This window comes from Arachis ipaensis, chromosome B6 (assembly GCF_059453495.1).
Source record: "Arachis ipaensis isolate K30076 ecotype BB chromosome B6, ASM5945349v1, whole genome shotgun sequence".
In the NCBI taxonomy this organism is placed as follows: Eukaryota; Viridiplantae; Streptophyta; class Magnoliopsida; order Fabales; family Fabaceae; genus Arachis; species Arachis ipaensis.
In genome coordinates this window covers 152,883,501-153,023,825 of record NC_142441.1, presented here as the reverse complement: position 1 = coordinate 153,023,825, position 140,325 = coordinate 152,883,501, and the positions used below count along the sequence as shown (strand labels likewise).

Genomic DNA, 140,325 nt, shown 5'->3' with positions numbered 1-140,325 from the left:
ACTGCTCAGTTTAAAGATATGGAGAAGAAAAAGGCGGATGAGATTTTGGATTCATTTGTTGAAGGTTTTGAAAGGGCAAGGTTGCAGGTTAAATTTCTGGTTCCTGAAGCCGATATTTCTGGCATGGATCCTGGGAAGATAGTTCGAGATGGTCAGCTTATTGAAGATGATGGGGACGCAGAGGATGGGGCTGACAACGTTTAGAAAAAGTTCCTTTTGAACTTATTTTGTATAAGTTTAATTTGAAAGTGTTTTGTAAGTTGATAACAGTATGGCTCCTGTTTTTTGAACTTTTGTTAGATTGACTTGTATGAATGTTGAATTTGGTGCTTTTTATGAAAGCTGTTTGTGACTGTTCGGAAATTTTTCCGAGTTTATTGGTTTTTCTGGTTTGAGTGTGTTATTTGATTTGTAGCTTAGACGAGTAGTGGTATTTGTCAGAGCTATATGGATAGATTGATAAGATCAATTTGATAGAGTAGCAAAGATAAGACATTAGTCGTCTCATTTATATTTGAACCTTTTACATACAAAGGTGCAGGTAGGCTAGCCTCGTTAAAACCTCTCCAAGCAAAACCCTTAGGGATAAAATCTTGGTAGTAGGAAAAAGAGTACAAGCCTGTCCCTGTCTTTTTTAACTATAAAATTTCTTTAAGGAAGACACGTTCCATGTATTAGGCAAGATTTTGCCATCTAGTGACTCTAGTTTGTATGCTCCTTGGCCGAGTGCTTTGGATACTCGGTACGGGCCATCCCAATTGGCTGCGAGTTTTTCATGTGTTGGTGGTTTCCGAGCAGTTTTTGTTTTGCGGAGGACTAAATCTCCTGTGACGAAGGATCTGTTTCTGACCGTCTTGTTGTATTGTCGAGCTATTGCTTGCTGCGCTGCGCGCTGCCTCAATGTGGCGATTTCTCTGACTTCTTCGATGACGTCGAGCTCGGATCTCCGAGCTTCCTCTTGATTGTTGATATAAGTTCGGATAGAGTTCTGGGAGATCTCCAGTGGTATCATGGCCTCTGAGCCATATACCAATCGGAACGGCGTCTCCTTTGTTGATGTTTGTGGAGTGGTGTTGTATCCCCAAAGGACTTCAGGTATTAGCTCGGCCCAGAGTCCTTTGGCGTCATCAAGTTTCTTCTTTAGTGCATGTAAGATGACCTTGTTTGTGGCCTCAGCTAGTCCGTTCGTTTGAGGATGTTCAACAGAGGCGAAATGTTGCTTTATTTTTAGATTCTGCAAAAAAGTTTGGAATTTCTGATCGGCGAACTGGCGACCGTTGTCAGTTGTAATATGCTTAGGTATGCCGAAACGGCAAATAATGTTTTTCCAAACAAATGTAATCATTTGTTGTGATTTTATTTTCGCTAAAGGTTGGGCCTCTACCCATTTGGAGAAATAGTCAATGCCGACAATAAGAAATTTTACCTGGCCCGGTGCCGTAGGGAATGGCCCGAGTATATCTAGACCCCATTGGTTAAATGGCCAACTAATGTCCGAGTGATGTAACTGTTCGGCAGGTATGTGTATCAGTGGTGCATGTATTTGGCAATTGTTGCATGACCTGATTTTCTGTTGGCTGTCCTGCTGTAAAGTCGGCCAGAAAAACCCAGCTCGAAGGATCTTTGATGCTAAGCTCCGAGCTCCTGTATGGGTGCCGCAGATTCCTTCATGTGCCTCGGCTAAAGCAATGTCCGATTCGGGTTTGTTGAGACATTTGAGTAGGGGCCGAGTATAACCTCTTCGATATAGTTCTCCATTGAGGATTGTGAAGAATGATGCTTGCCGTCGAAACTTTTTATTGTTTTCGACTCCTTCTGGTACTACACCTGTTTCTAGAAAGTGTATGAAGTCGTTCCTCCAATCTGTTACCTGTGACACACTTAACACGTTTATCAGAGTAACAGTGGGTGATGTTATTGTGAACTGTTGTAGTGTAGATAGTTTGGACTGGAACTGCCGAGCTTAGATAAGAGATCTGCTCTCTGATTTTGTTCACGTGGAATGTGTTCTATTTCAAATTTGACAAATTTCTGTGATAATTTCTTTACTAATAGCAAGTATTTAGAGAGTAGAGGGTCTTTTACCTGAAAGAGGTCATTTACCTGTTGTACGACTAACAAAGAATCACAATATACCTTGATCGTCGATATTTGAAGATCTAAGCAGAGTCTGAGTCCGGCGAGTAATGCCTCATACTCGGATTGGTTGTTGCTTGCTTTGAAAGCTAAGTGTATTGAGTGTTCCAAGATGAATCCATCTTCGGCTTCGAGACGAATTCCTGCACCACAGCCTCCGTGATTCGAAGAGCCATCCACGTATAAAATCCATTGTTTTGCATGATCTTCCTCGGATGGTATTGTAAGCTCGGCAATAAAATCCGCCAGGAATTGTGACTTGATAGGTCCTCTGGAGTTGTATCTTATGTCGAATTCAGATAATTCGACTGCCCATTTTATTAGTCGTCCTGCAATTTCTGGCTTGTGTAGCACTTGTCTTAATGGGTGATCGGTTCTGACATGGATAACGTGGCTCTGGAAATAAGATCGGAGACGTCGCGCCGAGAATATAAGTGCTAACGCGAGCTTCTCGATCCTTGGATAATTGAGTTCGGCCTGGTGGAGAGTTTTGCTAACAAAGTACACTGGATGCTGAACTTTTTTTCTCTCTGTAACAAGGGCTGAACTTATCGCCCAATCAGTAACTGACAGATATAGAAATAGATCTTCCCCTTGTAGGGGTTTTTGTAGAATCGGCGGTTGTGAGAGTGTTGTTTTTAATTTTGAAAAGGCCTTCTCACAATCGTCGTTCCACTCGAATTTATTTTTCTTTTTAATTGTTTTGAAAAAAGGAACAGAAGTTGAAGCAAGGCAAGGAACAAATCTGGAAAGTGCAGCGAGTCGTCCTGTTAGGCGTTGAACTTCCTTGACTGTTTTAGGGCTGGCCATTTCCAGCACTGCTCGGCATTTGTCTGGGTTTGCCTCTATTCCCCTGCATGTTAGTAGAAAACCTAAAAACTTACCCCCTTGAACGGCGAAGGCACATTTCTCGGGGTTGAGGCGCATGTTGTACTGGTGGATCTGGCCGAATATTTCTGTAAGGTCGCTGATGTGATTATGTCCGGTTTTCGTTTTGGTGACCATATCATCAACATAAACTTCGATATTCCTGCCGATTTGTTTGGCGAACACTTTATCCATAAGGCGTTGGTAAGTTGCACCTGCGTTCTTTAATCCAAATGGCATAACTTTATAACAATAATTACCGAAATCAGTGATAAAAGCTGTTTTATCTTGATCGGAGGGGTGCATTAATATTTGATTATACCCTGAGTACGCATCCATAAAACTTAAAGTAGCATAGCCTGATGCATTGTCTACTAAAGAGTCTATGGATGGTAGGGGGTAAGAATCTTTTGGGCATGCTTTGTTTAGATCTGTGAAATCGACGCACATGCGCCACTTACCATTTTGTTTTCTTACCATTACCACATTGGCTAGCCATGTAGTGAATCTGATCTCCTTGATAAATTCGGCGTTGATGAGCTTTTTTGTTTCTTCTAGTGATGCTCTCTTCTTTTCCTCGCCGAGTTTTCGTTTCTTCTGTTGTACTGGTCGGACTGCCGAGTTTATTGCTAGTTTATGACTGATAATTTGTGGATCGATTCCGGGCATGTCTGATGGTGTCCATGCAAAAAGGTCGGCATGTTCTTGCAGGAAAGTTGTTATTGTCTGTAACTCAGATGCATTGAGTGAGGTACCTACAAATGTGAATTTATTAGGGTTATTGTTAAAATACACTTTTTGTAGTTCATCAGAGGGTTTTGGGCGATCGAGGAAATCAGCTCTTGGGTCCAGTTCGGCTAGCGTGTGCTCCTTTTGGTTCAGGCCGACGTTGTTGACTTGTTGCGTGGAGCGATTTTGTAATTTCATGCTGATGTTGTAACATTGCTGTGCCTCTTTATAGTCGCCATGAATTGTTCCAACCTGGTTTTCCTGCAGAGGAAACTTTACACAGAGATGAACTGTAGATACAATAGCGCCGAACTTATTTAAAAAGGGACGGCCGAGAATAATGTTATATGGGCTGAAACAATCGACTACTAAATATTGAATATCATTAGTTTTTGAAAGAGGTTGCTCACCCAGTGTGGTTTATAACCACACTGATCCGAGTATTGGAACTCGTTCTCCTGAGAAGCCGACCAGGTCTCCTCCTGTTGACTGTAACACGTTGTCGCTGAGCTTCATCTTTTGAAATGTGGAATAAAACAGAACGTCAGCACTGCTCCCGGGATCCAAGAGCACTTTTTTTACTAATAGATCCCCTATCTGGAGGGTGATTACCACATGGTCGTCCAGATTTTGTATATTGGATTTAAAGTCGGCCTGTGTGAAAGTGACTTCTGGTTGTTGGTTAGTGATTGCTTCATCTTGTTTCGGTCCTTCTACCGAGCATATTGCTCTGAACGATCTTTTCCTTGCCGAGTTTGTGTATCCTCCACCTGCATATCCTCCTGAAATACAATTGATTATACCTCGTGGTCTTTCGTATTGGCCTGAAGATACCTTCTCTTTTCCTCGGTGTTGTTCAGAGAGGTCGTTTGTTGTGGAACTATGGCCCCGTTTTTGGATGTGACCACCGATGTATTTGTCTAGGTGACCTTGTCTTGCTAGTCGTTCTAAGAGATCTTTGGCGATCACACAATCATCAGTATTGTGGCCATGTTTCTGGTGGAAAGCGCAGTACTTTGACTTGTCCACGTTCTTTGCATCCTGGTATGTGCCGGCCTTTCTTGGAGGCTTAATTAGTTTGGAGTTCAAGATCTCCTTGATTATGTCTTCCCTCTTAGTGTTAAACTGCGTATAAGAATCAAATCGAGGTGTTAGTTTAAAATTTTTTTTAATGGTCGAGTTCTTATCTTCTTCACGGAAGTGTGACTTGTCAGACTTCCGAGCTTGTCTGAGCTCCTCGATGTCAATTTGTCCTTTTGCTTTCTCTCGAAATTCTGCTAGGGTCTTTGGTTTTGCTACTACGATCGTTTCCTGGAACTTCCCGGGTCGGAGGCCGCTTTTAATTGCGTGCAGATGGACCTCGGGGTGGAGATCTGGTATGTTGATTGCGATCTTGGTAAAGCGAGTCATATATTCCTTTAAGCTTTCGTTTGGTCCTTGCTTGATAGTGTTCAGGTAATCGGAATCGTGCAAGTATATTACAGATCCAGCGAAATGTTCTTCAAATAACTTTGCCAACTGATGAAAGCGCGAAATGGAACCTGCAGGCAAAGCACACAACCAATCAAGTGCAGGACCGTCTAAATAATTCGGAAAACAACGGCATAAAATTATATCTGATGCACCATTGACGATCATTATTGATCGGAATTTCTTTAGGAACTTCCTCGGATCTCCGAGTCCATCATAAGGCGTGAGAGTCAACGGCAGAGTGAACCTCTTCGGCAATTCGAAGTTCATTACTTCTTCTGTGAAGGGTCCTACAGGATCCTCGGACTCTTCTGTCTCGTCTTCGGGTTGCTGCCCTTCGTGTCGAGCAGTTTCTGAAACATGAGTCGGTTGGGACTGATGTTCCTCGTCTTCCGCCTGTTGGCGATGAGTATCGTTGTGCTCAATCCGAGCATGATTTAGCTCAGCAATTTGAGCAGCCATTATTTGGTTCTCGTCAGCCATTCGTTGATTAGCTTGTTGTAGCTCAGCTACCATTCGCATAAGTTCGGACAGTGAAGGAGGCGGTACGTCAGCCATGGATGTAGATGGAAGTGATGGAACCAAAAGAAAAAATGTGATTTCCTCGGCCCCACGGTGAGCGCCAATTGATCTTGCCTGGAAAATAGATCGGCTTTCACTCCTTGAAATCAGCCGAGCTATGTGCTACAAGGTTGGACGTCTGTCCCTTCAGGGTCCGAGCTTCTGATGTTCGTTGTAGAGTATAAGAACGTGAGCAATGCAGAGGAGGTGGAGTGTACCTGCAAGGGCACTCCGATGCTTAAGTCAGTAATGGTGTCAAGTTCGGAATAATCAAAAGATACTTTACCTTCTCTTTTATAGACATTTACTCGTCCGTTGCATCTTTAGATGAATATTTGTCCGTTTCTGATGATTGGTTTGGTAACCGACTTTATTCTTACCGTTTGAGACGTCGGTTATAATAATATTGATTTTGCCGAGTTATAGCTCATAAGGGCCGAATAATAACGGCAGATGACGAGTTATGATGATGACTGGTTATGAGGCCGAGTTATGATTTGTATTAATGGTGACCATATCAATTCTTATTATATATAATAATTTTGAGAACCCTAAATCCTAACTCTTCTCTTCTTTTCTCTTAGTGTTGTCATGGGTTAAGATTTAGGATTTTCAAATATATATATATATATATATATATATATATATATATATATATATATATATATATATATGAGTATTTTAGTCATTTTCTATAATAGAATATTATAATTATTTTTTATAAAAAAATATTAATTTATACCAGTTTAAAATTTGGTTCATCAATTTTTTGGCTAAATCAGTTCGTTCAATCTAATTATGACAGAAATAACACGGTTTAATCAATTACATATATAAAACTTTAATTGTAAAAAAATTATCTCTAAAAATAAATATTTTAAACATCTTTATCTAAGTAACTTCTAATAAAATTATCTATAAACTTTTGATTTTATCTCATTCTTTCTTCTTTGTCAGCATTTGTCTCGACAACCAAATACGATTGCGAACAAAAACAAAAGTCTTTTATCTTGATGTTACGTGTATACTAAAATCAGTTATTAAAGTCATTCATTAGTATAAAATATATTTTAGAATATAAATACATATCGAAAATAAATTAAATTATACATATTTATACATAAATATATTAATAGTTAATATTTGGTGTACGAATAATATTTGTTTATTTTTCAGTGATCAATAATGCCTCTAAGGAAGTATTTATGATAACCAATTAGCTGAATTGTTTCAGTTTTTTTACTTTTTTCTGTTGTATTTATTATATTGAAAAAAAAAAGAAAGAAAACACTTAAAGATATGTGCACGCCAAAATAACGTGGTAAGAAAGAAATGATAATAGGGCTTTTCTTTAACACGCATGCCAACAAGGTTTTACATGACTCTCGTGTAACAAGTTCAAGTTGACATATACTTTCAGTTGAGAAAAGCAATGGGAGCCTTCATTATGGTTCTTCTTCATCATTTTTTTTTTTAAGAAAATTCCACTCTCCTCCCATCCGAGATACTAAAATGACATTTTCTTTCTCTTTATTTTATAAATGTACATTCTCCTCCCTTCTAACTTTTAAAAAACCTCCTCTTTAATCCATTTTAAATTTTTTGTGTTAATTAATGTTAATTTTATCCATTTTTTAAGAAAAAATAAATTAATTTTTGAGAAAATATTCATTAAACAAAATTTTATTTTTTATCATTAAATTTTACTTACCAAAATACCCTTTAATAAATTATTCTTTTATTGATTAAATTGTATTTTTACCAAAATATTTTCAAAAAAATTAATAATTAAATTATTTTTTTCTAAGATACCTACCCTTCAATAATTTTTAAATTATTAAATTGTGATTTTACTAAAATTTTATTAACAATTATTTTTATATTTACTATTAATTTTTTGATATCAATATATATTATTTTAACATTAAATACAAAAATCTTACCCTGTTAATATGTATAACAATTAATATATATTGATATTAAAAAATAATTTTACTAAAATTTTTTATTTAATGTTAAAATAATATATATAGATATAGAAAAATTAATAGTAAAATATAAAAAAATTGTTAACGAAAATTTTGGTAAAATTATAATTTAATAATTAAAAAATTATTGAAGGGTATTTTAGAAAAATAATATAATTATTAAATTTTTTTAAAATGTAATTTAATTAATAAAAGAATAATTTATTAAAGGATAGTTTGGTAAGTAAAATTTAATGATAAAAAAATAAAATTTTTGTTAATGGATATTTTTTAAAAATATTTTTTTCTTAAAAAATGAATAAAGTTAACATTAGTTTACACAAAAAATTTAAAATGGACTAAAGAGGAGGTTTTTTAAAAATTAGAAGGGAGGGGAATGTACATTTATAAAATAGAGGGGAGGAGAGTGTCATTTTAGCATCTTGTAGGGGAGGGGAGTGAAATTTTCCCTTTTTTTTTTCAAAAGAAAATTTAACAATATGGATCATTGGTTCTTCGATGAGTGCTTCTTTCGTCGTTACATCTTTGTTTTAATTTGTTAAGAATAAAATTACGAAAAAATAGAAAAAAATAAAAATTTTTTATTATTGTATTTGAAAAAGGTTATTGTTGTATTCTATGAGAGAATAATGTTATTTATTTATACTAATTACTAAACTAATTTTAAATTTTGAAATAAGTCAAATCAATCATAATTTCTAAATGATTCTGTTAAAAAAAATAAGCATAACTAACTTAAAAAAATAAATAAATTTAACAAATTTAAAAAAAATAATAAAATAACAAATAAAAATAACGTAAAAATTTAATAGTTAATATTGGTGAAATATTTTAAGACATTAAAACCCCAAACACATTTTTTATATTTATGTACGTACCAAATGCAACAATGTTATCTGATAATACAAAATTTACGCCGTCTTGGAATTATTATATTTGTATCTAAAGGCAAACAGTTACTTAAAATAAAAATGAAAAATTCAAATGGTTATTGTCTTTTTTTTACGGGGAATCTATGGTGGTGGGAAAGAGAATAAGGTGAGACTAGCAACAATAATAATTTTTGTAAATTTGACTTGTTAATGATAAATAAAGCTAATTGAATTTGCTATTACGAATTTAAGTAGTTGAAACTTTTATTCAACAATTAATATTTTTTTATGATAATTTTTAGTTATATAGGATAAATTTTAAATTTTTAATACTTACTTAAATGAATGAGTGAATTAACTATTGAACTAATCTAAATTAGTTTCTAATTTACTGTAAGAAATTATTGAAATTTTTAATTTCAGTTGGGGTCAATGTAGAATTAGGATAAGTATAAAATATTTTTTAAAAAAAAATTATGCCATGCCAAGCAAAGAAATTAAAAACACTACCCCAAATCTTTATATTTCGCCAAATAGTGAAAAAAAAGATCCAGGAACCTTTGAATCATTCACCTGCTTTTTTTTTTTTTTTTTTCTTCTTTTTGAGTTTGGGGTGTTTTCACCTTCTCGTTTTGGACAATAACCCAACTTAATGTTTCTATTCAAAATACCATTTGTGTGTGTATGTGTTTTTTTTTTTTTTTTTTGGATGGGGACTATGTACAAGTTATTGCCAAATCTTTTGAAATTAAGCACTAAGCTGGTCAACTTTAATTCGCACTGCAATGCTTGGTCTATTATATATATGCTTTGTTTTAGAGTGCAACAGGATTCAAATCTTATAAAATCTATGAGAAGGGGAAAGAGTGTTTGTATTAAGGTGTAATCTGACCAAAAGAAAAAAAAAAAAGGAGAATATTTACAGAATTATCTTAATAGAATTAAGACATTGTTAGTTTTGTCTGATAATAAATAAAATTTTATGATTATTAAATTATTTAAATTTTTTATGATTAATTTTATTAGCATCTAAATGTTTTATGATTAAAAATAATTATTTACTCGACTTGAAAATTTTGTGGATGTTGGTGTACAGGGTGGGATTGGAGTTGGAGATACACAAACGGGAAACTACAAAAATAAAAATGATGACGAAATTGATGACAATCAGAGTATAACTTTAGAGGATCAGTTACTGGAAAATAGAAGGACATGGGAAGTAGCAACAGAGTCTGGTGCAATATTGTACGACGAAAAGGACGATATTATGGCTACCCTCCAAGTTCAAAATGAAGAAATTGCAAAGAGAAAAAGATTGGCGAAACAGAAGGCGAAAGTGAGACGGTGCAGACCTAAGAATAACAAAAAGGTGTGTAATAATCATTTGAAATGATCTTTAGTTCCTGAAATGTTAAGGGGTTGAGGGGGATGGAAAGTTGAGAATGAAAAAAGATCTAAAGAAAAAATTTAGACTTAACATGTTAGGTTTGATTGAGACCAAAAAACATGTAGTGACGAAGATTGATGTAGCCAGTTTTTGGGGATGTGATAGTGATGGGTGGGAATATGTTGATTCTGATGGTGCCTCGGGTGGGTTGCTGTTAATATGGGATGATACGGTTTTTAAAATGCATAATTGTTATAAAGGGAAGAGATGGTTGTGTGTGGAGGAGCTCATATTAAAGAATAATTTTAACTGTGCTTTTGTCTTAGTTTATGGTGCTCATACTAGAGATGAAAACTTAGTGTGTGGAAGGAGTTGAGCTATGTAGCTGCACAATGCCAGGTCCCTTGTTGCTTTATGAGAGACTTTAATGAGATTGTACAAGTGGAGAAAATAAAATGTACTGCTAGTTTATTAGTATCTGCTGAAGAATTTAAAACCTGCATACAAGAAATGCACTTGATGGACCTGCCGCTCAATGACCGTAAGTTTATCTGGTTTAGAGGCCATTCATGCAGTCGAATTGATAGAGTTTTGGTTAGCTTGGAATGGGTTGAGGAGTTCCCAGAGATTCGCTTAAGAGGAGGGCCAAGGGGCTTATCAGTATCAGATCACTGCCCGATGATAGTCAAAGATACAAGATTGAGATGTGGACATAGACCATTCCGAAGCCTTGACTCATGGTTTACACATGAAGGTTTTCTAAGAATAGTTAAAGAGGAATGGAGGGGTTTAGGGGAGATGCATTTCACAGATAAATTGAAGGCCTTGACTATTCCTTTAGGGAGATGGCATAGAGACAATTTTGGTGACATGGATAAGAAAATTATGAAGTTTGAGGAAGAGATCAAGAAGATAGATGACATGGTGAGTAATGGGGTATATGATGGAATAGTGGAAGCAAGAAGGAAGGCAGACTTGCGAAGGATATGGACAAAAACACCAGGTACTTCCACAATATAGCTTCAACAAGAAGGAGAAATAACAGAATTGATGCTTTGGTCACTGATGGAAGGTTGGTAAGAATTCAAGCAAGAATAAAAGTTGCTATCCGAGAGTTCTACAGGAAATTGTATCATCAGGAGAAGTCTCCTATGGTGGGTTTCAGGGATGGTCTAGTGGATATGATAGCTAAAGAGGATGCTGTGGAGTTAGAGTTGTTGCCGTCAGTTGAGGAGATCAGAGAGGCAGTGTGGGATTGTGAATCATCTAAGGCATCAGGAAGTGATGGGTACAACATAAATTTCATTAAAAAGTGCTGGGATGAGATTGGAGCAAAGTTCACAGCAGCTGTACTGGGGTTCTTTCAGACGTCCAGGTTACCGACTGATTCTAATATCACATGGGTTACTTTGGTACCAAAGTTCATTGGGGCTAAGGAGATCAAGGACCTCCGACCAATTAGTATGGTTGGCTGTGTGTACAAGGTGATTTTGAAGGTATTGGTTAGGAGGATGAGATTAGTTATGCCAGGCCTGGTTGGAGAAACTCAGAGTGTATTTGTTAAAGGTCGAAAAATACATGATGGGGCTCTTATTGCATGTGAAATGGCACATTGGCTTAAAATGAGGAAGAAGGAAGCAACAATAATGAAACTGGATTTTCAAAAGGCATACGATAGGGTTAAGTGGAGTTTTGTGGACTATGTTATGCAGAAGATGGGTTTCAGACGAAGGTGGAGGGAGTGGGTTATGGAGTGTGTCAGTACAACTTCTATGTCAGTATTGATAAATGGGCCACCAACAAAGCTGTTCAAGATGAAAAGAGGTCTGAGACAAGGTGATCCTCTATCTCCATTCTTGTTTGTACTTGTTGTTGATGTCCTACATAGAATAATTGGAGAGGCAATTAGGAACGGACGAATATCCCCATTATTCGTTGGGAGAGACAATATAGAATTGTCACATCTCCAGTTTGCTGATAATATTGTGTTGTTCTGTCTGCCAGAAGAGGAGACTATTAGAAACTACAAGAGGCTTCTGTAAAGTTTTGAGGTGATGTCGGGGTTAAGTATCAATTTTGATAAATCCAGTTTGATCCCAATCAACTATGAACAACAGTGGGTTTGAAGAATGTGCAGTTTGTTGGGGTGTAAGAAAGCTACTCTCCCAATCACTACCTTGGGATTCCCTTATGAGCTAATCCAAGGCTGGTCAAGATCTGAAAGCCAATTATAGACAAAGTAGAAGAGAAACTTAGCTTATGGAAATCTAAGATACTCAACAAAGCGGGAAAGTTAGTGCTCATCAAAGCAGTTTTAAGTAGCCTGCCAGTATATTATTTAAGCTTATATAAGATGCTGAAAGCTATTGCAGAGAAATTGATTTCATTACAGAAAAGGTTCTTGTGGAATAAGGAAGATGGAAGGAATGGTATGGCTTTGGATAGTTGGGAAGTGGTCCAAGCTCCAAAAAAGCTGGGTGGGCTAGGAGTTGGAAATGCGATGGTTCATAACATAACTCTCCTGTTTAAATGGTGGTGGAGGTTTTCTAAGGAAGAGTGTCCGCTGTGGAAGAAGGTGGTTTGCTCTTGTAATAATCTCTCTCCTAATAAGTTATTATCTACCCAGGCATTACCTACTAGAGGGAGTCTGTGGAAGGATATTTGTCAGCTACAGATTAAGGAGCAGCATATAAGAAACAAGGTAACTGGCTTGGCTATGGAGATTGGTGATGGTAGAAGAACTCATTTCTGGGAAGATGTCTGGCTAAGTGGTGGCCTTTTAAAGGATAGGTTTCTAAGACTCTTCTCGGTTTCAATCCAGAAAATATCCGTCATAGGGGATTGTGGGTTCTGGGATGGGTTAGAGTGTATTTGGAACTTCTAATGGAGGCGTGAGCTTTTCCAATGAGAGTTGGAACTTGTCAATCAATTACATGACACTCTAAGACCAGTTAAACTAGCTATTGATAGAGATGATAGAGTTGTATGAAAATTTGACAGGCAAGGCGTATTTTCTACTAACTCATTTGTGCAGGTCTTACAGGCGAAAACGCTACCGAAAGATGTAATAAACTATAGCTTCACGAAGACTATTTCAAAAAGCTTAGTCCCTCCAAGAGTGGAGTTATTTGCCTGATTTGCTTTTATAGACAAGGTGAACACAAAGGAAAGATTGTGTCAACTCGAAATTGTCAATCAGGATGAGAACGTGTGTGTATTATGTAGTAAGAATGTTGAATATGTTTACCACTTATTTCTTGGTTGCGAATTTACTTGGCAGGTGTGGTGCGCTTAGCTATCTGAATTTGACAAACAATGGACCGTTCCGAGTACTTTGAAAGAACATTTTAAAAGTTGGACAGGTGCTACAACTAAGAAAGAGGAACGTAAGAAGTGGTTCATAAATTTCTTTGAAATTGTTTGGAACGTTTGGTTGGAAAGGAACAAGAGGTTGTTTCAGAATAAAAGAAAAGGTGCTGAAGAAATCATCAATATGACACTTCTTAACTATAAAAAATGGAGGTGTGTCGATCCCTTTAGTTATTAATGATAATGTTGGAGATGACATTGGGATAAATTTTTGTTTTAAGATGTTACTATGTGTCTCTATTAAAAGTTATTTTGTTGTTTTTCTTGCTTTTTTGTTCCACGTTTATGTTGAACTCTTTTATTTCAAAAAAATATTAGTTTATTTAATTACATAAGTGTCAAATAGAATAAATGATTGTGATGGCTCCAAAGGTGCAAATTACTTGACTATAAATATCAAAACTAACAAATGGCTATGTTGATATGAAATAGGGGTTGATTTTTTTTTTATATGGAAGAAATATTGATGTTTTTTTGAGAAATGTGATTATTTGGTGTAATTACAAATGAGTAGATTTTATAGATGAAAAGTCAACACGTAGGGGGCGTGGTGCAACATGTGGGGGGCGTGTTGGACACGTGGCAGCATCCTGACCAATACGTGGGGGCGTATTGGACACGTGGCAGCGTATTGGCCAACACGTGGGGAGCGTGGTGCAACACGTGAGAGCGTGTTGAATGAGTTCCACAATACTATAATACAATTCAAATATCAATATTCAACTAAAACACATCTTCATTTTCATATTAAAAATAATTTCTGTGAAACAGGAAATATAATAATAGAGCAACTAGTCAACCCACCAAATAAAAGGGCTACTTATATCAGGTAAGATCTAAGATCTGAGCTAACTTCTTTGGATTTTTGGTACTGTCTGGTGATCACGTGGTTACCTAAGCCCATGAATCATGAATGTCATATCATTAAGTGACATAACACGATAACAGCTTCATTTTTTTTCCCTTTCTTATTGCAATATCAAAATAATTATAAAATAGCTATAATGATAAATTTATTTTGATACTTTTTAAGTTATAAATATTATTTTTAAAATATTATATACACACAAAATTCAGTTACCAAATCAATAATTATGTGTTTATATATAAATATATATTATTTTAATTTATTTTTAATATACATCTTATATAAATAACTAATTTTTAATATAATCTAGCATCAATCATATTATTTATACACAATCCTTAACTTTTACATTATAATTAATTCTGTATTTTACATCATATAGAATTATATATATCTATATCCAACAATGCCGCTTGATAAATATAATACAGAATAGTCACCAAAAAAAAAAAATATAATACAGAATGCCCAATAAAACACTAATATATTGTCATGGGAATATAATTAAGATAAAACATGTTTCTGTAAAACCAATTGTTCTTGATATAGAATTTACATATAATAATAAATATCATATATCATTATAAAACAAATATAATACATTTTATTTGTTCTAAATTTGAAATTACATACAATTTTTTGCTTTTTTTTATTAGAAGATCACACAATAATTTTTTAATCAACTATGGTATATGCACAAAAGATTAACTCGTATAGAAACGCTTAATAGTTTTTATATTTATATTTTATAATAAAATTTGATTCAATTTTATAAAAAAAATTTTTGTCTAAATACATTTTAGCATAAAGAAAAATTGACAAGGCCTAAGCCCACACAACACAAATTAATTGTTAATATTATTCACACACAATGTTCTTGTAGACCCATGTGCGTGCCAAACAAAATTTCATCACTTGATGGGTAGGTAAAGTTCACAACATTCCATTAGAATTCTTCTCATAACTCCTCTTTCACCACCAAGGAATCTATAAAATGTACCTTATCCATGCAATGTTCTCAATTGCATTTATAAACCTAAAAACATAAAAACAGAAAAAAAAAAAATAAAAGAGCAAGAAGAGAAAATAAAAGAAACAGAGAGGACAGAGAAAGATCATGGGTTCAGTGTCTGAAACCGTTTGTGTTACCGGAGCTTCTGGTTTCATCGGTTCATGGCTTGTCATGAGACTCTTGGAGCATGGCTACACGGTTCGAGCCACCGTGCGCGACCCAGGTCAAGTCTTTATATCGATATTTGTAACACTTTTGAAATACTTTTTTTTTTTAAGTTAGTAGTGAGACTCGAATTCAAAATTTTTAAGTGAAAATGAAAAGAGTATGTGATTTGGGTTTCAGCTTATTGGTACTATTTTTTCTTTTAATAATATAATATAAAAGAATATATATATATATATATATATATATATATATTTTATCTAATAACAAAATATGTTTTAGTTTTGTGTTTAGACTTTAAAGTTATCTAGAATATGATTTTACTAATTTTGTCCCCCCTTAATTTTCACTTAAACTTTACCATATGTATTAGTGTTCAAACCAAAATTAAAAAGCATACATATATACACTCTGATTTTTTCAATGATTATTAATTAATTCTATTGGTTTTTCAGCTTTATTAATATTATTTTGTTAGTGGTAAATTAATGATAGAATATCTATTAATTATTAACATTATAAGTGGTATTATTAATTATATACAGCAAATATGAAGAAGGTGAAGCATTTGCTGGAATTACCAGGGGCGAAAGCCAAGTTGTCTCTGTGGAAAGCTGAACTTGGTGAAGAGGGAAGCTTTGATGAAGCCATTAATGGGTGCACCGGAGTTTTCCATGTCGCCACTCCCATGGATTTCGAGTCCAAGGACCCTGAGGTACTTTAATTATAATACAGTGACAGCATAAATTATTTTATACAATAATTTAATATTATCTACTTTTTAGATAACTATTCATATACTGATTATAAAAAGTTTTTTTTTTTGACAATTGGATTAAAATTTCTTTATACTTTAAAAACAACTGCAACTGCAACTACATTTGAAAATAAAGCATGATAAATGGATTCCAACTTTTTTTGAGAAGTAAATAAATAAAAATAAAAAATGTTTATTCATTGCTACTTTTATGATATCATGTGATAATTGCTCATAAATAAATATATAACACGTGACTAAATGATTAAAATCATTCATGGGTATAAATGTTAAATTTGTAACGGAATATAGATTATGAATTTAATTTATCATCATATACATTCAATTTTATCTTGGTATGTAAAAATTTCACATATATGATGATTGTATTTAATTATATATTTGAAATGCAGAACGAAGTGATAAAGCCTACAATAAACGGAGTAATAGACATAATGAAAGCATGCTTGAAGGCCAAAACAGTGAGAAGGTTGATATTCACATCCTCAGCAGGAACAGTGAACGTTTCAGAGCCCAAAAAAGATTTGTATGATGAAACTTGTTGGAGTGATGTTGACTTCTGCCGAAGAGTCAAAATGACTGGCTGGGTTAGTGTATAATATACTAATGGTTACAGAAAATTAATTTTTAATTAGTTAATATAAGTATTTTTATTATTATAATTTTTTATTTTTTAGAGAATTTAAAATTTAAAATAAAAAGATAATTTAAAAATTTGATATTGACTAAAATCAATAGCTTATTTAATAATTGATTTTCAGTGCGTATATAATATTATTGCACATATTAAAAAAATTACACAAACCTAAAATTTAGAAGGGGATTGTTTGCAATTTTATCTAGGAATTACTTACTAATAGCATAATTATATTTATAACAAATCACCTTGAGTCTCAACATTATATTCTGCTTCTTTTTTTAGATGTATTTTGTTTCTAAGACACTTGCTGAGCAAGAAGCATGGAAATTTTCAAAGGAGCACAACATGGACTTCATCACAATTATTCCACCTCTTGTAGTTGGCCCTTTTATTATGCCAACAATGCCACCTAGCCTTATTACTGCTCTTTCACCCATCACAGGTACATCGTAATAAAAATTAATTTATTATTAAAGGTAGAAAAAAAAAAATACTCTAAACTCTAAATCTTATATTTTAAATTTTAACACTCCTTCTTTGGAAAGAAATATTTAAAGATGATCTGTTTAATTTTATTATTGTATAAAGAATTTAATAGAGAAAAAATTGATTATATGATGGAGTGATACTAATGATTAAATTGGCAGGGAATGAGGCACATTATTCAATCATAAAGCAAGGGCAATTTGTGCACTTAGATGATCTTTGTCGTGCTCACATTTTTCTATTCGAGCAGCCAAAAGTTGAAGGGAGGTACATTTGCTCTGCATGTGATGCCACCATTCATCAGATTGCAAAGTTTCTTAACAAAAAATATCCAGAGTACAATGCTCCCACAACGTAAGAAATATTACATCATGCTTTGTTACGTTGATTAATTAATTAATTGTATGTATACTACTCTAATTAACTGATTTCTAAGTAATAAGCAATGTTTAACTTAATTACTGGTTTTTTTTTTCTCAAAGGGTATGTTTAATTTCACAGTTAAAGCTAAAAGAAAAATGAATTACTAAAGTAATAACAAATTAAATGTGCCAAGCTTGAGTAAGAAATTTATATTATTTAAAGGGTAAAATTTATATGCAGTTATTTTTATATGAAATTAATAGTTAAAAATTATTAGATGATAATTTAGTCAAATCATTTAATAATTTTCAAATATCAACTTCGCATAAAACAACTGCACGTGAGTTTTCACCTATACTTACATTATAAGTTAATATTCAATTTGTATATAAATTCGATTAATATAATTTTACATAAATATATTCAATAATATATTACTACATCATCAAAAAACATAGTATTATCAACATATTAAAATTAAACACTTTAACTTATATATTTATGAAATTATACTAATTAAAATTATAAAAACATTATGTGTATATAAAAATTTAATTATTAAATTAGTCACTACACATATGGTGTATATTTAAATATACTAATTTTTACATGTTTTTTTAACTAAAGAATTAATCATGAGAATTATACCAAATAACTTTATAACTATTTTTTTATTAACAATTAATAATTCTAGATGATGTTTAATAAATAGGTAAAATGTGCAGGTTGTAACGTATGATCGAGTAATCATTTTTATTTATCTACTTAATTACGTGTTGAAAAATTAAATCTCGTCTTTGCTAGATTACTCATAAAAATATTTTAACATAATAAATAAATAAAAATATATTTTTATAATTATACTGAACATAATAGATAAATTAAATTTTTTTTTTACATAATAAATATTACAAAAATATTTATCAAACCTATCAGAATTGCAATAAACGAATAATTAAAGTTTTTTTGTGATAATCAAATTTATTTATAGTAATACAATAAAATCTTTTATGAGATGTCAAATACATATTTTTATATACCGTGGTTGATTATGGTTGATTTTTTGATATATAAATAATATGTGTTAAATTATATATATATATATATATATATATATATATATATATATATATATATATATATATATATATATATATATATATATATCACAACATGCATTGGGGGGAAAAAATAGTGAATGTTGGCATAATTTGAGCACAATGGAATTATAGGTTCAAGAATATTCCAGATGAATTGGAGCTTATCAGATTTTCTTCCAAGAAGATCAAAGATTTGGGTTTCCAATTCAAATACACATTAGAGGACATGTACACTGGAGCAGTTGACACATGCAGAGAAAAAGGCCTCCTTCCTAATAATAATAAACTTGCAACTCCAGAAAATGATGATGAAGCATGCAAAGATATCAAGTGATCCTTCCTAATATGATTAAAACTACTGCAAAGAGGCAAAGACAACAAGAATAAATGGCATATCACACACAAATGAATAAATATAAGTCCATATCTTTGTGTTCTTGATCATGGTTTTTAAGAAAGTCAGGGTTGTCTTTCAACAAGTCACCAAATGGCAAATGCTCTGTTTGATTTTGAGTATCACTTATATGTTATATTGAACTATTTCTATATTGTGGTTGAGCAATTTTATATCTCCCATCAACTCTCCCTTCTTTTTCTTTTTTCTTGTATATGTCACCTCTCATCAAATTTTTTTTCTTAAAAATTTAAATTATAAAATAAAAAATATGAATAATTATATGATATCTAGTTGTGAATATGAATAATTATTAAGAAAAAACAACAAAATTAATTAGCTATCCGACCAAAGATAAAGATTGAACCGCACAAAAAATTAGAATAAGGTCTATAATAAAATTTTTAAATTAATTTAGTTCGTGGAATGTGAGGGGTTTAGGAGGTGTTGGAAAGTGAAAAATGGTAAAAATTTTAAGCATAACAATAATGTGAATAGATTAGGATTGATAGAGATAAAAAAAGAGATGATTAATAAATTTGATGTAGTGCAATTTTGGAGTAATGATGCGGTGCAGTGGCGGAACTTAATTAGGGCAATGGGGCCATGACCCCCAAATTTTTTATAAAAAAATTAATAATAATTCTTTAAAAAACAAAAAGTAATTCATTTGGTTCAAATGCTTTACTATAATTTAGGGTATCTAGATTCAATTCCTATTTCATGCTTTTATTACATAATAATTTTTAGAGTGGGCCTTTATTGGCTTCACAACACTTCTAACTAAAAAAAATATCATGCTTGCTGCTTTGTTTCTCATTATAAAAATACGTTTTGCTTCTCATTCTAAAATTAGGTATTTTTTATTTATTTAATTTAATATTATTTTATATATTACTGTTTATTTAATTTAATTTTTCATATGATAAAAAATATTAGAATATTCAATAAGTATTGATATTATTGTATTTGTATAAATTAATAAAAAAATTAATAAATATTATAAATTTTAATATTTATCCTTCTAAATTTTTTTTTACATATTTTATAGGATATATATTCAAATTTTTATACAAAATAATGATGAAAAATCAAAGAATTGATACATTTTTTAAGAAGAAGACTAATATTCAATAAGGAAAACATATAACTTTTACAATATCAACACCTATAAATAATTCTTCTACTTTAATGAATTACAAAGAAAGTGAGATACAACCTTCAAAAATTTAAAGAGTTGTATCAAATGAGTTTGACCTTAAATTTTTATATTAAATTTTTGGCCCCAAAAATTTTGTTTCAAACTCCGCCATTGATGCGATGGATCGGAAATTTGTGGGAAGTGGGAACGGAAGGTACTTCCAGACGTTTCTTAATCATGTGGGATGCTATGATATTTAGGTTGAATAATTGTTACAAATGAAAGAGATGGTTGTGTATAGAAGAAAAATTGACAAATAATAATTTTTACTGTGCAGTTTGTTTGGTGTATGGTGTGCATACAAGGGAGGAGAAGCTTGATGTGTGAAAAGAGTTGAGTTTTTTTATCGGGAATATGTCAAGTTTCTCTTTGCTATATGGGTGATTTCAATGAAATTGTGCCGCTGAAAGAAAGAAAAGGCGCTAGTGTGTTAACAGCAATAGAGGAAAACTTTAAAATATGGATACAAAATATGAAACTGGTGGATATAGAACTGAATGACCGTAAGTTTACATGATTCAGGGGTCAATCGTGCAGTCGAATTGGTAGAATGTTAGTGAGTTTGGTTTTATTATTATCATTTGAAACACTTGATTGAAAAGAAATGACAGAATTTTTAAAAATAAAAAAATAGGTATTGCAGAAGTAATCAATAAATCGATGAAAAATTACAAAAAGTGGAGTGATATTTAATTTTTTAGATTATTAATAGCATTACAAAAATAATTAAAAACGAATTAGTTTATTTTATCTATATAATATTTTTTCATTGATGCTCCACTTTATTATTTTAAACTCTTCGTTTCAAAGGAAAAAAATCAATCACCAATATTCACCACTATCTCAATTCTCAACTATTAATATTTATATCAATTTCGAAACGATTCAAGTATATTGTTTGTACATTAGTCCAAATAATTTAATATTATGTACTCATTAAAGATTTGGCCATTTAAGAAAGCATAATAAATTCACCGATCCAATTCAACAGAGTCATGCATCTATCAACTCCGATTTATTTAAAGCACGAGTTTCATAATCCACGGCCAACTTGATTTCTGCAACAAGCAAAGTCTTGTCACTCTACTACCTCTTATGCTATCTACCGATCAACAGCTTCTATAATGTGGGATAACTTCTCATATACTGGAAAAAAAAAATCACCCATTTTTATAAGTAAAGAGATACAAAAGTGATAACTAAGTTATTATTTTATACCATAAATACCCTACCAAATATAAATATTTTTCAATCCTAATTCTCATAAATTTATCTAAAACTCTTGTTAAATAAAGTCGGAATTTTTTGCAGGTACCTTTATCATTTTTTAGAGATGCGAAACCACGTTTAAGTCACCTCGGACCTTTTCTGATATCTTTTTCAAACCTAATTCACACATAATTCATTTCAGATATGCTTCGAAACATATACCACGTGTACTAATAATAATCATTAAATTAATTATTCATATAGAGTATCTATTTAAATACAAAATATATGGTAATTAGTTTTTTATTATCAAATCATATTATCTGACTATCATTATAATTTGCAAAACCCTTTCCAAGCTAACGTCTATTCATATTTTGGCATCTATTTATAAATTAAGTCATACTAATCCGCAATTCAAATGTTACCCCCAATTTACATTTTAAGCTCGCATTGAATATTTAGTTCCACGTTGACCAGTAAGTCAATCAGCCACTACTCCCCAGCCAAATTCCATGCCGGTAAGTGATCACGTGTTGAGTGAAAGATCTGACTCAATGAGTTAGAATGTGATCACGTGCTAGAGATATACAACATTCTGTGTGCATTAAAATCAAGATACTCTCATTCAAACTTCAAATAGAGATAAGGTTTGGACAAGATTTATAGTTATCAAACTCTTGTCTATAATCCTGTTTTGACGATTTTTAGCAAATTGATGGTGGTTTGATATCTAGTGGTCTGGAAGTGAAATTTATTTTTGATATCTAGTGGTATGAGAGTGAAATCTACTCTTCTGTGTGAGTACCAATTTTCTAAAAGTGCATCAAAGCGTCCTCGATTAGACCAAATTTAAAAATAAAAAATAAAGTAAATCTGTAAATTAATAAAGAGTAAAGTATCGTTTTTGTCCCAAACATTTGAGGTAAATTCTATTTGTGTCCCTAACATTTAAATCGTCCTATTTGTATTCCTAACGTTTGTAAAAGTGATTCAATGTTATCCTGCCGTCAATTACACATCATGAGTTCTTTAGTTTGAGTTTTAAAAATCTCTTCTTAAAGTTAGAATACAAATGTCTGGATAGAATCAATGATCTACTCCGAAAAATAGCTCATCAAATGTTGAAACTAATTCCTATAACATTTACATAATTCACTTTTCTAGGGACATAATTGAATCTAAACACAAATATTAGGTATTATATTAAAATCGAACACATCCAAGTGAGACCTAATTGAGAATGAATACATCCAAGTGGGAATAATTGAAAAATATTATCTTATTTGTTGTATAATTAATAGTAGGATAACATTGAATCACTTTTATAAACGTTAAGGATACAAATAGGACGATTTAAACGTTAAGGACACAAATAGGACTTACCCCAAACGTTGAGGACAAAAACGATACTTTACTCATTAATAAATAGGACTTAGAAATTAAAGTTTTGAAAACTAAATAGATAATAAATGGAAAAGTTTGCAATAAGATTAAAAAAAGACAATAAAATGTTTTCGATTGGATCAAAGGACTTCAACATGAAAGATTTAAACGCAGAAGGATAAATTGAACAATAAAAATAAAGAACACTTGGTAAATAAAATTAATTGAAATGTTAAGTTTATAGAAAAATAAATTGAAAGAAAAAAGAAGATGGAAGGAACCCTACAGAAAATGTAACTGTATCGCAAATTCAGGAATTCGCAGGGATGTGAGAGTGCTAGAGTGTTTTTTCTTAGTAAAAGTTCCAACCCTTAATCCCTAACAATTCCTAGTATTTATAGGCTGTCTTACATAATGGGTAATTAAGTTACAATTAATTACAATTGAATGAAAAATTACAAATTTAAAATACAATCACTCTTGGTAATCGTTCCCGCTGCGTGATTGTAAATATTCCCCATGTTTTTCTCGTGCGATAGAAGCCACGAACCTTTCCGTTTCCACAATTATTCGACCAGCTTTTCGAAAGCCTCACTCAATCTCTCGAATCGAGTCTCCTACTCGATTTAACTTATTCGATCAACAAAACAATCGAAATCCAATCAGCGCTGAATACTTCCAACTTCGTACTCATGCGCGTGTCTTCTCGAGAAACTACACTTGACTCTTTTCGATTCAACTCATTTAGATCAAAAATATTTTTCAATCAACAAATCCTATGTTAATTTTTATTTCAATTTTATTTTAAATTTCATAAAATACAATATTAGTATTCATAAATGACCTACTATAAATAGTAATTTAAAAATAAATATGAGATTTCAATATATATTTAGTACTGCCAAGAAGCAATAGCTCAAATAGTATAGTCTCTCCATACTCAATTAAAAGGTTGCGGATTCGAGTCTTCCTATTTTCGGTATATATATATATATATATATATATAGTACTAATTTAATTTAAATTTTATACTACTTTTAATTATTCTATTAAAATAATTATACAAGTAGTAAAATTCTATTGATTCTTTATCAAGATAATTGTCTCTCCAAAATGAGATATGTTTCGTATATAATTTTAATATAAATTTCAATTCTAATTTAATTTATTTTTTGTAAATATCAAAAATAGTAGTCCAAAAATATTCCATTAAAATTACGCTTGGAATTGAGTAAATTCTTCATTTAGAAAACTAATTCAACAAATTAAATTTAAAAGGATTACCGAAAACTTATGGAAGTGATATATAAAGATTTGTCCCTAAGTAGTGTGAGATTGTAAGAATATGCTTGGATTGTTATTATCGATGCTTGAAAAAGAAGAGAATTAATTAAACTAAAAGATAAAGAAGAATGTTGATTCATTTTGAATTGAATGGGATTATTATTCCAAGTGGTCCTTCTATATATATTCATTCACATAAGTTTAGAAACGCTGGTAAACAAGATGATAATTTGATTAAACAATTGCTTATTTGTTTACCTAGAATTCACTTACCATTTGTTCCAGAAAAAAGTACGACTCACTTACCATTGTCTTCCGTTACTACTATTATTTAAATTGTTACCAGCAACTAAAGAAGCCAAATTAAAGAAATAATAATAATAAATAGAAATAAAAATACCAAGAACTATAGAGAGGGAGTAGTATGGGTTCAACTTCAGGTTTCATCGGATCATGGTTAGATTTTTTTTTCTTTCTAAAATTAGGAATGTGACTCAAATTTGAGACCTTTAAATGAGAATAAAAAGATTATACCATTTGAGTTATAGCTCGTTAACGATAATACATGATTAGATATGTGTGTATAAATTAACATTTTACATAACTAATATTATGTATATAGCTAATATGGAGAAGGTGAAGCATTCAGTGGAATTGGAAGGTGCAAAAGCCAAGCTATCTCTTTGGAAGGCTGATCTTGCTGAAGAGGGAAGCTTTGATGAAGCCATTAAAGGGTGTAATGGACTTTTCCATGTTATTACCAACCCCATGGATTTTGAGTCCAAGGATCCTGAGGTATATTAATGTTATTACGTTGGTTTTTATAATTTTATAAAATTTTTAATTTAATTTTATAGTTTAAAATTTAAAATTTATTTTTTATATTAAATAAATTTTTTTAGTCATTGTTAATTATTTTTGTATTTAATGTAGGATAATTTGTGAAATATTTTAAAAATAAATGTTATTACTGAATTATTATGTTGGTATTTTAAAAGGGACTCATTAAAAATAACATAAGAATTTAATTACAAAATTTTAAATCATAAGGATCTAACCGAAAATTTTGATGAAATTATAAAGATTACCGAAATAATTAATCTAAATAATAATCAATTAAAAACTTCTGTTTTTATAACATTCCATCGAATTCACGAGTGTTTTTGTTTTTTGTTTTTTTGTTTTTTTTTGTCTTCCTTAAATATAAGTTGTAACAGAAAGAGAATTTGATTTTAATTGAATTGCACGATAATTAAGCATTAAGCTCTTAATTGAATGACGATAAATTACTTTTTTAATATAAATTGTATACCGTACGATGACTTAATTACAAATAATGTAGTTAAACAGATTTGATTAGGAAACATTTCCATGATTAGTTAAACAGGTTTAATTATAAAGATTAACCATTTTAAATTTAATTACAAAAGTTTAACATATTCCCATAGTATTCTCAGCTCTACGCGTCAAGGATTAATCCGTTGGGAATCGGAATTTTATTTAGGGATTTGTTGTTGATCAATAAGTTGCTGCATACACAAAGAAGCGGAATTCGAAGTTCCGACACTTACTTAAGTAAACTAGTGAGTTAACCACTAGACCAACCCAACTTGTTTCTTATAGTGTTATTTATATTAACTAAAAACCTTATGAAAATTAGTTGTAAAACTCTTGAAATTTGCAATACTGAAGAACATTGAATATGGATTAATTGGAAAATTTGAATTGGAGAATTGCAGAATGAAGTAATAAAGCCCACAATAAACGGATTAATAGACATAATGAAAGCATGCTTGAAGGCCAAAACTGTGAGAAGGTTGATATTCACATCCTCAGCAGGAACTGTGGATGTTACAGAACAACAAAAGCCTTTGATGAATGAGACATGTTGGAGTGACGTTGACTTCCGTAGAAGAGTCAAAATGACTGGCTGGGTTAGTTTAAGTCTTCATATTCCCTCTTTTCTTAAAAAAAAAAAAAAAAAAAAAAAAAAAACTCTTTAATAATCTAATATAATGTTACAAACTCTTAATTAAGTAAAACTTTTTGTACAAAATTTGATCCTCCTATCTTGTGCTATTACACATTGATAAAATTGCATATGCTTTGGGACAAATTAAGCTAACATTTCTTGACATTTAATTGGCGAATTCAATTTAATTCAATTGTTATTTTTAGTTTATGTTTTTTTTTTTTTTTTTTTATAGAAAAATCAGTGTCATCTGAACAAATTTCATGGATAAAATTCAAAATCTTTTAGTTATAAGAGTTTTTAACATTTTATACATGTTATAAATAATTCTTTTTAAAATTTACACTATTAGATAAAGACACATAAATGATTATAATCTAGAATCGATTTCTTGCAGATGTATTTTGTTTCTAAGAGACTAAGACACTGGCAGAGCAAGAAGCATGGGAATTTGCCAAAGAAAACAACATAGACTTTATCTCAATTATTCCACCTGTTGTAGTTGGTCCATTTCTCATGCCAACAATGCCACCAAGCCTTATCACTGCTCTTTCACTCATCACAGGTGCATTAGTATCTTCAATGTATCATTCATGCATATATGAACAACAATCAATTTTTTTTTTACTATTGTTATTGACTCTTGGGTGACCAATTGACTAACCCTTTGTGCTACTTCTTGATTTTATTTTTCAATTTTTTCTATCTTCCTAAGAATACTTCAGAGTTTAGAAGCTTATATATATATATATATATATATATATATATATATATATATATATATATATATATATATATATATATATATATATATATATATATATCATAATATTTTTTACAATAAGAACAATATTATAATAACAAGTTGGTGAAATTTAATGATGGAGTAGTATTTTTGAATTGTCATCACTCATCAGGGAATGAGGCACATTTTTCAATAATAAAGCAAGATCAATTCGTGCACTTAGATGACCTTTGTCTTGCTCATATATTCCTCTATGAGCATCCAAAAGCTGAAGGGAGATACATTTTCTCTGCACATGAAGCCACCATTCATGACAGAGCAAAATTGCTTAACCAAAAATACCATGAATACAATGTCCCTACAAAGTAAGGTCACTTTATTAATCTTAGCTTATAATATCTAACACTGTATGATATATAAAAGAGCTACTTGTACTAATCTATTTTTCAGTTAGATCAGATGATATCACAATGTTCCCATTCTAAATTGCTAACTGTACGTATTGGAATTTTAGGTTCAGGGATATTCCAGATCAATTGGACATTGTTATATTTTCATCCAAGAAGATCAAGGAATTGGGGTTTCAATTTAAGTACAGCTTAGATGACATGTTCACTGAGCTGTGGAAACATGCAGACATAGAGGGCTTCTTCCTAAAAACAGCAGAATCTCCAATTAATAATCGCACCCCTAAAAAATAATTGTGCTTTTTTTATTATTGTTTTTGACTATTAGTTAGACATTAATATTAAGTATAGAATAAAGTATATTGTTGAATTATTAGACTAAAGAAACTAAACTAAAAGAATTGAGTTAATAGTTAAATAATAACAAAAATCAATAAATTCTGATGGCTCTGAAATAATTCTTGTTATTTTTATATAAAAATATCTTCATATAAGTAGTCACCTAATTAATTAATTATAAATCTTACAATTTAGGAGACCAACTTCTTCTTGTTTCACAAATTAATGAGTTTCCTCTATTTGATCTTGGAGTGTATGAGTGAAGTTCTAGCTGTGTGCCTTTTGATAATTTAATTTTGAAAAGAAGTTAAAATGTACTTCTAATTTAGGTATTTAAGATATTCATGAATTAATAATTAGATTTTCTATGATGTATTAGCTTCTAATTATATAATTATAAAGTTCCCTTCCACTTATCTAAAGAATCAATCAATAAATAAATTATTATGCTTTATTAATGGCATCAATATCAATGTTTCAAGATGTTGTATATTACAGGAGATGATGCCCCTTCTAAGGCTAGAGGATAATAATATTTCTGAAATAAAAATATAGAGATACCAGAGATGGACATTTGTTTGGTTTGAATATAAGGTTATAGTTATATAATTTTTTGTTTTAAATATTTTTTACTATAATTTTGTGTTTTGTGAAGGTAGAAATGGAAAATATTTGTTCATATGTTTTATTTTTGAGAGAGAAATTTTTGGATTAAATTTCATGTCTATATAATCAAATAAATATTTATATATTTCAACCTAAAATAATATCCAAACACATTATTCTTAAAAAAGTGATACGAGACAATGGTATGGACAGGTATGGTATTGCCTGTTTATAGAATATCTAACAATTTTTTAACATTAAAATTTAAAAATTAATTTACTTAATTAAATTTCATAAAACGAATTCGTTATTAGTATATACGAAATTCTTTTGTAAAAAATTATTTGCAAATTTACATTTACGAATAATAAATTGTATAAAAGGAGCCAAAACGAATCAAACGAAAATGTCAAAATGAGCCCTACGCGTGTCAGCGCGTGCATTTATATATAAAAACGAAGAACCACAATAACCAAGAGTAGTAAAAAAAAAAACAAACGCAGCAGTGTGTGAAGTGTGAACTCTCTGAAGTGTTACTTAGCTCAGCTCTACAGCGAAAAAAATGGCGTTAGTTTCTTTCAACTTCTCCGTTCGATCGGATACGATTTCTATCTCCTCCGCGTTCTCCCCCTCTTCCTCCGTCCTTCGCCGCCGTCAATGTGTTCGTTATCCTCGCACTTCCTTCCCTTCTCCGCTTCAGTTCCCGCTCAAAATCTCATGCGCTGCTGCTTCCGCCGTTTCTACCGATTCTTCTCCTCTCGCCGGTAACAGAATTATTCGTTCTTACTCTTCGGCTTCTTATCAATCGTATGTTAAATCAGTTAAACAAAATCTCGCTACGAAGCTTAGAAGTTAGTTGTAGAGTTTCGATTTAGCGCCTGAGGTTACGATTTTCAGCTTCGTCGAGTTAGGGTTTATGAAATTGGAAATGCTCTTGTTTCGTTGTAGGTGAACGGTTTCCGTTTGTGGATGAATGTGATTCATGATCTCAACTTAATTCAGTTTGAAAATCTGTTAATCTCACTCGCTCTAAATCTGAACACTGAACACTGAAGTTACTTACAGAGTTCGATTTCGATTCAGTTTATAATTTCAGCCGATCGAGTTAGGGTTCTGGAAATGCTCTTGTTCTATTTTAGGAGTTCTGTTTTTATTTTGTTTGCATGTGTGGATTAGATCAGCTTTTGCTCTAAATTTTAAAATAGCTTATAATCAAAATCCTGCTGAGAAATCCTTTGTGCGAGAAAAATCTTCTGCAATTGTAATCGAAACTATACTTGATAATAAGTGAATTTTACTTTAATCCTAAAATAGTCTGCGTAGGTCACAGTAGTTCTTGACTTTAGAAGACTTACTTTTAAGTCCTTGATATTTTTCTCTAGCTTTGTACTCTGAGACAGCTTAATCCTTGAAACTGTATTTGTTAGGTTTGAATTCGTCTTTAATCTGTAACAGAGACATAGAATTAAAATTTCCTAAATTACAACATCAATAATTAAAATGAAAGTTTACTGTACTATGATTATGTGCTCAAATAGTTGAGTTTGGATTATTGGCCTTTGCCCATGCAACAATAAGGACCTACGACTATGAAGCATCTGTTTAGTATAATTTAGTTTTCTTTAAAACTTGTTTGGATGAATGGTTTCTCAGGTTTTTGTGAACAAAATCGAATGAAAAGTAATTGAAGAAGCTGCTCGAAAAAGGAAAGAAAGAGAAGGGATTGAGGTGTTACTTTGGCACTTGTTTCTGCTCAAACTTTTACTCCTTAAAATTAGTGGAAATGATGTTTCAAAATGATTTTATGTTCTTCCATCCACAATAATGAAGAAAATGGAAAAAATAGTAGAAATCACAATTACTTTCTGATATATTTCATTATGGTCCCAAACATTTACAAAACCATTCTATATGTTCATCTAAGGTAATAGACGTAGATAATATCATTAACGTCTTTTTCCATTATGTCCCATCCTCATTTTATTGTCTGTTTGCATTTGTTTTTCTTGCTTCTCTTTTACATTCCACTCATGCAAATATCCTAATAATGTTGACCTCCATGCTTTCGACTAAGGCAGAACATGGTAGATTTTACATAATTTGGTTGTAGTTTCCTGAAATACACTTCAAGTAACAAACATATCCATCCATTGCGGTATATACTTTTTACTATGTTCTTCATGTTATATGTGTATTTTTCTGATGTGTGGTATGAAATGGTACGTGTTTTATTTTTTTCTTTCAGACGAGACTATCTTCCCTGCTCCCCCCCCCCCCTCTCTTATATATATATATATAAAAAGAAAATTTTCTGTTTAAGTAAATCTTAATTGCATGTAGCAATCCGTTAACCTCCAACGAGACATGCCGCATATCTAGTGTACCACTTATCATGGAGTATTTCTAATTTTAAAATTTAGATGCATGACATGAACACTGTAATTATAATTCTGTACCTTTCAAGAGATTAATTAGTCCATCTCTATTGTGAATCCAGCAAATTCATGCCTTCTATTATCAAATCTTACGTTTTCCTGAACTATGCAGCAAAAACCGAGGTGAAGAAAGATTTTCTTCACATAAATGACTTTGATAAGGACACTATTTTAAATATGTTGGATCGAGCCATTGAGGTCAAGGCATTAATTAAATCAGGGGACAGGACATTTCAACCATTTAAAGGGAAGACAATGGCAATGATCTTTGCAAAGCCATCAATGAGAACGCGTGTTTCATTTGAGACTGGCTTTTCATTGTTAGGTGGCCATGCTATATATTTAGGACCTGATGATATCCAAATGGGCAAGCGAGAGGAGACTCGAGATGTTGCCCGTGTTTTGTCTCGCTATAATGATATAATCATGGCTCGTGTTTTTGCTCATCAGGTATGATGGTGAGTTATGTATATTTGATAAGAAATATGGTTGTTTATTGATTACTTCTTCATTTTCTGGATTTAGATATTAAGCATGAGTTTGGTAAGCAGGTAAACATTGGTGACAAGTTTCTTTGGTAGAATTTTATGTGTAATTTTACAGAGTGTCGGTGTTTTTTTTTTTTTTTTTTTTTTGCAATATTCTATTATCTTGACTCCTCTCTTTCTCTCTCCCCAACTTCATCTCCACTCTTTATCTGTTCTCTTCCTCTGTTGATTAACTTTTCTTGTTCCATTTTTCTTGATGCATTATTATGAGTTGTAGGACTCATCTAACTGTTCATTACATTCAGTCGGTATCGTATATGGTAGCTATTAGATGCACTGTTTTTGTGTCGTCGTCCGTTCCTTGTTTTTTCATAAACAGCAATCTGGTAGTTTCAAGACTTTTTTATTCTTCTTAACTGTTCTTTTGGACTTCTATGCATGCATAACATTCATTAGAATCATGACTAAGCTAGGTACCTGCTGGGGGTATTGTGCTTGCTCAAAGAAAAGTATTTCCCAGTAGACATTGACACATTGCAATGCTTCTTTGATTGGACTGAACATGCCAGTGTGATACCTACAAATGGTTCTGCTGGAATAATGATTATTGGTAATGTATATGTGGCTTTAGTAACTTGGGTAATATATTGAAAGAAACCTGCTTTGTGATTATTTGCCCCAATTATGATTGTTGTGAGATGAAAGTATTTCCGCTCTGTACGTGATTGATCTTTCTATCAATAAAATAGTATGGTTGCCTTCTTCCTGTTTAATTACAGGACATACTTGATCTTGCCAAGTATTCAACTGTGCCAGTTGTCAATGGATTGACAGACTACAACCATCCCTGTCAAATAATGGCTGATGCCCTCACTATTATTGAGCATATTGGTCGGTTGGAAGGCACCAAGGTTAGGCTACATTGCTATGTTGATGAACTTTCTTGTTCACAATTCTTGGCATTGCTTAGAAGAATAATCATATGAACATATTTACAATATGCGACAGGTTGTCTATGTTGGAGATGGAAATAATATTGTCCATTCATGGTTGTTGCTGGCAGCTGTAGTTCCATTTCACTTTGTTTGTGCCTGCCCAAAGGGTTTTGAACCTGATGAGAAAACTGTGGAGAAGGCACAGCAGGCTGGAATCAGCAAAATTGAGATCACTAATGATCCCAAAGAAGCTGTCAGAGGAGCTGATGTTGTTTATTCAGATGTCTGGGCCAGCATGGGACAAAAGGAAGAGGCTGCATACCGCCGTCAAGTGTTTAAAGGATTTCAGGTACTTGATATGATATTTCAGCCAGAAAATATATGATAACAGGTTTAACGTGTCACAAATATGGCACATTCTGATAGAACTTTTTATTGTTACTGCATGTTGTGATTTTGCTCAAATGGTGGATGAAGTTGTGGGTACCAGTCATAACTCACAAGTCAATTTTTAAAAGAAATGTGTTCTTCTGAGATAAGGAAGTATAGTGTTTGAATTATGCATAGATCTCCTGATGAACAATTAAGACAACAATTGATAATCAAAGTATCTAATTACAATATCAAATACATCGGAATCAACATGCTTCCAGAAACTTGCTGAATATTTAGAAACCAGCCCAGTTGGCTTTTCATACTTATAGTTAGGAAATAAATTGCTGAATGAATAATAGCAACAATATAAATGGGAACTGGTTGGGTGTTTTGAGAAAAATAAAATAAAATTGGGATTCATCAGCTATTTTTCTGTTATTGACTATCTGTTTTACAAATGCTGTGGCGTGATTGAATGGATGTAGCGTTTGGCAGGAAATAACAATGCCCTTTTGCAGGTGGATCGAACTCTTATGGAAATAGCTGGCTCAAATGCGTATTTCATGCATTGCTTACCAGCAGAAAGAGGGGTGGAGGTGACGGATGAAGTTATTGAAGCTCCAAACTCAATTGTGTTCCCGCAAGCTGAGAACCGATTACACGCACAGAATGCCATAATGCTCTATGTGCTTGGCAAGTAAACTCACTCATCTGATCTTGGTATAGTATAATACTCGACTGTTTAGGGAAATTAGCAATTTGAGCTGGGTGATTTTATGTCGTAGCCGCTTGTGCTTCCGTTTGTTGTTATCAGCCACCGGATTGCCATTTGATGTCACTTGATCAGTTTTGAGTTTTGAAAATTGGAATGGACCAGGTGGCGTACTGTTTTAAGTCATTTTGTATCGTTGAGGGCAAAGATATACCCCGAAATTCAGCCGTCGACTAAATATTTGAGGTAATATTAATGTTTATCTGTTGTAGTTGGATCAAGTTTTTCTAAAGTGAGAAAGTGATGGTCTAGTTATCATTGAATCAAGACAATGGAGTTTAATTACAAAATCAATGATGATTAAATATTTACTTTTTCACTTCATTAACTTTTTCTAGTGCATACTTTGCTTCTATTATATTAGTTGAGTTTTTATGGTACAAATAAAATTTAAGTAAGCTTTTAGTTCTTTAAAACTAGCATTTTATTTATCATTCGGAAAACATTCTTAAGATTTTATCCAAAAAATTGTATCATGTAGGAGAAATATTTATATTTATGGTGTGATGTACAAGTGTGGAGTTGATTCTAGGTCAGTTAAATATCGATAAAGGTTAATCTTACATCGGATCAATATCTCAAAATAAATATTAGTAAGATATTAAAATACTGAAAACTAGTTTAGTAGTTTCTTGAAAATAGTTGAAAATTTTAAATAACCATTTTGGCCTGTAAAAATTATAGTAAACTTTAATTTCAACTTTAATTTTAGTTTTTACAAAAAGGATTTGTTTAAAGTTAAAAATAGTTCTAAAAGAATTTAGCTTATTATCATTCTATTTAGATGTTGACCTTTACATTAAAGTAAATTCAGTTCGAGTTCTTTTCTCTATTTAAGTATATAATTTTAGAATCCTAAAATAAAATTGTTATAGTTTTTTCATAGGAAAGAATCGAATCTTTTTGCAATGTTAATACTAAAGTTTACAATATTTCCAAAGACTCAAATGATTTGAGCTAAATAAGTTAAAACGGTTTTCTTTTTTATTTTGAGGTAATGCTCATTTTGATTCTTAGAAATTGGTTGAATCATGAATGAATCAATCAGGTCTTCGAAGTTAATATATTGGTCCTTGTACTCGCCAAAATTTTGTCTCAGTTGTTAGTCAATGGTTGATGTGTTTAAACCTTAAATGTCATTTTGATATTGTTATTTTTTAGTTGCATTCTAGAGTTCAAAATTTGTTAATACGACTTAAATCAAAATAGGTAAATATCGATCATATCACTTAAATAATTTATTTTATTTTAATTACAATTAAAAAATGTTTACATCATGGTAGCATTTAACAGCAAGTCAGTAACTAAACTAGGGAGTGTTCCATGGAAGTTTGCATAGGATCACATCAACTAGTTGTCGGGCGTTAGACAGATCTAGGAGTTTGAGAACTAGCCTAGGGCCCAAACACAGTTGCATTTTACAATGCAATTGTGACATTATGAATTAATTAAAAACTGATGATAAAAAGTTTTAATATATTTTTAAATTATTTTTTAGAAACATCAAATGATAGAAGAAACGCTCGATATTTTATTTACTTCGAAATTAGAGAATAAACTGAGATTAATAATTTTTCTTAATTAAAATTCATCAAGTTATCTAGTAAATTTTATTTTCATTGTTTAGATGAATGTATAGTTTTTTTTTATTAATGGAATAGAAAAATATAGTTAAAAATAAGTTTTTATGGTGATGTAATTCAAAAACCGGTTAAATCAAATGGCCAGATTCAGCCAATCGCCCAATCCTGAATGACTGAGCTATCTTTACTATTTTATTACTTGATTAAAAGCCTATCTTGGGTGGGGGAACAAGAAATGGAGAACGCTACATGAATTAAATTATATATTGAAAGTTTAACTTATAGGCCTTCCTACAATAAGCTTACTTTTCATTTCATTGAACATAGCATACACTTCCGCAAGAATTATCCCCACCATGTGCAGTGAGCAATATCTATCGTTCTTCCATGTTGAATCTGTTCCAAGATTCCTGGAGACAATAAAAATCAATGGCCTTGGAACTTCATTCCTTCAATGATTAAGATAAGAAACATTCTTCATAGATAATAATGTAATATACAATTGCGATCTCAGTAAAACGTAAAATGTAGTAAAATGCTCACCGTCAATCTTCCCTTACATTAGCCATCTCAGTTTTGGTGCGATAAAACTAACCAAATCAAACCCAGACCTCAAACACGAACATATCACACCAAAGATATACTTAACAGGTTTCATCCAAGGTCTAATGCATTTTTTTAAAATGAGTTTAATGAACTTCCCTTTAAGATACAAATTTTTAAAGGCGTATCAGTCACTAAGACTATTTTTTATTTTATTTTTGGGATAAAATAATGATTTACTACTAAAACACACTGAACTTGAGAATGTAAAAAGATGAAGAGGAAAATGGTGTTAAGATATTTAAGAAAAACTAAAAATTTAACTTTCTTAAAAAATCATTTAAATTCATATAATTGTTTTTCAATATAATTAATTATTCTTTGGATGATTTAGTTGAAAACTGATTTTTAAATAATTTTTTATTTTATATATATATATATATATTAAAAAAGGATAAAGTATAGTTTTTTTTTTTCTAAAATTTGTTAAAAATTTAAAAAATATCTTTAAATTTTATTTTGTTTCAATTTTGTCCCATAAATTTTCAACTTGCATCAAATATATTCCTAATGGCTAATTTTTCAAAAAACTTAAGATCAATTCAACAACAATTTCATAAGAATAACTTTAAGCACAATCAAATCTGACATATTTATCATGCATTATTGCTGGATTTGTCATAAATTTTTTGAAAATTTAAATATTTGATGCAAATTGAACATTTTTTGGACAAAATAAAACTTAGGATATTTTTGACAAAATTGAAGGACAAAAATTATAGTTTACTAAAAGAAACTACTTTTATATGGTAAAATTATGCTAAAAGAGAAGAGTATAGAATATACGTTTATATCTAAGAGAAATACTAGGGGGCTATCAGAATTTATTGTTTTTGGCCATCACTTAGCCATCAACTCAATTCTAATCACACAACATACATTATCCCATACTTTTAACATTGATGGCTAATTGATGGCCAAAAACAATATATTCTGATGGTCCTCTAATATTCCTCTATATTTAATACTTGAAGTCAATATAAATCATAACAATTTTCAAATCACCATGTCACCAAAAAGAAAATTTCAAAAAGTATGGGATAATGTATGTTGTGTGATTAGAATTGAGTTGATGGCTAATTGATGGCCAAAAATAATATATTTTGATGGTCCTCTAATATTCCTCTATATTTAATACTTGAAGTCAATATAAATCATAACAATTTTCAAATCACCATGTCACCAAAAAGAAAATTTTCAAATCACCTCCTATTTATGATCATAAATTTCAAAAATTTGCATGCATATAAAATATTTTTTCAACTTAAAATTATCACATCCTTCATTATAGTATATTTTAATAATTTACCCAAACAAGATTAACCTCTGGGAAGCAGCGTTTTTTTCCACAACAAAAATCAAGTTACTAAACATTTATTTTGATTGTAGGTTGAACATGCATCCGTGTTATATATATATAATATATATAGATGGACAAAGAGGACGAACCTTTAGAAGATCAAAAACCTTCTCACAAATGTACTTCTGTTGAATACTTGCTCCCCGCTGCTGCAGCTTGTCAGGATGCACGAAAAGAGTTGCTTTGCGATAAGCTTTCTTTACAGCGCTGGTGGCTACTATATCTGTTAAAGGAATTGGTTGCCAGCCACTCTCGGGCCCAAGGATCTGCAAAATAACAAAGATTTGGCAGGGGGGCAAAATAGTAAATTTCCTCAGCATAATTGATCCATAGAGGGAAGCCAATGGTTTGGAATTAAGACAACTAAATATATTTATGAAGTTAAAGCAAGGCAATATTTGGTCGTATTTAATGAGTGACATTTTCTAATAGAAAACATCGAATCATTGATGCTTATTATCAAATACAAAATGAAAGCTTGTCCCAAAATAATAGGGATGAGATTCATGAACAGTAGGAAAAAGATATCTATGGCAAGTTCATATGCTATCCATCATCAAGGAATTATAACTATTTGGAATGTTAACACATACATATTGTAATGTTGAAAGCAATGCCCTCAAGTTTCCTGTCTTCCCACTGGACCACCTTTTAACATCAGCATCTAGAGCTTCTGCTATCCTCTGCACGACACAAGATAAGATTGTGCAAGACAATGTGAAACATGGGAAGCACACAGCTTGTTAGATGTTACTTGTTTATCTATAATTATTATTTTTTGGAAGAAAATGATTTGATAGCAAATTACATTTCTCTCCTCTTGCTCCTTCTGAACAAGACGATCACGCATATTTTTTTCCGCAAGAGCCTTTGCCTGCACTATCCCAAAAGCAATAGAAGTGATAAATCCAGACATCCAGTCATTTGATATATGAACAAATAAGTATCCCAAAATGAAAAATCTGAGCAAACCAAAAACCATACCACACGATCCCCTATTCTCTGGTGCCTCTCAGACCTAGCTTTACATCTCTGAGCAGAATCGCCACTAGCTCCATCATATAAATCAATAGAATCTCGAACTTCTCCAAGCAAATACAATTTGTAGAGAATCAATAAAAATTGAAGCAGAAAATACTATTAAAAAAAAGGAAAAAGAAAAAAGAATAAAGAATAAAGAATAAATGTAGCTAAGAAGAGTCGGCTGTAGCAAAATATTTAACATCACATACCACCATAGCTGAAAGATTTTGATTGGAAGTTTTGTTTCGCTCCATTATCTCTGGAAGCACCAGAATACTGGTCTGACTTGTCATGTTTATTTCTTGCTTCAGAGGCAGCCTTCTCAGATAGTGCCCTTTCTAGGGCACGTGCACGTGCCTCTGCAGTTGCTCTCTCCACAGCAGCACGTTCAGCTTTAAGTTTCACTTCCATAGCGGCCTTCTCAGCTAGTGTCTTCTCATTTGCTTGACCAGTAGTTTTTCCCGGCCTTTCTCGCACATCGATGTTTTTCCGCGCTTCAGCAGCAGCTCTCTCCAGAGCAGCCCTCTCTCTGGCATCGGCAAATGCCCTTTCACGAGCTTCACGAATTGCTCTTTCTACAGCTAATTTCTCCTTTTCTCTTTCTCTTCGTCTTACCCTTTCTCTCTCCTTTCCTTCATCAATTTTCTTGAGGTCTTCCTTTTCCAGCTCTAGCTTCTGCGGATTAGCTTTGGTTTCTTCTGCTTCCATTGTCACAGGTGCTTGATGGATCTCCTGTGGACTACTCTGAATTGTTTCGACCTCCTCTTCTCCGCTTGATTTCAATTCAGACATAGTAGGTATTTCACACACTTCAGTATAGTCAAACAAATTTTCCTCATCAGAGAACTTAGATCGATTCTCATGCACCTCTTCATCTGATGTAACCTTAGCCTCCTTTGTGTCAATGCAGAATTCTACAGGCTCAGCAGTTGTTTCTTCATCATGTGATGCCAGATTGCAGTCATTTTCTGTAGATTCCAAACATTTATCATCATTTTGCCTACACTTCACGTCAGTTTCACCAATATTTGTATCAGCTCCTTCGCAGATGACTGTTGCACTTGCACCTTGCATTTTAGTTACTCCTTCATTGAGTTCAAGGACATCTTGATTGGAGACAGAAGTCTCGGCTGCATGTTCTTCCCAGGAACTGCTTCTTGCCTTAATTGATTCTGGTTCTTCATCTTTATCTTGTTGGAATGAAGCATTGTGCGAAACCATTATATCATCTTGCACATCATATGGATAAACCACAGGAGTTACTTTGAAAGCTTCATCGTTTTCAATAATTGTATCAGCTACCTGAATATCGTTTAACTTCTCAGTTTCATCGAGCTCATTGCTAGAACTAATTTCTGTTGACTTGCCAGCTCGAGCTTCCTTTGCTTTTGTCTCCATGTAGTTAGGATCAATCTGAGCCACTCCAGTTATGTCCACCGACTCCTTGTTATCTTCCATTTCCCTCTCTGTTTCTTCCACCAGAATAAACCCTCCTTCAAGTTCATCCTCCCTTGTTATGGTGTCTTGAACCCTTTCTTCTTCATCTAAATCATTATTCTTTGAAACTCTTTCAAAAATTTCTTCCTCATCAAGAACATTATCCACAATCTCCTCCTGTATTTCCTGCACAATAATGTTGCTGCAATTATTCTCGGTGCCTTGTCTTTGACAAGAATCTTCCGTGTCTATACTTTTTTCCAAAAATCCAGCTTCGTCCATATTCTTTCTGTCCTCTAAACATGCTAAGTTCTGTATGTCTCCTACCACACTTTCCAAGTCTGAAACATGAGGACTGAATGCTATTGTATTGTCTTTCTGCCACAACAACTCCTCTAGCTCATCGGACAATTCAGCATTCTCCTCGATGGCTTTCTCAACCTCACTCAGCTGCTCAACAGCTCTCACATTTTGTTTACATTCTTCCACCTCAGGGAATGCTTCTTCCATTTTTCCATCATCATCAGGTTTGAAAGCAACTTGTTTTTCATTTCCCGTTATTAACCCCTGCTCATCCAAGTTGCATTCGAGGTCCTCTGGATCATGGACTGGTGTAACCATGTTATCAGCTTCACCATCTTCATTTACCTTTAATTTCTTGTCTCTCGCTCCACTATCAAATGCCACTTGAACCAGCTTTGTTTCATCTATAACTTCTTGACACCTATGTTTAGTTTCATTGACATGTTCTTTGTGTAGGCTTGCTCGATTAGCTGCAGCTATTTTTAGTTGATTACTATGCCTGGTTTCACAGGCAAGTTCCTCATCTGCACATGCTTCATCACCTACCCGGACCTTTTCTTGTTCCCTGTATCCCTTAACCACTTCAATTGTATGGCCAGACTCTTCTGGCTTCTCATAGTCATGATCTGTGTTCTTGTTATGCGGCAATTTCTTACTAATTTCTGCCTCTTTAGGCTCAACAACCTTTGCATTATGATCAGCTTCTTTGTGCTCGACCTCTTCCACACGTTTTGTTTTAGTTGAATGCAATTTCTTCTCAGCTTCATGTGCAGCAACAAACATTTCTTTCGCCCCAGCATCTGATCTTACTCGCTCTTTCCTCATTGGCCTTCCTACCTCAGAAGAAACTTGTGGCAAAGCATCTGTTTCTCCAAATGTTTGCCTCATCCTAATCTCTTCCATTTTCATTGTTTTATATTGGACTTCAGCCTCCTTTTTCACATTGGCTTTAAGGTCAATATTAGACTTCCGCTTCACACGATCAGGAAAACCTTCTTTCTTTCTTCTCAATGACTCTTTTGCGACCTTCAATCTTAATTGAGCCTCTTCTATTGCCTTTCGTAAAGCAGCTACAGAAGCGGCAGCCTCAGAATTTGAGTCTACCAAATCATCCAGGTATGATGGTGAATCAGCACCGGAAGCACCTGTAGGCGAGTCACTTTTAGATGTCTGGCATTTGGTTGCTGCTGATCTCATAGCATCAAGGTTGCTACTATCGCCTGAGATATGGTCTGATGGAGGAACTTTGATGCGATGTGCTCCATTACTTCCACTGCTAGTCTCACATGCATAAAAAAAAAGATCAACAGAATTGGATCTATTTTTAACTTTTACTCCATTGTTGGAGGACTGTTTCTTGGCAATATCAGATGAAGCACCAGTTCGATATCCAACTTCCTTTGTCCCTTCATTATAATGATGATTACTGGAATAAGCATCCTGTGCAGCTGGTGTGGACTTATTAGCTCTGTTTATCTTCACTGGATTGACTTCTTCAACCAAACAAGTATAGGCAGGGACAGGATGTGCAATATGAGTTGTCCCCTTCGTTCCATCTTCACTTCCCTGGTTAACTTTATGATATGACATATTGATCATTTTGGCATCATTTGATGACCGTGATACCGCTGGAATTTCCTTCGAATAATTAGTAGTGTCTCCCCTGTAAGATTGATCATCTCTATTGGTTTTGCTCCTGCAGAATAATAAGTTAAGAATAACATTATTATAAATGTCTGCATTCTACATTCTAACAAGATTATTAGCATTTATTTTATTAATTACTACAAAAGGCAGGGTCCCCAACCCCCCTCGCCCCGGCCAGCGTCACCCCCGAAAAAAAAAAAAAAGAAAAAAGAAAAAGTCTTCCCAAATGACCAGTTTATGAATCTGCTACTCTGCTTAACATTCAAAATGCTCCAAATATATTTGGTTACAGACAATCAGTCCCACAGGACCCAATGAGATCAGATCGCATTAAGGTCAACTGGGCCCATAACACAATTAATGATGTTCAATATTTCCAGCCAGGCCAGCAATTCATTTTGCCCTACTTAATACCACAGCATTTATCAAGACATATTTAAAGAGATATAAAGTATAAACAGTCGCCTTTCTAGTCAGCTGCCTGAACTTAATGTAATGAAACTGTAAAATGAAGACCTGTATAATATACTGTAAAACAGCATGTTTATCTTAGCCTCCTCACAGTGGCATCTGGCTATAAAGCACGTACAGATTCCAATTGCAGGAGCCTGAACTTCCCCTAGCTAGGTTAGAACAGTGTAATCAAAGATGGTTCAACTAGGGACCTTGACAATGCATTTTTAGTAATTGTGCTTGAAAAGCTACTTAAATCAATGAACAAATTTCGAAATGATAATCCTAGTCTATCTCAAACCTTAGCGAACAAGATATTCTCGAATGGAAGTATAGTGAAAGGAACCGCGAAATGGATCAACAAGTTAAACAAAGCATTAGATTCGAAAATTGAAGTAACAATCAGAATCACTAACTTTGCTCTCCACTCAATAAAATAAACTATCAATTTGATTTTCTTCTCTCAGAAGCAAATCACATGACCGACAAAACGGTCAAAACTCAGAACAAAAATAAAAAGTATCAGAAACAAATTCCAAGCGCAAACATTCTCGATTCGAATGAGGAGTTCAAAGCAAAAACACCAAAACGCATGCTTATAGGACGATTTTCAAACTCCACAGTAAAATCAATAAAAACCCTAACGTATAAGCAAGAACAAGCAAAAAATAAATAAAATAAAACTCACCGCGTTGATGCTCCACTGGCGAAGCTATCCTGCTTCTTCTTCTTCCTAGGCTCAGCTGCCAGCTCGTCAAAACGCACAGCACCGTCCAGGTTCCGGAACCCGCCGAAGACTGCAGAGTAATCGAGCTGCGAGCGCCGAACCTCGTTGATTTTGCTCCTCTCTTCGTTGAGCTCCGGAAGCTCGAGAATCGGAATAGAAGAACCTAGCGATCCTCCTCCTCCACCTCCGGCACCGAAAATCTCACGGTAATCATCGAATCGAGTAGAGAAACTAGGAGCTCTGAGCTTTACCGGAGCTGTGAAAACGCCGTCGTAGGCCGATCTTCCAGCTACACCGTAACCGCTCGATAGCTTCTTCGGTAAAGTTGCCGTCGCAGCTCCGAACTCCATCTCAACAGCTAGGATTGGTTCTAGAAGCTTCTTCTCTTCTCTTCTTCACTGTATTGTTATTGTTGTTGTACTTCTTCTTTTGTGAAGTGATTTTTGAGAGAAGAAGAAGAAGCACGAAAGAGCGTGTTGAGAGAGAGAGAGAGAGGAGTGAAAGGGACTTTTCTCAACGGAATGAGAGGGAAAATAAAAATCGGAGTGTAACCGTCGAAAAAGAGAGCGCAATGACTGTGTTTGTGCGTGTGTGAGGGGTACACGCCACTTGCAACCGGAGACTCTGGTCTCTACCTCGTAGCTGTTCGGCTGTTGCCGTCTGACTGTCAGAGACGTGTGGTGACCGGGTGGTCGGTGGGTGACTTGGAAAGCCCGTCGCTCTAGATTTCAAAAGGAAAAGATCTATAAATTTTGGAGGAGATAAATTTTGGAGATCAATTAAGCAAAAAACCAAAATATATCATTATAAAACATAGAATAAAGAGAAAATTATTCTAAAAAACCGTCAGAAATATTTAATTAATACTAAAATTATTAAAAGAATTAAATTTTGTTATAATATTTATAAAAAATGACAAATTTTTTTTATAAAAACATCAAATATTAATAATATATTTTTGGAGTATTGATGAGCTTATAAGAAAACAGGAGCTCAGCTTATTCGTTTAGCTGCAAATAATGCTAGGAAAGGTTTTTTTTAAAGACATTCTAATATTTAAGTTAGTTTGTATTGTATATATATGATTTATGATAATTAGACTTATTATTTTCAGTTATATCTTAACGACTATTATAAATTTTTTGTTATGTCCATTGTTTATTCTCATTATCTGGAGTAACACTTAGTAACGGATAATCATCTTCAAGAGATCTGAAATTTGAAAGATTCAAATTTCAATGAACCTTTTTAATTTCTTCTCTCTTTCTTTTCTAATAAGATTGAACACGGATCAATTTGGTTCGGATTTAAAATAAAATTATAATCGAACCGATTAAAATATAAATGATTTGGTTTGGTTTGAATTTATGTTTTTTTTGTATATGTACCTGAATCAAATTAAACCGATTAAAAATATATTGGTTCGGTTCGGGTAATTGGATACTCGATGACTTTGAAATTCATAAAAAAAAAAACTAAATTTTTATCTTAAAAATTTAACAAGTACAATAAACGTGTAACATCAATAGAAATAATCCAAACATGTTAAACACCAAATACATTAAAAACTAAATTCATTAAAATAAAAACATATTAATAGTGAATAATCTTTGTCAAATGGAAATACAAAAGTGCAATAGAAATATTAAAAGCTAAATACAAAAGTCTAGTGAATAATCTTTTAAAGAAGCTAAAATCAAAACACAATAAAATCCAAACATTAGAAGCTAAATACAAAAGGGGGCAATATAAATATTTGTTTAGTTTTTAAAGTGTTAGGGTTACGAGTTGCAAAACTCACTAAAAACCATATTTTTTATTTAATTAATATATGATCGGGTTTACGGATTGGTTCGGGTTCCGTACCCCTATAACTGATACCTGAACTGATCAGTAACAAAGGTCATCGATTTGGTTCGAATTGTACCCAATTGTCCGTTAATTTCAAAACTAATTTAATTAGTTCAGTTCGGGTTCGAACAGGTAATCGAGTACCCGCTACCCGGACTCACCCCTATTTTCTTTACATCCTACTATTTAATTTTGATATTAATACTTCATTCATCATATTAACTATTCTTTATGAGATACTATTATGAAATTAACTCTTAATATTTGGTAGACTGTGTTGTGTAAGTACAAGATTTGGAATTGGTCTTTTCATTAAAGTATACTCTCAAGTCACAACTTGTTTATCATTAAGCCAACCATGTTGATAGTATTTAGTTAATAATAGAAGGGAAAACTGCTGCTATAATAAAAACATTTAAGGAAGTCTTCGCCGGTGTGTCGTTTGGTCGGGAATAGTTTAAAGTCCAACACGCAGAAGCAATAGTATATAGATAATGGAAGTAACGTTATTGAGGGGTAATTTCGGTATATTAAAGTGTAAAACTGTTGGAGGGTTTGTGACATAATAACTGGTAACTTATACGAATGGTTTTTCTTGCTTTTGGTGCCTACAGCTGTCAGCTCATTACTCATCAGTTGTTGCCAATGCATGCTTGCTACTTGCTAATTGCTACTAAAGATGGAATGAAAATTGTTGGTTCATTTAAATATTTATAATTAATAATACATATATAAAGTTTACGGGTTAATAAGTTGATTTTATTCATGTTTAAACTTCAATAAGAAAAAATTAAGTTGGATTCGTATAGTAATTAATTTATTAATCTGTTTGAATGAATGTCAAAATTTAAATTTTTTATATATAGAACAATTCATTAGTTAACAATAAACTCTTAAATAGAGTTTCGATTCCGACGTATTAATCATTGACTTAATAAATTTAAAAATACGGTATGAGACAAAAAAAAATCTTAAATAAGACAAAAGTTTAGGACATTAGCAAAATTATTCATAAAAGAATAAAATTAAAGTTTTACCCACAAATCAAATTTAAATTGATTCACCAGTTATCTTTACTCACTTTGAATTTTACTTTGAATTCCACTAAAAAAATTGTTGGATAAAAAATTTATTAGTCCACATTAATAAATAAATATTTTTTATTTATAAATAAATAAAATAAGTGTTAAGAAGAAGAAAATACTTACTTTTGTATATCATTTTTTTTCTTAGGTTTAACGTCATATTTGAATGTTAAATAATATAAAATTTAATATAGCATTGCTTTAAATTTATTATGGTATATTTAAATTAATGAACTCTGAGAAAATTAATTAATTAATAAATCCTACTGCTAATACTACATAAACATAATATATTAACCAGCTACACAATGCAACAAGATGTTTGTGATAATGGCGAATAATGTTGTTTCCAAGTATACACCTTAAAAAGCGTGCTAATATTTGGCCTTTTGTTTTTGTCCATATAAAAAAAATCAATACTAAAATATATTTTTTTATATTAATACTTAAAAAAGATTGTTAAGACTTAAGATGAGTGAAGTTAAGGATTTTTGGAGTGACGCTATTTGATTTTAAATGGTTTAATATGAAACATTTAATTCAATCAAATGACCGAAAATACATTTTCATATAGTAAATTTGGACAAAATTTACCAGGGGTGTTGATGAGTCCAACGGAATTAGATTTAATTAGATTTGGATTTAATTTTAAAATATTATTGTGTCTATTTTAATTTGATTCGAAAGTGCTCTAAAATAAATAAAATTAAACCGAATAGATTTGATGTAAAATTAGTACATATAAATTTATAGATTTTATATATTAAAATAATAAAATTTTACATTTAAAAATTAAATTTAATAAATATTATATTATATTTATATCAAAATAAATTATTTTAAAACAAAAGCAATATTATATAATATAAAAGATTAATTAAAGTATAAAAATATAATATGACATCAGTAACTTCGTTATAACAAAAATTTCGAACTCGCCTGAACGACATAATATAACGCAAATTCAACCAAAAAATAATACAAAGTAAAAATTGACAAACCCAAACCTAACAAAATATGTCTTAGATTCGAATCGAATTTTAGAATAAACAAAATCTTAAACACTCCTAAAATTTACTAAAATATATATATACACACGAGATTTTGTAATAATTATTAAAATATAAAAAAATGTTTTTTTAATTAAATTCCCTTATTTTGATATAAAAGAAAAACATGTTTTGACACCATTTTTATTCCGTACTAGAAAATAGTTATTTACCTACAAAAGTCATATTGAAAAAATATATTAAATGCATAAAAATTTAAAAAATATTTTAAATACATTTCTATAAAAAATTATAATTTATATTATTTATAACAAGTTAAATTAAAATAAAAATTAAAAAAACACGGACGATAATAAATATATTATTATTCATGTTGGTTGGGCTCCACTTCCGTATAAGTTTTAAGTAGAATATCTGAACATGCATATGCGCAATAATTGTTAATAATTAATAAATCTATGCAAACGATAACAGTAAAAACAGCAGAGTTTGGTTCACAAGACACAGAAAAGTAGCTTCACAAAGGTTAGACCCGTGTTGTGAATCAGAAACCCCAAAGAGGCATTTGGTGTAAAAATGCTATAATTTAAATGGGACCACTAATTGTTATATATGAAGTTATGAACATTGAAATATAATTGGCTTTTTATATTCTTTCACTACGTGAAAAAAAAAATGTACTTCTACTACGACTCCAAAAATGTGGTTGGCCATTCATCATTATCGTCATTATGAGTGATCTTGAATTTCAGGGACTTAGATTATGATTGATTCACCAAAAACAAATTATTTCTGTTCTTTTCTGCAATCTAATGATGATCGCTTTCCTTAGGATACGAAATAAAGCATGAATATAACATTAACATGAACACAATCTAATTTACTTTGACTTAGATTATGCTAATATTTGTTTATAAAGTATTTTCCTCCTACATACGGATATAGCTAGCTAAGTCATTTTGACAATCATTGTTTTATTACATTAAAATTTAGGGTAAAGTAATAAATTGGTCTCTTACATTTGGGCGTAATTCTGTCCTTAAGGTTTAAAGTGTTTTATTTGAATCCAAAAAAGTTTCATTTAGCTTCAATTTAGTCCCACCGAAGGTTAAAGATAAATAATTAACGAAATGTCCTACATGACAGCAGTATAAGAACAAGGTCGATAATCTAGAGAATAAGTACAAGCTCCAGAGGCACAAAATCAACTGTGATGCATCAATACATTTATTTATTATTTTTTTATAATTAAAATGAAATATTTTCTATAAAACTGAAAAAATGTTAAATACATGTATTGATGCATCCACGGTTGATTTTGTGCCTCTGGAGCTTGTATTTATTCTCCAAATTATCAACTTTGTTCTTATACTGCTGTCATATAGAACATTTTGTTAATTATTTATCTTTGACCTCACGGTGGGACTAAATTGAAGTTAAATGAAACTTTTTTCAATTCAAATAGGACATTTTAAACTTTAAAGACCAAAACAGAATTACACCCAAACGTAGGAGACTAATTTAGTAATTTATCCTAAAATTTAAAAGGTTATATGTTCAATTCACATTTTTTTATTAACAATTAGTATTATTGCATGAGAATATTAAAATTAGAATACCACATATACACATTTGGCATAGATTTGTGGAAAGATATATATTTTGGGAAAGAATCCGGTTACGGAAACGATAAAAAATTTTGATGATGTATATAATGAATTGGTTATTTAGTCCAATAGAGATAAATAAATAAAACCACTCCACATATTACCCTAAATTCAAAAACTACCGTTCAATTATTTTACATCAAATTTTAAATTTCTCAATTTCAAATTTTTAAAAAATTCAGTTAGTTATTTTAAAAAAAAATAGTCATTCCAAATCTTAATTTACCAAAATATTTTACTCCAATATCCTCTTCTTTCTCAACCGGCTGCCACCCTCACCTTTATCAATAATCATCTCACTTCACCTCTAATAAAAATAAAGGTTAAGTATTTTTTTGTCCTTAACGTCTTGGGTGAAAATCAAAATCACTCCCGCCATTTTTTTATTATTAAAATCATCCTTAACGTTATAAAATCATCATTTTGTCTATAAACAATATTTTTTAGAAAATTTTCCCTTAAACAAAAATTGAAAAATCCTCCCTACCCTCACCACTAACTTCTGCATCATCATCACCATTATTATGCATCTCTTTCTCCCTTTCCTTATGGCCACCACCACTGCCACCATAACCATCACCATTGGCATTATAACTATCACACCTTTCTCTCTATTACTAGTTCATCATCCTAAATCACTACCACCCACCCACTACCCCCAACCTTTTTCTTTCCACCTAAACCCCTTTTTTTTGTGCAACAATTCAACAATTTAACAGAAATCATCAACCACAATCATCAACCGCAATAATTCAGCAATTTAACAGAAATTATCAACTGCAATCATCAACAAAATAAATTTAACAAAAATTTCAAATTAAAAAATAATTCAGCAATCATCAACTGCAATTTCAGATCCAAAATCAGCAACAACAGAAATTAAAAAAATTAGAAAGAAAGAAATGATGTTTATGTCCTTCAAAAATAAAAATAAAAAAACGTAAAAAAGGAAGAACGAAACCCTTGCCAGCGACAGTAAAGACAGAGCAGGTGTACAGCAATGATGGGGAGCAACGAAACCTTGCCTAGCGACGACGGAGCAGTTGAAACTCTATCGATGGCAGCGCAGCAGAACATAGCGTGACGAGAGAGGAACCAGAGCCCAAACCCCACGACAGTAAAGAGAAAGCTTGCGGATGCATAGAGAAGATGAGGGGAGCAGCAGAGGGTTGGCCTAGCAGTGACGGAGCGGCTGAACCCCGATGACGGCGGCGATGGGGAACACCAGTGACGGGGGTGCGACAAGCCCCAACAGAGAGAGAGATGAAGAACGACAAGCCCATCGCGACAAGTCCTACAGCCACAATGCGACGGCGGCGGCCATCCTCTTCCCTGTCGTCACCTCCCTCTTCTTCCGTTCCTTTTCTTTCTTCTTCCTATTTTGTTCCTTTTCTTCATTTTGGTTTTTTTGTTTTAAGTGGAAAGGGGTGGGGGTAATGGGGGTGGGGTACTGTGGGTACTGGGTAGTGATAATAGGAAAGGGTTTTTATGTCATTTTTAAAATTATTATGAACAAAATGATGATTTTATAACGTTTTGTAACGTTGAGGATGATTTTAATAATAAAAAAAAGTTTGGGACGATTTTGATTTTCACCCAAGACGTTAAGGACGAAAAAAGTACTTAACCCTAAAAATAATCATCCACCTAAGGATAAAAATAATCATCTGCATACCTAATGAATTGAATATCCAACATTTTTTAATTATATATAACTAAACTCAATCCAATCACAATAATCATCCACATAAGAATTAAAAGAATCATCCGCATACCTACTAAAATGACCATCATAAACTGACCATTAAAGTAGATTAAGAAGATGAATGAACAGAAGAAGCAACCATGATCAAACTGGGTGCGGGAAAGGCTGCACGGCCGGCGGCGGGTGGGCAGCGCAAAAGAGACTGTCCGGCAGCGGGTAACAATGTTGATGTTCGTTTCATATGTATCATGAGTGACACATGAAGATGGTGCAACAAATCCTCCTTTCCCACATGAACATTCTATATCGACTTCCTAACAATTTCCTTGACTCAATCAATTCCATGTTCACTAGCCTTCAGCAGTGGCACCCTCCCCTCCTAACAGATCGAAAACAGCAGCAATTCGGGGCTCGTAAACAGCAGCAGCAACGGGAGAACGTGGTCGCAAAACAGAAACGGCTGCAATGGCGCTGGACTCCTGAACAGCAGCAGCGGTAGTACTGTAGTCGTGAACAAGAGTGGCGGCGGGAGAACGTGGTCACGATTATGGCGAGGACGTGAATTGGAGGTTACGGTGAGATTAGAAATAATAGTGTGAATGCGTTTAGATGTTGGTTCTAATTTTTAAAATTTTAAAATTTGAATTAAATAATTAATTAATTAATTATCTGATCTTAATTTCCTTTTTATCCTTATTATATACCATATACACTAAACTCATTGTCTCTCCATACTTTTTCTTTAAAAAATGATTGAATGACGGTTTTTTTTCCTCCAACATGCTTGGAAGTTTAATCCCATGAAATGTGAATATGTGATACACTAATGTATTTTTAATAATAAATTAATTAATTCAATAAAACGCCAGAATTAAATCAATTTTAGGTGGAAACTCAGCTACAGTCGATTTCACGTGAAGTTGATAGCTGAAAGCTGTTAGATGGTTTGACTGATTTAACTAAATTTTTATCTAACAGCTTTCAACTATCAACTTCACGTGAAGTCGACTGCACCTGAGTTTCCACCTCAATTTTATTATACAAAAAGTCCAAACTCATCTAAGAGCCAAAACCCGTCAAACTTTGTTTACAATAGTATAATACAATTTTTTTTTATAAAATCTCAAATACGTAGTTTTATATATATTGATTGATTTTTAATGTACACATAATATAATTATTTATACAAATAAAATAAAATGTAATAAATTTTTAAAACCAGATGCATAGTTGGATATTTGAAATTCATAATCACATGTCACAAATTAAAGTTCAAACGGGCAATTATAAAGGCAGCTAATTGATAAGATTGCTATTACGTCCATCAAAAAAAAAAAAATGTCAAAGCTCTAATGATGGTGGCTTTTTCTTCCTTTAGTATTGTCCTTCTTTTATTCTTTCACTCCTTTTAAAACAAAAAGAATGAACTAAAGTATCTTGTGTAGATCCTAATTCTTATTCTAGATCTACATGTTAATTAGTTTAAGGGAAAGAGGAAAAAGAAAAAGTTATGTTCAATGCATTATCGGCATGCAATCTTATTGTACCTAATTATGATGTGTTAGGTACTTCTTATGTGTAAAGCAGTTGTCGCTGTAGAGATGAGAAAACAAAAATTGTTGAGGCTTGACGTTAGTTACTTAATATTGCATTTTTTAAGATAGAAACACATTAATAATAAATATATAAATTTATTTATTTGTGAGAATATAGATAGAAATATATTTTTTTAAATAAGTTTTATGTGCTTGCATAGGACATGGTCGTCGCATAGCAAACTAAACATAAATAAAATAATTAGAACCATGTGGGAGCAAATCAACATGTTTGCTGCTAGTTGTAATTTGTGTAACCCAATATATATTTTTTCCTTATTCTCAAAAAGAAAGATAAATTATCAATTATTCGCAAAAAGCTTATGCATCGACAAAGTAAGAGAAATTACTTTAGGAGAATCTTGAACTAATGATGACATACATTAGTTGATTTCAATGCCTAAAGCAGCAAAAGTGAAAGATAATATTTCTTTCGTTTTAAAAATAAAATAAAATGACATGAACAATAATGTCCCCATGTATTAAAATATATACCTGCAAATAAGCTCATGGCTATGACATTCTTTCTTTTGAAAAAATTTTGGAAATCAATTCAAAATGTATTAGCATATGCATGCTATTGAAAATATCTTGAATCAATTTTATACATTGCGTGTGCATCAGGGCATGTGTAAATGTTAAATACTAAATAGTTATTTCTAAACCTTTTTATTTTTTACGGTATTTCCTAGTTCGATAGGCCCATCACTATTTCGTCGCAGATCTGAATTCCATTTAAGGATTTGTCACTAGTCAATAAGCTGCTGCATGCACAAAGCGGGATTCGAATTTTCGACCAGACACTTGTTTAAACGGATTAGTGAGCTAACCATTAGATCAACCCAACTTAGTTATTTGACTTATTTCTAACTTAATTTAACTTGAACTAAGTTGACCAACCATAGAGGTTATCGTCTATAAAGGAAAAAGTGAAAGCTTTGCACTTGCATAGTTTTTGGTTTTTGTGTATAGCTAAAATATTGGGCCAATATTCTTTTTTGTATTTTGGGCTAATAAGGCCATCACAATCTAGTTTTTGTCTCTTGTTGATCTTTAAAAACAAAATAAACAACCTAGTCCAAAAAAAAAAAAAGAAAAAAACCATAGAAGCAATACTCCATCGATTTTTGGAAGAGCACCCGGATCCATATCCATAAAAAGAACAACATTATGGATCGGACAAAATTTAACATTTAGGGCCCGTTAATGATCTTAAATAATAATAATAAATAATAAATAAAGAAAATAACAACTATATAATAATAACAATTATTGTTATTACTATTATTATTATTTATATTGTGATATCTAGAATCATTTTTGGAGAATATCTTTATATGTTTAACGCATTTGTTAAACTGAAATAATTTCAAAGTTTTTTTTTTTACGGGTATTTCCAAGTTTAAAATGTTAGTTTTTGAATAATATACAAGAGTCTTACTACTTTCTTGAGCAATACGAAGAAAAATTTATAAAAATAAAATAAAATAAATAAATAAAGATGGGAGAAAGGAGAAAAAGAAAAGGATTGAGAATAGTAGCAAGTTTATTGCTTGTTTGGGGGTTTTCAGTTTTCACTCTTCAGCTGAGAAAGACAGAGAGAGAAGCGGAAACCAAACCCCAACTCCGAACCTACACCCAAACCTCTAAACGACAATGTTCAGAAACCAATACGACACCGACGTTACGACGTGGAGCCCCGCTGGGAGGCTCTTCCAGGTTGAATACGCAATGGAGGCAGTGAAGCAGGGTTCCGCCGCAATTGGCCTCCGATCCAAAACGCACGTCGTTTTAGCATGCGTCAACAAGGCCAACTCCGAGCTCTCTTCTCACCAGAAGAAGATCTTCAAAGTCGATGACCACATCGGCGTTGCCATCGCCGGACTCACTGCCGACGGCCGCGTTCTCTCGCGCTACATGCGCAACGAGTGCATCAACTATTCGTATACCTACGAGTCTCCTCTTCCCGTTGGACGACTCGTCGTTCAGCTCGCTGACAAGGCTCAGGTATCAAGGTTTAGGGTTTTCGGTTTTTTGTTACTGTTTTGGTTCTTGGATCGTGCAATTGCTGTGCTAGGATTAATTTTGTGTTTTGAAATGTTTGGATCTGTATATGCACTTTTGGTGTTTTTTTTTATTAATTTGAATTGTCAAATTTGACAGTGTTATAATTGTTGATTATGTTAATTGTGGTGAATTGATTGGTTTTTAGGTTTGTGGTGTTATTTTGTAACTGTGAGTGGTGATGAAGTGTGGAAGTTCTCTTTTCTTGATGAATTGAGGGTTTTGTAGTGTGGTTTAGTCATCTTGGTTATGATGAAAGGATTATTGTATTTGGCATCAGCTATTGCCAGATATATTCAAATTCCGCTCTTTTAAGTATTTATTACCTTGATTTTTGACTTTGTAGTGGTATTGAGTGTTAAAAAAAAAGTTTCTTTAAACTGGTACTGTTTTCTATAGTGTTAAATATGATATGCTGTGGTTATGCCGCTTATAGTTTGTACATTCGAACTAAGTGGCTGGAAATGATTACAAATCTGTTTTACTTTGTGATTTTTGTCTTCTGTTGTTGGATGTATTTGTGATGGACCTCAAAGTTAGTTATGGAATGTAAATTTTGAAATTTTGTCAATCTTTTCTTGTTCTGTTTGGAGGCTATTGAGCTGAGCTCTTAAATGTGAAATGACTAGTTAGTTGCATGCAAAAACGTTCTTAACAATCTTCTTCAGTGTCTTTGATGCTAATGTAATGGGGAAGCTATTTGGCTATGATGGGGAATCAGTTTATCTAGTGTGCCTTGTGGTGAGTTATAGTCATTGACTAGATGTGCTTCCTCTAATTTGGTTTGTGAGAGGCCATTGGTCCACAATCTGTCTGAAGTTTGAATAGCTCATTGAATCTGTGCAACATATTAATGGAGTGAGAGGAAATCTTGAATGGGGCAACATCTGTATTTAACACTTTTTTTGTGTTATGCATATCAAGGCATAATATCTATGTCATGCAACTCTATGTTTACCTGGCTTTACTTTGAAGATATGTGGTGGGGGTGTTGAAGATATATGCCACTCTATGCATATTAAGGCCTGCATAATGTCTATTTTGTAAATATCTACAAAATTGATGTATGAAAGAAAGAAGTATTTGCTGAATTTATTATAAGAGGTCTTTCTCTTGTGATGCAATTTTAATGGCAGGTTTGCACCCAGCGGTCATGGAAGCGTCCTTATGGGGTTGGCCTCTTGGTCGGTGGACTGGATGAATCAGGAGCTCACCTCTATTATAACTGTCCAAGTGGAAACTATTTTGAATATCAGGCTTTTGCAATTGGTTCTCGCTCACAAGCCGCCAAGACATACTTGGAACGCAAGTTTGAGAACTTCATGAGCTCCTCACGCGAAGAACTGATTAAAGATGCACTTATTGCAACTAGAGAGTCTTTGCAAGGTGAAAAGCTCAGGAGCTCCGTATGCACTATTGCTGTGGTTGGAGTTGGTGAGCCGTTCCACATTTTGGATCAAGAGACTGTACAAAAGTTGATTGATGAATTTGAGATTGTCAGGGATGATGAACCTCCGGCTGAACCTCAGCCTGCAGCTGAGCAGGATGCTCCTGCAGATCAGGGTACCGGTGCTGATCAAGGTGCAGCCGCTGCAAGTCCAGATGTTGCTCCTATGGACATTTGATAATTTAAGCTCCAGCGATAGAGGGGTTAAGAACAGTTATTTACAGATGAGTAGAATTCATGGTGAGTGTGTCATGGGAAAAAGATATCTCTCTGATGGATTTTATTTTCTTAATCTTGTTGGTTTATGCAATTCTTCCATGGCTGATAACTGAACAATTTAGTGATACCGTTTGATAGACTTTGAAAGTGTTTGATGGAACGCTCAATTTACGGCTTCATTCAAGGTAAATCTAGTGAAATTAATGGTGAAAAATGATGCTCAAAACTATTACCCAAGTTCTGATAATTTGGCCAATCTTTGAGGCATATGCACCATACAATGCATGAATGTTTGCGATTGTTCTATTAGCATATGATTTTCGTTTGTGGAGTGGGATGAAACTCGGTAGAAAGAAATGTTTTAGTTACAAATAGGGTAAAGAGAAAGAAATGTTTTTAACTTTACGGTGCTCAGCCTTATAAATTATTTGAATTTATGGCCTGGAATCAACCATATTTAGAGTCGTGTTTGAAATGTTTTTAACTTTACGTTAATTCAGAACTTTTGAAGAACTAAAAAAAATACGAATCTTCTCTTTTTTTTTTTATAAGTTATTTTATTATTTTTATTAAAAAAATATTTGATTTTAAAATAAAAGATATCATTGTTACATTCATTTTTGGCTTTATGAAAAATGTTTCTTATTTCTGCTGGAAATATTGGTCTCTACCATTATTTTCACATGTTTTATCTGTTAGAAGTATTGGTTTTTTATTATTCATCTGTTAGAAGTATTGGTTTTTTATTATTATTTTTGCACAATGTTCTATTTGAACCACTAGCTGCATATATTTTTTTCAGATATTCTTTATCATTCTATTTTTATTATTAAATTTGTGTTTAACATTGTGTCGTATGAAATCTCAATTTTAATTTTATTTTTTTACATGTATTTTTGTTTTTATATAGCTTGTTATTTTTTTATAGTTGTTACAACATGTTTTGGATCCAATAAAAGAGAGAGATCTAGTAAGAGTAGCAAAAATAAGAAACAGCAACAAAACATACATGACACATATTTTACATATATTTTACATTTGTTTACTATTTTCACTTATTACATCATACACAATAAAACACTTTAATATCTATTTTTTTTGTAAAAAAATTGTAATTTTTTAGTCATTTATCTAAATGTTATAATTTTAAAATAAGTATTTTTATAACTAAAAATTTAAACATAAAATAATTTATTTATAAATTATTATTAATAAAAAATCTCATATTTTAAGCTTTTTTTTAAGAGGCGTTAAAGTGTTTCATTACTATTGTTTCCGGTGTAAAACAGTCCTAGACTGTGTGAATCAAATACGTGCATTTAGGACTATTATAATATCGAATAGTTTTATCAAATATCTATGCTAATATGACAACATGGGACTAAGTGGGTATGTAAATTTTTTTTACATTGACTGTATATCCAATTCAATTCATATCTTGTTTGATAATTTTTAAAATAAATAACTAAGTACTCATATACACAAGTATGAATTACTAAATGGAAACAATATTTGGAAGCTGCCTTATCTTTATGTTGGATAATTTAATAAGCTTATCTTCCATGCATAGAACAAAGCAGTCCAAAAAATGGAACACTATAGCTGCCATTTGATGGTAATAAATAAAAAAGAAGAATAAAAGTGGAAACATGTATCTCAATGGAGGCTATTCATTCATTTGGATGTATCAGGCAAAAGAAGCTCCTTTAACTGCATCTGCTTGAACATCCATTGCCAATTCTCTAATGTCACTTCACCACCAAGAGAACGAATAACAGCTCCACCACTGCATGCTCCTGCTTTGCAACAATCTTCAAGAGAGAAACCCTTTATAACTCCATACAAAAATCCACTGGCAAAAAGGTCCCCTGCCCCAGTGGCATCAACTGCCTTTGCTTCCCCTATTGCCGGTACTCGCACAATCTGCGACAATATTAAAGGTAAAACATAATTCAAGAAATGACTAAATAACATAACTCTTATGATAATGACTTATTAACAATCAAATATCTCATAGTAATTTGTTTTGGTACAAAATAATTTGCAGTTTGAGCTTAGCATGCCAAAATTATGGGAAAAATGACCTTTAATTTTACACAACTTTCATTAGTTTGATTATCAAACTCACTCAATAGATGAAAATGAACCTAATGAGTGATGATAGGTCAATTTGACTATGCTCTCCATTTTGATCATGTGCTGCAAAATTAAAATAATTAAGATAATATACCTCCTTTCCTTGTTTTGCAATGCATCCATTGGCACCAAGTGTTACTACAGCCCATTTGCAATATTCGGCCAAAAATTCTACGGCAGCCACCGGATCAGCATTTTCTTCACCCCTAATCCATTGCAAAGAATTTTGCCATGAACAATCAATAGAACACATAACAAGTGAAACTAGATCAAGGTGAAGCTGAGTTGAATACAAATGGCAGCCACCTTAAAAGTTCCATTGCCTCATCTTCATTGGCAAAGCAAAGGTCTATGTTCCCAGACTCTATTAGCTCCAGGAGTGGTTGTTTGAAGTTCCTGACCATCTTGCCAAAGTAAAGGGACCATATAAGATGAGCGATATAGCTTATCTAGCTCATGTGTTTGGATAAGGTATCTGAGACAAATCTAGACACACACAAAAAAGTCTCTGTAACATGTTTGGTTCTAACAAGAACAAGACAAGAAGGAAGAAAACTTTTTCGGCACCAGTCCAACCAACTATGTTGGTGGTCCACGGTGGTCTAGGAGGGCAGTGTGATAAAATTTGTATCTTTCTCCCTGTCTCGACAACCAAACAAGTCTTTTCATAACTATTTCTCTATTTTTGTCTAAGAGACAGTATCCAAACACAAACTTTAAACTCGGATTAAGATTGGAAGATAATACATTTCGGGCTTTCGGCTAAATGATATCAGAACAAGTTGGGAGCGAGTGAGATTTGATTTATACCTCAAAACTAGCCAAATCCAAGGAAACAAGAAGACCTTCTTGTTTGGCTAAAAGAATAGCAGCTTTAATAACCTCCAAATTAAGTATTGCATATCTCATCACCAACCACTGAAATGTAAATATAACAGTAACTAAGAGTCACAGCAGACAAGTTGCCATATTCAAAAATATAATTCAGTTCAAAGGCTCAATATATATAATCCCCAACATAATGAAAATATCTAAATATGATAAGAGCGAAAGAGTCTTATGCGATGAAATGCTATTTAGTTGATTAAGTCACCTTGGAGCACTTAAAGTCTTCATTGGTCAATTCTTCTGCCTGCAAAATAATGAAGTAAAATTCAAACATTACAAAATTTAACTGAATCCATATATATTCTGCTCCAAACTCTACATATTCATTGAGAGAACAGAGTCATGTACCTGAACTTTCACAGCATTTGAGAGACATGGTCTCATTGTACGGTTTCCCAAGGCATCAACCAAGCAAACACACTGTTTCACAAAACCAAGTTGTCAAAATTCTTGCACAATCACTTCACTTGATATGTTATTTGCAAACACACACTTATTAATATTAGTATATAATTTTGTCTTTGACTGGTATCCGAACCCTATTATCAGGACTCAACTAATCTAGCTCGAGGAATTGTTGCTACCTCTCCTGACTAAGGACGAATCCAAGTGAATTGGGGGCATGTACCTCCACTAAAATTTGGGCATTTATTTATAAGTATATAAATTCATACATATCTTACTCTTGAGAATGTCTTATATTTGCCCCTGTTACTAAAATTTCTAAATCCGTCAATGCGTCCAAGCACAAGTTCCTTTCACCCTCAGGGCTCAAACTTGAGAACTATAGGAAGAGGGCAACATTGCCTACCACTCGAACATTCCAATGGTATTCGATTAATAATATGATGTCTATAGAATATAACTACAGATAAATTTTCTCTCTAATTTATTGATAAAGCAATTCTTTCTAAAACTGAAGACTGAGCAAACCTGTGCTGTGTGTCCCTTCTTCTTCCTCAGCCTTGAGAGGTCCACACCATTGGATTTCATGTTATCAACAAAGAGCTTGCATTGCTCATCGTCCCCACAAGCACCAATAATGCCACTAGAGATCCCAAAGCCACTACTTAGCCCTCTGATTGTGTTTGCAACACTGCCACCAGCCATGGTCTTAACCGGGCTCGAACCATCATCAGGGGATGATAGAACATGACTCTTCACTTCCTTCAGTATAAAATCAAGCTCCTCAATTCCAACCTGATAAAATCATTAAGAAAAGGAATCCACCAAGTTAAATTCTACACTCTCATGTCATGTCAATATTATACATTCAAATAGTATTTGCTACAATATGATGTGCATGAATAATGTGTCAAGATTATAGGATAGTTGATCAAAACATACATAAATCAAGGGTGGAAACAAAAATTGGTATGTCCACAAACATCTGTAATCCTCCTAGTAGGTACAATTTTGCTGAGTATTGAAAATTTCACAAGAGACATGATTCTCCCAACACCAATTAACTCAAAACCTACTCGAGGCTGACCATAGATAAAAACTGTTAAATCGTTTGACATGTTTAACTGACGAATCTCACCTATCGCCTTCTATGGTGACTATTCACGTGAAACTATTCACGTGAATTTGTCTTAGCATGAAAACGATAGGTGAAAAACGCTGTATGGTTTGACATATTTAACTAAATTGTCATCTAATAATTCTTAACTATCATTCTCGCATATCCACACTTTCTTCTAATTAACTTCTACTACATGATATAAGTTACCTTAAATATGATGTGATGCCTAGGAAAATATCTAAGACTAACATAACAACACAATATACCAAAAATGTAAAAGAAAATTGAGATAAAAAAACACAAGGACCTACCTACCTAGTACCTAGTAGTAACAAAGAACTCATAGAAAGTTATAGGAAACGAATTTGTTGAAGAAAAAAGAAAAAGTGAAATAAGTGAAGGGGGTTAATATATACAGGTATGGAGCCACCACGTTCACCGGGAATTTGATCTAGCAAGGACCAATCGACGCGAGCCACGTGGTCCACGAGAGCAAAGGGTTGGAGACCAAGTACGAGAGGACGAGAATGTTGTTGGTCGTGTATTGTAGTGTGGTTAGACAAAGGTTCAGCTCCCATTATGGTTTTTGTATGATATATTGATATGTTTAGTGGTGGTGTTTTTGGAATGCTATATATAGAAATAGAGAGAAAATAGAATAGAATAGAGAGATAGAGAGAATTCTGAGATGAAATGAAAGAAAAAACTGAAGAGAAGAGAAGAGGGATCAGAATCAGATGCCGCAGGCGCACGGTGCTGCTGCACCAAACTTCCGTGTATTGCGCTCCCTATTATTTTTTGGATTTACCATATGAAAAACATGTTAAAAAGTAAAAATTAAATTAGGTTGATTTAGTGGTTACATCTTTAGTTTATTTAAATAAATGTAGGGTTTGAATAATTTATTAGCCAACGAATTAATTTTTAACTTATTGATTTTTTTTTATCAAAGATAGAGAGATTCGAATTCGCGACTTCTTAGTTGAGCATGAAAAAATTATACCATTATTTAAGTTATAACTCATCGTCGAAATAAGAGTTGCTGTGAAAAAAATAAAAAATATGTTAAAGATTACTAATTAAAAAGAAATTATAATAAATATGTAAAATTTTAATTTTTAATATATTTATTGTGTGTTTATTAAAATAAAAATTATTAATAATAATTTTAAAATATATCCTTGCTAAGATTTTTTTTTTTTAGAGTTATACCCAAATTATTTCTGAAAAAGATTTTATTCATACAAATAAATCTTTATATTCCATTTTGTTAGACAACTTTCTATTGTTAAACAAATCTCTATATTCCATTTTGTAGAATCTATAATTTCATCTAGAATGATTTGATAACCAAAATTTTCTGAAAATTAAAATAACCGTCAAAATTTTATTTTCTGAAGGCCAATATAGAATATTACTCATTTTTTTCTATTAAAAAAAAGATTTACTAATACATGGAGTAAAACTTAAAATTTAAAATTCATTTTTTACGGGTAATACTTATTTAAAATTCAGTCTACCTCCGCTAAATTAATTCTCTTTGTATTATATTGTACTTGCTTTTGCTACCCTTTTTTTTTTTTGGCTCTATTATGTGTTGTTTAATATTGGAAAATAAATTTCTTATGCCATTTATTTTTCATAAAATTAGTACATAAAAATTTTTCACCATTTTTTACTAAATTTATTTAAGTATCTTTTCCATGAAAGTAAGAGATATGCAAGAAAAGATATAATAATCAGTTAATATTTAAATGATTGAATATTTGTATTGATATAATTTATATCTAATTGCAAACATTAAACTTGTCTACAAAAGCTTGGCCATGTTTATATCTGGTAGAACATACTCTTAAAATATAAGAATAAATTGAAGGTTTTTACAAAGAACTTCATATATATATATATATATATATATATAGTCATGGTGAACGTGTAATTTAGCTTTTCGTCCCTTCCTTTTATCTAATATTTATTTTTTTGTTGAAATAAAAGAAAAAAAAACTAAGATATTCATGATAGTGTTGATAGATTGGTCAATGATCAAATAAAGATGAAAATCTAACTGAATAGAGCTACTAAATATTTGAGAATTCAACATGAAAAGTATATATATTAGTGATAGGAACTATAATATATATCTATATTATATCACTCGTTGTTCATGGGAAATGGATGATTTGTTTTCTTGTCAATAAATGATTTTAATGGATTAATTATTTAATTATCACATCATTATTAACTGATCTCTAATTTTTGCATAGATAAAATCCTGCTTTTTTTTATAGTTACAAAACTGAGATTGTATTTAGTTATTGTGTCAATATAAATGAGACATCGATATAAATACACAAAAATATATAGATATAAATATACAAGAGTACATAAATACACAAGATACTAATTTTGTATTGTGTTTGATAAGTTAGACAGAACAAAAAATTATAAAAAAAAAATTAATATTTTAAGTTAAAAATTTTTGTCTTTCATCATTTTTGTTATATATGTACTTCTGCCAAAATTCATAAAGGATTGAGGGTACCATTTTCTGGAACACTATACTATTTGACTATAACTCATTGGCATTTGTTTATTTTTTTGGTATTGTAATGAATGGAAAATTTATTATTTATTTTATATTTTTTTTCATATAAAATTATTCCTAAATTGAATGGCCTGAAAAAGAATCTAGCATGACGAGCAAATGGCGGAAGGTATGCATTATAAAGATGACATAGAATTCCAAAGTCATTGTGGATTTGTATACTTATAATATAGGCAATGATTTAAAGATAAGTGTATTAAATACAACAAAGTAATTTAACAATCACTATTCACTTTATCCGAAAAATGATATTGAGATAAGGTTGATAATGCATTTTCATATTTGCTGACGATATTCTGAGAATACAATGTATATATGTAAAGTAAAACGTAGCATTCTCATTCAACCAAAAATAAAATCAATTTCCTTTATGGCAATTTAATGAAATTTTAGCAAAGAAAATAAGGTAGAAAATAACATATTTTACTATACCAAATTTAAGTTTATACAACAAAGATACTTCATATATACTATTAAGTAAATAAACTACACTTTTAACCAAAGCATCTTCATGAGAAGATATTTTTGCCATCTTCATTGTAGTATCCACTTACTAAAAATATGCTATTAAGTAAGCTGCTTTGTTGTTGCATATATATATTTATATATATTGATTCACATATGTTTTAATTAAATAATCACTTACTAGAATAATTAAACTTATTATAGTAGAACAAAATTTTAATAAATAAATTAAATTTGTTTACAATAGTATAATAATTTTTTTATATAAAATATTAAGCATGTATAATGTATTTATATACATAATAACTAATTAACAACTGATTTTATATATGCATATAATATAATTTTATATACAAATATGAGCAATGTTATGTTCATTTTAAATATGAGATGATCTAAATATCTCAAATGATAGGTTTTGCTCCGAAAGAGTTCTATCAATTATTGTTCAAAATTTTAGAAAAGGGGCCGAAAAGGAATCAAGAGAAAAGAAGAGAGAACGTGATCTCCTTTCCCATAACCATAATTGAGGTGAGATATGGCCGGTTGAAGAACCTTTCTTTTGTTTGTGATGAATAGAACTATTAATGTAGCTGAAATCAAGGACCAATCATTTGTGTCTTTGTGCAACTTTTTTAGATTCCCATTCATCAGCATCTCACAAATGACATAAAAATCATAATCTATACACATGCTGCATGCCTATGACTAGCATTAATGACACCCTATCACTAGATCGATTAAGTAAATGTCGGTTGTTCGAATTACACCTTGTGCATGGAGTCATTTATTGGCAAGCGGCATATTCTTAAATGGACTTCAGATCTAGCCTATCGGGTTAGGAAATACCGTGAAAAGTAAAAATAATAATAATAATAATTTTGTAGCAGTATATATTATTCTAAAGAAGGTCACAAGGCCAATTTGAACTAGAAATATCATAATCCACTTGCATGGAAGTTAGGCTAGAGAAGAGGGGGGCACTTGCTTCATTATAATAATTAATAAGCTATTTGCCGTTTTGTCTTATAAAGACAAAACATCTCGAATTCGAAAAAGAAAAAGAAAAATGGTGTTGATAACATAAATTTATTGTACCTTTGATCATAAGGTTTAGAAGCATTGTCTCTGGGCTGGGTAAAATATGCCAAAAATCTGAAACAATAATTTAATATTTACCTTTAAGTAAATATTTAAAAACCAATAACCAATATATTTTTATATGTAAAATTCACCATAATTCTTAGATATTTTTTTTTTTGTTTTTTTATGACATTTTCTCTTTCGATTAGCTAAGGACTAATTTGCCACAAACTCAGTTTTATAAAGACTAATCTAATACAAATCTGAACTCTATTTAAGGAATTGCTACTGACTTATACATTAGCACATACACAAAACGAAATTCAAATATCTAATACTTATTTAAATGGACAAGGGGACTAATTATTAAATCAAGCCAAGTTAGTTCTTGGCTTGTTGAATCTTAGATTATATTGTCACACTAATGTTTTTGATACATAAGACAAAGACAAGGAACATTAAAAAACATAAAAAAATAAGGTTCTAACAGCAGAATTACCCAGGAGTTAGACAAAGAATCTGGAACATGGGTGTCAGAAAAAAGAATCTTATGAAAAAGCACAGTATAACAGCCTACCTATGCTTCCTTGGTGTTGGCCTAAGAATCTAGCAAATAGGTTAAGTTTAGTATGATTATTAAGAGTATATCAGTGTATGCCATATCTATCACACACACAAACTGAAAAAGCCAACAATGTAGAGCTTGCATTATTTCATTCATGGCTAACCCAAATAATAATCTCTTAGTCTTACACACTCAATTCAGATACTTTGGTAGTAGTTATTGAGATTAGGTTCTCATAACTAAATATCTTATAATGAAACCAAAAAAAGGAGTAAGAACTTAAATTGTAAATCTTCTCTAAATAGATTTAGGCTACTTGCGACTTGAGACGTTGACGAATTGAGTTTAACTCGGAAATTAGACTCGCTTTGAGCTTGAATTCGACCCGAGCGCAAACTTTACCAGGCTCAACTCAACTCGCTTCCACCCTTATGTATAACCCTTCAATGGCAATGGCAGGCTAGTATATGATGTTCAATGGCAGATTGAAATATCGAAGTTTAAGAAGGAATAGCCATATGTTCACCATTGAAGAAAGAAAGAAAAAAAAAAAAAAACATTATCATCCTCTTATACTAATAATGTGAACAAGAATAAATTATGATCTGTTTATGTCTTGAACATAAAGATCATCAACAAACATGTGACATTGACTTGCAATGAATACATCAAAAGGCCAAAGATGCAAATACACCATCTTTCAGAAGTCTTACCTTTCTCAGACTAGATAACGGAATTTGAAACATTATGGAAATGTTTTGACTCCTGGGTCCTCTGGAAAGGAGTCATACTCTAGCCTAGAACATGTCTGGTATTATTGGAAGTGAAAATAATCTCTCTTCCATGAATTTGAACAAAACAACAATATCCCTTGGTGTCCTTTCAGGATTGGAATTCGAAAAAGAGTTCTATTGAAGACCTCAAATTTTAAGAGACTTTTCTTGTTGTTTCGGTAGGATATTTTCTGGAAGAATAAGCTCTGGAGGAATCTCACGGACAACACCGAGCATTGAGTCATACTCCTCGTCCTTACGTGCATACTTCTTTCGTAACCCCTTCTCAAACTCGATTTCATCAAATGATTTCACATTTTCTGCTGCGTGCACCTGAGCAAGGTTAGTATAGTTGGTGGCTGACTGGGAGATAAAAGCTATCTCTTCATCAGTGAGCTTCCTCAGGAACTTTGCTGGATTGCCTGCCCATATCTACAAACATATGCCAAGTTTATTGTTTCAGATCTTCAACGACATATAATATCATAACATTATTTAAAACAAATCAACCAAACAAATTGGATGAACTTGTTTGAGCTTATTTTATAAGAAAAATACTTTTCTAATATAAATATATTTCTTAGACTTGTGTATAATGTTTGGATAACATTCCTAAAACACTAGAACAGAAAACAATTAGGTTTTACTTATTTTTATTTATATAAATATGCAAAGGTTGCATCCGATAAAAAGAAAAAAAAGAAAAAAAAAGAGTACTTATTTTAAATATTTAAAAGTGCTTTTTTTCCCTTCATTTTCTTTAAGAAAAGGTATATCCAAATGCAACCATAAGAATAACTACTTCAGCTTTCTGATACTAGAATAGCTTCACAATCTAACAAACAGTGTCCTGAATTCCACATTTGAGGTCATTAAAGGTTTTCATTACCATAAATCCATGATATAGCGATTTAGATACATCTTGCAGGTTAAAAGGCATTAATATTCATGCTGTTCAAGGGAAACAGCTCTTCCAATTGATCAAATAGGACTTGTATTTGTTGTAGAGTGCAAAAATCATGCCATTAGTTCATACTTAATAGATATAAGTGATGGCCAATAAAAGTGGAGTAGGATACCATATTAAGGTGTCATCTAGAAGAGTGAGTTAAGAACCAAGCTTGTATTTAAGGTTTATTGTTTTCGGCAGTGGTGCAAACTTCGAAGAAAGATTTTATATATATATATATATAGCAACCTTGAAATATAATAGGTGAGACGTTACAATCAAAGCTGGAAAACAGAATAAGGGCATCAGGTTTCAAAAACCTCTCTAGACATATTTGCTTATTTATTCATTGCTAAAACCTCATAATTATCAAAGGTTGCTGCATACACCTTAGTGTTGATTCTTAAGGGCCTATTTATAGATTAGAATAGGAAATACCTCTTAATAAACTTTATATATGTAAAAGAATAAGGCATAATAAGTGGCTGACAACAAAGAACCCTTCAGATATTTCTAATCCATGTTACATTTTGTGATTTATTTCTAGCATAATTATCCTTACCATATCTAAATATCCATGTAAAATCCCCTAAAAATAAATAAAATGGAACACACAATTATAATTCACCCAGTTGATCCAGGTCAATGCATTGTATGTTACAAATGGTTTTTAATCCGAAACCCCAAGCATAGTCATGCTTAGCCTGAACACACATATACATACCTCTCCACTTGGAATCTTTGAATTCTGTCTCACAAGGGATCCAGCAGCAACCATCGCATGTTTCTCAACAACAACACCGTCAAGTAGTGTTGCACCCATACCAACAAAAGCCTCATCCTCAACGACGCAACCATGTAGAACAGCACTATGACCTGCCCAAAGCAAAGTTTAACACCCTTGTAAGGGTAGAATGCAGTAGCATATTCATGGTCATCCAAAAATATTACTCACCTACAGTAACTTTGTCTCCAATAATAGTAGGCAACACCTTTCCACTTAAATTTGACTTCGCAACATGCACTAAGGAGTTGTCCTGTATGTTGGTTCCGCTACCAACACTGATGCTGTTCACGTCACCTAAGTATAAAGTGAAATTCAAACATGATTGCTATGTAGATCTACAACATAGAGACTTGACAAAACCTTCACTTTTGATTTACATTAGATTATCAAAGTATTGCAATTTTATCATATTGCCAATAGAAGAAAGCTGGTTTATGGGAAAACTTTGTTTGAATCTATTTTTTATGAGGAGGGTAACCTCTTAGGCTCTGACTGCTAACTCAAATAGAAAACATCTTCCAAAACTTGATCTTGTTAGTTACTGAAGCATCAAGCAGTAAACAATCTAAGTACTTTTTATGTCTAATTGATCGAGTGAAAACCCTTACCTCTCAAGACACATCCATACCAAATTGATGATCCACCTCCAATTTTAACATCACCGATGACGGAAGCACTTGGGGCAACAAATGCATCCTTATCAACCAGAGGAGTCTTGTCAAATATGTTCATCAGAGTTCGATGCCTAGACACTAAACAAAAGAAGGAAGCAGATTAGTATATATATCTTATGGAATTATGCAAACCAGTAAAGACAGCACATGAATCCAGTTTTTCTATAAGTTTAATGAATAAGTATCCACTGCTACTTGTTATACACTACATGCCATAAATTACAAAGAAAACTCTAAAAAGCAATTACTATGTTATGTTTCCTTCCACCAGTACACGATTTTCATGTTTTGCAGTCTTAGTTATATTACAAGTACTTGTTTAGGGAGAAAAATGGTAGGCAACACAATTGGAAATTCTATGCACCACAGGGTTGTCAGCAACGAAGTTACAATCTTAGCTAAGGTTATCAAATGCACTAACAGCTGCATATCATAGAGTGAAGAAGGGGAGAAAACTAAAGTGCTTAGTTGCCAGCCAGGATCACAAGTTATAGTAATCAAGCCAAAGAACCTTTCACTTTCAATCCATTTCCCAAAACTCATACAACATTAACAATCCTATGCAACCACATTCACAAAATGTAATACTATTATGATCCCCTAATTCATTCTAAGGGTCAACCATCATTTCAAATCCATAATAACAGCTAAATTCTGGCAAAAGTAACATTCCCCCCCCCCCCTTTTTTCTCTTTTTCAAAGCATGTTATTCATTTCATTATAAAACCAGCACCATAATCATTGTCCTAACAAACTTCACATACCAAAACAGACAAAAAATCAAACTTTATAACATTGTAGTCATTGATCCACAATGACAGGAAATGATCATAATAAAACAATGGGATCCAAAACGGGATTGAACTGAGAATGAAAAAAAAAAATAAGGCGATCTAAAAGATTGAAAATTTGAAGAAATACTAACGCTGCTCTTGGAAGTAATATTTCCCTTGAAAACGGGAACCGAGGCGATCAATTGCTTGACCGGTTTCTCGAATCCAGAATCCAACAGTGTATATGGCTCTCCCAAGGGTTCCCATTTCGTCTGATTCTTCAATCTCAGTGGAAAATTAGGTTTTTTTTTCAGATTTAGGGTTTTTGTGGAAGCTGAGGTTGAGTTATGGAAGCACTACGAGCGAGACTGAGCTAGAAAATGGGGGAGAGTGCTTCGGTGGCATAGGGCAAAATGGATTTTGTCAAAGAAAAAATGTTTCATCATTTAGACGAACTATTATTATTATTATTATTATTTTAAAAATTAAAAAAAAAAAAGTGACGTGTCATTTCATAAAATTAATGTACATAAATATTGCTTTGCGTTTAAATGGATAATTAAAGAGAGAAAATAATTTTAAAACGTATTAAAAATTAATGGCAAATAATATGTTTTATGTTTAGAACTTTAGATAGCTTTTAAAAATGTGAAATTCTAATTCTCAATAAGATAAAGAAGTTCAATTTCCTCCTTTTTCTCTGACTCACTTCAAAATGCATTTAGATTAATTAACACTTAAAATTAATATATATTTCTTAATTAAATTTAATATATATATTTTTACATGTAATTGCATAAAAAATACAATATAGGTTTATATGTTAATGCAATGTATATTAATTTTGACCATTTTTTGCAGGACAAGTTTTGTTCTAAACTATTTTATTTTGATGAATTTAAAAGTTAGCAAGTTAAATTACGATATTAGTGCAAATAATAGTTGTTAGCAATAAAGACCATCTATTACTTTTAAAAGATAGTTATGTATATATTTTTATTGTAAAATAATTTTATATGTACATTTAATTATATAATGTTATATTAATAAAAATAATCTAGTTTATATTAATTACATAAATAATCCTCTATCCTTTTCCTAAATTTTTTTCATTTGTCAACCATGCCTATTTGCAAACGAGTTCATACTTATAACTATGCACAGCAGTTATCCTTAAATTGTAATTGAAATGATTTGTCAATTGTCAAGATTTTAGGTTCCATCACAACAATTTTCGGTTGTTTTTTATGCTAGAGTTAACTACTTCTTTTTCACTATATACATCATCATGATAATAACGAAATTTGATAAATACATTATTATTATTATTATTATTGAAAATTTGAAAGGATAAGGAAGGAAAAGTTTCAAGTTCTGGAAGAGTAAGCAAGGGATTATAGAAGAGATAAAATTAGTGTTCATACTTCTATGCTGGTAGAATCTTTCATGAAGATTTGGAGCAGCTTTTAAAAGTTGCTTAATTAACCATGCAAAGGTTTAGCCTTTGCACAAGTACTAACAATACATTAACGTACCCATCGCTCTTGTTTTCTTCCATAAGGAACCACATTAGTCAAGGTTCTCATAAATGTGCTCTTCTTCTGTATAAACAAACTCGCCGCGAAGGTCTCTATGATCCCAGCGTTGTCCCTTTGTTGTTCAAGGCTTGTGTTTCTCTTTCAATTCTTCACCACGTTAAGGCCTTGCATGCCGAGTCCATTAAAGCTGGTTCACATTGTGATGTGTTCATTGGAACAGCATTGGTTGGAACTTATTCAAAATGTGGTCTCCTTGGGGACTCCCGCAAGGTGTTTGATACAATGCCTGACAGAAATGTTGTCACTTGGAATGCAATGATTGGTGGGTACTTGAGAGCTGGGGACAAAGAATCTGCCTCCTCAATGTTTGAGGCGATGCCGGGGAAGACTCCGGTGTCCTGGAGCCAGTTGATTGACGGGTTTGCAAGGAACGGGGATACTGCTGCTGCTAGGAGGTTGTTCAATAAGGTTCCGGACGAGGCGAAGAACGTAGTGACGTGGACTGTGATGGTTGATGGGTATGCTAGGAATGGGGATATGGAAGCTGCCAGGGAGATCTTTGAACAGATGCCAATGAGGAACTGCTTTGTGTGGTCATCTATGATTTGTGGTTATTGCAAGAAGGGCAGTGTCGAGGAGGCTGGGGTGATTTTCGAGCGCGTTCCAGAACGCAACGTGGAGATTTGGAATTCAATGATTGCTGGGCATGTCCAGAATGGATTTGGTGAAAAAGCACTGCAGCTTTTTGAGGAAATGAAGGGTGAAGGGTTTGAACCGGATGAATTCACTGTTGTTAGTGTTTTATCTGCATGTTCTCAGCTGGGACTCTTGGATGCCGGTAAGGAAATACATAACATGATAAAGCAGAGAGGGATGAGGTTGAGTCCCTTTGTTGTGAGTGGATTGGTTGACATGTATGCAAAATGTGGGGACCTGGCCAATGCAAGGTTGGTATTTGAAGCATCAGAGTCCATTGAGAAGAACATCATCTGCTGGAACGCAATGATTTCAGGCTTTGCCATCAATGGAAAATTCCATGAAGTCCTTGAGTGTTTTGGCAGATTGGAGGAATCAAATATAAAGCCTGATTCAATCACCTGTCTCATTGTGCTCTCTGCTTGTGCTCATGGTGGTTTGGTAAATGAGGCTTTGGAAGTAGCAGCTAAAATGGAAAGATATGGAATTGAAATAGGAATCAGACATTATGGATGCATAGTTGACCTATTGGGAAGAGCAGGGAGGTTAAAAAAGGCTTATGACTTGATAATGAGAATGCCAATGAAACCGAATGAAGCTGTTTTTGGGGCACTGCTTGGTGCATGCCGGATTCATTCAGACGTGCAAATGGCAGAACAAGTAATGAAGTTAATCGGTGCAAGCACTGTTTCAAGTTCTGATTCTCTCAATGTGCTTCTGTTCAATACCTATGCAGCTTCTGAAAAATGGGAGAAATGTGAACAGATGAGGATCAGAGTAGATGAAAGAATTCAAAAGACACCTGGGTGCAGTTCATTCATCTCTAGTGCTTCGTCCATGTTCACTTCGACAAAGTAATATATTAAAAACAAAAGGATTTGATCTCTATCATAACTGTTATATAACTTTGAGCTCCTTGACGAGATCCCCATAGTTGCTACTTGCTACCCCAATTTTGGGATATTGTCCCAATAGATCACTTTAATCACTGAAGATATTTGATTTATGATTAGTGATCAAGGTGGTGTTGAGGGCAAAAGACACACTGCTTTGAAGCCAAGGTGTAAACCAACAAGCTGGTTCAATGGAATCTAAGACTTTCTACAAAAGTGAAGAACTTAAATGCCTTTATAATGTCCTTCATTTATAAGTCACAATCACTAAAGTGTGTACCTAGAAGTTAGAATGGGGACTGCCAAGCAATGTCAAAATAAAGATAGACTATTGACCACCTCAGAATTGGTATGTTGAAGGTATACAGACTTTTCATACATGATTGCTCAAATTCGTTTCCCAATCAAAATAGTGGGAAAGAAAATATCTGCTGTACTAAAATACATATACAGAAAGTGCACATTTATGATCTCTCATTCTCAAAAGCTCTCAATTGATAATTATACAACTCGAAAAGACTCAGCTATCTTCTTCAAATCATTGTAGTGTCTCTTCCACTGAAGACCTGCAATGAGGACAACATTCTGTTATTTTCTGTCAACATTTTCAAGCATTTTTTCTTTTTTTTTTTTTTATGCCTGTCCAGACTTGATGATGCAAGACTGCTTAGAAGAGCATAAATATACATACCACTGCCTGTTACACCAAACAAGTACAAGCGATTTCCAGCTGCAGTAGCAGTAATAAAAATATGAGGCGGCTCTAGCTCAAACTGGTAGTATGTTCTTCCATCGTGTTCTGCTACGTCTGAACTTAGAACCTTCCCCTCGACATTGTCCCCAATCATTTCCGGACCAAATGCATTGATGACTTTCTCTGGAGGTCCGATTTTTTCTATTGTAGCATCATCACCAAGATCTGTACACAGTCAAAATTTTATTATTTACCATGAAGTTTCACTGCTGTTTTCATTTCAATCTTATTTTCAATCTCTTTAAAAATACAAAAAGAATTAAAGAAAACTCACTATCAGCAAATCTAAGAACAGGAGCAACAACGACAAACAGACGCCCTTGCTTAGAGTTTGCAAATCTCAAATCTATCTCAGTGCCACCAAGATCTGCTATTGATACTGGTACCTGTTAAGCATATGTAGTGACGATTACAAATATATATAGTGTAAGCAATGCTAGGAATGGCAATGGCCACCGCGGACTTGTGCAATTACTTGTAGATTTTTGTATGGGTCGCATTAAATTATTCAAGGATAATTAGTATGTCCTACAGAATATGTCTGTCCTGTGATTATCTTAAAAGTTCTTTCTTGCACTTTAAGGAATTTCTACCTCAAAACTTAATCAATAGTTCATATAACAGAAATCTTGCTGGATTGTTTTGCAGCTTTAAACAAAAGAATTAATTGATCATTACCTCTTCCCATTCCTCAGGTACTCGGAAAGCGTATGGTATAATAGGACTCCATCCAACACCATGTCCACCGGACTTATCATCTGGCCTGCGGTATGTCCTCCAACCTGTCTGATCAAACGCTTGTCCACATTATGTCATTGTCACTTGAAATCAATATCAGAACAGACATTTCGAACACTAAATGGAAAATATTTAGAAACAAAAGTTGAGTAAGAAACATTGCATGCTTCTAATTTCATAAATGGAGAAAAAGCTGAGGGTTTTTTCAATGAACACTGGGTAGCTTGATATAACTTTTGACACCTTTAAGATTATCAAGTATTAACTAGAGTTAGACCACATAACAAATCTTTTAAACGAACTCATAAATAGTTTTTTCTATCTTCCCTAGGATCTGAAGTTGAAGAAGAACAACGCTACAAAGAACAGCTTCATTCACACCACTGATACTACCAAGGACAAAGCATCCCCCATGTTCTCTCATAACAATACAGATGATTAAAACTTGCATCTATAGAATATGTTCCTAGTTTTTATCACTTGTGCAACAACCCCCCTTGGCATCATCACAATTCCTTTATCATAAGCTTCCATGTGAAATTTGAATGCTATTTCTAGTGGTTTATTATTCAACAATGAGTGGGGAAAGAACACTAATTAACTACAGAATCAAAACACTGAATGGTTATGTCTCCAAACAAGGATAAACTATGTTATTCCAAAACAACAAAGAAAACGAACCATTTTCGTCTGGCTCTGACAGGCCAGGGATTCTCCCTGCTAGAAGACCTTGTTTCACAACGGCAAAACTCTCCCCTGGAAAACCCAACAAGCACACCCCAGAAGCCAAAACCGCTCTTCTATTCACCAAAGACAAAGTGGAACATCTCTGGCTTTCTTCATTGGTCAAACAACTCCCCTTTGATACTGAATCTGCTGAAGCTCTTTGAACTCCATTTTGTAATGGAGAGGGTTGTATATTCACTTGATGGTGGGTCCTCCAGGAAAGAAAACAGGTTGTGGACAAGGCTGTTGCCATGTCCACACAAGATTTTTATGTGACTGAAATGAACAATGGAATTGGTATGCTGAGGAACCCGAGAGAAAATCTTAGCAAGCGTGGAGAAAGATTAAGGCAGAATGTTGAGGTCTTAATATATATGGCTATGCATGGTTAGTTTGGTCAAAGTGCTCTAGACTTGTGTGGATACGGTTCAATTATCATTGTGGCAGTGAACTAGTGAAACTCGAATAGCTTGTTCACTTCCCTTTGCTAAAAAGTGCTAGAAGGTTGCGATTTCTGGACTCGGTGCCTCACACGTGTTGAGATGAGGTGTTTGGAAATATTGATTTTTCTCTTCCGTGTATTTAAGGGTTTTTTTTTTTTTTTTCCCCATGGTAACAAATCATTGCTATGCAAGGTTCTGGAAATCGGATTGGTCATCAAACCATTCTAGTTACTGGTTTATTAGTTTATTGGTTTAATTAGTTTAACCGGTGATTTAATCAAAAAAACTATTTTAAAATAAAATAATATATAAATTATAAATAAACATCTTAAAATATCTTCTAAATTTAAAACACTACACAAAAAATCATCGATCAAAAAGGATTTCAGATTAACCAGATTTTTTTTTGGTGACTAGATTAACCAGATTAACTTTGTGATAAAGTACCAGAAATTTAATGGATTTCAGACTAATAACATTTATTTTTCATCTTTACAGATGATATTAAATTCCATATACATATACTATATATGGGTTTATTTTTTATTTTTTGGACCAAGTATTAGAAGCATTAATTATCACACACTACACTTTCAAGTTTCAATTCATCTACCAATTAGTAGTGATTTTCTAATAACAAAGTCAAAAACCAATTAGTTGTTTTTGGTCTTTCATCATGTATGTATGTTAATTAACAAGGACAAAGCAAGGTTCTGAATAACAAAATTGTTAGCACAAAAATTAATAAAGATAAACATAAGATTGATTATAATGAACAAGTAATAGTTTCACAATTTTAACATGGCCTGAAGTGATTTTAGTGGATGATCATAAACAAACTCTACTAAAAAACATGATGAAAAACCAAAAAGAAAGAAAAATTTGAAATGCTAGAACACTGTAATTGCTATTTAGAAAATCAATATAGTAACAATGTTATTGAGTTTGCACATATATGTTCAAGACTCATCCCAAGACTCCTTTTTAACAAAACTAATCTCAATTGATATACCAGATATATATTTCCTATAGCTAACAGAACTTAATTTTATTAAGTAATTTCACTATCTTTTGTACCCTTTGTCAAGTATAAATTAACTAATTCAGTTAATACGCAGCTCCAAACACAGCAAATAATCTGCTTCATACACTCTTCAATAACAGTGAACTATGCTTCATAAACAACTCAAATTGTCAAAATCAGATTTCAAGAAATGCATAATTTATCAAGCATGACAAAGCTAAGTTCTCAAACAAAATTTTAATTGAACACAGAATCACAACATAACAGAGCACAAAATACAGCAGAGTATATCACAACAGCATTGAGCAAAGCTAATCAATAATCAATTAAACATTCAATAATCAATCAATCATTCAATAATCAATATAATATCTGAACGAAAAATAAAAACAAAAAGAAAAACAAGCATTAGCAGTGAGCAGAGAAGCCATTGCCTTCTTCGATCTGAGCAGTCTGGGCAGAGTATGAGGAAAATTGGTTGAGCGCGACGGACGACGGTGACCAAGCGACAAGCACGATGACGGACGGCGGCAGAAGCGTGGCTGAGCAGAGATAGACCAGACGACGGACGCGGAGAACGAGGAACAAGCTGTGATTGGTGAATGAGGAGAGGAGTTGGAGACTTGGATCACGACAACAACGACCAGACAAGGACAGAAGCTCCTGAGCGCGACGGATGGTGGCGGAAGCTATTGTAAGCTAGGGTTTCTTTTTGGGGGAAGATAGTTTCGTTTAAGAGAGTGAGAGTTGAGAGGAGTTGGAGTGAACAGAGGTTGGAGAGCTCAATAACGACGATAGCGTGACGGACAGCGGCAGTGTCTCCTTCCTTGCAGCGGCGGTGGAGGCTACTGCTAGGGTTTTGTTTTTTGTTTGAGAGTGAGTTTGAGAGGAGGAGGAGACTGAACGCCGAACGCTTTTCCTTGTTGTTTTTATCCGAAACCCAAAACGGCACCGTTTCAGCAAAATCGGCCGGGTTTCGGTTCGATCTGACCGACCGGTTTTTGGCCGGTTCAACAGTTTTTAAGCGATTTTTAAATTAGCGGTTTTATAAGAAACCAAACCGTAATGAGTCCCGGTTCACGGTTCAACCGATCGGACCATATTATTATTATTATTATTATTATTATTATTATTATTATTATTATTATAAAAAAAAAAACAAAAGTGACGTGTCATTTCATAAAATTAATGTACATAAATATTGCTTTGCATTCTTTTATTAAGAAGAAACGTTTGCTTAATTACAGTATTGATTTCGGAATTTGTATATTTTGTGGTAATTGTGTTGAGTATTGTCCAACAAATTGTTTCTCGTAGATTTCCCTTCTTTTCTAATGCGTTTCGGATATAAAAATCATTTATTGCTCTATGTATGTCACTATATGTGCTGGAATTCCTTTTCATCAATTCTAGTACCCCTCTTTTACCGAAAAAGCGCATTGTGGGAACGGAATTGGAACGCCAAGTAGCCTTAGATTCGGGGGCTTCCGCTATAGCGGAACACGAGGGAAAGATCTTTTATACCGATACTGAAAAGATCCTTCTATTGGGCAATGGGGAGACTTTAAACATCCCATTGGTTATGTATCAAGGTTCTAATAAAAATACTTGCATGCATCAAAAACCTCAAGTTCAATGCGGTAAATGCATAAAAAGGGGTCAAATTTTAGCGGACGGTGCTGCTACAATTTGCGGCGAACTTGCTTTGAGAAAAAAACATATTAGTAGTTTATATGCCATGGGAGGGTTACAATTCTGAAGATGCTGTACTCATCAGCGAACGTCTGGTCTATGAAGATATTTATACTTCTTTTTACATACGGAAATATGAAATTCAAACTCATGTGACAAGCCACGGTCCTGAAAAAATCACTAAGGAAATCCCACACCTAGAAGCCCATTTACTCCGAAATTTAGACAAAAATGGAATTGTTACCCCCGGATCTTGGGTAGAGACGGGCGATTTTTTAGTTCTATTTATATTATTCTATATACCTTTATATCTTAATATAAGAGATAAGGATTCGCAAATCTTCCAGACGTAGGGCGCGAAGGGCCTTGAACCCAAATACATTACCTACAATGGAAGTAAACATGTTAGTAACAGAACCTTCCTCAAAAAGGTCTAAAGGATAAGCTACATAATCAAGATATCATATTTTGGTAGTAGAATTATAACAACTGAGATATTGGATAAAAAAAAAAACAAATTTGATTATAAGTTGTAAAGCAATAAGAATAATATAAATATGAAAAAAAAAATTGAGCAAAAACTATAAAAAGGAATAAAAAGGAATATCGAAAATTCGAGTGGCTGAAGCTGAAGCAGCTACTTTCGGAGTAACAGAAAGAAAAGCAACGATTGGAGTGGGAGAGTCAGAGTCGAAAAGAGGATTCCTCCCTAAAGCAAAATTTAGAAAGACCTATTTTACTGGATATTTCATGGGTAGAGCCAAATATTTGAGATTTTTTGCTTATATGAGTTTTTTTAATGCTTCAATGTTGGGATTAGTTACTAGTTCGAATTTGATCCAAATTTATATCTTTTGGGAATTAGTTGGAATGTGTTCTTATCTATTAATAGATTTTTGGTTTACACAAAATTTACTATTGTTTACCTTGCTCAAATTTTATCTTTTAGCTTCTGCTATTTCAAGAGTTTGTTTAGCTTCTTCTGGATCAATGTCACTACTCTTCTCGGCATCATTTACTAAAATGGTGATCTTATTATTGCCTATTCTAGCAAAACCACCCATCAGAGCCATTGTTACCCATTGGTCATTAAGGCGTATTCTCAAGATACCTATATCTACAGCTGTAGCAATAGGTGCATGATTTGGTAATACTCCAATTTGTCCACTATTAGTGGACAAAATAATTTCCTTCACTTCTGAATCCCAAACAATTCGATTGGGGTCAGTACACAAAGATTTAAAGTCATTTCTTCAATTTCCCCTCCATTTCTAAGTTCGTAGCCTTCGCAGTTGCTTCATCGATATTACTTAAGGGATCTTAAATCGTTTAAAAAAAAAAAACAGCAACATACCAACCATTTCTTTTTTTTTTCTTTGAATTATACAAATTCAGGATTGTATCCCGGAATACACTTTTGCTTGCAATAATTTTTTTATCAATTTTAACAAAATTTACTATTGTTTACCTTACTCAAATTTTATCTTTTCACTTTCTCTAATTTAAAAAGATACTTAATAAGTTGTTCCACTCTTTTCTCATTTTATGCAAAATGCTTTTCTTTCAATTTCGAATTTTTAAAATGTCCAAGATATGTATTCAAAAAAATTTCAGGTTGCTTAGTATTCCACCAATTAGTAACCCAAGATTCCAGACTTTTTTTATGAGACCGTCTCTTTAAAATGAGACTAATGAGACTAATCTTATTTCATCTAATAATTTTAATATAAGTTTCAATTCTAAATTAATCTATTTTTCGTAAGTATAAAAGATGATACTTCAAAAGCTTTCTATTAGAGTTTCTCTTAAAAATAAAGCAAACAAATCGAATTATAATTTATAATATACAATAAAAATTGAATTATAACCTAACAAATAATATATATATAATATACTTTTTAAGTAGAAGAATGATATTGTCATTTTGATAATCCTATTTTTTTACATGTGATTTTTACCATTATTTTATTTTTTACGGTGAAAAAAAGAAAATTTTCATTAGGAGAATAACAATCAACTAAAAAGTGACAATATCCACTATATATATGACAAATAATTAAAAGTTCTATCTTGTCTTCTAATTTTCTTTTTAATTTCTAGATAAAAATATTTTAATTTTTTTTTATCATTTTCATACCTTTAAAAAATAACACATATGTTCAAATTTTTAGTTATTTACATATTAAAAAAATGAATCAAGAATTATAATTATTACTCTTATCAATTATGCTAAATTTACATTAAAAAAATAGGTATTAAATCAGTTATTTATATAAAATTTTAAAATAAATTAAATAATATATATATTTATATACAAATATATAATAATTAATATGGTAATTTATTTTTAATGTACCCTTATATATGTAAATGTGTGTGTTTAATTTTGATACATTTATTGTAAAATTTTGATATAATTATCTAATTCAATATATATTTATTATTTAAATAACTTTTCAAATAATAGACTTAAATATTAATTACTTTTATTAATATAATAATACACAATAAATTATCATTATTTTAAAATCTTTCTACATTGCATGAAACATGTAAAGGCAAAATTAGTACAATGGCTTTTGTCAGACGGAGGGAAGCATATTCCAAATCTAACGGTGCCGTGGTGGTTGAGCAAAAGAAAAAATAAAAAAGTAAATAAATAAACAAAAATATTATTTATATATTAAAATCAGTTATTAAAATTAATTATCAATATATTTATAAATATATATAATTTATTTTTAATATATATTTATATTTTAATATATATTTTATATTTTAATATATATTTTATATTAATGACTAAATTTAATAGCTAATTATACACCTAATATGTTGGATAAATAAATAAATAAAATAAAACAACAAAAACTATGAGCGGCGGCAGCGCTTGTCCTTGTGAGTTGTGAGCTTCTCCCATTCCACATTTCATTTCCACTCGGCACTTCAAATGAAATCAACTGACACTGTGACACGCACCCGCACGCACGCACGCACACTCTCTTTCTCTCACTCTCTCTTTCACTCTGCTTCTAGAATCTTCCTCAGCCGTAACAGCACCACACCACAACCAGGTATTCTCGTTCTCACCTTCTCTCTTATGAACCTACCTTAATTCCATTTCCTTCTCTTCCATTATTTCCATTTCTTTCTTTCTCTCCTTCTTAAATGTTTCATTTCACGATTCCCTCTTTTGTTTTGCCGAATTTGAATTTTTTGGGATTCCGGAGATGAAACAGTGACGTCAGTTTTACTTTTAAGCCATTTTTGAATAATCATTTGTCAACGTTGTTTCTGTTTTTGGTTAACTATGCCAATTTGAATTTATTATTATTATTTGTTGTTGTTGTTGTTATTGTCTTTACAATTATTATTGTTAACTTTGTTGTTAGAGGTTGGGGAAAACTGAAGAAGAGAAAGCATGGAAGCATAGGAAATTTGAGAGGTGAGAGGGAAGACTTGTTATAACTGTTAGAGATTGATTGAATTTAGGGTTTCTGATTTGGAAATAAGGGAAAAAAATGGATGACGATGTTTATGATGGGTCCTTCTGGGTTGAGGAAATTAATGGCGAGGTTCAGCTTGAGACTCCTATGAGAAAGAAAAGGAAATATGTTAAGAGAAAGAAGGAATACGATGGTTGGGGATCAACCAATCTTATTCAGTTTCTCCAATCTCTCGGTTTTGACACAAGCAGGCAGATAACTCAGAATGAGGCTGCTGCGCTCATAAATGAGTATGTTAGGGAGAATAGCCTTCAGCATCCTACCAAAAAGAAGAGAATTGTCTGTGACAAGAGGCTGCATTTGTTGTTCGGAAGGAAGACAATTGGCCGGTTGAAGATCAATGCTTTGCTCGAGTCCCACTTTGCCGCAAACTGTGTTGAATCGGACGATGATATCTACTTCAATTCGGATGATGATGATAATTCCCCGGCATGTGAAACTCCAAGAACGACAACGGCTTCTTCGGAGAGGAAAAGTCAACCGAGGGGACGGGTTGTGGAAAAACCCAAGAGCTGTTTCGCAGCCATTGTTCCTTTCAATATCAAACTTGTTTACTTGAAGAGAAGTCTTGTTCAGGAGCTTGTGAAGGACCCCGAAACATTTGAGACTAAAGTAGTTGGAAGCTTCATAAGAGTCAGATGTGACCCGAATGACTATCTTCAGAAAAACTCTCACCAGCTGCTGCAAGTAACAGGTGACATGGCTGCTGTTGGTTGATTATGACATTGCATTCTTGTAAATGAAGTAAACCCAAATGTGTTTATTATGCACTCAGTTTTGGTAACATTTGCATAAGTTGCATGCCTGGCGCTATTAATTTGATTAAGCGCTGAATCTAATCCAGTAGGCTCATGCCATATGGCATTCCCATAAATGAAGTGCTTATTATGCATTTTTCTCTTGGCATCTGTTTTATTTACTTAGCAGGTGTGATTAGTCCTAACTGAATGATTTGGGCTATATGCAACAGATGCCACTGAAGAAAACAATCTTTAGCTGTTAGCAGTTCTCCTCATGCTGGGTTTGAGTCGCATATATACAGCATGTGACAAATAGAATGAGGAAGGCATATTAGTTCGATGTATATATAAAATAGAAATAAAATAAAATCGTAACTCTGAAAATGGAGGATAAGAAATAGTGTTCGGCATGCAATTAATTTCATGTTGGCTGCACCCTGCCACTATTTCTCTTAGGGTTGCATATTCATGTAATATTTATTTCTGCATTTAGTATAACAATGGATGTCTGAGTATGACAGCTATAGAAATTTGGCCCCAAGATTATTTTCTACAATTCTTTCTTGGATGTCTTCTAGGTTTAGAGGAGGGCTCAAATGAGGATATCCTCCTGCGAGCCTCTGGCTTTGTTGAAGACATCAGCATTCAAATGCTTTCAGATGATAACTTCACTGAGGTAAATCAGTTTAACTTACTGTTTTCAGACTTAATTTTATTAAAATGGCTTCAACTCACAGGACTTCAGTTTGACTCATGCTGATAATCTTACATTAAGTCATAAGTCACATTGGAAACCCTTAACAAAACGTATGGCATGCCCTGAACTTGGAATTTGTTGACCTTCCCCACCCCTAAATTTTAATCATATACCAGAAAATAAAAATGTCAAGTGTTCTTAATGCTTTTAATCATTTTCAAGAACTGTATGCTTCAAATTGTATCTATAATTTAAATTTGGGGTTTTGGATCTGTGACTTTGGTTGCAGGAGGAGTGTGAGGATTTGCATCAAAGGGTAAAAGATGGCTTGCTCAAGAAACCCATGATTGTAAGTTTTCTCCAGTTCTTTAAGCTATTCTAAAGTAAGGAAATTCTTGCAACACTAGAGCAATCCACTTCATTAAATTATACATTGTGACGATATTTTTATATAATATACATTGTAGGCGGATATAGAGAAGATGGCAAGAATATTGCATGAGGATGTGACTAAGCATGTATGTACTAAACCATTATTAATCCTTGTGTTACAATTTCCTTGTTAATCTCCTCACACTTAGTTGACTAGCTCCAGAGTCATGTTGGCTTGATTCTTCACCTAACTTCTTTCCTTCTTTCTTATTATGTTCTGAATCTTCTTTTAGTGGCTTGCAAGAGAACTTGTGCAGTTAAAACATCTAATTGATCGAGCTAATGAAAAGGGTTGGCGTAAAGAATATCCTTCTTGATATGTATTATCTTATTAGATGACGTTTTTGTCGTATTGTGGCTTCCTTTCCTTACCTTTTTGCATCAAATGATGGCAATATGCGGTGTGAAGTATACTGCTGAACCTACTCAATGCATACATAACCATATTATTAATTGCATTTGTTCCCCTATAGATTTTAAACGCATTAATTGTAATTTGTTTATCTTTTGCTGTTTATTGCGATCAATATGTCAACCATGTCAACTTTATGATCCTTGGTTATATTTGTTTTAGATTTATCTATTTATCTTAGTGGCCTTACTCTCTTTTAGTAAACATGCTTATGAATAGAAAAACAGTCACGTATAGCAACGAACATTTTTCAATAGGAAATCCTTTGCTTAGAGGTTTTTTCTTCTGGCTTTGGATTCTGTAAAATATAGTTTCTGCAAGATGTGGATTCCTTAATCAATAGGAAGCACACTGGATGAGTACCTACGGAAAAGGGAGAAGCTTCAGAATCCAGATGAACAGGAACGGTTATTGCGCGAAGTTCCTCAAGTTATTGCTGAGGATCTAGAATCAGAATCTATTTCACCAGAGGATCCAGATGAAAATGTAGAAAACCATGTAGAAGAGTTTTGGCAGCCTACCAGCAAGCAACCATCTAAAGATACAGATTTTTTCTCATACAAGGATACAAAACTACTGGATGTGCCGAATCCTGCAAAACCAGAAAGCGATTCTCCAACATCAATTCTTGGTCGCAGTGGATCATCAGAAGTTCCTTTTTTCAATGTGGCAACAAATGGAAGTATGTTTAACTCCATTTCTCATGGAACTGCTGCAGGTTTGTTCTGTTCCATGATGCTCTCTATTTAATTTTCTGGCTAGATGAGGTTGCTTTCATGTGGTTAGACAGCAAAAGAAGAAAATGAAATAAATGAGTCTGTAGCTCTATGCCAATTTGCTTATGAATATAACTATTTCATATCAAACTAATTCTGCCCATTAGAATTGATTAAGCTTTATTCATTGTATAATTCAGTGGTATGTCTGTCTTCGCAGAAAATCATCAACAGCAGCCAGAGCAACTAATAGGCTTTCCATATAAAAATGGTGTTGTGTCTAACCCAGAACAATTAATAGACTTTGCACATAAGAATGATGGTGTGTCTAAGGCAGAACAACTATTAAACTTTGCATTGAAGACTAATGGGGTGTCTAAGCCAGCTGAATCGAATGGATTTAGGATCTCTGTAGCACAGCAGGCCGAGCCAGCACCACCATCTCAACCGCAGGTTATAGAGCTGAGTGACGACGACGATGACGATGAAAGTGATCAACCAATCATTACAAAAGAGGTTCAACCTTTTAATCAGTTGAAGATATGGTATTATAAAGATCCACAGGGAAATGTACAAGGACCATTTGACCTAATTTCCCTAAAACGTTGGAGTGATGCTAATTACTTTCCTTCTGATTTCAAGGTTTGGAAGGAAGGTGAAAGTCCTAGTGATGGTGGACTATTGGTGAAAATTCTTCAATCTTTACCACCTTTTCACATTTAATCGAGGTAAAAATTGTACATTATGATGAATTTTTAATACCGGTCAATAAATTATGTTTTATTATTCATCAAGTTCCAACCATCAGTTTTTACCAATGTAACATTGAACTTTTGACCTCTAAATGAATCTTTTCTAACTCTCTGTCCATTGCTTTGTCTACTACTTATCTTGACAAGATTACAGAGTATGGCTTTTTCAACGTTAATCTCCCCATATTTATATTCGAGTGTGAACTACTCGTTAAGCAAAAGAAACATATGTCACTTTCACCAACTATGTCCATATTAGACCACATTGTACGTTGGATTTCGAGGGTTTTCAAGGTTTTTACTAGTTTCTCAAAATTCTCTATTTTCAAGTTCCTTCAAATTGGAAGATTTTATGAAATTTAAATTTAATTTTTCAATAAATTATTGTATTACTATTTACTTTTTTAATTCGTAATTTTAATAGATAATAAAAGTGTAAAAGTATATAGTAGTTTCAAACCCTTCATTTCTATTTATTTTAATTACAAAGAAATTGTTTAGAATTTTCAAGTATTTTCCTTCCAATTTTCCAAAAGTCTCTCTTTGATGCAAATTATGCAATACTCACTGCTCCATGACAATTAGAGAGTTTGTTCATTCATATGTCATGTCTATTTCAAAATAGTTGTCATATTGAAATTTTGTATCCATTTCAGCTGGGTTTACACTCTAGATACATCACACAATAATTTATAGGTGTTATAAAATAAAATTATCAATTACATCAACCAACCATTTTTAATTAGATCCCGTCAATAATAATCCTGTTTGTGGGATTCAACATCGATTATGCTAAATACAGTACAAGATTATCACATGCTTAATACATTAAAAGAATATCATATTTTTTTGGATCAATTTTTAGGGTTCAATTTGTTCAATTTGTTACCACAGTATATATTGTACTGAAGAACAAGGCACACTAATCAGCATTCGGTATGTTAAAAAAAAAAAACGAGAGAGAGAACTTTTGTTAAATAAATACTAACTCATCAAAATCACTTGTACATATAGACTTTTTTTCTCTTCCAAAAAACAATAAAAGCGGATTGAAGATTTGCATAAACTATTATCTATAACTCTCTTAATAATATTAAGCTTACTCATTCATACTCTAATCATAACTCAAAGAACAAACCCCACTATATATTAATTGGTTCAAAAACACAAACACCATTCCATCACACATAATATTAACCAATATATTCACATATCTTGGTATTAAGTTAGATTCATGCATCATCATCGATGTCAAGCACTGATTCCATCTCCATGAGCAGTTCCCATGTTTGCAACATGAAACTGAGACACATACTTGTTGGATGAAGATTCAGTAACTGGAGGCTCATTCAGAAATGCCCAGCTACTCTTGGTCCACCTACCATATATATATGTTGCAATTTAAATTAATTAATTATATATGATCCATAAGACTCCATTAAGATTATTATGAAATAAATATCAAAAGTGCAGATTGATTGTACAGCTCGAGTATCAAAATATATTTAACAAAATGATGATACTACTCTTATTTCTTCTTAGGAGTTATTCGAATGTTGAGAGTTAATAAAAAGAATAATATCATTTTCTTTTTGTTAAATAAAAAACTATTATGTATTTGTTTTTTATGATTTTTAAATATTTTTTAATTGTGCTTATCAAAATAAAAAATGAATTATTATATTTATATCTCCTAAAATTATTTCAATTTTTAATATCAAACAATTTTTATAGCTTTTATTTATTGAAAACGATTTTTATTTTCAACTTTTTTATTTATCATATATAGCTACCATAATTTTTAAAAATTATAATTCAAAAATTAATTTTAAGAAGTTATTTGTAAAATCTAAAAATTATCAAACAGGACTAAATATATTCAAACTACCCATGAGAAAATTATAAAACAACATAAAATAAAAATTGTTAAGAGCTAATTAATTACCATCCATTTTTCTTGATAAGCTCCTCCAAATTTGAGTCAATATTCAAATTTAATGACTCATTTCCACGGCCTAAGGGCATGGTAATTGCCCTTTGAAGCTTCTTCTCAACCTCAATTGATGTTGTACTTGTCTGTTCAAGGGAATATATATATATATATATAAAATAAAAATCTAAATTTAATCACAGAATACAGTTCAAATTGAAAAAAATAAATAAATATGAAGTTGATGGCTCATATTTAGTTGAAATCATAATCATAACCATAAGTCCTATGAACAAACACTAACAATGATCATAAAGCAGTGATATTACATGGATTTCACCATCAAATTCAAACCTGAACAACTTGTGCTAAATTTGAAATAGCTCTAAGATGTTCTTCCTCTATCTTCTTCTTTGTTCTCCAATAAGCATCAATTTCATCTTTGGTAAGGGAACGGTTCCTCTTAAGTGTTGCTAATAAAAAAATCCAGATTTTTTCACATATTAATTTTTTAATTAAAAATAAATAAAAATCATAATAACAATAAAAATTAAGGTACCTGATTTAGAGTCCCATCCTGCCATAAGAGAACCCATTATTATTGCTAAAAATTTTCTGTGTTTTCTTTTCTGTGTGCTATCAAACTTTTTTCTCACTAACCACAATGCCTATCTAAAATGTTATTAGATAACTCACTTTGTAATGATATTAGATAGTACTATTTTTTATAGTGCTTGTTGATGAGTGTGCTAGCTAAGCTTTCTTTTTCTTTTGGTCTTATCCACTTGTTCAATATATTAATAAATAAATGGGTGAAATTGGATCCCACCAAAAAATAGTAAAGTTGATTCCTTAATTTGTGATTACTGATTAGTCAGTAATTAATAATTAGTGTGTGAATGAATATTCTAGGCTTCACTTATGGTAGCCCACAGAATATGAAAACAATGTGGCGTTAGGTTCGGCAGTTTTTGGTTTTCCTGTTATTTTCCACTAATTATCCTTTTGAACAGGTATGGATAAAGTAGCAGAGAAATTGTATTGTTATTTTGTGACTCACTTTAAATTAAATTAGGTGAATAATAATTATTATGAAACTTATGAAATTATTATAGGTTATGTACTTAAGTTTATTATTGGACTAATCAAAATTTTATTTGAATAATTTTTAATTTGTTCATGTAATTTCATTATCATTTGTTCTCATAAACTATCAAAATTATTTCATATAATTATAATTTAATTATTATTTGAAATATAATTATTTATATATTTTTTATTAATTTATATTTTTCTAATTTATAATTTCATAATGTGATCTTTAAATATGTATTAGAATTTGTTTTTATTATTCAAGATCACAAACTATATATATAGCAATTACGTTTAAACTCAAAAAATTCTTGTATAAAGGAAAGAAAAATTGAAAATGATGAGTAAATAACATCGTCAGCTTAGGCTTATCACATTTATAAATAAGGATGAATGTCGAATGATATTAATTATTAGTGAGATCTCAGTATTTATTAAGAACCTAATGCATGTTCCATTTAAGAACAAATAGAATTGTTTGACTTTTTTTTTTCACTGGTAATTTATCAAAAAGAATTTATCAATACTTAATTACTTATCACTTATGAAATTCGAATGTATATATGGTGATCTTAAACTTAAAAAACATGCAAAAAATCTTATTCACTAATATTATTAGCGCGTTAAATAATTAGATTGTTGTTATGAATAAAAAAAAATTAGTCTCTATCTCAAGTCTTTGATATAAATTATAAAAATATGTATGTAGGGCTGTAAGATAGGGACCTACTTCATGTCACGCCGATTCCAACAATGGGGTGATGAATTATGATGCCATGCATTTTGGTAAATGATAATATTATTTTTTGATAATGAAAATGATGATGATGATTTATTAATGAATGTAATGGTGCTTGTCTCTATTGATGTGGGATCCACATTACTCAAACAATCTTATCTTGAAGGGAAAATATCTTCACCCAACTCTTCTTTTGTGTTCAATGCTTTCGCCGTTCATATTTTGTCACTATTGTCATCAATATTATCATAATTTCTACTTTAATGCGAGACAAAAGTCCAAAAACATGCATAGTGGAAGGTAGCATAATTTTAATACTATAATATTTCAACTGAGAATTTTGTGACGGCAGTGCTAATCGTACAAGAATTTTTGCAACTAAATCCAGTTAAATTAGCTTAGATTAATAAAAATTATTTACATAATATATGTGTAAATTATGCGCTTTTTTTGTATTAATATAATTAAAAATACAAAATTATCTATATATCACATAAAATTTTGTACATAATACAAAAAAAAATTAATATTTGCATACAACACAAAAGTCATGAATTTTTTATGGCCCACCTGTCATAAAAACTCCACATCAACTTTTGCGTCATAAGCAATAAATAGGAACTCAAAGAATCTCTCTCTTCTCTATTAAAAGGAACTAATTTTAATCCCTATTGTGATCTCACTTAATTAATTAATAAAAGAATTAAAATTAATATAATTATTATTTTTTATAATAATATTATTTAAATTTATAAATTCAAAATAATTTAATATTATAAAATATTAAAATAAATAACTTAAATTTGGTTAATATTTTAAATTTTATAAATAAAAATAAATAATCCAAGTAAAAATTATTTTATAATATATAAAAATTAAATTTATTTTTTATGTAAAATAAATTTAATTAACTATGATTTAATATAATAATATAAATAATATTTGATATTAATTTAACATAATTATTTATATTAATTATAATTTAATATAACTAATTATTAAATAATTAATATAAATAATTAATTAAATAAATATATAAATATTTAATATAATAAATTATTATAATTATTAATAAATTAATTATAATTTAATTATTTAATATATTTTTTATTTTTTTATTAACTTACCATATGGCATGATTTTATTGATTATTGTAAATACTTGTTTAGAGGGATTCTCAACCTTGATCCACGTGAAGAGCTCTCCTTCTCTTTTCACTCCGATGATAATTGAGTCCCAATATGTCAAAAGAGAAATTCTATTTCTTAGCATTGGAGTTGCTCTGAGCCCTTATTACAACTCAAACGCTTGTCATTAATTAAGGCAAAATTAACTAATTAAAGTACACTTCTTTTTCTTGAACCTATCGGCAAATGCATTGTTTAATCTAACTAGCAAGAGAATAATCATTGTATTTCGTGGTGCATATTCCAATTATCGTGGATAACAAACATTGTTTAATTATTGTTGAATTATAATTTTACTAACTTTCTAATTTTAATTACATTCTTATTATTTTAAAAGTTGGTCTTTGAGGATTTATACTACATAAAAAAAATAAAATGTAAAATATTTTAAAAATATTTGCATTTATGTTTGGTATATGATAAACTATGAAACAATCTAAGAAAAATATTCAAAATAAAAAAATAATTAAATCTTTGTTTTTTTGTTTTTTAATAAAATACGAAATATTTTTTAATATTCATATTTGCGTTTGATGTATAATAAATTATAAAATACTAATACGAATTTAATAAAAAAGTATCTAACATAAAAAAATCAATTACAAGCCCATGATTTTTGAGCCCAACAAGGTCAAGCCCATGATGTAAATATTCTCTAGAAATAGTGAAGGGAGGATGACACCTTCAAAAAAAGGCCCAACAATTGTGTTTAATTTTCTGAGAAAATTATAAAAAGGTCTGACAAAAAATAAAGCTAAATTTATTTTTTCTTTTCTTTCACAACAAAAAAAAAAATTTCGCTCTAGGAACTACCATAGCAGTCATTTTTTATTGATTGTTTCACTCTTGATGATATTGGCAATAGGGATGGCAATACCATCCGAACTCGCGGGTATCCACCCCGTCCCTACCCGCTCGAAATGGGTAATTACCTGCTCTGTACTGGGGCGGATTTTTAGCGGGACGGATTTTTGGAAGGGGCAGGGGGCGGAGTCGGGTTTAGGTAATACTCGCCCCGCTATATATATAATATATATAATTTTAATATATAATATGTATAATATATGTAAAATAATTAGTAAATGATTAATAATATTGTATTATATTTAAATTTTTACTTTAATTTATATTATGTATGTGATGATGGTTATATAAATTTTAAAATTTAATTTTATTTATTGAATTTTAATAATTATAGGAGCGGGTAGGAGCGAGACGGGGCGGGTACCTGTAGAGACGGATTAGGATTCAACATTTTACTACCCGTGAGTAGAAGTGGGATGAGTTTCATGCGGATTGTTATACGGCGGAGCGGGATCGGAAGCAAAAACCCGCCCCTACCCGCCCGATGCCACCCCTAATTGGCAATGTGCATGCATATTTACTACTTGTGCCCATCATCAATTTAATTTTATTCATATCTTGCAATATTATGCATAAGTTCTTTATGTAGTTATCATGGATTTCTATGGATTAAATTAAGCAGAAATAAACTAATATATATCAACTTTATTATATATATCTATATATAATTAACTATATATTAAATTAATTATATATATAATATATTAAAATATAAAATATATATTATAAATAAATAAAAAAGTAATATATAATTATACATAAATATGTGGTACATAGTATTTGTGTATACATGTGTTTGTAGCACAGCACAGCAAACCAAGTAACAAAAGTTGAATCCGGAAAAATGGTTAAAAGGATCTTTTTCTTATATTTCTTTTTAATCTTTTACTTTTCTTTTTTAATTTTCTTTTTATTGTTGGTATAGTGGGATCTTTTTGTTAGTTGATAATGACAATTGCTTTTTCTGATATTTTTTTTTCTGTTTACTTTCTGCTTATTGTGGAAAAGAGGATTCTTCAACAAGCACCCCATTGCACTCTTTGGCCTATATTTCTTGTTTTTTTTTTAATATGTATTTTTTATTGTTATTTTAATTTAAATGCAATAATAAATTAAAGAAAGCTCTCGCATGTAAAAGAAAGGGAATTAAGATGAATGTTGGTAATCATTCCCTTGACATGGGAGTGGGCTACAGTTTGTGCATGCAATCATACACTTGAAGCTGTAATTGTCTAAAGTGTGTGAAAAATATATTATTTAATTTATAATTTCATAACTAAAGTGAAATCTATTTTATTTTAGAGTAATGTGACAAGTAAATTTTTTAATATTTATATTTCAAATACATTGGTTTCTAAAAAAAGTTATTAATAAAATATTTTAAGATAATAAATATGAATACATTATTTTTAAATTAACCTCTATGATTAGAATAAAAAATCTTAATTTAAATTAATTTATTCATGTTTATTATCCTGAATAATTTTATTAATATATTTTTTTAGAGATTAATCTATCTAAAATATAAATTTTTAAAAATTTATTTATCACTTTATTATTTATTTTACGATTTCTTTGTCCCTTTCTCTTTATGACCCTCACAAATGTTCTCCTTAGCACCAATTTTTACATTTTTTTTTTCGAAATTTGACTAATTTAATTTGCGATATTTGAGTTTAGTGTTAAATTTAGATATTATAATTTCTATATAATAACAATACAGAATGAATTTATGTCAGCAAATATATATGTAGAAAGATAAACAATATATAAAAGATAACTAAGACTATGATGATTAATTTTGCTTCATAATTTGGTACTTTAATTTCTTATCATAGATTTAAAATGTTGAATTATTTTATTATATTATAAAAGTTAATCTCATTTATTTACAAGGCTTAGCTTTAATATATAGCTTACCTAAAAATAAACACAAGGAAAAAAAATCTATAGAAATAATTAGACTAATAATCAATGATGAAACCATACAACCTCTAATAATATATGTAAAAACAATTAGCCTTGTCCACAATTTTTTTTTATCTCCATCTTCCTTTTTTCCCCTTTAAACCAAACAAAATATATCTTCTTAAAATTATTAGGTAGGCTAATATCATATCCAATAGTAGTCATCAAAATTCATATTAAATTCAAAAAAGTAAGGCCAATTCTCATGTCTTCCCCTTGTTGGCCTTTTATAGAGTATAGCTAGTTTCAACATAATAATGTCATCCACTAGCTATAATGGCACAAGCCACTTGAGTGCTTCTAATAAAAATGAGAAACTCTTAAAATTAGTAATTTTTAGTATTTTTATTATTATTTAAGCGGTACAAATACTAAATTATTTTTAATAAATAAATTTTATTAATTTATATATGTAAATTCTAAAAAATATAAATACAAATTATATTGATTTATATATAAAAATCCTGATAAATATACGTATAAATTATATTTTATGTGTATAAAATTTCTGTAAATATGAGTACAAATTATTACTAACTAAATACTGATTAAAAAGGATAATATTTATTGACTATATAATATTGCTAAATAAAAACTACTTATATGTTCTTTTTTATTTTTTTAGTGAAAATTATTATTAAATTATTAGTTATATCTTTAACTTATATTGGCATGAAAAAATGATTAACTATTATATGTTGGTATAAATTAAGTTTGGATTTGTATTTTTCATATAAGATGTTATATTTAAATAGAAATAGTTTGACAATTTTATTTTTCAGATATTTGATTTTAGTTTTTTTTTAAGTAATATGTATTTAACCAAAGTAATGACATACAATTCAAGAAAAACCGAATACGTACAACTAATTGGTTGCTTTGGTTACAAAAATAAAAAAATTAGTGCACTAAGAATTTTGAGCCATACAAATCAGTTCGTGGCTTTTAAGGTAAGTTGATAATAGCATTAATTAAATTAAAGGAATAAACAATATTATGGTGATTAGTGAATAAGTAATAAGCACTAAGAATAATGGCATGAAATTAACCTCAACCATAATCATGATGAACAAAGCAAAGGAGACTAATACATAATAATTTCACTTGGCTTCAAGTTTAACATATGAATACATGATCGATTTTGTTCATTATACTTTGTTCCACGTATCAATCTACAATTTGCAAAGCTGATAAGATTTTCTTTCTGTTACAAAGATTCTTATAACGTGTAGGAGTATTCAATAAAAAAAAAAAAGAAGAAGAAGAAAATTACAATATTACCAAAAAGATATTGCAAAGCTATTATTTGGTTATTTATTTGTCGATATTCATAATATAATTTCTTCACCAATCACCTGGTCATCGTCATAAAAATAAAAATCAAAACATTAACAAAGATATCCCTTTCAAAAGTCAGTTTTTTTTTTTTTTTAAAGTTGTGTTAATTTTATAAAAAATTTTATTTTGGTTAAATTTTGTTTCCTGCTATTTAAAAACAAAAGCAACATTTTTTAGAAATTTGATTTGAAAACATTTATTTGCTTAACATTTCTCATCAACTGCTGTGTGCACTCATGACACATGTATGTGTATATGTATATTCTCTTAAAATTATTGGCCACTAATTTTAATTTAAATGATGAATAAATTACTATTTATAATACTCATGAGAATTCAAAAAATTGATAAATTTATCCATGCATAATAAATGAATTTAGCTTTGCACCCACAGAGATGAATAAACTATTACTTTTACTCATACAAAATTTAGAATATCAACAAAATTATTTATGAATAAAAGTATAAAAACAAAACATTTAAATAATTTTATCATATAAAAATAATTTTTTGTAAATATAAAATTAATTTATTTCATTCACAAACAAATTTATTAGTATTCTGAATTTTTATGGATAAAAATAACATTTAACTCTTATTATATTATTGGGCATTGAGATAGAATTTATAAAGGTGTTGTTATATAGATGACAAGTGAATTAGTTGGTTGGTGGAGTGTAATGTCTGTATTTTGGTTTGATGACATTAGCATGTATGATGAGTTGTGATTTGTGAAAACCCAATAAAATTTGATTCATCTATGATGAATGGATTTGAGTTTGTATTATTGTAGAGTGGACCATGACACCATGCATGCTGTATAACTACGCTAACTCATATCTATCTGTCACCTACCTTTCCTAACTTTTCGATAACGATAGCTTTGCCAATTCGAAAATGGATCATCTCCAGTTTTTTTAATACTTGAAAGAATAAAATATGATCTTTTATCTTTAATTTTATAAATAAAATAAAAAATAAAAAAAAGAAAAAAAATAATAAAAAATAAAATTAAACATTAAACACCATTCAATTTTTTTTACTGGAGAGAATCTCCTCCTAATACCGCATAATATTCAACAAAATAAGCAAAACCAGGCATGGATAACTCCATTACTCCGTTAAATTCAATTAGACTCGATTATATTAGGTTGCGTTTATTTATATATACGAAATACTGAAATATAAAGATAGAGATCTAAAATTATGTTTAGTAAATAAAATATAAATAAAAATATTATGATTAAAGACACTGAATTAATATATTATATATATATATATTGACAAAAAAATATAAAAATATTAATAAGTTAAAAGATATATAATTTATTTTTTATTTTTTATTATTTTTGTTAATTTTTATAATTATATTTTTTATTTTTGTTTTTTTTTTCAAATTTTTTGAATAAAATAAAATAAAAATAAATTAATTTTTTATAATTTATTCTAATTTATTATCAAATTAAATATAAAAATACTAATTTTTGTGTCTTTATTTTTTATATCTTATTTTTAGTGTCTTATCTTATTCTATTCTTAAAATAAACCTTAAATATTATATTTAATGGATGTAAAATCTTATTATATTCCACTTTAATTAGTTTAGACATTGAATTTAGAATCACAGAATCCAAACCAATTGAATTATTTGAATATTTAAATATACTATATTAAAAATAAAAATAATATTTATATAACTTTTATTAATTTTAATTTATTTTTAGTCATTATTTCTCTTTCGTCTCTCTTTAGCATAATTTTCTTTCTAGTGTTACATATTTTTTTTTCTTTTTTTCCTCTATTTTTTTTTATTTTTTACATATTTAATTTTAATTGAATTTATAATTATCCAAACCAATCTAACCGAACCTGAATTTGATCAATCAATTCAAATTCAATCACAAAAAATATAATTATCCAATTTAAATTAATCAAATTTAATCGATTGAGAGTTTTCAAATTCACTAAAATCCAAGCAAGCCATTTGGGCTGTCACCTGTGCATTGAGGAGACCAAATCCGAAATTGAAAAACAAAAATTGTAATAATGAAATAGGGATAGAGCATGGGCACGTGTGCTAGGCCAATGTTCTTGATAGTGACACACCTTAGCTTTCATCAACTTACCACTAATGTAATCTACAAAACTATGTACAACATTCATACTCCTTAATTTGTTTAGAAAATCCCTTTATTAGGAAAATCTCTTGAAGTGGAAAGTTCTACTTTAGGTTTCATTATATGCTTAAATTATTGTTTTAAATAAAAACTTTCAATAATTGTATATAATTAATTAATTAATCATTTCATACAATAATTAAAACTAATTAGCTGTTTTAGAGATGATGAAAATATGTTATATGATTGATTAATATTGTATAACTTATTTACTCTGAATTATTAAAAAGTTCATCACTTAATAAAAGAATTTAATGATAATAAAAAAAATAATTTTTCTTTAAAAATTCCTTTTATTACTTAAAAAAAGGGAAGAAGAAAAAGCATTAGTATAAAACAAACAAATAAAAAATGATAAAATTACACATATTAAAGTATTAACATGAGTAATGACTGATGAGTATATAATTATTTAACAAAAAAATTTAAGGGCTATCAGAATAATTTATTATTTTTTATTACTATTTTTTAGTCATTAATCCAATTTTTTTAATTTAATAATTTAATTAAATATTTTAACTCAAAATTTTAAATATCATTAACTAATTGTTAATAAAAAATAATAAATTCTATTGTGCTTTTCCTCCTAAGAAAATTTGCCCTTAATTCAAAAGGCATAGAAAATGAGTCCCCTCTGGACAGAAATTAATGTAGACATAAATAAGAGATATAGGTGGGTATATATATAAAATTATATATAGCAATAATATCTTATGACCTTTACCTAAATCCAGGAAGAAGGAGAAATTGTGAGAATGAATCAAGAGAAGAGGTTTGAGAAGAAAATGACATGAATTCATGGTTCATATTTCCTCATCTTCCATCATTTTCATGAACCAGCCTTTTCACATACAACCATATTAATAGTCAAAGTCTTTACTTTTTGACCATAACTACACTAGAGATGATGGGAGAGTTTGTGACCCTTAAACAGTTTCAATTTGGAAACTTGATGAGATCAATTAAAGAGAATTATTTCAACTCACTCTTTAAAAAGATTTTAATGGGATGCTTTAATTTAATTTCTAAACAAATTTTTTTAAAGATTATTATTATATCTTTATTAAATACCAATAAAAATTAATTTATCTAACGAATAAAAAGTTAAAAACTAATTTTGTGATTAAAATTTGTTGATAATTAAAATATTCGACTAAAAACTTTTTGGGTAGTGATTTGGAATATAACTTTAAATTAAAATTACATTAATAAATGAAAGGACCAAGGGTTGCATTGCATAATTTTTTTTTCCATCTAAATGGAGAACTACATTATTGAATTGGCAGTGGTTGCTCAAGTTATTTGTCTCTTAGTTTTTTTTTTTTTTTTTATGACATTTGTCTCTTAGTTTATATATGATTTACTATAAAAGAACTGTTATTTTTATTTTTTACACAACATTTTTTAGATACCTTTTTGACATATTTTGTATCCATTATCCATGATATCATTAGATTAGATATGATGAATACTTATATATTGTAGAGCACATTATTAGGAGGGAAATGTTATATTTGTATATAATATTTCTAAGATATTATTATCTACCGTTAAATAAACATCCATAATGTGTACTTTAAAATCAAACCTCCATAATCATTTTTTTTTTATTTTTATATAACTTTTTAAATATAATAAATCAATGTAAGTAATTATAATTATGTACAAGTATTTCTCAATAAATAAAGTTTATAATTAAAACTTCACTTGATCTTATTTTTTCACATTTTTCCGATAATAAATAAGAATATATTAACACAATATATGTTGATATCAATAGCATATTAAAATAATATTACTCTTTGTGAATAATATTATTGGCTACTCCATTGAAGGAATACTAGCTGGGTGTTCATTCGATATTGTACTTTCTCTTTGGAGAGCACAAAACTATACATAAACACAAAATCAAAGTGACATACAGCTGTTTACACTGTAATCAAAGTATATAGAATCAAATATAGCTCAATAAACAAGAAAATAAAAAATGAAACCGAGGACTATGGTAAGTACTAAGTAGGGGTGGCAATGGTAAGGTATACTAAGATTTGGATTCAATTTTAATTTTAACAGTGGGTTTAGAATATTTTAACTCTAATTCTATTCGTTTTTAATTCGTAAATATTTGATTTAATTTGCAGGTTATTAAAAAGATGTAATATTATTATATAACTTGATAATAATTTAAAATAGAATTGATTTTTATGTAAAAAAATATTAAATTATTAATTAATTATCTTTTTTTAATAACTAAAGATCTTTTGTATTTAGTGAAAATTTTTTAGTTCAATATCTATTTAAAATATATTTAAGGTGCATGTTACCACTCCTAATGATAATAAAGAAAAAGTAAAATAAAGTAAAATTGAATAATATTATCTGAATATTTAAAATATGACATTTATAAGATTTAATGTTTGTTGAAGGTTGTTTATAAAATATGAATAAATTACTAAAATGGTATTTAAATATTTATATTATTAACAAAACGAACTCAAAAAAATGCTAATGACAAATAAATTTTTGAAAGACTTAAAAATGGGACAAAAAAATATATATTCCAAAAAAATATTTTAAAGATCATATTATGATGTAAATTTTTGCAATCAATATTAAAAAAAATAAGATCTCTTTATATTTAAAATTTAGTAATTTTATGTCAAGTAATTTTTTTAAAAAAAATTTAACTGTGAATGATAACATTTCTTCGAAAATTAAAAAAAAATAAATTAGAGATCAAATTTTGTTCTATTTTTTAAAATTATGAATGATAACATTTTTTTTAAAAATTAAAAAAATCTATAAATATCAAGATTTGTTACAATTTTTTTTGTACCTTCTAGATATTTATTCAAATATTGTCATAAAAAATTGGATCAAATGGATAAACCGTTTGTTAAATATAATTTTTTTTTGTTATTTACAAAAAATATAATATTTATTGATTATTTTTGTCGCATTTTAAAATCATTTAGAGATTACTTTGTCAATAACAATTTTTAAAAATTTTTTTGTTAGTGTCTAAATCTTTTGGGTATCAAATTAATAGTTAACCCATAAAATATCTATAATAACTTGAATGAAGAAGAATCACATTAAAATTTAACAATTATAAGGTAAATATAGAAACAAAGTATATAAGAATTGGATATTATAAAGTTTTTAATCCTTTTTAAGTGAATTTTATAATTTTAAATTTTCAAAAATAAAAATAATGCATACATGACTTGTTTGCAAGTAAATTTTTCATTACAAAAAATATTTCCCAAAAGAGAATTGAAGGAGACAAGATCTTATGGATTGCTTTGACCAAGCACTATTGAACCGTTGGATTAGTCTTAGAATTGAGTAACAAAATTCATGGTATCAATCTTAGAAAGATTCATTATCTTCAAGGTGGTCCCCACTTCCCACATGTTACAACCATTGTTTTTTTTTTGCATACACTGAACCATGATTCAGACTCAAAACTGGTTCCAATTTTTATTGAAACTGTGCATGCAGTAGCACTTGCATATTTTGGGTCTAGCATTGCAGAGAGCAAAAGCATTTTCCTTTAAGCCATTTCTATTTCTTAAAATAAAAAAAAAAGAAAGAAAAAATTTGATTCTTTGAAAGAAACCCAAAATCCAAAAGGCACAAAAGGGTGTGTATGATGTGATTCCAATTTTTCTAGTTTTAGTTTTTATCCACAAGCTTTGTTTTGTTAAGTTATAAAAGTAATTAAATTATATTAATTATATATGTGTAACTTATAAGCTATAAACTCATCACAACAACCACCACAAACAAACCTTGTTCATCTTCCTCTTCTTTCTCACCTTTTGATTTGTTCAAGACTGGCTTTTGAAGTTTTTGAGGTACAAATTTTTGTTCAATTCTCACACATTCCCCCTCTTTTTGTGTCTTCTCTGCTCATTTTCTAGGACCTTGTCTCATGGTACACTCATCTATATCTCTAAACCTTTGTGCCTTTTCCTTCTTTTCATTTTTAAAGTTTCAAGGGTGGGAACTTTTGTTTGATTATGGTTTTTTAATAATCTTGTTTATCTAAACCCCCACCCCATGATGCATTTCACTCTAAATAAATTATTATTAGTGATATTGCATTAATATAAGCAACTATGTCTCGATCTAAATTAGTCCAATTTCTAATAATAGACTAAATATTTAGCTCAGATCCTAATATCTGGACAGTCAAATTACTAGTAATAACATTTCACACACACACATATATATATAAGTCTAACCATAAATGTTCTATAGCTCTATAATATACTTTGGTTTCTTCTTCTTCTTCTTTCTGATTCTTGTTTTCAAACATTACTGGCAGTTATATTAGTTCTATTTCTTCTAATAAGCCAATGATGAAGCCATTGAAGAATATTGTGAAGGAGCTCAAGGAGATTGGAGAAAGCATTAGCAACATGTATAGAAACAACAACAACAACAACAACAACAAGCATAGTGTTCATCATCATCATTATAGGCATGGAAAATCACACATTGCACCTGAATGTTCATCACCAATATCATCACTATCATCATCACCATCACAATCATCATTATTATCAGTAACAGTACCAGCATGCTCTTCAGCCATGGCAGCAAGAGATCAGAGCAGGTGGGCTAACTTGCCACCTGAGTTGCTGTTAGACATAATCAAAAGGGTGGAAGGAAGTGAAACTTCATGGCCTTCTAGAAGAGTGGTTGTGGCATGTGCCTCAGTTTGCAGAACTTGGAGACAGATAACAAAGGATGTGGTTAAGACACCAGAACAGTGTGGTTGGATCACTTTCCCTATATCACTCAAGCAGGTATTTTTCTTTTCATTTTATTTTATTTCATTCTATGCCTTTTCAATAAGTTAAATCAATTTTAATAATTTCTAAGATTTACTATTTAAATCATGTTATAAATCAGCCATTAAAATCAATTATCAATGTATTTATGTATAAATACATGTGTGGTTTGTATTTGTATTTCAGTATATATTTTATATTGGTGGCGAACTTTGGTGGTTGATTGTAATTTTGATTGGTGGTTGATTGTAATTTTGATATACACGTAGCATAGTCTAATTTCATGTGCTATGTTTAGTTTACTCCTCTAGATCAGATAAAGAATTTGTATTGCGGTATTGTTTGATCCATGTAGTCGAGCTCGGATAAGGCTTCAAATGTTGTTTTATTTAACTTTTCAGTGTCCTATCTGGTTATTTTGTTTCAAGATTGAAAGAATATTGTTACATTATATCTAATTTATGATTAATAATGTTGTATCAGCCTGGTCCAAGAGACACTCCAATACAGTGTTTTATTAAGAGAGAAAGGGCCTCTTCAACATATTGTTTATACCTTGGTCTCAGCCCTGGTAATATTCATTGTTCTCAATCATTTATTTTCTTCTTGTAAATAACTCTGTTAACAATGAATGATGATTCAAGAATGTTTATTCTATCATGAAACTCTAGTCTTGAACTTATTTTGTGGTTCAAAATCCCTTCCAATATTTTGCAGCTCCTTCTGGTGATATGAGCAAACTACTACTGGCTGCAAAGAAGACTAGAAGGGCAACATGTACCGAATTCTTCATATCATTGGTCGCGGACGATTTCTCGCGAGCTAGCACTACTTACATCGGAAAACTAAGGTTAGATTAGTCCAATAAATCTTCAGTTATGACCAATGAATTGTTCTGCTGTTTACTTGATCTGCAAGCAATCAACAGGTCTAATTTTCTTGGCACCAAGTTCATGATCTTGGATGGTCAGCCTTCACTCGATCCTTCTTTGCTTCAATCGAATTGCAAATCGCAGCAAAGAGTACACCTGAAACAGGTTCTTCCAAGAGTTGCTGCTTCTTCTTCTTCTTCTTCTGCTAACTATAATGTAGCAACAGTCTCTTATGAACTCAATGTTCTGAGAACAAGAGGGCCGAGGCGAATGCGATGTGCAATGCACTCAATCCCTGTATCATCAATCCAAGAAGGAGGAACTGCTCCAACTCCTTTAAATTTCACCAATTTCTTGAATGATCATGAATGTACTACTCTGTCTCTCTCCAAAGCGAAGAAGCCAGTAACTGAAACCGGGTCAGCTAGTACTCTCAGTACTCCAGAATCAAGCCATTGTGCAAGAGAACTTGTTTTGAAAAACAAGGCTCCTAGATGGCATGAGCAACTTCAATGTTGGTGCTTGAATTTCAAGGGCCGAGTCACAGTTGCGTCTGTTAAGAACTTTCAGCTTGTAGCAGCTGTAGAGCCTTCTCAAAATGTTTCTACCGCGGAACAAGAGAAAGTGATACTACAATTTGGAAAGATTGGGAAGGACATATTCACCATGGATTACCGGTATCCCCTTTCGGCCTTTCAAGCCTTCGCAATCTGTTTAAGCAGCTTCGACACCAAACCTGCTTGCGAATGATCACAATGTATCTTGTTCTAATGAGTGCTTTCATTCTCAAGTTTCTTAGTTTTGTAACATCATAAGAGACATTTGCAAAAGTAATCTCAATGTACTGAATATCTTTCCATTTTAATTTTCTTGTATATGAGCAATTTCCAAATAAAAATGACATTGCACAAGTGTATGTTGTTAAACTCATATGATCTTTTGTCCAAGTTCAATGTATCAATATCTAATGCAAATAACACTTAATCCTTATTTTTTATATGTTACAATATCTTATACAAACTATGTTTATTCTTTCATATATTCCTCTACAAATGATGAAGAATTCCAGGTCTTTGATCATCTTTAGGTGATTGAACCATGAACCATCACTGAATTGTTGATACTTTGAATGTTGCTGTTGACATAAGCCATCCCAAATGCATCATCCTTGGTTAAATCTTTCTCAGTGTTTCCATCCATGTCTGTGATTACCTGGGAGCTCTCTTCCGGCTCGACCTCTTCGGCCTCATCGGCCTCATTCTTCGCCAAATTCTCAACTTCCATTGTGGCTCCTCTGTTCTCCCCAGCCAGTGTCACAACCTGTGTTTGTTCCTCAGTGGATAGTTTGTGAACAAACTTCGAAACCTCGCCTACGATGCCTTTATGAAATGCAGCCTTTTCTGGTGAGATGCTTGACATAAACTTGGAAGTTGCAAACATCAAGTTTCTCTCTACTACTTGTTGTGTTCTGCATCGCGGACGAAACACCTCAGAGAATGGATCCTTATTGCTCTTTGTTCCTGAACTAGATGCTATGGTATGTAGAATTGGTTGGCTAGTGGATCTGCCTTTGGATTTTCTTGCTTTAACATGTTCATGCACCTCTTTCTCCTTTTCTTGAGGCTCAAGTAACTTGCTTTGTGGTTTCAAAGAGGGCTTGGAACTCTCAGCAGCACCATGCAAATCAAACTTCTTTTCTGTCGATGTTGTTTGTTCCATTTCATGTCTAGAAGATTCCTCAGGCAACTTTGGGATGGTATTCAATGGTGACTTCATCTTCAGCTCAGCTTCTTTCAGCAACGCCAAAGGGGATTGATCAGAGGTTGGTTCATGATGAAAAGAGACAGCTTTTGATTCGGTTTCTTGAGAGGCAAGTAATGGAGGCAAAGTGCTTTCTTGAATACTTGGCTGATCAAAGGTTGGTTCAGTTTTAGAAATTGGAGATGAAGACTTAAAAGAGGTTTCTGGTTCAAATTCTTGAGGCACAGGCTCAAGCTCAGACACAGCCTCAACAATTTTCTCTTTTTCCCCTTGAGAACTAGGCAATGCAGGCAGAGTTCTTTCGTCAGCAGCGCGCATTAACAACTCGCCGGTTCGTGCTGCTAAAGGAGGTAATTGAGGAGGTGGAGATTCATCAAAGGTTGGTTCGGTTTTAGAAACTGGAGATGAAGGCTTAAAAGAAGTTTGTGATTTGAAATCTGGAGGCTGTGTTGACATCTGAGGTGAATTGGGGATGGTTTTCAAAGGTGATTTTGCTTTTGTTTCGGTTTCTTGAGGCACAGGCTCAAACTCAGACACTGCCTCTACAATCTTCTCTTCTTCCCCTTGAGAACTAGGCAATGCAGGCAGAGTTCTTTCGTCAGCAGCCCGCATTAACACCTCGCCGGTTCGCGCTGCTAAAGGAGGTAATTGAGGAGGTGGAGGTTCATCAAAGGTTGGTTCGGTTGTAGAAACTGGAGATGAAGGCTTAAAAGAAGTTTGTGATTTGAAATCTGGAGGCTGTGTTGGCATCTGAGGTGAATTGGGGATGCTTTTCAAAGGTGACTTTGCTTTTGTTTCGGTTTCTTGAGGCACAGGCTCAAACTCAGACACTGCCTCTACAATCTTCTCTTCTTCCTCTTCAGAATCAGGCAATGCAGCCAGAGTTCTTTCTTCAGTGTTGCGCTTTAACGTCTCGCTGGTTGGCTCTGCTAATGGAGGCAATTGAGAAGTAGGAGGTTGATTAGAAGCTGGTTCGGTTTTAGAGACTTGTTGCTGAGAGTCTTGAGGCTCAATTGACATTATCTTTGGCTCAGAGACATCCTTGTTTTCCTCTTCTTGTTCAGGCCTTGTGGTTTCTTGGGTAGCAAGCTTTGGTGGAGTCTTGGGAGAAGAGGACACTATAGAATGTTGGAGTAATGGTGATGGTGATGGAGTGTGAAATGGGGTTGAAGTTTTGGATGGAGAAGGTTGTGGGGTGTGATATGGTGTTGAAGCTTTTGATGGAGAAGGAATCGAAGATTCAATCATCACAGAAGTAGTTGTTGGTTTTTCAGGAATCTCTATTATTGGAGGCTTAGGTGGTGGTGAAGGTGCTCTTTGAATTGGTACATCTGTGTCTGAATCTTTGGTAGATTTTGTTTTGCCTTTCGGACGGCCCGGCCGTTCAGTACTCGGCTGGCCGATAGGCGCAAACGGCCACGGAATCCTTAGCCGGAAGGATTTCCTTTTAAGAGTCATGGATGATAGTTAATTTAAAATCAGATGATGAATTTTTTTTGCTGGTGTTTGTGTTTGAATGCAATGCTGCACATTGCAGTCATGCATTTATTTGAGTGTATATATATAAACTAAGGATACAAGTTATACCTTACATGAATTATGGGACTCCTTATTACTTGTGCTGACAGTTTCTTTTTGCTTCTTTTTGGAGCATTTTCTTATTGATTCCATTTAAAAAGTTGACATTGTTCTTGCCTTGGTTAAACTAATGTTTTAAGGACATTGACCTTGACATAGGACATGATATGGAATACGTGAATACACTAATTTTAATTTTTTGTGAATCGTAGAGATATAATATACATATAAAACAGTCATATTAGGTGTATATCAAAATCAGCTATAAGTATAAAATACACATGAGAATACTAGCTGATTTTAGTGACTGATTTTAGTATGTAAATAATATTTTTGATTAAATATAAAATATTTTTTTTGATAAATTATAATAATATCTTAATATTTTATTGATATTAATGTAGAGTACTCAAAAGAGTACAATAATAATACTTAATTTAAAATAGGAAATAACACTTCAATGTGGGATCGCAGCAAGTTCTTGAAGAAGCTTTAATGCAGAAGCAGGGATGGAGTGCGATGATAGAGATTCTTAATTTTTAAGTATTTTTAATGTCTTATTTAATTATACAAAGTATTGAAGACAATAATATATACTATTTTTAAATTTATTTAAAAAATATAAGTCAACAATAAAGTTAGATATGCCAATATATGATGATATTTTAGTATGTCTAAAATATATTTGATACGCGAATACGACGATTCAATAAAGTGTCCGTATTTCATAGCTTAAAACATACTATGCTAGAGGAAATAAAATTTCTTACCCCTAACAAAAGGAATCCCCAGTATATATGCTTTGCCTGATAGAAGCTTATATGGTTCCTGATATTTGTGTCAATCATCCATGTCTTTAGGATTAATTTATTTCAATGGTATCTAAAAACGAAATTCACATTTAGAAATCATAAGAATATGGAACTCTTTTCTTTTTTTTCTTTGCATTTATTTATTATTCTAAGGTTGGTTCACACTCATGAGGTACAGCAATTCCATACAAAAAGCAAAGAAAAAGTGCCATTCTTCACATATACCCTTAGCAATTAAAGAAATGTTTGGATACACATGGACAAGACTAAAATATTATATAAAATGATTAAAATAGTCTTGTGATTCTAAATTTTTTACATCAAATACAAATTAATTTAATAAAAATTGAGAGTACATAGGAGTACAGACAGAACTTGAAAAAAATATTTGAAGAGACAAAAATTTTTAATAAAAAAATATATTAATATTTATATTAAAATAAAATTTATAAATATAATTATTTTATTTTTAAATTTATTATTAATATGTAGGAATACATATGGTTAAGATTAACAAAAAAAATAAATCTGAGTTTGATTAATAAAAAATTTTGTTTAGGTTAATAAGCCAAATTAATTTTAAATAAAAAATATTTTTAAAAAAATTTATTTTTACATGAAAAAATAGTTTTTGCACATAAAAATTTATTTTTATTTAAAAAATTAATTTTTTTTAATAAAAAAACTGATTTTTCTTTAAATTATATAAAATCAATTACAATTTATAAATTATTTTTTAGTATTTTAAAAGATCAATTTTACTTTTGATAATATTTATCTTTCAAAAATTTTAATATTAATTATTTTTGTTATTATTTTTATTACAAATCAAATAATATAATACAAAGTTAAAATGGTATTGAAGTAAAAACGATAAAAAAAAAGAATTATCTACCCCAATAAATGTTTCTACGGAAAGGAGAAAGTATCTGGAAAAGAAAAAGATAGAGAAAGAGCAGGAAGAAGAAAGTACCTCTATGAGAACAACGCAATAGGAAAAATAAGAAGGATAATAGTGGAATAATAAAAAATATCCATGGACAAAATAGAAAACAAAATTTATAAAAAAATCCGTGTCCACTCTTCGAAATCTCGTGTCCATCATTGTCCTTCGTACAAAAGTGGACACAAAAATATAAAAAACTGTCTCGTTAGATACAAGATACACACACCATTCGAATTTCGCAAACCTCATAGGACAGGTAAACAAATATGAAGATACTAAGCTTTTTTGTATTGAAACATAATAACTTCATTTTCAAGCATTTTTTATTTTTTAAATGACTTCTTATGTCGTTTTATTACAAGTTAATTTTAATTCCGTATGTATACATAATCAATAGGCTATAGAAAATTGAATTATATTGTACAAAAGTGAAAGGCCAAGTTCAAAAGAATAAGAAAAATGAGTGAAGTAAATCACTAATCTGAACATCTTGCAGACATGTTACAAGGGGAGAATTCAAAAACATAATACAAAAATGAGAAGCTGACGAAGCAAAAACTCAATGCTTTATTGCTATGGTCAATCCAAAAGACCATGGCTTCCTTTATAAGACAGGCTGCATTTGTTGGTCAGATAAAAATGGCTCTTCTCATAACTCCAAAACCAGTCCTAAACTATCTAAACTTTGGGAATTTGCGGCTAGGTTTCAAAAGGGCCATCTGAAGGGATTCCGATAGAGCGAAACCCTGCGCCTCCATGATGCCACACATTCTTCGCGCATCCTGCTCAAACCCGCCAGCAAGAAGGCTCTGGATTATTCTCTCGAAATCAGCATGTTCCAATTCATCCTTCCTAGCTTCCACAGCACCAAGAGCTTGAAGGGCCTTTTTCTCATTTCCTGCCCTCGCATACATATCACAGAGACTCACTTGAACCTTAAACGGAGGAGCCTCACCTTGCTGAGCAATTTTGTCTAAAAGATGTTCGGCCTCATCAACGAGCAGCAACCTACTCATCCAATCTACCAGAACAGAGTAAGTTGCAACCCCAGGCACAAACCCATCCTTCTCGAGCTTCAAAAGAAGTTCTAATGCCTTGTCCAATAAGTTTTTCTTCTCATAAGCCACAATCATGCTAGCAGTGCACCTATCATCAGGCTTATGCCCCAAGTTTTTCATGTAATCAAAGTTCCTTCTAGCCGCATCCGGGTTACCTGCATTTGCATGTGCCTCAACAAGTAATGTGCATGTCTCCTTAGTCTGCTGGAATCCTGCAAACTGCATCATTGTAGAAATCCGTTCAGCTCCAGTAACTTCACCGCGTTTAGAAAATGCTCGCAGCAGTGCCATGTATATTTCCTTAGTTGGTTTAACATCTTTTGTATCCATCTCTCTAAGAAGATATTCACCCTTTGCAGGATCGTTGGAATTTACATAGGCCATGATCAGTGCGGTGTAGACTTTTACGTTTGGCTGGAAGCCTTGGGCCTTCAAGATTTCAAATGCTTGTTTTGCGCGCTCAAGATTTCCCGCCTTGCAGTACATGTGGAGCAATTCGGTTGCTGCTGAGGCATCTGGTACCATACCTTTTTCGTTCATCTTCTTTACCATCCTCTCAACATCTTCAAACCGATTCTCTTTAGCATAGGCATCAATAAGCCTACAGTAGTCAGATATAGTTGTTTGGAAAGAATCTTCAGTCAACACAATTTCCGCCACCTGGAAACACACGATTTGAAAAGAAATTAATCCAACATCAAAATAAGTACCACCTCATCCCATCATAACTTAAATAATTCACTTCAGAAAATAAATGTACTATAATGATGGTTTCGTAAAATAAAATAACTATATTAAACCACTGACACACACCTTGTAGTACAAGGGTGGATTCTGCTGTTTCAATCCGTCAAGCAGGCTCTTCCAATCAACCCTACTGGGTTGCAAGAGCTCCACCCACTCGGCTAACAGCCTCAACAACTCATCACTGCCCTCCTCCTCCTTTAACTTCAGAATATTCTCGGTAACAATCTTGGATTTCCCATTTATTGGCTTTGCCTCCTTTGGCCACATGACCTCTCCTGCCTCATGGATCCTATCAGCCACATGTGCCCACTTTGGATCAGATAAATCGAGCCCATAAATCTTGTACCTTATCTTCCCCTTCCTCTTGGGAAGTCCAACAACCGTACCCCCTTCCTCAGCAACACCAACACCAGCATCCCCATGTTCTGTACCCCCTTGTTCCTCCTCTTCATGTTCTTCAGCTTCGGCTTCTTTCCTCATGCGCTCCAAACCCTCGTAGAATTCATGCTCCTCCATCTTCTCACGTGCCCACTTGAACCTCAGCTCCCTAAGCAAGTCCCCTCGTATTCCAACCTCGCCAGCAAACCTTATTATATAGAACACATAGTTTGAGGGTAAAATGATGAGTTTAATAATCATTGAAATTTATCCCAAAAGTATACAGAAAGAGTTATGATCAATCATTTCATATCTGCAGTTTATATATAAATGTAGATAGATACAAAGTCTTAAATAACATTCTCAAAGTAACTAATACTTAAAGATCCCCTGAAACTAATCACACCTACTCAATTTCATAAAACTAATCTTGCTTCTGACAGATTAATTCTTTTTTTTTTTTTTTAAATAACGTATCTGGATACGAATTGCATCCAAAAACAATGAATTTTAGACGCAACAATTTCTCCAACATTTTGAGAGAGGCCACAGTTATTATGATCGTTATAACTAACCATAACTGCCTCAGTAACAGGAAAAATAACTAACTAACTAATAACTGAATTCAAATCTGAATCCGAATAAATAACCAACTTAACCAACTAACCTGCACATCTGCTTCACCTCATCACACTGCAAGAAACCTTTCATCTTCTCCTTCTTCCTCTCCTTATTCATTCCTTCGATCACATTGTTGCTCACTTCCCACACGGTCCTCCACAAATCCTCGCTGAAATCGCCGTTGTCACCGGGACGAAACGTCGCCGTCGCCGCCCCAAGGACGCCATCGAACCCTCCCTTCTCGAGCTCCGAAACGACGCGCTCGACGATCACGAGGAGCATGGTGTCGACAGTTCCCTTGTCGGAATCAGGATACGATTCCCGAACCTTCTTCCGCATCATCCACACGAATCGGGACAGGAACTCGTTCATGGTTCCATCGGCGTCTTCTTCGTCGGCAATGGAGCCTGAAGGGACGAGAGAGTTTCTGAGCTGGGAACCGAGTTGGGCGCCGAGTTGGGCGGTGACTCGGGAGGAGTGAAAGTTCCTGGAGGTGGCGGTGGCGGTGGAGGGAGGAAAGGGTAGTGGATGGAATATTGAAGAGCGAATAGGGGCATTTTGGGAAAATTGTAAGAATGGAGTGAGTTTTTTGTGTCTGGAGAATAGAGTTCTCCAACTCATTTCTGTGCGAATGAATTGCACACTTTGCTTTCTGATGTGAGTTTTGGAATGTAGGGTTTTAGATTCGGGGAAGAAGAAGGACAAGAATGGAAATGCACCAAAACCAAAAACAAAATATAAAATAAAATAATTTTTTGTTTGGGCCCAATGCTTATTCTCTTCTCTCTATGGTGGGCCTACGCCCAATAGAATACTAACGCCAAAAAGGCCTTCGAAAAGAATGAAACTTTTTCATAAATGGTAACTAGTTCATACCGTTGATCCATTTTTTGCAAAAACATTTATATAATTATTTAGAAGATATATTTAAAAAAGCTTAAGTTAAATTTGGATATCTAAACATTTTTCTAATTTTTATTATTTTTCATTTCCATAAAAAAAATCGCCAAAAAAACCCTTAAAAAAATCACGTCAAAATTTGATTTCTATTTTTTTAGAATACGCTTCTTTATATTTAGTGCATTTTGTTTCGATAAAGATAAACTTCAAAGGTTAAGATGTTATTTCTTTTGTTGAAAATGTATTTTGTTGTAAATTAAATTTTTGGAAAGCCAAAATAGTCTTTTTTTTCTATTTTCTCTCACTCTAATTTCTTTGTGGTGATTTCTTTTTAACTAAAGATAGTTAAGGGAGAAGGACACAAATGAAATACACTACTTCAAACTCAAATTTAACCACTAAATTATAAACTATGCATACTGGTTTTTGTTGAATATTTTGCAAGATGAAAGAGCGAAGATAACATTAAAACTTTTTAGAAGTTATAAATTCTAATCTCCAATAGACTATAGATAACAATACAAGAAGCATGATGTTAACAAAAATCCTAGATGTGAAAATGGGTCAAACCTTAAGTTGTTATACATTTAGTTTGTCACATCATATGGCTATTAAATGATTAACACACATTGTCAATAACTTAGTAGCCTAGAGAAATATAATTAGAAAAAAAAATTTAAAATGATCTTAATCTAATCAAATAAAAATTAATAGTATTTTGTTAACAAGTGTCCTAAAGACACTTTCATAAAATTTTTAACCTTGAGGGTACTTTTTATTCCTAACTAATGTTAGATAAGTTTTGAACAAAAGGTGACCTATATAACCTCAAGTACTAAGTACTTCAAAGTCTCTAACTACATTGTCAATTGATTCCATAACTTGATGATTATGTTCTTTATCCACAACTAACTCATGATTATGTTCATGATCCAAAGAGTTGCTTCCAATTTGATGAATGAATTTGCCATATCTCATCAATAAATACAAAAGGTATTGTAGAAGTTGCTTCTCCTTTTGGTTTGTGTCATTATTAACTTGATCAAGTTGCTTCCTAAGTGATGCTTTCTCTACTATGAAGGAGAATGTAGAGTTTATTTTCAACCTTGAAGTTGCAATTTGAATGGCTTCAAGTTCTGCATTCTCCATAGAAGAAGCTGAATCATTTAAGTCCTTCTCATACAATGCTAGAATTGCTTTCCTAGCTTCAACTTCTGCAATTTCTAGGGAAAATTCTGTATTCTTAAGGTCATGGAGTATTCCAGATATCTGTAGGAATAATCGTTGTGTTAGTTAATAAGTTAAACAAAAACTTGACTCATAATAACAACGCAACGTTAATTATAAAGTAGTTTTACATATGCACTTAATTATGTATGATTATGTCGACAAAAATAACAACTTTTTATGTTTGAATATGATTGAATGACTTTAAAGTTCATTCTTCAAAAGAAAAGGAACTTTCTTAAGCTACAAGTAACTTAAAGTATACTAATTAATTAAAACATTTATAATTAGAACATCCTATTTAAATAACATATTGTCCTCAATCAGTCACTTTAGAATATTTTTGTAATTAATCTTTTTATATTCCTAACAATCTAAAAATTTAGAACATAAAAATACAAACTATTTATACCTTAACCCAAAATATAAAGTTAAGCCCAATAAAAATGAAAAGGTCCATCCAAAAAAAATGGCCTCCACCATTTGTTCGACCTCTTACAGCAAAAAGGAGTACCAGTCTCACTTATTTAAGTAAGTAACTGCCTTCACGAATCTCTCATACTATCTCTATCTTCACTAAAAGATAGATTCCAACAAACTTCCAAGATAAAGGGAACGGTCATCTACCAACAAAGGTGGAACTACTCCTGATTATTGACTCTACTGTAAATACACTAACACCCCTCAGGTTCACATTCTAATATACTGAAAATCTACTTAAAATCTTTGCTAACTTAAATATCAGATTCTTTTACAAGTACTACCCCCATCTCCTAACTCGGATAGCGACACCTCGACATCAAACAAGTCGGAGATGCTGCCTCAGAAGAATCCTGGATCTCATGTCCAGAACCAAATCAACGTTTTAGATAACCTTCGGAACATAAACAATATGTGAAATACATACCCAGATGTTATGAAAACTTATGCAACTAATGGATATGTATTAAAGAGACAGAACAATTCTGTGTGTTACATACTAACCTCAGCAGCCAAGGACAATGGAACAGCACTTTGAATTTGAGTCAAGTATAACTCAAATGCATTTCGAATTTTTTCACATCTTGAAAGTATCCTATGTGATGTCATAGCCTAAATTAAGCAGTGAAATATGTAGTTAGTTATTGCAAAAACATATTTATTACTAGAGTATGATGAGGATACAATTATTATAATTGTGTTAATTGCATTTTACCCCCCTAAAACTTATTCTATTTGTATTCTGGTTCCCGAATTTCAAATATTTGCAAATTGATCTCTTGAATTTTCTTAAATGTGTTAGTAATTGATGAAAAAATGGTCAATATAGTCAATCTCATATTTAATTATAAAAATTCGAGAGATCGATTACACATTTTTATGAATTCTAAACCAAAAATCTTAAATTGATATTAACCCAACAACAAAAAAAAAAACCCACCAATTAATAGCTTTGAAGAACATATTATATAAAGTATATACCAGGTAGAGTTTACTGCATTCAGAACAGTGTTTGATAATGGACTTGGCTTTGTTCAAATGGAGGTGTAATGAACACAGTGCTTTTATTGCTAAAGTACAATTTGGTCTGGCTGATTCAGTAGCTAATATTATGTGCAAGATTCTATCTACGAGTTTCTGAAGTTCTAAGCATATTGAAAGATGTACCTGCACAAGAATCACATGGAGGTTGTTCTTATTCATATGGATATTCTTGCATTATTTCATCTCATATAGACTATATACTATATACCACATTTTCCAGCTAATTAAATTGTTAGTAAATAAAAAAAATTTCCTTTTGGTTACAAATTTATAATACCTAAGTTTATGAAATTATTACTTAATTCTAAGATACTATGCTGATATGCTCTTTTTCTCTTTTTCCTTTTTTCTTTTTATATTTTGCCAACATCTAAATTCTATTATAAGGAGTGCATTGTGCAACCAAAATGTCTTGAGAATTATGGTTAATTAGTTTTTACAACACAATTTTTTTCCATCCAAATTTTGAAGTTAAGATCTTGATTCCCATCAAGAGAAAATGAGTTTGCTAACTATTATAACTATATATTAGACCAACTCAATAGTGATCATACTTATTAAAAAGAAAAACAAAAAAGAGAAAATATTATGCTTTTTTTCACAAAGAAATCATCAATGATTGAATTCTTTTTTCATTCAATACAAATAATAATAGAACAAAAATGCATAAGTCAAAATAAAAAATACTATATGCACACAAAAAATTAGGTACTAAATCAGGTAGTATATTATATTATATATTATATATATTATTTAATTTATTTTTAGTGTATATTTTATATAAATAATTAATTTCTTAGTTGATTTTTTGTGTATAAATAACATAAATAAGTCAAAATATCTTAGGTTTAAAAATGAGAAAGAAATTAAACTATGGCTCTTTTAGCTATTCATTATTCTTAAATTTGGAAATTATATTTTCCTACAAAAAAATTCTATGAATTTTCAGATATCCATAGAAAATGGTTGGTCCTAAATTTGACAAGTATGACAAATACTATATACCTCTCTGAAAACCCAAAGTTTCTTGGTAGTTAGTGACATTCATGAAAGTTCAATAATAATTCATAACCAAAGACAGAGATTTGAATAATGAAGGTATGTACCTTAAGATCTTTACAAGGATTTGGATTCTCCAAAGCTTTAGCACCTTTATTATGAACTAACTCATCAACAGCAATCATCACCACGGTTTAGTTTACTTGATACAAGAAGAAGGAGAAAGTGGTTGAATGAAGTACTTTTTCTTAGCAACCAAAGAATTTAAGAAGAGAAGATGATGTGTGCTATTTTTAGTGCTAAGACAATGTCCTTGCTCTCTTTAATAAAATGTCTGTTTCAGCTTTCTTATGAACCGTATGCTATTTGTTAATAATTGAGGCATTTGGCTTTAGCTTGGTCGTGGGGCTATATATAAGCCTATAAATAAAAATAAAATAAATAGGAGTTTTTTAATTATTAAACTGAATTTGATTATTCTTAAGTGGAATCCATATTTGCATTAATATTTTATAAAGACTCGAATAATTATTTGGACGTAATGTCTAAAACTTTTAAATAACTATAGAGAAATGTTAGAGTTATCAAAATTTATTATTTTTTATTATTGTTTAATTTTTTAGTCTAATAATCTAATAATATATTTTATTATATATTTTTAAAATTGATAACTAACTGATAATTAAAATTAATAAATTCTGATAATTTTTTAGTATTTTTCTAACTATTATTCAAAATAAATTATATTGTACTTATTTTTTTTAATGGTGATATGGAATTGAACTTAATTATCACTTGTTGTAAACAACTTAACTTTTTGCAGGTGAGGTTTGCACAAATGGAGAATTTATAGTTCTTTTATCAAACTTTATTAAGATTAAAATTTCAACTAAGATTCGAATGAGGTCTAAGAATCTCATAGTATGACTGAGTTCGGTGTGTGAATAGTATAATGACAAAAAAAAAAAACAACGTAACTTTTTAAAGTTTTTTATTTTTAAATTGTTTTATCTATGTAATATATATATATATATATATATATATATATATATATATATATTAACTCTTTATTACTATTAATTCTAAAATTTAATTTTGATATATCAACAACTTAAAAAATTGTATACCGTCATTCCATAAAATTTATGTATTTAAATAATTTTTTAAATAATAAATTTAAAAATTAGTTATTTTACTAATATAATAATATATAATTTATTGTTTGTATAAAATTAAATTAGTAATCTTAATTAATTTCTTTTTTGACGAGATAATCATAATGACTTACATATATATTGTTGAAAATTATGAATGGTTATTTTATGTAAAAATAAAAAAGAATTCTAATCTACATGCATCATTAAATTTTAAAACAAGTTCCAACATAAATTAGAGTTAAATTAACACACCAAAAGTTAATTATTTAATTTTTAAACTCCGAATTGCAAAAAGAATATTAGAAATCATCTAAATAATATGTTTAATTTTGATAAAATCAGTATAATTTTTTAACATCATTATTCAACCATTATTTGTGTTTTATAGTTTTATGAATTAAATAAATGATGGATTATGCATGTATAATTAAGAAGGTTTTAATAATAATAAATAATAAAAACATTGAGAAGGTTCTTGTTTGTTCACTTTTTTTGACAAACAACCACCAACAGACCAACTATTATAAAGTCAACTTCTCCCCTTCTCGAGAATTAATTGGAAAAAAAAAATAAAAAATTAAAGAAGACTTTGGCAATGGCACGCTTACGGCTTATGGCGAATAGAATAAATGAAAATTACGTTGTATGTTTGGTGTGGAATTTGGATCCTCTAAAGTTTGAATTTCACTTTAGAGAGTAAAGTGTTATTTTCTACCTTTGAATAATTTTTCTTTTATATGTATTATTGATCCCACCTATAAAATCAATAGTAAGAGATTATACTTTATTCTCTAAAATAAAATTTAAATTTTAGAGGATGAAATCCTTGTTGTGTGCATGAGAACTTTCTATTCTGCAATTCATAATAACGACAAATTTTCTCTCCTGGCCGGTCTTTGTTGACTCAATGAGAAAATATGACCTCAATAATAACGCTTCATGTGCCTCAATATATGATAATAGATTATATAAATATGATTGGTGAAGTGCCAATAAAGAATAAATGTGATTATCCATGTTATGATGAGTATGAATGTCTATCTCTCTAATCAAGTTAATTTTGGGTTGTGCAATATTAATTATGAGCGATATTTTATTTATGATAGATTTTATATTAATAAAATTTGAAAAAAGGAATCTTAGACAAATATAAATTGAGCATGAATTTATAATAATACGTACATATAAAATTAATAATAATTCTTTTTTTTATACTGTCACACAATAATAAACATTCTCTTCCTTCCTTCTACATTATTAATATCTTTCTCTATATTTATGTTACTACATATATTAGTAAATACATTAATCATATGTATTACATATATTGAGATAGTAATTGTGGTAAATATTAATACTAGAGTCTTCTTTATTTATTTATTTATTCATTTATTCTACAATACGTTATCAGCACGAGATTCTGATCAAATTTTAGGAAGACTCATGTAACAATTTTCATTATGTTGAAACTCTCTCATCTTGAATTTAATGCTCTTGATATATCTGAAAACAACTATTTATCATGGATATTAGATGCTGAAATCCATCTTGATTCAATAGATCTTGGAGATACCATTAAGGTTGAAAATAATGCATCCCAGAAGGATAAAGCCAAAGTCACGATTTTTCTTCGTCATCATCTTGACGAATGATTGAAAAATGAATATCTCACATTAAAAGATTCTGCAGATCTTTGGAAAGACCTTGAAGAAATGTACAATCATAAAAAAACGGTGATTTACTTCCTCAAACCCGATATGAATGGACGCATTTGTGTTTATAGGATTTTAAATTCATAAATGAATATAATTCGGTAATGTTTCGAATCACCTTACGAATGAAATTATGTGGAGAAAAGATATCTCATAATGATATGTTAGAGAAAACTTTCTCGACCTTCCTTACCTCGAATGTGCTCCTACAGCAGCAGTATCGAGAAAAAGAATTTAAAAAATATTTTGAGTTAATTTTTTGCCTTCTTGTTGCTGAACGCAACAATGAGGTGCTCTTAAAGAATCACGAAGCGCGCCCAGTTGGCGCCGCCCCATTTTCTGAAGTAAATGCGGCAAATCATTACCCAGAAGAGGTAAATGGCAAGGTTTTGGCAATAAGAAAAAATATGGAAGGAAAAAGAATTATGTTCAAAAGAGAGGATCTCACCAGAAGTGGGATAAAGAAAGAAATATTGGACAAAATAAATCAACAGAGGATAAGTATTTCCGTTGGGGTGAAAATGGCCATTGGTCGCGTACCTGCCGTACACCAAGGCACCAAGTCGATCTTTATCAAGCATCTTTGAAAAAGGACGACAAAGGAAAAGAGTCGAATTTTGTTTCAAATGATGCTGAAAATTCCACCACTCATTATGATGTATCCGATTTCTTTGAGGATCCTGAAGGAAATATTGGCCATTTGATTAATGATGGAATAGTTTAATATGTGTGATTGTTAAGTATTCATGTAAATAAATAATGTAAAGAATTTATTGTTAAGTTTTATTTTCTATGTATTTAAGTTTCAAATATGATGTATATAAATAATGAAATATTAATGTTTATGAATTTTGAAATCATTAAATATGTCAAGTTTTAAAATAAAATTTTAGTATATGACATTATGTGCAGTGTTTCTTAGAAAAATAATTCCAACCAAGAATTCAATTTGACTGTGTATGTATTACTACTCATTTTATTATTATTTATCTTTGAAGAAAATGGCAAGGATATATAATGAAGATGTATGTCATGCGGATAGTGCAAGTTCGCACACCATTCTCAAAAGTGATATATATTTTACCCATCTTGTGCTAAAAGAAGAATATGTTAATACTATTATTGGCTTAGGTAATATGATTGAAGGCTCCGGAAGAGCTACAATTTTGTTTTCCGGAGGAACAAAATTCATAATAAATAAGGCACTATTATCCACCAAGTCTCTAAGAAACTTGTTAAGTTTTAAAGATATTCGCTGAAATGGATATCATATTGAGACTATGAATGAGGGAAGTCAATAGTACTTATGTATCACAACTCATAATTCAAATAAGAAGGTTATATTAGAAAAGTTGCCCTCACTTTCATCTGGGTTATATTATACCAAGATTAATGCAATTGAATCACATGCCACTGTAAACCAGAAGTTTACGAGCCCAAATGAATTCATAACTTGGCACGACCGATTGGGTCATCCGGAAACAACCATGATGCGGAGAATTATTGAAAACTCCCATGGACATTCACTAAAGAACCAGAAGATTCTTAAATCTAGTGAATTTTGTTGTGCTGCATGTTCTCAAGGGGAGTTAATTTTAAGGTCATCACTAGTAAAGATTGGATTTGAGTCCCTTGAATTCCTAGAAAGGATTCAAGGTGATATATGTGAACCTATTCATCCACCATGTAGATCTTTTAGATATTTTATGGTCCTGATAAACGCATCTTCGAGATGGTCACATGTGTGCTTATTGTCTTCTCGCAACCTGGAGTTTGCGAGATTACTGACTCAAATTATTCGATTAAAAGCACAATTTTCAGAAAAATCCAATCAAAGCAATTCATCTTGATAATGCTGGTGAATTTACTTCCCAAGCTTTCGATACTTATTGTATGGGTAATGGAATAAGTGTTGAACATCTAGTAGCTTATATTCACACACAAAATGGGTTAGCAGAATCACTTATTAAGCGCCTCCAATTAATTACTAGACCCTTACTTATAAGAACAAATCTACCAACCTCGGTTTGGGGGCATGCTATTTTACATGCCGCAGCACTTATTCGTTTGAGGCCAACAAGTTACCATCAGTTCTCTCCTATGTAATTAGCTTTTGGCCAGCAGCCAAATGTTTCCCATTTAAGAATATTCGGATGTATGATATATGTTCCCATTGCACCATCTAATCGCACCAAAATGGGACCCCAGAGAAAATTGGGGATATATGTTGGATATGATTCTCCCTCTACAATGAGGTATCTTAAGATACAAACTGGAGATGTATTTAAAGCCCGGTTTGCGAATTATCATTTTGATGAATCAAAGTTTCCAATATTAGAAGGAGATAATAAGCTTCCTGAAAAGGAACTTAATTGGAATGCATTATCGTTGATGCATTTAGATCCTCGATCATGGCAATGTGAACTAGAAGTTCAAAAGATTATACATTTGCGAAGAAAAGCAAATGAATTACCTGGTGCATTTTCCGATACAAAGAGGATAACCAAATCTTATAATGTGGCATTAAATATCATGCATGAAAATAAGGATCTTGAACCAAGATTAGTCGAAGAATGTCGACAAAGGAATGATTGGCCAAAATGGGAAGAAGCCATGAAGGCTGAATTAGACTCACTTGTAAAACATGAAGTCTTTGGACCTGTAGTCCGTACACCAGAAGATGTAAAACCTGTTGGATACCGATGGGTATTTGTGAGAAAACAAAATGAGAAAAATGAAGTCGTGCGCTATAAATCCCAACTTGTGGCACAAGGTTTTTCACAAAGGCCCATTATAGATTATGAAGAAACGTATTCTCCCGTAGTGGATGCGATAACATTGCGTTATTTGGTCAGTTTATCTGCATATCATAAACTGCATATGCATTTAATGGATGTGGTAACGGCCTATTTATACGACTCATTAGATCGGGATATCTATATGAAAGTCCCTGAAGGACTAAAGATATCTAAACCATCCAATGAATATTCACAGGGATTATACTCAGTTAAATTGCAAAGATCTTTATATGGTTTAAAGCAATCTGGACGAATGTGGTATAATCGTCCTACTGAGTATCTGACCAAAAATGGATTCAAGAATGATGATATCTATCCATGTGTTTTCATAAAGAAATCTGCATCTGGATTCATTATAATTGCTGTGTACGTTGATGATTAAATATAATTGGGACTCCTAAAGAGATTCCAACAATTATAAAAACTCTAAAAGAAGAGTTTAAGATGAAAGATCTTGGAAGGACTAAATTTTGTCTCGGCCTGTAGATCGAACATATAAAAAATGAGATATTTATTCATCAAACAACATACACAGAGAAGATCTTGAAAAGATTTTATATGGATAAGTCACATCTCTTGAGTACCCCAATGATCGTAAGATCTTTGGATGTGAAAAAGGATCAATTCCGTCCTAAAGAAGAAAATGAAGATATCATTGATCCTGAAGTACCATATCTTAGTGTCATTGGAGCGCTAATATATCTTGCTAATAATACAAGACCCGATATATCATTTGCTGTGAATTTACTAGCAAGATATAGTTCCTCTCCAACCAGAAAATATTGGAGTGCAATCGAACAAATCTTTCGATATGTTCATGGGACGATTGATATGGGATTGTTCTATCCCTATGGATCCAAGTCACAACTAGTTGGCTATGTAGATGCTGGATATTTGTCTGATCCACATAAAGGGATATCTCAAACAGGATACCTATTCACATATGGTGGAATAGCTATATCATGGAGTCCACGAAATAGATGATTGCTGCAACATCCTCTAATCATGCCGAAATACTAGCGATACATGAAGTTAGTCGCGAGTATTTTTGGCTCAGTAGTTTGATCCAATATATTCTATCATCATGTGGACTGATTGATCATAAGATAGCTCCAACTGTCCTGTTTGAAGATAATACAGCATGCATTGCTCAACTTAAGGATGGATACATCAAAGGTGATAGAACAAAGCATATTTCTTCCAAATTCTTCTTCACTCATGATCTTCAAAATCAAGGGACAATTGATCTCCAACAGATCCGCTAAAGTGACAATCTGGCAGATTTATTCACAAAGTCACTCCCAAAATCCTCCTTTGAAAGATTGGTACATGAGATTTGAATGCGCCGATTTCGAGACATTAAATAATGTCGACAAGAGGGGGAGGTTGTACTCTTTTTTTCTTGGTCAGGTTTTTTTTCCTATTGGGTTTTTCTTGATAAAATTTTTAATGAGGCAGTCCCGATCACAAAGGATATTGTATTCTTTTTCCTTCACTAAGGTTTTTTCCCCCATTGGGTTTTTCTTTGGTAAGGTTTTAATGAGGCAACAATCCTAAATGGACATTCAAGAGAGAGTGTTATGATAAGTATGAATGTCCATCTCTCCAATCAAGTTAACTTTGGGCTGTGCAATATTAACTATGAGCGGTCCTTTGTTTTCCCATGATAAAATTTATACTAATGAAGTTTGAAAAGGAGAATCTTGGACAAGTATAAATAGAGCATGGATTTGTGATAATACGTACACACAAAATCAATAACAATTCTTCCTCTCTTTATACTGCCACACAATAATAAACATTATCTTCCTTCCTTCTACACTATTAATATCTCTCTCTATATTTATGTTACTACATATATTAGTAAATATATTAATCATATGTATTATATTGAGATAGTAATTGTTAAGGATAAGTATGATTTTGGTCCCAACGTAGAGGCTGAAAATTTATTTCGTTCCCGACCTTTTTTTCGCTCTAAAATAGTCCCCAAGGTTTCAATTTGTTTTAAAATCATCCTTTTTACCAATTTTATTTTTTTGTTACCAAACTACCCCTCATTCAAAAAATTATAAAATAAAATAAATATAAAATAAAAAAAAAAGAAAGAAAGGGATAGATACGGAGAAGGGGGTGGGGAGAGAAAGAAAGGGGGGCGCGAGAAAAAGGGGGAGGGGGGAGGGAAGGGGACCGCCGCACCACCGCACTGCCGCCTGCCGCCTTGCCATCCTGCTGCACCGCACCGCACCACCACCTTCTTCTTCTCGCCGCTGCCACCGGTCTTCATTACCGCCGCCGCTCTTCGCTGTCGCCGCCGCTCTGCTCCTCGGGGAAAGGGGGAAGGGAACGCAAAGGGAGAAGAGGGGGAGGGGGGTTTCGGGAAGAAGAGGGGGAAGGGGAAGGGTCTCACCGCCGCCACCAGTCTTCACGGACGCCACCGCTCTTCGCTGCCGTCGCCCCGCCGCTCTGCCGCACCACCGCTCTGCACCCCGCCGCACCACCGCACCACACCACCACCACCTTCTTCTTCTTCTTCTTCCGCCGCACCACCGCACCACCAATTCTTCTTCTTCTTCATTCTTCTTCTTCTTCTTTTTCTGTGAACTGGATTTTTTGTGAAATTTGTTGTGGAATATTGTTGTTGCTGAAATTTGTTGTGGAATATTGTTATGGATTTTTGATGATGATGATGATGACCATGATGATTTTAAAATTGGTGGTGGTGATGGTGGGTTCTGGTGGTGGTGGTGGTTCTGTTATGATGATGATGATGATGATGATGATGATGATGATGATGATGATGATGATGATGATGATGATGATGTGGTGGTGGTGGTGGTGGTTGATTTTGGTTGATTTTGAGGTGAAGGGAGAAAGGTATTTTCGTCCGAAGGACGATTTTAAAACAAACTGAAACCTTGGAGACCATTTTAGAGCGAAAAAAGGCTGAGGACGAAATAAATTTTCAGTCTCTACGTTGAGGACCAAAATCATACTTATCCCTAATTGTTATGTATTATATTAAAATAGTAATTTTGGTAAATATTAATACTAGAGTCTTATTTATTTATTTATTTATTTATTCTACAGCAATCCACATTTTTTATATTGAACAACTAACCAACAAGAGAAAACGTACAAAATGAAATTAAAATTTTCATGCTAAGGTCTTGTGTATATATAATATATAGTGACTACCTTAGCTTGAATAATAATAATAATAATAATAATAATAATTGTTAACATAATATGTCACATTACTTATTTGTCATATAGTTTTGATTATAACGTCTCAACATTTTAATGTCATTTTAACTCAATTCATTGGGTGATATTCTAAGCCAGAAGTTGGTTTTTGTTTCTTCCTCCAGTGTAGTTTTCTGATGGTACAATTTCACGCGATGTTTTCGTCAATTTCCATATCAATTCAAAGATTAAAGAGATATATTTATTTTTCGTCTGAAAATATACGAATTTAATTTGAGAAAATCAAGGATTCATCACAGTCAAGGTTTAAGACTAGTTTAAAAATAAAATAAAATGTTCATACACTTCGAATTAAGGTTTAGTTGTTTTTATATACACGGAAAATTAAATAAATAGTAGTTTATTTTTTTAAATGTCATCTTAAATTTATTTGAACAATAATTAATAAAATCGTTAAAATGCAATATTGTTAAATTGATTTACAAGTCTATTATGTTGTCTCTCATCTAATTATAAGGTTTGGATTATTTGTGCTAGAAACGCGTTTTAAGAATTGTCAATGTCAATCAATTACTACTATAAATATGTAATAGGAATAATAATATTTGAAATGTTGACCAAGTAATTCTGTACGTAATTGTCATTATGGAATATTGTTGCATATTCGAAAGGGAACTCTACTCTTGCTAGGCTTAGATATATAGATTGTGGAAAATACAGAAAATAGTAATAAATAATAAAAACATAGCCCCATCAGAGTGTGGAAAATATTGTGACCACGACAACAACAACAATAATATCAGTCTAAAATAATAATATCAACGACGACAATAATAATAATATATAATAGTAAAAAAAAAAAAAAATATTGCCGGAAAATGGCTCGTGGATTCCTCATCCAATAAAAATAAGACTAGAAGATAGTCAACTAACTACTGTGGATAGATTTAAAAAAATATTTTATATATATTAAAAATAATTATAAGAAATAATTGTTATACATAGTTTCTCACTTTCTCCCAATGGATTAACTGATTAAGTAGTGCCCCATCATTGATATGCACCTAATAAGAAAGGTCAACATACATAATCAAAATGTAACAAATTTAGGTTGGTAGAGTAGTTAGTTCATTCGTCTGTTTTAATATGTGGCGAGAGTTCGAATTTTAATTTTTATTATATATATAGTAATTTATTAGCCAATAATAAATATTTAAATAAAATTTAAATTTATAACAAATTAATCTTTAATCTATCAAATTAAAAAATACCGTAAAAAAATACATAATCAAAATGTACATAATAGTTTTAAAATAGAACACATTAAAAAAAGCATTTACATTTTCTTTTACCTTAATAACATACAATCTTAAAGGTTTTAAAAGAATGTCATAATGGACTTTAGGAGTTGAATCGAAATATTCCAAAAAAAAAAAAAAAAAAACCCCACAAATACTACTATTGCAGCAATAATTGAACGACGAAATGATAGAAGAAAAAGGACAAACAATTACGATAAGGGAATAATAGATTTGAATAAACTAGGGTCAATAATCAAGACGAAAAATGAAAAGGAATAAAAGACTAAGGTTAATTGATAGGCTCTCTCTCTTTAAATTTCTATGTATGAATCAATGAGTACATCCAAAAAAAATCTCTCTTTAGTTTTTTTTTTTTTTATTTTTTTTTTACAGATATGAAATTTTAATAGCCGGAGGAGGAAGAGTTGGAACTAGTTATTTAATTTTATGAAATTTTACAATCAATCAAATTAATAACTAAAAAAAGATCAAATTGTTTGACAAAATAAATGTTTATCCTTCTAATTTTTTGTGTGTAATGTCTCTGGGTGAATTTAAAACCTCTACGTGGATGGTGTTTATGTTAGGCATTAGGATATTTTTTTTCTTTGTAAATTTGATAGTTCTGAATTTATTTTCTGATTTATCATATTTCAAACATTTGGAGAGGGAAAGAGGGCGAAGAGACGAAAACTAATTGAATCAGTTTTCGTGATTCACGTTGCAATGATACTGAAAGTATCTCCTCCTAATTTGAATGTGGTGAAACATTTAATAACCAATATTTTAAATCATAAATAAATAAAACTAATTATTATATTTATAATTAATTAAGTTGTTCCATTTTTTGTTGATTTGAAGTTGGTTCTATATACTTTTTCATATAATAAATTATAATTTTATTAATATTATTTAAAGAGATTTTGTTTTAAGAGTTGAATTATTTGTTTGGTTTGTCTAAATTAACAAGGTTAATATTAATAAAATATTGTGTAAATTAAATGTTGTTGATCAAGAATTCAAGATGATAATATTTATGTATTATGTAAAAATAATTTGAGAATATCTTTTATTTATTTTTTGTTTGTAACTTCTAAATTTACTTGGTAGGTACAATGTATTAATGTATCTGGTTGACTGCTTCTAGTAGACTGTAATTTTTTTTAGATACAATTTAGTAATATTTTAAAAATTAGATAAAAATATCTTAAAAGAAAGTTAGATTTTTTGGTGTCATCTAAAATATTCGACTAAAAAACAATGTTAGGATCTTCAAAAAAAATTGGGATGTAGAGAAAAACAAGAGTAGAATAGTATTGACTATTGAATATTAATCTTTATGATTATTAATAATAATGTCAAAAATAACTACGAATTGAGATTCTTAATTTGATTATATTTTTAGTTGTTAATTTGGTATTTTCGATTTTTTTTTTAGTTTGTTGTGTTTAATTTTTTTATTTAAAAAATTAAAAAAATTGGTTCTTAATTTATTAAAGAACAATCATTAATTCTGTAAGAAAAGTTTTAAATATATCTAAAATATCGATATTTCAATTGTTTTAACTATTAATTTAAATTATAAAAAATATATATAATATATATTAATTAAAATTAACTGTTAAAATAATTCGCGATATACCTGCTTTCCAATTTTGTATACAAATAAGCTACTATCTTTGGGATTGCTGCTCTGTTGACTCGGTCAAATTCAAAGTAGCCGCAGACAAACCTCCACGAGAAACAAGAATAAACAATAAAAAAAGTACGATGCAAAAAGAAAAGTTAGAATAAGTGAATAACACTGTTAGCAGTTCAGCTTAAAGAAGTAGATAGTGTGATATTGAAATTGGAGAGAAAGATTGTTGAAGAAGAGATTTTATTCTGTCTTCAATTTTATATGTTTGTCTCCAATGAATTTTTGTTACATATATATTATATTTTATGCAAATAACATTTAAAATAGATAATTAAGTACATACATATTGACAAATAACATTCTGAACATTATTTTATTGTTATTGTTATGATTTTGGCTTAATTATTTAAAAATTTATTTTTTTATTCCGTACAAAATAATGTTCATATATTATTTTACTAAGTATATACCAATTATCTATTAAATATTTTTTATTGTTTGTTGTTAAAAATATTATAGATAATAATTTATTAGAGGAAGTATCTGAATAATAATAAGAGTAAAACGTATTACTTTTGTCTTTAATATTTAGGATAAGTCCTATTTATATTTTTAACGTTTAAATTGTTCTATTTATATTCCTAACATTTATAAAAGTAGTTTAATGTTATCTTATCATCAATTACACATCATGAGTTTTAGTTGGAGTTTTAAAAATCTCTTCTTGAAGTTAGAATACAAATGTCTAGAACAGAACCGACGATCTACTCCGAATAATAGCTCATCAAAAGTTGAAACTAATCTCTAAAATATTTACATAATTCACTTTTGATTAAAGTATGTTTTTTGTTCCTAAAGTTTGATAAAAGTTTCAAATTAAAAATACTCTTAATTTTTATTTGTTTCAATTTTGTCCCAAAAGTTTTCAATTTACATCAAATATACCCATGAACTAATTTTTCAAAAAATTTAAAACTAACTCAACAACAATTTTATAAGAACAACCCTTAACACAAGCAAATCAAATATAATTTTCATGCATTATTGTTAGATTGGTCTTAAATCTTTTGAAAATTTAGCCGTCAAGGGTATATTTGATGCAAATCGAAAACTTTTGGGACAAAATTGAAACAAAATAAAACTTAGGGGTATTTTTGAAACTTTTGCCAAACTTTAGGGAGAAAAAATATACTTTACCCTTCACTTTTTTAAGAACATATAATTGAACATGAACACAAATAGTTGGTATATTTTTTTTTTTGAAATAAAAAGCTCTAACACATATGTGGAGCATGAAATACAAAACAAATCAAAATAGTCGTACAACTCCTATGTCATTTCCGTCATTGCTATCAACAACATGAGTTATTTACAACACCATTCTCTGGCATATGAAAAGGATTGATCCACGCAGTCTATAACCCCTGTTTCCTTGTTGTGAAAAATGACATCATTTCTACGTAACCATATAGTCCATATCATTGAGAAGAAATCAACTAGCCAATACCTGCGTATCTCTTTCCTCATTGGGACAGCTCTCCAACTCTGAAATTGTTGTTTCACAGTACCGGTCATAATCCACTCTAAATAGTTGGTACAATATTAAAATCGAACATATCCAAGTAAGACCTAATTGAGAATGAATACATCAAAGTAAAAATAATTGAAAAATATAATCTGATATATTAATATAATTGACGGCAGGATAACATTAAATCACTTTTATAAACGTTAAAGATACAAATAAAAAAATTTGAACATTATAGACACAAATAAAATTTACCCAAAACGTTGTAACAAAAACAAATACTTTACTCTCATAATAATAATAATAATAATAATAATAATAATAATAATAATAATAATAATAATAATGGGAGAATAAACCCCTGCCCACCACTTGGTATTACCTGGTACAAAGAAATAATCAGCATCTGTTACGGCGGAGCACCAAACAAGTGTATGTTTATTATTGAAGGACGTTATAATTTGTTACATGAAAATGAAATACTTCCCAAAAACTATAAATACATCCTCCATAAGTGATCACAAACAGGGTTGCATGTGCTAATTGGAGAAAAAAAAGAAGCAACAAAGAACCCTAATTATCAAAAACAAGGAAATGGCAAAGCTATCATTGGCTTTGGTATTTGCCTTGACATTCACAATATTGGGTTTCCCAGTGCGTACAGTAGTGGGTGATGACGTCAGCAGCAATAATGTGTGGCTGAGCATGTTCAACCAAGCAAGCCTAAGCCAAGCTGGTGGTCTCTACTCTTCTTCTTCAGTTTCTGAGAGCACCATTGATGAAGCAAAGAAGGCTCTTGCAGATCACGAATCATCTGCAGATTCCTCATCGTCGTATTTGGAAGGTGTTAGAAACTCTATTGCTCAAGCTGCTGCCAAGAAGGCTGCTGCTGATGCTTTGAGTGGTTTCGGTTTTTCCACTCCCTCTCCTCCTTCTCTCCCTAATTTCAGTGATTGGGTTGAACAAGCACGGTAACATACTTTACTATATCTCTCAAAACCATAAATAGAGACTTGACTTTTTATTTTTAAGATAAATAAATTTTTTATCTTTAAAAATATGAGGTATTTCAATTTTTTTAAAAATTTGTCATTGTATATTTTAGACAAAAAAATGTAGATATCTCCCTTTTTAAAAAATAAAAAATATTTTTATATTTTTAATCAATCAAAAATTTATTTTATTCAAAATAAAAAATTAAAATTTATTTATTTTTTCTTTTACAATAATCATGGCTGGTGTATTGATTTATAAAATCATAACCTAAATAAAGTCATCAATTTTGTAATAGAATAAAGTACAAATATGTGTTTATGGTGTCAAACAGATAAATTAGTCTGTATAAATTTAAATATTTATATGAAAAAATAAATTATAAATCAAGTATATATATATGTCTTTAAAATAGTTGTCTGATCTATTTAAAAAAAGTTGTCAAGCTAAAAAAGTCAGTTTGTTTATCTAATTTTTTTTTTAAATACATGACTTTTAATAGAAAATAAAAAAAAAATCATTGGATTATAATATCAACTTTTGATTAACTTTTTTACTAAACAAACTTGATCCATTCTGACAGCACTATATATTTTTGATAATTAAAAAAGTGAGTTATATATATAAATCTTTGAATAAATCAACAAAAAAAAAATCCATATATCTGATTTTGTCGATAGTCAATTTTTTTCGTATTTTACCCTTAATAACAAGAACTTAAAATCAACCAATTTAATTTGATGTTTGAGTCTTAGTTTAAGGTATATATTTATAAGCTCAAAACTAAGTTAATTTTAGTTTGAGATGTATATTCATATATATCCCTCAACATCTTCTCTCTTTTTCTTTTTCATTCTTCCCTTTTTATTTGTTTATTTATTTATTTATTTTCCAACAAAACAGCAATATGGAGAAAGGTATATTTAAGACTAAAGCTCCAGTGGAAGCACCAGCAGCTTCACCTTCAACTGCACCAGCAGCATCACCTTCAGTGTCACCAGCTGCATCACCAAGCTCTGCACCAAACACTGCACCAGTTGCATCACCACAAACTGCACCAGTGGCATCACCAAAATTGACCCCAAGAAACATACTCTTTTGGTGGCCCTCACTCAAAGCCTAAAAAAATTCTTTAAGAAAAACTTAGGAATTTTTGGCAACATGTGTAAACAAAGTTGATAATTCACATTTTTATGTATGAAAAATTATTTTATTTATTGGCTAGGTTTATGCATTAGAAACTTTTTATTCAAATCGATACTGGCACATTTTTGTTGAAAACATGAGTGACTTCTATTAATACGAACCTTCCATGCATAATCAGTTATCACGCCCAGGCCAAAAATATAAAAAACCTCTTATATAGACTTTTAATTATATAAAAATTAATTATATAATAATAACAATAAAATCTTATCTCACTAAATATGACTGATTATATATATAAATTAAATAATATTATTACATCCTATTATATATCACCACGTCTAAAAAAAATTGGTTATATCTCTAACTACTGATCTATTTTTCATATGATTCCTTCTCTTAATAATTGAATGTTATATAGTTTTTCTTATATATTCAAACTAGTTAAAATGAAATTATGCATCTTCTATCTTTCAACAATCTACGTTACTCCAACTAAGCTTTCTCTCTCATACTATGCTTCTTTATTCTATATATGTTATGTATGACTAGTCATCCATCTATCTTATTGAATTTGGAATGCCAAGAAAGGTGGTGGCTGGATCAAAGATATGGTGATTTTCATTTTGTAAACAACTTGTAAGTACTAGTCTGTTATCTATTTTTGAAAACTATTGACTGTCTTTTCAGCAGAATCCAACTCTAGTCATCTTAGCAAAGGATATATAATTTCATATGTGCTGTCAAGGTGTTAATTGACATTGATATCTCTTTGTTCAGATGATTCTTCTTGCGACCCATGGAGCCTATATCAGATATAGGTTTGGGCAAAATCAATGATATCATGTTCAATGACAGGACACCGGTGCTGCCAATTTGATTCAAGTCTTGAAACTGATTGAGCTGATGATCTTACAAAACAATGACAGGAATCAACTTTCATATAGAATTCATTTTTTTTACCCTAAAGTTTTGATGTAAGCCTTGCCTAATTTCTACACTCTGAATTGGTTGTAAGATGACAAAGTTGTTGATGGTAATGAACTATTAATACACACATCAAATTGAATTTCCATGAATTACGGAATCTATTTCTTTCTTTTTTTTGGGCGGGTAACGGAATCTATTTCATCCTCATAAAAACCATGGTCTCCTATCACTTGAAGAGTAATTCAGGAAGCCATGATAGAAGTCAATCATTATTGATCCCTATTATATTACCTTGCTACTTATGCGCTTTGATTCATGCTTTGGGCCCAAAAATAATACTCGCTTCCCTCATTCTGTTATTTTATAAATTTTGTTCCCAAAAATAAAGTTCTTTTTTTATATATTTTAATGCACTTTTAATATATTAAAAATATAATTTCGATATTTCCTTTTGAAGAATGATGTGTAGTAACCAGTAATTTACTTGTTATTGTTATTGTTGTTATATACATATTATACCACAGTACCATAAAATGTAAGTCATGTAGTAGTAACTCAGTAGTCATTATAATTACTCTTTTAGTGAGTATTTATATTTATACTAGATATAATTAATACGAGTGAAGGCAACATTAAAAAAAATGAAATAAAAACCTATATCATTATATATTGATTGAAAAAATTGACATCATATTGAAGCAACAGGAAGAGGGAAACCACACATGCACCTCTTTATGCATGCAAGCACACACAACCAAGCATTAACGCAACACACCCTAACTAGCAGCAGTAGTACACAATATGCATCGCATTCGAGGGCCACCAACCTCCAGTTCATCATCATCATCATCATCATCATTATCATTATCATCACTATTATTGACTCCACTCTCTTTCTTGCTACTGCTAGTGTAGGAAGAATCCGTAAGACAAGTTGAGTGATAAGCATGACAGCAAAAGAAAACAATGACCGATACATCACGTATAGAAAAGGGATCAAAACATATACAACATCTTGCACCTCCCCTAGAGATCTTTGAGTTCATTTCCATGGTTCTAAAACTAGATGATTTCCAGTGCGAAGCATTAGTACCTCTCCTTTTCGCTCGTGGCTCATCTTCTTCATTAGTTAGACATATTCCCTGCTTTGCCTCTTTGTAATACTTAACTAAAAGGTTGACACAGTCCGCCTATTTTGATGTCAAAAAATCAGAGGGATACAATATAATATCAAATTAATTAGATTCTAAGGTTTCTCGTTATACTATACTATACTAGGGGTACGGTGGGGGAGAAAAGAACCTTAAGTATATCATTGCACCCATGTCTAAGTGATGTTTCAGTCCTGAAGTCAGTGATAATTTTTACCAGCCGATCCCTTAGCCTACAGAAGAGTAGACAGAGAAATTAAGTTACACTGTATAAAACATAATGCTACTGAATAAGGCTGGAATTGGGAAGCCGGAATGACCTACGCAACCATGAACCTTCTGAGCACCCAAGTCAGGATCAAGATCCTCTAAAGTGAAAAGATTTGTAAAGTAAAAAAGTAAGTATTTAATGACCATTGAATTAAAATAGTGAGATTTACATATAATGAGTTATAAATTCAACGGTGATTAACCTCTCATTTTATAACTATACTAATTTCCTCACTTTAGAGAATCCAAATTCCTCAGTTCAAATACAAAAACAGATAGATGGACATCTTCTAAAACTGAGTGCGATATTCAATCAAAATACTTTTTAATTAGTTGTTACGTCACATTCATTGCTTACCGAGGTATTTCCATCCCATTGGGAACCTTATTTACAATGTAGAGGGGGTCGAGGTTTCCAACTGTGTGCTCCAATAGTATGCCCACCTGTTGTCAATTACAAGAATCAAAGAACTCGTTGGACAAAGACAAGGTATACAAAACAAGTGAATATTGGATCGTTTGTTTTTAAGGATTTATTTCTTCTTAAACATTTTAACTCCCACACCAAAAACAAACAAACTGTTGTAGGGGACAACAGACATAACCTATTCCCTCTCCCGCTGGAAAGATCTTTGATCATCTGACTCCAGATAAAACTAGTGTTATGATGTGGTGAGGCAAGATGTGCCGAGTACAATAACGTTCACAAGACAACTCGACTCAGCAAAAACATAGAAGAGAAGTTCAGATTTAAGATATAAACAGAGCCCAGCAGCAACCTTTGGGTTAACAAATATGACTGGCCTAGCTTTGAGACACTGGAAATGATGGTAGAAATACACTTTTGCACTTGGATTCTGTTTCTGTCCTCACTTGGGGAAGTAAGTATAAGAATTTTTCGTCTTTTGGGATAAAAAAGTTGTGTCTCTGTCCCCGTCTGGCCGTCTCTACACCAAAAGAATTTTTTCTCTGCTGTTTCGATATTTTTGTCTTGAACCGTAGCCAAAAGATGTGCTGTTTAAAATGATTGACACAAACAAAACTTGCGATGACAGTTTTCACGTGTTGGGAAGGAGATAGGGGAGTTAAGTACATGGTCATGTTAAAGACATGGCTTTTGGCTTCAGAAAATCTGATTGGTTACTTCTATTTACTAAAATATTGAATAAGTGCATGCACCTAAATAATTTTCATTTTCACCCCAAGAAAGTTCTCAACAAAAATAACCAAACAGGCATGAACAGATAAGTATACATCTTAGCTATCAAGGTATACCATTTCAGGTTTGTTAAGGCATTGCTGGATTAGTTCTTCCCAAAGATCATCATCCTGCTGCATGGTGACAAACTCTACAGCCTGCAAAAGATTATGACCAATCCAAAATCAACATAAAATGCCAGAGATTCTGATTCAAAATTTGGATTGCGGTTGAAAGTTAAAACCAAAATCCACTTCTGGATGAATAGTTGAAGTACCTCCTCTATGTCTCCCAGTTTATTTATAATTACAGCTAGAGCTTGCTTTGAGTTTCCCATCCTTCCTAGGATGAAGACTTGCTCTCTAATTAGATCTCTCCTTATGCAAATCTCATAAGCCTGAAAAACGATTGAGAAATGGTTCCATGAATCACTAGCATGCGAATATATAGCTGTCATTTACAGGTTGATCCCAAACCTTCTCAAGGGTATAATGTTGACTGTTTCGAAGAAAAGGTACCAGCATCTTTGGATCATAGTCTGCATATAGTTCTACCTATGCAGAAGAAAAAACAATGATATTAACTGAGAAAAAAAATTCAGTTGCAGGCAAAGAAAGGAGGAAGAATATAGCAATAATATGCTATAATAGCTTGAAATGAATACTGATGCTCCAACATGACAAAGAAATGCATCAATAAAACAAGGCCATCAGTCTACAAGTTGCAAATATGGCAGTAATAGCCGACAATTGTTAGCAAAACAGATTGAATTTCAGAGATCAGAACTAATCAAAACCAAACATTCTATAACTGATTGTGCGGACGACAGTTAGTTACTTTCTATTACACAATAAGAAATTCTGATTCCGTTTCGAAAACAAGGGCAAGTCTCCACAGTGTACATAGAGCAACAAGGCAATGGGACCTAAGAATCCAAAGATATAGCCAAGGGCACGACCATATAGGACCAATTCAAGCTGTTATGGGAAGAAAAACGTCACATTTATTGTTGCATACTTGCATGTGAATCACCAGGTGTAAGGGAATTTTGGTTGGATGAATTAGAAAGGATATAATGGCACAGGAAAAAGCAAATTCTTTAGTTACGGCATTTCAGTCTTTCATATTTGTTTTCGTTGTTGAAGTTTAATATATTCGATGTAGGTTGTTGTTCTCCTTGCTAATAATATTATTTAATTAAATTTTACAATTGAAAGAATATGTTTGTTTTCTAGAGAAAAACTTCAGCAAACGAGCAAGCACCCACAAACCAGTATATGATGACTTATACCTTTTCAAACATCCAGAGAGCAAACTGGGACTCTATGAATAGAAGCTTTGGCCTTCACAGGTTGGTGTTAATAAAACGGGATATGAGTCATGTAGAAGTCATTAAAAAGATGAAGAAATTCTTTTGTCCAGGATGAAAAGTACAGACTTACAAAGCAGCAACTACCTTAGGTTGCAGCAGTGAAAGCAAACACGTGGATTTCACAAATCCAAAATACAAATTTTGCATTGATTTACGTTTAAGAATCCATAAAGTAAGCTTGCAAAGGTCTATATAGAAACAGAGCCTACCTGCATATCATGAAAGTCCCTCCCAGCATGTGGATTAACTTCAAATAATGAATGGAGATATAAATGCAAGAAGTATCTTGAGTCAGACTCATTATCAGCATTTTGAAGTTGCTTCACAACTTCAGGAGCGCTTATTAAGTTTTTAGCTTGGATTAACAGAGGAACAGCACGCTTGCAATCAATCATCATTAATTGGAAAACCTGAACAGGTACAGCATGTATAATGAGACACCAATAGCTATATAGACAAGTTTTAAGGATACAATATGTTGTTAATGACATTGATTTGGTTATCAGTTAGTTGCTCATTAAGCACACAAAGTAATGGTTATATGTGTCATTTCATAATTTAGTATTAGAATAAGTAAAATTATAGGGTCAACTTAAGTTCTATGGTTATGGGGATCAGCATATAAAGTTAATCTTTTGTTTACAAACCGAAAGCTAAAAATAGCTCAGGGAATGATAAGCATATTGTATATGTATACTAAAGTGTAAAATAACCTTTGATTTAAGCAACTAATTGCAATAAGCTCCCAAATCCCAATATAAAGGATACAAGTGACATTTTGTAATCATAATATAAATAAACAAAGATCTAGGACCATCTTATGAATTACAAGGCATAAACATATTCATTAGGTACTGGCTCATCAGTAACATTTATGCCCATTCTTTGTGTCATTTTCTATTGCCATTCCCAAAAACTCTAGTTTTTCTAACAAAAGTGAATACAAGTACAAACAAAACATCAATTCCCCTTAAACAAGAGGAAGGAAATACCTCAAAGTTTTCTCCTTCAGATAAATATGAGACCATTCAAAATATTAATAAACAAATTTTGGATAATTGGAATGGACTCTGCTATTCATCCATTTTTTTTATACATTTAAATAAATATAAGAGATGTGACAACATCAATAACCAGATCCTAATACTGTAACAAAACTTGTAGAAAGATTCTATAGGTTCATTAATGCTTAATCATGAAGTACCAAAGAAGAAATGTAGAGTATATTGCTCACATCAAGTGACACTGTAAAGACTAAAGATAGATAAATATCACTTCTGCAAATTGCAAGCATACCTTCTCACGAATTGCACCATGCAGTTTATGTTTATCAATGAAGTCAAATACTTCTGGCTTCATAAGCTGAAAGTTTCATCAAAGAAGGGTGTAGGAACTAAATCAGTATAAATGTACTTTAATCACTTTCAATCAATGCACTTGCTTCCTGAACACACACACAAGATATACGACCACCTACATCAGCATACAAAGCAACAGCTTTCTCATGTTGCCCATTAATTACATACAATTCTGCTAATGCCTGGCATAGAAAACAAATACATCATTATAAGCAAATGACTATTGAAAACATAAATATAACTAGTAAGACATCCCAGTCCCCAATTCCTGTAGGGCTTTGGTGTATTAGGGCAGAAAGGAATTCCAGGGTTTTTAATGATTTCTTTTTTAATATTGGTTTTGTTTGGGATGCGATTATTTAGTTGGTATTCCTTTGGGGCTCAGCATATGGTTTATTTATTGGTCTTCTACTGGTTGATATTCAAAGGGATTGACATGCATTGTTACATGGTTTATCTGTTAGCTATTTCTTTTCATATCTATCCGTGATTCTGTGTTTGTCGTATTCTCTCTTGTGCATTCCCTTAAACTAAAATTTCTTTTTCTATAAAAAGATAAAATGAGAAACGCTGACCTCCTTGAGTGGTTCAGTCATGGATGAAGTTTTAAGCTGAGGTTCAATAGCTGAAATAACAGATAGTGCAGAATAAATTACAGGTGGCCAGGACTTAATAGTGGACAAGAGATCCTTATGAAAGGAAGGATTTGTAGCCAATGCATTTAGAGCAACCTGTACAACAATAAGCAGAAAAAATGTCAAAGTTAGTTGATTGCAGAATGCAGCTTACATAAAGACATTACTTGTAAGTTGTAACAGTGACTACTTTGGTTTAGGCTTTAACCAACCTCATAGGCAGAATCACGCAGTCTAGGATTTTCTGTAGGCATGTAAGGAACCAAAACAGGGAGTTGACGAAGGTGAGCAAAGTGGAAAACCCATCTGTTGAAAGCAGTCCATTGACACTCAATCATCAAACAAGAACTACAAGCCTGATTAACAGTTACCAGTATGTGGTTCAGTTACCTTTCCCAAGCTGAGGCTGACCCTCGAAGCAACTTGGGACACAATGAAGCTGCTTCAGAATATTTTCTTTCCACTATCAAATGATCAAGGTATCTAGATCCCACCTATAAATATAAAACTCAGCTATGATCAAATGGAAAAATGTTAATTTAGAAGGAGACATATCAAGTGAAAGCAATGATTGTTAGAGTGAGTGGAGTAAACATTGACTATTAGAATGTTACAAAAAACGATCAATATAAAAGCATAAAGCCATAAGACTTCTTTTAGTGATCTTTCTTTTCTTTTAATCTTTGACATGTGTGGTTTAACAAAAATACATGGATAACCTTATTCCACTATTATGAGATAAGCTTATAACTTACCTCATCAAGAAGTTCACTTCTCCCATGACTTGATTCAACTACAGCCAAAGCTTTTTCATGCCACCCATGTTGAAGAAGCCAAGTAATATGATCTTCAGTATCCCTAATAATTAAAATGCATTTATTTCTCTCATCATCATCTTAATTTTTTTATTTCCAATTTATACTCCCAACTCATAAGATAGCAAAACACTTCAGAGATTTTACATAAAAAAAACTCTAAAAGACAAACAACCTTCATTTGTACGTTTAATCTTCCTAGTGAACAATGGTGTTTAGATTTATTTACTAATGTAGTGAATATAACAAAGTTAAAGAATCTGGCATATGATAGTGCAACACTGCAACGCCCTTTCTCAGAAGTTACATTGAGGCATGTAATCTATTTAACTAAAATAAATAACAAATAACAGCTCTATAGATTATCGTACTATGATATTTTAATGAGCATATATATATAATCACGAATAAACTGAACAATGCTGATCACTTGAACCAAACCCTTGTAATATTCTTCCATGCCAAGTGGTCAGCTGGCAAGAAAGACTGTTTGCTTTATTTGTTTGCCAATCCCATAAGAATAAAGCTTTTAAAGTACGGTAGGATATATTAAAAAAACACAGCATCCTTTGTTTCTCCCTTTTATTTATTTATTTATTTATTGGTTATAAGCAAATGCATCAATCACCAAACGATAAGATCAAGAAGTTGACATTGACCTTGGCTTTGCAATAACTACATCCTTTGGGGACACAATATAATAAAGTGGTTCATCACCTGCAGCCCACTGACCACCAGCATTACTGCTACCTACATTTGAATGAAAAAGGTAACTATTGCCCTGCAGGAGCAGCAGGAGAATTTCATACACATAATATAAGAACACTGGATAATGTTCACCTGAGAAGGGAGCATGAGCAAGAGAATAGTCCTTTGCCTTGTAATGCTCAAAGCCGTGTACTGGTAGAGCATCTGTTGAAAGCTCATCATTGTTCCATGTTACTATTCGAACCTCTGGTCTTTGAGCATTGCCCTGTTTAAGAACAAACCAATTTATGATATAACTTCATTTCATCATATCATATGTAAGAAACCGTGAATACCTGCCGAGAAGGAGCAGTGCTACTAAAGTCCTTTTCTCCATCTTCTCCAGGAACATACGCCAGAACAACCAGAGCATCATCAAAGGGGGCAATTCCTGAGATGAAATAGCTAGTTTGAAATGATGCCACAATGTCCACCTGGCTCATACTAGACAAAGGAAAATTTCTGTATGTCCCATTGGCTACTTGATAGCGGTTTGTTCTTATTGAAGCAATTTTGACAGTAGTTCCCCAGCCAATAACCAAGAGGGTGTCACTCTGTACAATATGGAAGGATATTAAGCAAAATTAATTTTCATAAGAAATGTCTTGCAGTATAACATTTCTTTAAAGCAAGGACCAAACATTCAATCAAGTTATAGAAGCAGATAATGCTTCTGAGAAGACGCACCAGAAACAAATAGCAAGTCTGTGCTCAGATATTTTACCACTGACCTGCCAAACCAAGTGAGGAAGCAAAAGCTCAGGCCTGGGGCTATCTCTTGGCCTTTCAATAAATGTTACCCGCTGGTTATTGGCAGTATCATAAACCTTCACTCCTGTGTTGTTTGCCCAAGCAACAAGACTCGTTCGCCACTTCACTGCATGTATTGGACCTTCCCCAGAGTGCAAAACCTTTTATAATATATATATTGTGGAGAATACAATACATATGGTTATAGTTTTCAACACACTAAAAAGAGTAGCACTATCCAAATTCATGCTAGAGTTAAGAAGAATCTTGCAGACCTGGTCACGATAGCCTAACCATGTCTTCGAATTCAAATACAAATTCCCAGCTAAACCACCTGCAACAAATCTCCTAGAGGCATTCCTTGTGTAATCAGGATCCAAGGCAATCGCCTTCATCGGCCGATGATACTCGAACTTCGTTTTCTCATCGGAAAAAAGACCGCAAATAACAACTGATCCATCATCGGAACAGCTTCCAATATACTCACCCTCTAAATCAAAGCTAAGGTCGTTAACAACAGCAGAATGAGCAGGGAACTCTTTCACCTGCAATCAGATATAAATTTTCACAAATGCAATCCACTCCATTGTGAAGTTCATGAAAAAGCTTGGGAACGTTACCGAAAGATCACGTAAGAGAGGGGAAAAAACGAAATGGCTAGCTACAATTTGAACGACGATAGCTCAGAATTTCAGAAGAAGAACATTTCATAAATAAATAAATTGATGCGCAAGGAACGAACCTGGTTGCCGAGGAAATCGAGGATGTAGACAATGCCGTCGTGAGTACCGAGTGCGATCATGCGTTCCGCGACGGCGATGCAAGAAGCTGCGTCGCTAGATAGCAGCGCAGGTATACTTCCTCCCATTCTCTGGTACTTGAGCCTTGGCTCCTCTTCGTCATCTTCCTCTTCTCCTTCTTCTGCTTCTTCTTCTTCTTCTTCTTCTTCTTCTTCTTCTTCTTCTTCTTCTTCTTCTTCTTCTTCTTCTTCTTCTTCTTCTTCTCTCTCGTCATCTCCTTCGACGCCATTCTCGGACGGAATCGGAGCCATCGGAAGATAGTTACCGCCGGTGGGACCAACGGAACGGAGATCTGTTTGGAAGCTGAGAAATTCTATTCTCTATGTTTTCTATTTTATTTTGTTTTATTGTGCAGTGTCGTTTTGCGTTCCGTTATTAAAATTTTGGAATGTCGTTCACGTTGAAGATGGGGAAGAAGGTTCTTTGGATATAGTTAGTAGTACTAATTAAGAGGAGTAATGAGGTGAACGACAATAATAATCATAACAGCAAGAGGGAGTGTTTTGTGTTGAATGAGATTGGGGGAACCCCGAGAAACCTGTAACTAACGGAAGTGGGTTAAGTCATAAGTGGAGCATGTGTTTCTTGGCCGTTAGCCTTTTGCACTTTCTGTGACGACATCGTTTAACAAAACCAAAGTACCAAACTTAACGAATTTTTAAAGCTGCTATTTTTTTTAGTTTCTCAGACATCTTCCAGAGCAGGTCAAAAATTAATCCATTATAATCCAAATTTTATTTAAAAATTTATTACTAATTAATAAATTTTTACATACATAAGATGAAATTTTAGAACTAGTTTAAGGGTCAATATATATATATGAGTTAACTGTCTTATATTATAAAAATATATTTTAAGAATATAATTATCAAATATTATATATACTAAAAATTAATTATTAATTAGTTATGGTATATGACAATATATTGTTGAGTTTAGTAAATAAATAATAATATTTTAGTGATAATAAACATAGTATTATTTGAGTTGATAATTCAATTAAGATTTGATGAAATTGTTTAGTATTGCAGCCCATGATTCATAATGCAGCCCAAATCAACGAAGTTAAGAAGTCTAACTAGAAAGACTAAGCAGTTAAGGTCTAACTCAACTGGTTAAATCATATATCTCTTAATATGCTATTTCTGCTAAGTTCGTATTGGGTAATGTTCAGTTTTTTGAGAAAACAGAGCTTATA

General features: G+C 31.6%; 15 protein-coding genes and 1 pseudogene across 22 annotated transcripts; 7 read left to right on the top strand and 9 right to left on the bottom strand.

Annotated features, from left to right (window-relative positions):
* Positions 1-15,262: 15,262 nt before the first annotated feature.
* DFR (dihydroflavonol 4-reductase) lies at positions 15,263-19,371 on the top strand. Its single transcript, XM_088491860.1, has 6 exons — positions 15,263-15,482; positions 15,970-16,139; positions 16,595-16,789; positions 17,125-17,284; positions 17,490-17,682; positions 18,924-19,371. The coding sequence occupies exons 1-6, from the start codon at positions 15,365-15,367 to the stop codon at positions 19,123-19,125; spliced, it is 1,038 nt and encodes a 345-aa protein (XP_088347986.1). The 5' UTR covers positions 15,263-15,364; the 3' UTR covers positions 19,126-19,371.
* Positions 19,372-26,031: 6,660 nt separating this feature from the next.
* On the top strand, positions 26,032-33,663 carry OTC (ornithine carbamoyltransferase). The gene is given in 9 exon segments (XM_088491634.1): positions 26,032-26,209; positions 26,653-26,802; positions 27,155-27,347; positions 27,497-27,600; positions 27,603-27,636; positions 30,862-31,219; positions 32,037-32,168; positions 32,266-32,541; positions 33,086-33,663. Coding segments are annotated over 9 exon segments (1,593 nt in total). The 5' UTR covers positions 26,032-26,046; the 3' UTR covers positions 33,269-33,663.
* Positions 33,664-35,050: 1,387 nt separating this feature from the next.
* On the bottom strand, positions 35,051-43,202 carry AUL1 (auxin-like 1 protein). The gene is made up of 7 exons (XM_016307733.3): positions 42,437-43,202; positions 38,118-41,344; positions 37,870-37,967; positions 37,694-37,759; positions 37,479-37,568; positions 36,975-37,151; positions 35,051-35,332 (listed from the first exon to the last, which is right to left on the bottom strand). The coding sequence occupies exons 1-7, from the start codon at positions 42,823-42,825 to the stop codon at positions 35,297-35,299; spliced, it is 4,083 nt and encodes a 1,360-aa protein (XP_016163219.1). The 5' UTR covers positions 42,826-43,202; the 3' UTR covers positions 35,051-35,296.
* Positions 43,203-52,801: 9,599 nt separating this feature from the next.
* Positions 52,802-55,332, top strand: LOC107605759 (proteasome subunit alpha type-1-B). Its single transcript, XM_016307732.3, has 2 exons — positions 52,802-53,395; positions 54,589-55,332. Exons 1-2 carry the CDS (start codon positions 53,045-53,047, stop codon positions 55,075-55,077), a joined length of 840 nt encoding a protein of 279 aa, XP_016163218.1. The 5' UTR covers positions 52,802-53,044; the 3' UTR covers positions 55,078-55,332.
* Positions 55,333-56,629: 1,297 nt separating this feature from the next.
* LOC107605757 (pfkB-like carbohydrate kinase family protein) lies at positions 56,630-60,451 on the bottom strand. The gene is made up of 8 exons (XM_016307730.3): positions 60,084-60,451; positions 59,076-59,342; positions 58,491-58,562; positions 58,348-58,386; positions 58,065-58,172; positions 57,561-57,658; positions 57,349-57,460; positions 56,630-57,041 (listed from the first exon to the last, which is right to left on the bottom strand). The coding sequence occupies exons 1-8, from the start codon at positions 60,243-60,245 to the stop codon at positions 56,793-56,795; spliced, it is 1,107 nt and encodes a 368-aa protein (XP_016163216.1). The 5' UTR covers positions 60,246-60,451; the 3' UTR covers positions 56,630-56,792.
* A 4,481-nt stretch (positions 60,452-64,932) lies between these two features.
* LOC107605758 (gamma carbonic anhydrase 1) lies at positions 64,933-68,789 on the bottom strand. The gene is made up of 5 exons (XM_016307731.3): positions 68,494-68,789; positions 67,503-67,646; positions 67,063-67,188; positions 66,832-66,983; positions 64,933-65,590 (listed from the first exon to the last, which is right to left on the bottom strand). Exons 1-5 carry the CDS (start codon positions 68,606-68,608, stop codon positions 65,306-65,308), a joined length of 822 nt encoding a protein of 273 aa, XP_016163217.1. The 5' UTR covers positions 68,609-68,789; the 3' UTR covers positions 64,933-65,305.
* A 1,039-nt stretch (positions 68,790-69,828) lies between these two features.
* Positions 69,829-71,954, top strand: LOC107605756 (pentatricopeptide repeat-containing protein At3g21470 pseudogene; annotated as a pseudogene). Its single transcript, XR_015886063.1, has one exon. The product of XR_015886063.1 is annotated as a pentatricopeptide repeat-containing protein At3g21470 pseudogene (transcript).
* Positions 71,779-74,149, bottom strand: LOC107647824 (psbP domain-containing protein 4, chloroplastic). Its single transcript, XM_016351871.3, has 5 exons — positions 73,642-74,149; positions 72,901-73,004; positions 72,497-72,608; positions 72,160-72,387; positions 71,779-72,034 (listed from the first exon to the last, which is right to left on the bottom strand). The coding sequence occupies exons 1-5, from the start codon at positions 73,937-73,939 to the stop codon at positions 71,970-71,972; spliced, it is 807 nt and encodes a 268-aa protein (XP_016207357.3). The 5' UTR covers positions 73,940-74,149; the 3' UTR covers positions 71,779-71,969.
* Positions 74,150-79,718: 5,569 nt separating this feature from the next.
* LOC107605755 (SWIB/MDM2 and Plus-3 and GYF domain-containing protein) lies at positions 79,719-84,218 on the top strand. Of its 4 annotated transcripts, XM_088491917.1 has the most exons (9): positions 79,728-79,919; positions 80,240-81,045; positions 81,670-81,767; positions 82,078-82,137; positions 82,256-82,306; positions 82,454-82,517; positions 82,976-83,350; positions 83,569-83,864; positions 83,991-84,218. In XM_088491917.1, exons 2-9 carry the CDS (start codon positions 80,367-80,369, stop codon positions 84,069-84,071), a joined length of 1,704 nt encoding a protein of 567 aa, XP_088348043.1. In that variant the 5' UTR covers positions 79,728-79,919; positions 80,240-80,366; the 3' UTR covers positions 84,072-84,218. The 4 variants fall into 4 exon arrangements, with proteins under 4 accessions (XP_088348040.1, XP_088348043.1, XP_088348042.1 ...); XM_088491914.1 differs by having other exon boundaries at positions 79,719-79,919; positions 80,238-81,045; positions 83,569-84,218; XM_088491916.1 differs by lacking the exon at positions 79,728-79,919 and having other exon boundaries at positions 79,934-81,045.
* Positions 84,219-85,068: 850 nt separating this feature from the next.
* LOC107605754 (uncharacterized) lies at positions 85,069-86,884 on the bottom strand. The gene is made up of 4 exons (XM_016307725.3): positions 86,590-86,884; positions 86,385-86,503; positions 86,046-86,176; positions 85,069-85,478 (listed from the first exon to the last, which is right to left on the bottom strand). Exons 1-4 carry the CDS (start codon positions 86,624-86,626, stop codon positions 85,352-85,354), a joined length of 414 nt encoding a protein of 137 aa, XP_016163211.1. The 5' UTR covers positions 86,627-86,884; the 3' UTR covers positions 85,069-85,351.
* An 11,927-nt stretch (positions 86,885-98,811) lies between these two features.
* LOC107605753 (tubby-like F-box protein 5) lies at positions 98,812-102,076 on the top strand. 3 transcript variants are annotated; one of them, XM_016307724.3, is made up of 5 exons: positions 98,812-99,255; positions 99,729-100,212; positions 100,681-100,768; positions 100,915-101,047; positions 101,126-102,076. In XM_016307724.3, the coding sequence occupies exons 2-5, from the start codon at positions 99,760-99,762 to the stop codon at positions 101,817-101,819; spliced, it is 1,368 nt and encodes a 455-aa protein (XP_016163210.1). In that variant the 5' UTR covers positions 98,812-99,255; positions 99,729-99,759; the 3' UTR covers positions 101,820-102,076. The 3 variants fall into 3 exon arrangements, with proteins under 3 accessions (XP_016163210.1, XP_088347897.1, XP_088347896.1); XM_088491771.1 differs by having other exon boundaries at positions 98,890-99,041; XM_088491770.1 differs by having other exon boundaries at positions 99,168-99,335.
* On the bottom strand, positions 101,993-104,347 carry LOC107647823 (uncharacterized). The gene has a single exon (XM_016351870.2). It carries the CDS (start codon positions 104,286-104,288, stop codon positions 102,153-102,155), a length of 2,136 nt encoding a protein of 711 aa, XP_016207356.1. The 5' UTR covers positions 104,289-104,347; the 3' UTR covers positions 101,993-102,152.
* Positions 104,348-106,547: 2,200 nt separating this feature from the next.
* Positions 106,548-109,681, bottom strand: NFD5 (pentatricopeptide (PPR) repeat-containing protein). The gene is made up of 3 exons (XM_016307723.3): positions 109,017-109,681; positions 108,038-108,557; positions 106,548-107,884 (listed from the first exon to the last, which is right to left on the bottom strand). The coding sequence occupies exons 1-3, from the start codon at positions 109,589-109,591 to the stop codon at positions 106,841-106,843; spliced, it is 2,139 nt and encodes a 712-aa protein (XP_016163209.1). The 5' UTR covers positions 109,592-109,681; the 3' UTR covers positions 106,548-106,840.
* A 719-nt stretch (positions 109,682-110,400) lies between these two features.
* Positions 110,401-114,007, bottom strand: LOC107648587 (U-box domain-containing protein 6-like). The gene is made up of 4 exons (XM_088491426.1): positions 113,728-114,007; positions 112,559-112,744; positions 112,082-112,189; positions 110,401-111,139 (listed from the first exon to the last, which is right to left on the bottom strand). The coding sequence occupies exons 1-4, from the start codon at positions 113,803-113,805 to the stop codon at positions 110,699-110,701; spliced, it is 813 nt and encodes a 270-aa protein (XP_088347552.1). The 5' UTR covers positions 113,806-114,007; the 3' UTR covers positions 110,401-110,698.
* Positions 114,008-127,541: 13,534 nt separating this feature from the next.
* On the top strand, positions 127,542-129,172 carry LOC107647822 (uncharacterized). Its single transcript, XM_016351869.3, has 2 exons — positions 127,542-127,933; positions 128,859-129,172. The coding sequence occupies exons 1-2, from the start codon at positions 127,557-127,559 to the stop codon at positions 129,076-129,078; spliced, it is 597 nt and encodes a 198-aa protein (XP_016207355.1). The 5' UTR covers positions 127,542-127,556; the 3' UTR covers positions 129,079-129,172.
* Positions 129,173-130,663: 1,491 nt separating this feature from the next.
* On the bottom strand, positions 130,664-139,669 carry LOC107605751 (vacuolar protein sorting-associated protein 41 homolog). 2 transcript variants are annotated; one of them, XR_015886247.1, is made up of 20 exons: positions 139,070-139,669; positions 138,603-138,872; positions 138,309-138,488; positions 137,874-138,131; positions 137,671-137,803; positions 137,490-137,580; positions 136,771-136,873; positions 136,406-136,509; positions 136,228-136,321; positions 135,956-136,111; positions 135,500-135,562; positions 135,319-135,384; positions 134,232-134,432; positions 133,127-133,204; positions 132,928-133,047; positions 132,728-132,808; positions 131,811-131,896; positions 131,503-131,550; positions 131,334-131,415; positions 130,664-131,221 (listed from the first exon to the last, which is right to left on the bottom strand). XR_015886247.1 is itself a non-coding variant. In XM_016307722.3 (19 exons), the coding sequence occupies exons 1-19, from the start codon at positions 139,376-139,378 to the stop codon at positions 130,808-130,810; spliced, it is 2,889 nt and encodes a 962-aa protein (XP_016163208.2). In that variant the 5' UTR covers positions 139,379-139,669; the 3' UTR covers positions 130,664-130,807. The 2 variants fall into 2 exon arrangements, 1 of the variants encoding a protein (XP_016163208.2); XM_016307722.3 differs by lacking the exon at positions 131,503-131,550.
* Between the last annotated feature and the right edge of the window lie 656 nt (positions 139,670-140,325).

Bases quoted from the DNA above. Each gene is read 5' to 3' on its own strand.
- LOC107605751 (XM_016307722.3), bottom strand. From the start codon at position 139,378: ATGGCTCCGATTCCGTCCGAGAATGGCGTCGAAGGAGATGACGAGAGA. The intron at 137,804-137,873 runs GTATTCACGGTT...GTTCTTAAACAG, and splicing joins GCACTGCTCCTTCTCGGCAG to GGCAATGCTCAAAGACCAGA. The intron at 131,222-131,333 runs GTTCTTTTCTCC...ACATCAAAATAG, and splicing joins GGTGCAATGATATACTTAAG to GCGGACTGTGTCAACCTTTT.
- LOC107605754 (XM_016307725.3), bottom strand. From the start codon at position 86,626: ATGGGTTCTCTTATGGCAGGATGGGACTCTAAATCAG. The intron at 86,504-86,589 runs GTACCTTAATTT...TTTTTTTATTAG, and splicing joins AGGATGGGACTCTAAATCAG to CAACACTTAAGAGGAACCGT. The intron at 85,479-86,045 runs GTAATTAATTAG...TATATATGGTAG, and splicing joins CTTATCAAGAAAAATGGATG to GTGGACCAAGAGTAGCTGGG.
- LOC107605759 (XM_016307732.3), top strand. From the start codon at position 53,045: ATGTTCAGAAACCAATACGACACCGACGTTACGACGTGGAGCCCCGCT. The intron at 53,396-54,588 runs GTATCAAGGTTT...TTTTAATGGCAG, and splicing joins AGCTCGCTGACAAGGCTCAG to GTTTGCACCCAGCGGTCATG.
- LOC107648587 (XM_088491426.1), bottom strand. From the start codon at position 113,805: ATGATTGCTGTTGATGAGTTAGTTCATAATAAAGGTGCTAAAGCTTTG. The intron at 112,190-112,558 runs GTATATACTTTA...TGCTTAATTTAG, and splicing joins AATGCAGTAAACTCTACCTG to GCTATGACATCACATAGGAT. The intron at 111,140-112,081 runs GTTAGTATGTAA...TTATTCCTACAG, and splicing joins CATTGTCCTTGGCTGCTGAG to ATATCTGGAATACTCCATGA.
- LOC107647824 (XM_016351871.3), bottom strand. From the start codon at position 73,939: ATGGCAACAGCCTTGTCCACAACCTGTTTTCTTTCCTGGAGGACCCAC. The intron at 72,609-72,900 runs GTAATGATCAAT...TATGCTTAACAG, and splicing joins TACCTGAGGAATGGGAAGAG to GTACCAGTATCAATAGCAGA. The intron at 72,035-72,159 runs GTATGTATATTT...TCCTCATTGCAG, and splicing joins GTTTGGTGTAACAGGCAGTG to GTCTTCAGTGGAAGAGACAC.
- NFD5 (XM_016307723.3), bottom strand. From the start codon at position 109,591: ATGAGTTGGAGAACTCTATTCTCCAGACACAAAAAACTCACTCCATTC. The intron at 108,558-109,016 runs GTTAGTTGGTTA...CTATATAATAAG, and splicing joins GAGGTGAAGCAGATGTGCAG to GTTTGCTGGCGAGGTTGGAA. The intron at 107,885-108,037 runs GTGTGTGTCAGT...GTGTGTTTCCAG, and splicing joins ATCCACCCTTGTACTACAAG to GTGGCGGAAATTGTGTTGAC.
- LOC107605758 (XM_016307731.3), bottom strand. From the start codon at position 68,608: ATGGGAACCCTTGGGAGAGCCATATACACTGTTGGATTCTGGATTCGA. The intron at 67,647-68,493 runs GTTAGTATTTCT...TCTTTTGTTTAG, and splicing joins ATATTACTTCCAAGAGCAGC to TGTCTAGGCATCGAACTCTG. The intron at 66,984-67,062 runs GTGAGTAATATT...TGCTTTGGGCAG, and splicing joins TGGAGACAAAGTTACTGTAG to GTCATAGTGCTGTTCTACAT.
- LOC107647823 (XM_016351870.2), bottom strand. From the start codon at position 104,288: ATGACTCTTAAAAGGAAATCCTTCCGGCTAAGGATTCCGTGGCCGTTT.
- LOC107605753 (XM_016307724.3), top strand. From the start codon at position 99,760: ATGATGAAGCCATTGAAGAATATTGTGAAGGAGCTCAAGGAGATTGGA. The intron at 100,769-100,914 runs GTAATATTCATT...AATATTTTGCAG, and splicing joins ATACCTTGGTCTCAGCCCTG to CTCCTTCTGGTGATATGAGC. The intron at 101,048-101,125 runs GTTAGATTAGTC...AGCAATCAACAG, and splicing joins ACTTACATCGGAAAACTAAG to GTCTAATTTTCTTGGCACCA.
- LOC107647822 (XM_016351869.3), top strand. From the start codon at position 127,557: ATGGCAAAGCTATCATTGGCTTTGGTATTTGCCTTGACATTCACAATA. The intron at 127,934-128,858 runs GTAACATACTTT...CCAACAAAACAG, and splicing joins GATTGGGTTGAACAAGCACG to CAATATGGAGAAAGGTATAT.
- LOC107605755 (XM_088491914.1), top strand. From the start codon at position 80,367: ATGGATGACGATGTTTATGATGGGTCCTTCTGGGTTGAGGAAATTAAT. The intron at 82,138-82,255 runs GTAAGTTTTCTC...TATACATTGTAG, and splicing joins TGCTCAAGAAACCCATGATT to GCGGATATAGAGAAGATGGC. The intron at 82,518-82,975 runs GTAAAGAATATC...CTTAATCAATAG, and splicing joins AGCTAATGAAAAGGGTTGGC to GAAGCACACTGGATGAGTAC.
- AUL1 (XM_016307733.3), bottom strand. From the start codon at position 42,825: ATGGAGTTCGGAGCTGCGACGGCAACTTTACCGAAGAAGCTATCGAGC. The intron at 37,569-37,693 runs GTAATTTGCTAT...TGTGTCGTGCAG, and splicing joins AGGAGCAAGAGGAGAGAAAT to AGGATAGCAGAAGCTCTAGA. The intron at 35,333-36,974 runs GTTCGTCCTCTT...TATTGTCTCCAG, and splicing joins AGGTTTTTGATCTTCTAAAG to GAATCTTGGAACAGATTCAA.
- DFR (XM_088491860.1), top strand. From the start codon at position 15,365: ATGGGTTCAGTGTCTGAAACCGTTTGTGTTACCGGAGCTTCTGGTTTC. The intron at 15,483-15,969 runs GTCAAGTCTTTA...AATTATATACAG, and splicing joins AGCCACCGTGCGCGACCCAG to CAAATATGAAGAAGGTGAAG. The intron at 16,140-16,594 runs GTACTTTAATTA...TTTGAAATGCAG, and splicing joins TCGAGTCCAAGGACCCTGAG to AACGAAGTGATAAAGCCTAC.
- LOC107605757 (XM_016307730.3), bottom strand. From the start codon at position 60,245: ATGGGAGCTGAACCTTTGTCTAACCACACTACAATACACGACCAACAA. The intron at 59,343-60,083 runs GTATATATTAAC...TGATTTTATCAG, and splicing joins AACGTGGTGGCTCCATACCT to GTTGGAATTGAGGAGCTTGA. The intron at 58,387-58,490 runs GTACATGACTCT...ATTATTTTGCAG, and splicing joins CAAATGCTGTGAAAGTTCAG to GCAGAAGAATTGACCAATGA.